The sequence below is a fragment of the Bidens hawaiensis genome, unplaced genomic scaffold (genome assembly GCF_021521415.1).
Source record: "Bidens hawaiensis isolate Kalapana, Puna unplaced genomic scaffold, B.hawaiensis_p1.1 tig00001032_1, whole genome shotgun sequence".
Classification (NCBI taxonomy): domain Eukaryota; kingdom Viridiplantae; phylum Streptophyta; class Magnoliopsida; order Asterales; family Asteraceae; genus Bidens; species Bidens hawaiensis.
In genome coordinates, this window is record NW_027491060.1 from 1,910,234 (window position 1) to 2,054,412 (window position 144,179).

General features: G+C 35.5%; 7 protein-coding genes, 1 non-coding gene and 2 pseudogenes across 11 annotated transcripts; 3 read left to right on the forward strand and 7 right to left on the reverse strand.

The window, feature by feature from the left end:
• The first annotated feature begins 11,680 nt into the window (after positions 1-11,680).
• LOC143553227 (RING-H2 finger protein ATL52-like) lies at positions 11,681-12,811 on the forward strand (annotated as a pseudogene).
• A 1,298-nt stretch (positions 12,812-14,109) lies between these two features.
• Positions 14,110-49,717, reverse strand: LOC143554900 (purine permease 1-like). Of its 3 annotated transcripts, none has more exons than XM_077044566.1 (3): positions 49,056-49,717; positions 17,020-17,476; positions 14,110-14,555 (listed from the first exon to the last, which is right to left on the reverse strand). In XM_077044566.1, the coding sequence occupies exons 1-3, from the start codon at positions 49,394-49,396 to the stop codon at positions 14,199-14,201; spliced, it is 1,155 nt and encodes a 384-aa protein (XP_076900681.1). In that variant the 5' UTR covers positions 49,397-49,717; the 3' UTR covers positions 14,110-14,198. The 3 variants fall into 3 exon arrangements, with proteins under 3 accessions (XP_076900681.1, XP_076900688.1, XP_076900695.1); XM_077044573.1 differs by lacking the exon at positions 49,056-49,717 and adding an exon at positions 17,963-18,498; XM_077044580.1 differs by lacking the exons at positions 14,110-14,555; positions 17,020-17,476 and adding exons at positions 45,205-45,442; positions 47,946-48,390 and having other exon boundaries at positions 49,056-49,690.
• On the reverse strand, positions 20,768-24,801 carry LOC143554921 (purine permease 1-like). Its single transcript, XM_077044587.1, has 3 exons — positions 24,322-24,801; positions 23,725-24,181; positions 20,768-21,205 (listed from the first exon to the last, which is right to left on the reverse strand). The coding sequence occupies exons 1-3, from the start codon at positions 24,642-24,644 to the stop codon at positions 20,855-20,857; spliced, it is 1,131 nt and encodes a 376-aa protein (XP_076900702.1). The 5' UTR covers positions 24,645-24,801; the 3' UTR covers positions 20,768-20,854.
• Positions 49,718-58,238: 8,521 nt separating the features above from the next.
• On the forward strand, positions 58,239-60,449 carry LOC143554933 (pentatricopeptide repeat-containing protein At5g27460-like). The gene is made up of 3 exons (XM_077044595.1): positions 58,239-58,345; positions 58,416-58,647; positions 59,170-60,449. Exons 1-3 carry the CDS (start codon positions 58,302-58,304, stop codon positions 60,415-60,417), a joined length of 1,524 nt encoding a protein of 507 aa, XP_076900710.1. The 5' UTR covers positions 58,239-58,301; the 3' UTR covers positions 60,418-60,449.
• A 1,246-nt stretch (positions 60,450-61,695) lies between these two features.
• LOC143556217 (U6 spliceosomal RNA) lies at positions 61,696-61,798 on the reverse strand. Its single transcript, XR_013139347.1, has one exon. It is a non-coding gene; the product is annotated as a U6 spliceosomal RNA (small nuclear RNA).
• A 621-nt stretch (positions 61,799-62,419) lies between these two features.
• On the reverse strand, positions 62,420-64,241 carry LOC143553236 (bet1-like protein At4g14600). Its single transcript, XM_077043274.1, has 4 exons — positions 64,047-64,241; positions 63,243-63,366; positions 62,964-63,020; positions 62,420-62,707 (listed from the first exon to the last, which is right to left on the reverse strand). The coding sequence occupies exons 1-4, from the start codon at positions 64,103-64,105 to the stop codon at positions 62,546-62,548; spliced, it is 402 nt and encodes a 133-aa protein (XP_076899389.1). The 5' UTR covers positions 64,106-64,241; the 3' UTR covers positions 62,420-62,545.
• Positions 64,242-66,829: 2,588 nt separating this feature from the next.
• Positions 66,830-68,720, reverse strand: LOC143553257 (uncharacterized). Its single transcript, XM_077043287.1, has 5 exons — positions 68,641-68,720; positions 68,033-68,146; positions 67,805-67,884; positions 67,504-67,628; positions 66,830-67,058 (listed from the first exon to the last, which is right to left on the reverse strand). Exons 1-5 carry the CDS (start codon positions 68,691-68,693, stop codon positions 66,987-66,989), a joined length of 444 nt encoding a protein of 147 aa, XP_076899402.1. The 5' UTR covers positions 68,694-68,720; the 3' UTR covers positions 66,830-66,986.
• A 25,738-nt stretch (positions 68,721-94,458) lies between these two features.
• On the reverse strand, positions 94,459-97,897 carry LOC143554943 (transport inhibitor response 1-like protein; annotated as a pseudogene). The gene is made up of 3 exons (XR_013139112.1): positions 97,137-97,897; positions 96,386-96,895; positions 94,459-95,662 (listed from the first exon to the last, which is right to left on the reverse strand). The product of XR_013139112.1 is annotated as a transport inhibitor response 1-like protein (transcript).
• A 20,024-nt stretch (positions 97,898-117,921) lies between these two features.
• LOC143555756 (GEM-like protein 1) lies at positions 117,922-124,544 on the forward strand. The gene is made up of 4 exons (XM_077045263.1): positions 117,922-118,264; positions 118,837-118,899; positions 122,416-122,687; positions 124,296-124,544. The coding sequence occupies exons 1-4, from the start codon at positions 117,991-117,993 to the stop codon at positions 124,473-124,475; spliced, it is 789 nt and encodes a 262-aa protein (XP_076901378.1). The 5' UTR covers positions 117,922-117,990; the 3' UTR covers positions 124,476-124,544.
• A 5,507-nt stretch (positions 124,545-130,051) lies between these two features.
• LOC143553246 (uncharacterized) lies at positions 130,052-131,005 on the reverse strand. Its single transcript, XM_077043279.1, has 2 exons — positions 130,661-131,005; positions 130,052-130,482 (listed from the first exon to the last, which is right to left on the reverse strand). Exons 1-2 carry the CDS (start codon positions 130,822-130,824, stop codon positions 130,077-130,079), a joined length of 570 nt encoding a protein of 189 aa, XP_076899394.1. The 5' UTR covers positions 130,825-131,005; the 3' UTR covers positions 130,052-130,076.
• Between the last annotated feature and the right edge of the window lie 13,174 nt (positions 131,006-144,179).

Sequence of the window (144,179 nt, forward strand, 5' to 3'; positions counted from 1 at the left end):
CGCAAGCTTTAGCAACAAATTGATCAAGGTTTTAGCTACTGATTTAGCTATAATTTTCTTATAGAATTTTTTAATATTTTTTTAATATTCTTTTCCACTTTTCTTATAAAAAAATATATTCAAATTTTATAAAATATCATACTAAAGATAAAAAACCAAACCAAATATCATAAAATATCCAAAAGTACTACAATAAAAACTGAAATATAGTTTTGCAACATCAACCCTTATATCTTAACTCGGTGAAAATACTTCTAGCCAGTTTCATGACAATAGCTAAAGTTTCTCATTTATATAAATGAGCACATAATCTCTCTTTTTCTTCAACTTTCTTCAACACAACATTTTTTTTCAGATTTTCGTTCCGACCCGCTCTTTATTATCTTTCCAAATCCGCTCTTTATCATGTCCAACTCTACTAGGATTGGGCTCCCGAGACTCAACACCACAATCATTGCATCTCCGTGCACCACGAAAACCATTACCAACACTATGAGCACCACCACTACCACGATTATCTTTACCACCATTCATAATGTATACACCCGCACCCTACATACAAATAAAATTATAATAAGTTAAAAAATTAGCATTCGATGATATATAAATTACATTATAATATATATATTAATTTGAAAAATCAGCATATATATATCCGAAAACTATAAAACATAACTAAACAACGACATTTATAACTAGTGGTACCTTTAAATCAAACAAAAACAAACGCACCTCGTGAAGTTGGAGAGACTCGTAGAAAGTGCACCTAAAAAGCACATTAAAACAAAAGAACCATGTGTCATTTTACTAATATTGAACCTGATGATGGGAGATCTAATATTTATGTTTGTGACTTAAACAAATTTAAAAACATATTGTGTAAGCTGTCATAGCCTATATGGCGAATCAATATCAAAAGCCGTCAAGAAAGTAATGGCAAAACTGGTAAATCGAAACTGTCATATCAAAAAAGGCATACAGTATATTCAAAGAAACCCGCCAATTCAATAAGTTTATAAACAACCAAAAAGTAAATGTAATGGCTCACAATGCAACAAGTTTGATCCGATATCCGGTTGGTGTTATATTAATGTCACAAGTGAAAAGAATTTCTAACATGATTCATACATCATGTATTGGCCAAATAAACAAGCATCTCATCACATAACACATGAGCAGATTTAGAATTCACAAGACAGATTTTAGCATGAAAAGGTGTATTTTATTACCTAAGCAAATCATAGAAATAAATTATGAAATTTTAGCACATTAGCATACTTGGACTAGGTTTCTCAAACTATTTTTATTATAATTTTATATTACATACAAAAACCAAAATAATTCAATCAATACAGATAGGTACAAACAGTTCAGCATATTGTGCAACAAAAAGTTTTGATTTGATTACGCCACAATACTAATCCAAATCAAGCAAGACCAATTGGGTTAAAATCTTAACTCAAAATGTGAAGTTCCAGAATTGGAACAAACACATTTGAACTTGTCATAAAAGAGTTATGATGTCGGGAAAACATACCAGAACTCGACTCCCCGCATCAGCTTTGACACATGTTTTTGTAAAATCATAAAAACCATTCAAAATGCGTCCAAAAATTACAAATCATAACTTTCTGTAAACTAGACTCAAATTAAAACTTCATGGAAACAAGAATTGATCGAAAACAATATATTATCATCGAGTTACAGGCCAAACAATAAACGAGAACAAATCTGTCAGCTAACTGTTGTTATCAAACTCAAACCCTAACAAGTGTATGTCATCTCTAGGGTTCTAATACATCAATTAGCATTTTAAGTTTCCCATGACGAAATCAAAACCATCCAAAGTTTGGGCTTTTTACCTGTCAAGAAATATATAGGTGTTGTGCCCTGCTACCAGTTTCCATCGGTATTTGTTTTGCCATGTAGGACATATGTTGTCATTGAATTGTATCACTTCCACTTCATTCTGTCTCATAGTTCTTCCCTCTCCACTATTTCCTTCAACAAAAAAAGATGAGAAGATTAGCAGAAGTAGCAATACTAACATATGTACTTTAGGATGAGTCATTTTAGATTTATGCTACAAATGGATACTATTTTATAAAAATACCCTGTATATAAAATAGCACAGAACAACTATGTAGAAAGCAAAACAACTAAAAGAAAGTTCTACAACCAAACATAAACAAATTTGTAACAATAAAAAGAAATATAAATGGTTTCTAATCTGTGTCAAAAAAAAAAAAAAGCTAATCTCTAATATGTATATATGAATACCTGCATTGTGAAAATTTAGTAATCTTATATCAATTATAATTGCCTTATAGTCAAAAAACTCATTTTGAATCAAAGGCCACAACCCATGAAAACGATGAAGCTAAATTAAATTGGGTGACCTAAAAATTTCTAACCATTTCTGTAAATCCCTTCAATTGATCTTTCATCTCGAATTCATCCCCCATTTATTCTCTTCGTTGCAATTCCTAACCTAGAGTACACAAAATAAATTGAAATATATAAACGATAGTGGCCTAAAGAACCATATATTTATAATCATCACCTTTGAATCCGGCGTCTCCTGCTGCATCCCCTTCCCAATCGATTAATACACCTTCGACAATGATTTGATCATATTCAAGAACCAGGGCGTTGATTCTTATTAGGATATGAATGACATTTCTTCAGAAGAGGTGGGGTTTGATGGTTTCATAGGCTGGGGAAATTGTGGGCGGAAAATTAGGGTTCTGGGAAAATAATTTGGATTTGGGGGGGAATTATAGGGATGAAAAATTTAGACTACACCGTAAAAAAAAAGTTATAAATTCAATAAAAAAAACTTTGATACATAAATAAAAAATGTAAACCATAATAAACTGTTGGATACTTAATTTTTTGTGTACCATTTACTTTTTGTTTTTTATATTTGATTTTATATATTCCTTCTTAGTTTCGTGTGATCTCAACTAATAATCTCTAGAAGTTTAATAAAAGAATTTTGAGTATGAATTGAATACTCAAATTTTTATTTTCTCACCTAGATCAGAATTTGAATTCAAAATTCATGGCTACATGAAAATCGATTTGAATTACAAATTTCATATTATAGATTAAAATGTCATATTATCATATTTCATAATAATATAATACATCATTAAGATATTTCACTTTTTTTAAATTAACATGTCAAATTATTAAATTTCAGATAAGTTAGCGCTTCAGATTTAAAGAAATTTTAATAAGTCTAATAGCAGATAAAACGGTAATATAACAGTAACAATAGTAACACTAGTATATACAAAGGGTTCTAGGTACTATATGTGAGCAATGCCATTGGCATTGGCATTCGCTCACCATCCATAAGTTATAGAAATAGTCCAGGGAGAGGGATCATCAGATATAGCTAAGTACTTCACCCATCTAGGGATAAAAATTATAAGTTTGGGATGTCTATTGGTGTTCCAATCTTATACTCGATTATAAAACATGTCGCATACTCGTCCTATACTAGTATGGTATATGTCGTGTATAAAGAAATTTAAATAAATAAAAATAGTATATGTCAGATATAAAAGGTTTGGAATATATAAAAATTGTTATTATGATATAAATCCTAAAAAAATAACCTAATATTTCATATCATGAACATAAATCATATTTTAAAAGGAAAAAAAATTATATCGCTGTAATGAAATAGACGAGAGAATAAAGTTGATGGGGGTAATGGAATTAATAAATGAATAAAATAAATTATTGGTACCATGTAGGAATATAAGGAATCATTAATTTGTGTTGTTTGATAGCCTAGAACTAGAAGGGACGGAAGAATAAAATACAACTGGTGGTGGCAGTGTCGACGGTGGTTGGAGGTAGCGGGTGGCGGTGGTCGGTGTAGTGAGGTTGCGGTTGTGGGTGATGATGGTTGACTGCGACAGGTGGCAATGGTGGGCGATGGGCACGGTAGTGGCTGGCGGTAGTGATGCTGGGTGTTGGCAATGGCAGGTAGTGGTGGTTAGCCGCATTAATGGTGATGGTAGTCAGAGGTGTTCATTAACAAACCAAATATGTGCAAATAGATGGAGAAGCGCTAGGAAAGATCCACAAATCATAATTTAGTTAGTCAAATATGTACAAACTTCATCTTTTTTTAACATTAATCATAATTACTACTTGAAAGTAGACTCTCAGAATGAGCTTGCCTTATCTTGAACCAAAATTGGTATGATTTTGGCTCAATATCAAACGGTTGCTAAGAACACCCGAATTCTCCTACGGGTTTTGCTACGAATTTTTTCAAGTATTTTTAAAATACTTAAGACTTGATTTTGCTACGGATTTTGCTATTAATTTGTTCAGGATTTTTTTAAATAATTATTTTCTTCATTTTGCTACGGATTTTGCAACCGATTTTTTTGCTACGGATTTATTTTCTTTGTTTTGCTACGGGGTTTGCTATGAATTTGTTCTAAGTTATTTCTAAAATACCATTTTCTTGATTTTGCTACGGACTTTGCTACATATATGTTCAAAAAAAATTTAAATACTTATTTTAGCAATTTTGCTACAGATTAAGCTACGGAATTTGCTATGAATTTCAATTGCAACGGAAGATTCGTAGCTAGATCATAGCTAAAAATGTCTGTAGCTAATCCGTGGTTAATTCGTAGCAAAAGTTGCAACGGATTTCTTTCGTAGCAAAAATTCGGTAACAAATACATGTTTATGTAGCAGTGAAAATAAATGATAAACTGAAACGGTCCATTTAAATTTATGCAGTATGAAATTACTTAACATATTCATCATATTCTTCTAAACTCACAAATTACTTCAAACTTATGATAATGCGTTTTGTGGTGTAATTATAGGATCGGGCAAGAGCTTGGAACTGAATTAACAAGGTTCTCTACAAATCTATGGCGCCGTTTATTATTGTTACTCCTAAATAAAACTTGATTTTGGTGGGTGGTCTTCCCATTTTTAATGTATGCTTTGACATTTTTGTTGCCACGGCTAACCTAAAATAAGAATGTGTTTGATTTATAATGATTTGTGTTAGCTTGCATGTGTTGGGTTTCTTGATTAATGATGAATTGGGTGTGTATTTTTTCGGTTTGATTAATATTACTGAAGTTTTGACTTTTGTTGGTGATTCTTTGCTATCTAAGCTATAATATTGACTAGCTAGCTTGTTTTAGTGATGTTCAGTTCTCTACATGTAGCATAAAGGAGAATGAGATATTGTTAGGCTCTCTTTGAAAGAAGTTGATATGGCATGCCAAATGGATATTAATTGTTTAGCTTTGAATTTATCTTATCGTCTACACTATTTTTATTTGTAAGACTATGTGGTTATTTATTTATTTTTAAGACTACATGGTTATAACATATAAGACAACACCTTTTTTTTTCTTTGTGTGTGTGTGTGATAACTATTTATGTGATTACTTTCACCACATTTCTTGATTAAGAATTGGGCTGATTTTGACAGTTTTATGGTTCGGTTTAGTTGGTTGTGGTTTGACGGTTTTGAACAAATTGTTTACCGAATGCATAATTTTGTCTTAATTTTAAAAAGTTGAAAATGATAATTTATGATTAAATGATATAATGCATAATAACTTTATAAATTTAAAATGAAAAAGATAATATGATAATGAAGTTCTCACGTTGATTAATTTTTTACTCTTAGCCCCGTGTAGTACACGGGAATATACGATGAATATGAGAGATGATTTTAAAATGAAAAATAAAACTGGAATTACTTACCTACACTGATCATATGTGGGCATATATCCATGCATTACCATCTCTAAGAACAGTCGTATCAGAAACATTTTCAATTGATTATTTTATAAATATTTTTGATTAATCAAATGGCAAATGAAAATTTGCCTTTTGCAGTGGCATGTGAAGTTTTCGTATAATTTTTCTTTTTTTTTTAAGTGGTACATTGACACGTATAATTTATATCAAATTATCATTTCTAAATATCTTGAATTTTTTAAAGAATTAGCAGTTACATCTGTCCCCTTTTACCTATTATTTTATAAACTTTATTTTAATTTTTAAATAATAGGTGTTTATGGCTGGCCATTGAACATGCATTATTGCTGTTTAATGAATAGTTATTTTAATAGATTATCTTCTATGCCCATATATACATTCAATTCACGAGTTAAATGATTCAATCAGGATCCGTCAACTAGAGGAACGTGGGTCGGGTCCATTTGATTCAAAAAGAGAATACAATAATGAATAATGTGACGTTACCTGAACCACCAACACAATCACTAGACATCCTGCTAATTGGAATAATAATAATAATAATAATAATAAGACAATATAGTACAACACTAGTTCGTGCTTGTAAAAATATCTATAAAAGCTAATCATATCATAAAACACAACTAGAAAACTTTATATTTGCTACCTCATATAGTTTTCCGATCTTTTACATATATGTTAACGTGGATTTTTAACCAAGTTGGGTCACCATTAATAAATAAGTACGTGTGTCAGTGTATGCTAATTCTTTAGTTCGCAATCTAGATGTTTTCTCATGTCCATTTCTTAACAACTTTTATTGAACTACTTTCTGAACTTTACTTAAATATTAAAAATCACCAACAAAGTAAAGGGTGCGCATGATGCGGTTCGGTATGGTTTTAACTAGAACCGAACCGAAAACCATACTTTCGGTTTTAATTATGATTTTTAAAACTGTTCGGTTTGGTTTTTTCGGTTTTTGGGTTCGGTTCGGTTTTATATGCGGTTTATCGGTTTAGCTAATCAAGCCAAAACTTTTTAGGCAAAAAAAAAAAAGAAACTTAACCCAAGATATTGAAATTAGGCATGACATTTTTTCTTTAAATTAATAATTAATAGAATATTAAATATTTGGACCGCAAATATTAAAAGCTAATAAAAGATACATTTAAAATCAAAACTAAAAGAACCAATATTATTTGTTATTAATCATATGCACAAACTAAATATTATTGTTATTAACCATGTGTTAAAACTAAACAAAATGTCATTGACAGATTTTGTTTTGATGGTTATGGTTAAGATATTATGGTTATTTCGATTTTTATAATTTCGGTTCAGTTGGGTTTTTTCGGTTCTTTACAAAATACAAAACCGAACCAAAACCAATATTTCGGTTTTTTCTAAAGTTCAAAACCGAATCGCCGGTTTCTTACTCGGTTTGGTTTTTTCGGTTAGATTTTTTTGGTTTCGGTTCAGGGTTTTCGGTTTTGTGAACACCCCTACAACAAAGCCCAATATTTCTACTAAGAATTGGATTCATAAATTGCATTAATAAAGATAATCTTTTGGAAAACTAATAATGTGTATAAATTTTTTATATATGCTAATCGAATTATAAAATTTCCGAAGCATATTATTTTGTTTTGCCCAACTCATCTATAAGAACGTACCACTTCAACACAAGTTGTCTGATGCGCTCATGATGCTATAATGCTTGCAGAGTTATCGGAATTGCCCGTGTCAATGGTTGTAAAATGTTGATGGAGTATGAATCCTAATTTAAATGTGCATGACGGTGACGGAAGTACAGTTACGCGGGTGAGATTGGCGCATGATGACGAGAAGGAGAAGGACGGAGACAATGGGGAACAGGTCCTTCTCCTTCGTATTCACGTCACACGCTAACCCCACCACCGTAGCCGTCCCTCCGCCACCTTTGCTATCCAACGAAGGTTTGTATGCCCCTCCTCAAGAAAGCATATACTATTTAGTGGATTTTGGATGAACAATATTCTATGCAAACGGTATGTGATGATGTTTTCTATATGTGGTGGTTGTGAGGTTTACTTTTATTTATAACAAGTTGGATTTAGGGAGTGAATTCCGGTTATTCAAATTTCACAAGTGAAATCAAAGTTAGATACAATTAGTTGAAACAGATTATTAGAAAATTCAAAAGAGTAAATTGCGGTTTTCGTCTCTGTGGTTTGTCCAAATCTGTGGTTTAGTCCAATAGTTTCAAATTTGCGATTTTCGTCCATGTGGTTTCATTTCACTTGCAATTAAACCCGAATTCATTAACCCCGTTGAGTCTGGTCGTTAAACACATCAGCGTGCCCCTCACGTGAGGGCCAGTTTTGTTCTCTTTTTCTTCAAATAAACTCCAATCCTAATTCGCAAACCCCTCACGTGAGAGGTTGGGGTGTATTTGGGACAAAAAAGTACAAAACTGCCACTCACGTGAAGAGTACGCTGACGGGTTTAACGACCAGACTTAACGAGATTAGTGAATTTGGGTTTAATTGCAAGTGAAATGAAACCACAGGGACGAAAATCGCAAATTTGAAACTATTGGACTAAAACCGCAGATTTGGACAAACCATAGGGACAAAAACCGCAGTTCACTCAATTCAAAATTATCAAAACAAAAAGAATAGAAGATTATATATAGTGCAAATTCAAATAAAATTCACCAATCCAATTCGAATTATTTAAACTCAAGTCTCTTACAAGTTACATCTAGATAGTGTTTGATATGCAATAATGAATAATAGAATGTAATGGCCTATTGTGAGGGGAATGTTAAAAATATGTTTCGTTGGCGAAGGGAATTACATATTTCATTTCATTCCATTCCCCCTAAACACCAAAAATTCATTCCTTCCAACCACTCCCCTTTTCATTTATTCCATCTTTCACCCTACATCACCCCTGTCACCCAAAATCACTACCACCTACCACCCACCATCGCCAACACTGCCCACCACCACCCACTGCAACCAACCATTGTCCCGACCATCATCACTACCGCCACCCGACCACCACCTACCGCCTCTTAACGACAAATGCCACCCGCCAAACACCACCACATACATGACCATCGTCACCACGAAGAGGAAACCGTACGTGTTCGTAGCTTGTTTCAATAAGACCATGTGTAGTTGAGGAGCTTTCCTTATCATCACGTCATTGCCACATAGGTGAAGGGGCGTTTACTAACTAAATCATCAAACACGCATAATATCAAACACGCATAATGGTTTAACTAACTAACACAAATTTTATTTAATGAGTTTTAATATAATATATGAAGAGATTATAAACTCTCTTTATCCCTCTTACGGTCTTACCCTCTAGTCTATAAACAAGACTAAAACAAACACACTCCGGGTTTACCCAACTTCACCAAAGCCCAAACTATAATAAGCCCAAACACATCCTTCCTAAGCCCAGAATATACTCCATGCTCTAGGCCTCTAGGCTCTAGCCCACCACCGCCTTGGGCCCTGGCGGGTAGTCAGTACATGCTTAACGCAAAACTACAAAAGATAAGAATAAACCAAACATTAGAAAAATGAAATAAAAATATGTGCTTGATAATGAGTTGCTCTTTTCAACAAGAAGTGAAAGAACAATTTTACCCCTCTTATCTATCTATCTATAATATATATAAACGAAAACCAAAAAATCTTAAGTCTCGCGATGTGGTCGCTCCCCCTTTTTTGGGAGTCACCAGATTTGCTTGATTTTTAAATGGAGGCTTCTCATGCATTTGACCCGAATTCATGGGTATGGGTCTTACCAAACCCAGATATTCCTTAAACGGGTTCTAACATCTCATTAAATAAAAAATTATTCTCACCAAATTATTGATGTAAAAATCCTATAGAATATGATATACTGAAAATTAATATCTTATTTATTTTAAAAAAGATATATATATATATTATTTAAATTAAAAAACCAATTTGATAGTAAAAAAAATAAACGGGTCTTGGGTCTCATCAAACCATAAGTATATTATTAACTTTCATAAATATTATTTATAATTAATAAACCAATTTTATAGTAAAATAAATAAACGGGTCTTGGGTCTCATTAAAACCATATAGCTTTTAAATCGGGTTATAACATCTCATTTATTTGTGAAACAATTTATCATCAAGCCATAAGTATATTATTAACTTTCATACAATAAAAAATATAAATTCAAAAAATAAATAAATATTAGAACAAATAATATAAAACAACCCCCGTAATACGGAGGTAAAAACTAGTAATATATATAAACGAAGACATAAAAATCCTACATGTCGTGATGTGGTCGCTCCCCATTTTTTTGGAGTCACCAGATTTACTTGATTTTTAAATGGAAGCTTCTCATGCATTTGATGCGAATTCATAGGTATGGGTCTTACCAAACCCATATATTCCTTAAACGGGTTATAACATCTCATTAAATTAAAAATTATTCTCACCAAATTATTGATGTAAAAATCCTATAAAATAGGATATAATAAAAATTACTATCTTGTTTATTTTAATATATATATTATTTAAATTAAAAAACCAATTTGATAGTAAAAAAACAAAAGGGTCTTGGGTCTCATCAAACCATAAGTATATTATTAACTTTCATAAATATTATTTATAATTAAAAAACCAATTTTATAGTAAAATAAATAAACGGGTCTTGGGTCTCATTAAAACCATATAGCTTTTAAATCGGATTATAACATCTCATTTATTTGTGAAACAATTTATCATCAAGCCATAAGTATATTATTAACTTTCATACAATAAAAAATATAAATTCAAAAAATAAATAAATATTAGAACAAATAATATAAAACAACCCCCGTAATACGGAGGTAAAAACTAGTAATATATATAAACGAAGACATAAAAATCCTACATGTCGTGATGTGGTCGCTCCCCATTTTTTTGGAGTCACCAGATTTACTTGATTTTTAAATAGAGGCTTCTCATGCATTTGACGCGAATTCATGGGTATGGGTCTTACCAAACCCATATATTCCTTAAACGGGTTATAACATCTCATTAAATTAAAAATTATTCTCACCAAATTATTGATGTAAAAATCCTATAAAATAGGATATAATAAAAATTACTATCTTGTTTATTTTAATATATATATTATTTAAATTAAAAAACCAATTTGATAGTAAAAAAATAAACGGGTCTTGGGTCTCATCAAACCATAAGTATATTATTAGCTTTCATAAATATTATTTATAATTAAAAAACCAATTTTATAGTAAACAAAATAAACGGGTCTTGGGTCTCATCAAAACCATATAGCTTTTAAATCGGGTTATAACATCTCATTTATTTGTAAAACAATTTATAATCAAAGCGTAAGTATATTATTAAATTTCATAATAAAAAAAAAAATATAAATTCAAAAAATAAATAAATATTAGAACCAACAATATAAAACAACCCCGTAATACGGGGATAAAACTAGTTAGCAATATATGAAGAAATATATATAATTGAATGCCCAGCATTATCCGATTCAAAAGTTCGATCTTTGATGATGCTTTTTGATTATCAGGTTCATTTGTGTTTTGTACCCCATGTTGCATTTTTCATGACATGGGTCGATTAGGATAGTCCGAATTTACTTGGGTCACTATATAAGCTTTACCCATGTGTGACATTTTTTTTATTATTGATGAGTGTGGGCCGGTGGGGATAATCTTTAACCACCAAGGCGTCTCCGAAAATTATGAAAAAAATTGGTAGAATGCGACTTTTTTTTTGAATTTGAACATCAAATTAGTTGATCAATTGAATTTAAGCATATGAATCATATATATAACGTAAAAAAATAATAATAAAATTCGGTTCTATCAGGGCCGGGATCGGTCGACCACCCGACCCTACCTCATAAACAACCTTGTTAATCACAACGGAGTCTAGAAATACGTATACCATTCAACATGCATGCTATGTATATACTCTAAAGTGTCTTATAAAAGTGACAATAACATACCACCTAGCATCAACACAAACTATGATGTATGATTAATCCTCCTCACCAATTACCCACCTAAAATTCTTTCATTTTCATCCACCCCTTACACCCCTTATCACACAAACACACCACCACCACCACCACCAAATGGCAATCCACCACCGGAAACTCCTCCAAGAACAATATTCCGACCAAAACACAACATGTTTTGATTGCGGTCCAACAAGCCGTTACAAATGCAGCTACCCCGAATTCTACTGGCCATCGCAGCCTCCACCAACACTGCCCCACACCACCAACGCGCATATATCACCTTATGTCATAATAATAGTTACCTTACTTGGAAGTGCATTTCTCTTCTTTAGCTATTACCTCATCATGGTAAGATGCTCTACTCGCTTCCGGCGCGCCCCATCGACCCCAATCTCCCGCCAAGATCAAGACTTTTTAGACCAAGAACACGGGTTTGAAGTTGATCATCCCATTTGGTATATCAACACCATTGGCCTCCAATCATCGGTGATCAACTCGATAAGCGTCTTAAGGTACAAAAAAGGCGATAACTTGATCGATTGCACTGACTGTTCTGTTTGCTTAAGTGAGTTTCAAGATAATGAGACGTTACGTTTGTTACCAAAATGTAACCATGCATTCCATATTCCTTGTATCGATACGTGGTTAAGTTCACATACGAATTGCCCGCTTTGTCGGGCTGGGATTATGAGTTTGAATGATCATAATACTTCCCCGATGAACGGATCGAATTCAAATACACGGGTGGATAATTTGGTTGATGAGGGTGAGTCGGGTGGGGATCATGTACCGGAAATTGAAATTTGTGATGAGAATGAAGATTCGAAAACCGAGTATGAGTCTGCTGCGGCAGCTACAAGATCGATGTCCATGGATTCTGCAGCGATTGCGGATATTATTGTTCGGGAAATTGAAGGAGGATCTGGTGACTCAATGGTGAATATTGTGACCTCTGATCTTGGTGAAATATGAAGAATAGATATGGATTTTGTTTAAACTATAGGAAAGATTATTGTACTGAAAATACTGTATATATCTGAGTGATATGAATACATATTTTGGTCCGGCCACCATAACTTTGTGTTTGGTGGTGGCTTTTGATACTAAGTTTGCTCTGTGATCTATTACTAGTTGTAGTTAATTAAACAAGTATATAAAGAATAATTCAAAAATTTAAGTAGGGTTTGGATCAAATACAGATTAAATTAACGTGCTAATTGTGTAAATAGTGTAATTATATATACAACATATTGTAATTATAGTGTAATTACAATACTTATATATATATAATCACATTAGTTTATTTGCACAGTTAACACGTTAATTTAATTTGTACGTTTGTATATAACAAGCAAAAAATAAATCTGATTTGGTACTTTGGGGTACACGTGAGTTCTTAAAATTAAAACCAATAGAATTTCGGTTGATTTGGTACTTTGGGTTACACGTGAGTTCCACTTTTAAACAGACGGCCGGCAAGACTATTAAACTTTCAAATCGTCAAAATTGTACGGGAACATGAGCGAAGTGGAGGTGGGAGTTTGGTGTTTGGTCCGGCTACCATTACTTTGAGTTTGATGGTCGCTTTCGATTGTAAGTTTGGTCTTTATAATCTAAAAGTAGTTGTAGTTTATTAAATAAGCAATTAAGCATAACTACAATATTTCAATTTGATTTTTAAAAAATACATAACAATAAAATTTTGTCTTGTTTGCTACTTTTGTGTACACTTAAAAAAATACATACCCAGGCACCAAAAGGGCGATGATCAATACCATTTTCTGACCCAGATTAACAGAGAACGAATCGCAAACCCTCAAGATCCCAAGACGACTCATCGGAGAAGTCAGACGCATTTATAATCTAATAAGTGTTTGGGCATTCAAGTTGAATAATATAAGAATCATGAAACACTTTCAGATTGAAGTAATTCGGTGGTTCTAGGAATTACTGAATCGGATTAAACTCATAATGATACAATAACTTGGTATGATTTTGTGTGAATTTCTAGAACCAGAAGAAACAAGCGTCATAACCAATTGATTCAGAACAGGGATGAGCAAATGATGCCGAATACCGGCTAATTGATACCGGTACATTTCTCTACGTTCATGCTCTAGTTTTATGCCATCGATTGTTTTTTTTTTGAACGAAAAACTCACTCTCTCTATCCTACTTTAAAATCTAAACTTTTTCTCTACTTCGAGACTTGGAAGCCTCACCTCTTACCTTTATCCAATATAACAAAAGGCCCTTTAGTCTCGTTGTTATTAGTATATTATTTCAAAGAAGATTTCGTGAATGGTTACACATTCCAACTTTAGAACTTTAAATCTAATATAAGGAGATATAAATTGAAATATAATATGAAAACCATGTAACTAAACTAATACTATTATACGTATGAATTGATTGGATCCATCTCTGCTGATTGTTGAGAATATTGCATATCATCCTTTAACCTCTTTGTCAACTTATATTCCCCATAGAAGTAAGAAGCAAATCCCCACAACGACAAAACAAGCGCAACTCCTTTCTCAGCTTGAAACTTTTCTTTATAGAATATAACCGCTAGTACTTCTGTTACTGGAAGAAGAACGGCGATTATAATCCCTGATAGCAACGAAGATGCACAAAAGATAATTCCAATAGCTCCCAAAAAGAAGCATTGCCAGATCAAAGCACTAGCACACAATATTGCATAATATTTTGTTTGTCCTAGTTCAAAATCTTTTGCCTCCCTTTGAATCACCTACAAACAACCCAACTCACATTCCATAAATGAGTAATTTTGAACAAATTATAAACCTAAATGAAATAAGTTTGTTTTAATCGAGAAACTAATAGATGAGATTTTATTTTACCATATATTATTGCATATAACGTTCCCTTATTTATTCTTGTTTCTGTTGGTAAGTTTTATTCTCTTATTTATTGCCTAGTAACCATACATTGAAATATAAGTAAAATACCAATTTTAATATTGTAACAGAGCATATGCTCAAACCAAAAGAAACATTTGGTTCTTACACAGATCACGCCCTATTCTCAAACATCGTAATTTATGCCGTTGACCATGTCCGGCAACAAAACAGACCCAGTCGAAGGCGATGGCAATAATCCTGAACATAAGACAAAGGCAACTTGTTTTAAAAGTGATTCGAGTCCCATACCGGGACTAACCGATGAGCAATACCAACAATTTTTTAATCAGTTTGCTGATAAAGCAATTGGAGATGGCGCACAGCCAACACGAACACCACAAGTAGAACGGATGAACGTAATCACTTTGATTTGTTGCATTGTGACATTTGGGGAAAATACTGGATCCTATCCATGGCAAGAGCAAGCTATTTTTTACTACTGTTGACGATTAGCATTGAAAGTTGGAACTGTTATGGTACATTTCTTAAGTCGGGCTTAGTGTTAACCAATGGTCAAAGTTAGAATTATTAAAATCCAAAATCTCTTTTATCTATAAACGAATTGATATCAATGCAATTGGCCTTCTGATCCAATAGCATAGGGTGATGGCTAAGACTTGGGATTTTTATGGTCTCAGGTTTGAAATTTGACTTAAGTGAGTTTTCCCACAGTGGTGAGTTTCCTCCTCGATTGTGTTATGGGTGAGTCAAACATGGAACGTCAATATCATTATGTACGGTTGACATCCCGTCTTAGAAACACACACTCGGTTCAAAACGCCGTTAAAGAAAACTAACTGATATCAACATATTAATTGTTTCTGCTCTTGGAAACGTATAAATTATCAATTTAATTATACCCCTAACTAAATATTATAACGTTTCATAGGGACATTCTGATTGTAATAGTGTAATCTCATTACACAAGAGTTAAAAGTTGATCAAACTCTTTAGTGACTAATCTGGTTAAGAGTATCAATTTAGGAGGGGTCACAATGGGTATTTTCTATATAAAAAATAGAGTTAAGCCTTAACTCTAAATTATAAACTTTTGTGGCCACTAAAAGTCCATCTTTTTGTAGTGAATGTACATTACTATCAACCTACGGTACACTAATCCATTTGAATCCTTAACTGTTAAGGATTCAAATGGATTAGTGTACCGTAGTTAAGGATTCAAATGGATTAGTGTACCGTAGGTTGATAGTAATGTACATTCACTACAAAAAGATGGACTTTTAGTGGCCACGAAAGTTTATATTTTTACCATACAAACCCTATACAAAAATGCAAACTGAATTTAATAACTAAGTTACGATGCATTGAACTATAATAGTTCATATTGATTATTTAACAAGTAACACTAATAATTTTCATTTTTGTTAATAAAGACAATCACACTCACTTGATTGCCACTTGATATCACACACAAGGATTACAGGTTTTTTCTCTTACGCTCATAGTCATTTATTGAGCAAATTCTAGTTGAAGTAAAGTGAAAGTTATGATGATTATGCGAGCATAACTGTCTTTGACAACAACATAAAAGTTCAGGGTGTCACAAGCAAAATAGTTTAAATTAATAAAATCTAGTTTGTCTTTATGAGAAAAGAAACTATATATAAAACTCTTATACAACTGATTTTCTATAAATATCTTTGAACAAGAATTCGAACTGAACTTTTGTATATATATGACTTACAATTCCATATACGGTAATCGTAATTGAAATTTGTGTATTCTAAGTCAAGGTCTCTTGTTTTTATATGGACTATTGCAAATTAAGGACAAAGTTGTAGGGCCAAATGTTGAAAATGGGAATCCAAAATGGTGCGCATAGTCCAACCAATTTTCAAAAATTATTCTAGCTATATATGGGAAGCAATGTTTAAAGACCCGTATTTTAGCAAATAGCAAGGACGACAAATTATAAACAGGTGGTGGCTAGCATTTCGATGATAACGTTAAGATTTTCGAGTTTCGCTCTTAAAAATAGAGGTTGCATGTCATTCGTATAGAATATGGTGCATGGGCGGATCTAGCATAGGTTGACAGGTAGTTCGCATTACACCTCTACTTTTTTGACGAAACACATTTTTAAAGTAATTTTTTTACTTTCATTTATGTATTAGCTATCTTCAAACAAAATTTTTATAACCCCCACTACCTCTTTATGTAAAAGTTCTATTATTTTCTAAAGTAAAACTTTGCATTATTATATACTTTTTCTTTATGTACTTGGTGACCTTTATTCTTAAGCGATTTAAAAGAATACGTTATAAGAAGTTGTACCTTGAAGTCATTATTGACAATCATTCCGACCATACAAAACAAGGTCGCAAAAAAACACATGACTATCTGAATCTCCACCACAAGTGTATACGTAATCTCCTGCTTTGCCTTCTTGTACGTTAGTTCTATCAACGGCAGCACAAACCCATACAACAACGCCGCCGCCACCGTCATCACAAACCCCATCGTATACTCCTTCTTACTCTCTCCCTCCGGCCGGTCATTGCTCGTATGCAACGCCAACACCGCCGCCCCAACCGTCAACAGCACCACCGCGTTGATCGAATACGCCGTAAACTTTTGTTTCACAAGAATGAAAGCAAACAACGCAACAAATGCTAGATGGGGTGCTAGGATTAGTGCTGACGTGGATATGGGGAGGCGGGCGACGCCGTAAGCATAAAGGTAGTCGTCGAGACCCGTGATGAGACCAATAAACGCCACCGCAAAGAATAACCTGTAAAATAATGAAAACCCTGTTAGGTGTAATGTATAATTGAGGGAGTGTTAATGCACATTTTAATCTTAACATGAGAACGTAAATAATAATAATAATTCATAACAAAAAAATGATAACGTAATAAACAATATCAATCTACATATACAATGATTTATAATAACAGAGAAAAAAACCTAAAAATTACAAAAAAGAATCAAAATCAAGAAAAAACAATCACAACAAATACTAGAAAATATTTATAACAACAAAAAAATAATAATAATAACAAAATATAAATCAACAAGTACATATAACGTCTCATAATCGATAAATAGCAAACACGAACAAAAAATAATAGCAAACACCTATAAAAATAAACCTAATGATAACAACAAATTAGTTCTTAATGTTTTCATTTTAAAATAAAATGTATTTGATCATGTTTCTGTATAATTGATCAGCTATATAGAAGTAAAATACATATATATACAGAGAAAAGATAACCTTGGACGTATGTAGATGATTGTTGTTGGTTTGTTTAATTTTTCGGTTGCACGACGGTGGAAGTAGAGGGTTATGAGGAGGATGATGATGACGGGCCAACCCGCGGTTTCTAGGGACGATGATAACCATACCCGGTTGCCTCCATGGATGAAGTAGAGACGGGTTATTAATGGGCCACCGCAGTTTCCGATGGCAAGTAAGATACAGCTTAGGATTAAGAGGGTGGTGTTGGTTGGTGGTTTAACTTTGGTTGCCACTTGTGTGGTGGTGGAAGTGGTGGTTTGTTCATGGTTCTCCATGGTGTTAAATGTGTTAAAATTAGTTTTGGGGGAAATAATATAGGATATTATTGTTGACCGATGTTAATGTATGTGTGTTGTATTATTGTAAGTGATTTATATGTGCCCTACGTATCACTATCAATTCAAGAAGGATATTTTAAGTGATTTATTATTGTAAGTGATTCATGGTTTTTAAACATTGAATAAATATAACTTTGCAACTTAAAACATGCACAAACTTTACACCTGAAGGTAACATATATATACATACGTAGATTGTCTTAAGATAATAAAATCATAAAACTATAAAATTTCTGGATGTCAGTCCTCAGTTGGATAACCCAGTCTTAATGTCAGCCCACCCTTATTCAACCTCAGGGTGTTACTGTTGAAATCTGAGGTAGATAAACACTTCATAGCATCATATATATGTTACGTTTGTTTATTGCCTAAATCTACCCATACTTCAAGGGTCATAATAGCCCAAACTTCAAAATGATTGTCACTATTAAACTTCACATACACAATTGTACAATTTCTTATTGGCCACAAAGGCATTGCCAACTTCGTGCCCGTACAAAGGCCTAGTACATGCCCACATGAGGGGCTTAACACTTATACATACGAGGGGCCTAACGGTGGATTAGACCTTTCACTTAACTTATAAAACATTTATATTAAAACTTCATATTTTTAACCTTTCTCATGTTCCGATACCCATATACACACCACCCCGAAAACATTCTAAAACGGGTATTTAGAACTCACCTAGTAGTCGTTAACAACTTTGTGTTAAGTTGTTTAAGTTGAAACAAACATTACACGATCTACATAAAATCAATCCACAAAAACTCATCACATACTACAAGTGACATGGAAGCACGTAGATAGTGTCATGAGGACTGTCGCCTAACTTCCTTTAGGTTTTAAAACTGTTGCCAATTATATTGCGACCCTAGAAGTATCACTGGTTATATTGCGACACTGGAAGTGTTGCCAATCATTAGCATACCTCGTAATTGGTGTCAATGCTCAATGAGTGTCGGCGGAAATCTAGCAAAGTGTTGAGAGATGAATGCGGCATTGTCTCTTGGAGAACATATATAGATCTCTGAAAGGCCCGTTAATTTTTAACCCAAAATCGTAACTTTTTACGCCCAAAGTTCTTGTTTAAGGTAAAATGTAACGAGGTAATTATAAAACCTGATATACTCGAAAAGTCCTCTTTTATTACTTTGTAACTCGAATTTCATTGAATGGAGATAGGAGAGTTCAGTTAAAAATGCAGCTCTCAATTAAAAAAGATCAATTTTCTATTATCAAATAACCATTATCCTTAAAAGATCAAAACACTTCTAAACATCTAATTATGTTGAATAACTTCCCAAATAGCCCTTAACCAATTTCTTTAACCGGGTACCAACCATTATCCTTTCGCCCAACGTATTTTTTGTTGATCAACGTGTTAGATATGATTTATTATACAATACGCGCACACTATATATTTAATTTCATATGAAAGTATATCACTTTCAATGTAGATACTCACAATGACCATCTCTCGACTTATTTTACAATAAACGCTCGTAGGTCCGGTTGTATATATGTTCAGACATTATAAGGTCAGAATATTAAGATGCGAGTTTGTACTGATCATCTTAGGAGTTCCAAATGCATACATATCCAAACATTAGTTGTATTAATTATTAATAGATTTCTAGAAGTCAGAAAAAAGTTACCCTTTCGAGTATATATCTATATATCTCGTCACGGGCAAAATGAAACTTGGGCAAAAAAAAAAAATTAAATGCATTTTTACCATAAAGAAAGTAAAAGTATTCTACAAAATGTAACATTGGACTAGAAAAGTTATTGTAATATATTGGGCTTAGAATTGTATTTTTCTTCTTATAAATTTTGCTTCCGGCCATTTTTATTAATTTTTGTGAAGAGTTAAGTACTATTTTAGTACCTGTGGTTTGACCAACTACGCAACTTTAGTACTTATTCTTTATTTTGTGCAAATGGCTACCTCAGTTTTAAAAAACTTGCATTTTTAGTACTTTTTTTCTAACTCCGTCTATTTTTTCCGTTAAGTTAGGGATAATTTGATAATTTCGTTATTTTCTTTGTTTTTTTTTCTTTTTAACGCTTATATCTTGTAAACCCTAAATCCCCAAATCATAACATCAAAATCCAAGTCCTAAATCCCCAATTATCGTAAAAATTCAAACCCTATGATGATATGGAGAAAGGGTTTTGGGATTTAGGATTTCGTTTTGATGTTCTGATTTGTGGATTTCGTGTTTACAAGATATAAGCGTTTAGAAGAAAAAAAAAAGGAAATGACAAAGTTACCAAATTATTCCTAACTTAACGGAAAAACTAGACGGGGTTAGAAAAAAGTACTAAAAATGCAAGTTTTTTGAAACTTAGGTAGCCATTTGCACAAAATAAAGAATATGTACTAAAGTTGCGAAGTTGGCCAAACCACAGGTACTAAAATGACACTTAACTCTTTTTGTGAACTTCACAATATATTATTATCTTACGATGATATGATATTTTGGCTACAAGCCTACAACTTAAGTAAAGCTTATTACTCCCAAAATTACACATTAACTTGATCAAGCTCCATTGTATGTTGAGAAGAATATGTTTTATCTTTACTCTTTTTTGTAAACTTGTATTCCCCATAGAAGTAAGAAGCAAATCCCCATAGAGACAAAACAAGTGAGACTCCTTTCTCAACTTGAAACTTTTCTTTATAGCAAACAACGGCTAATACCTCTGTTATAGGAAGAAGAACCGCGATTATAATCCCTGATAGGAGTGATGACGCGCAAAAGATAACTCCAATGGCTCCTAAGAAGAAACATTGCCAACACAAAGCGCTTACGCACAATATCAAGTAATATGTTGCTTTTCCTAATTCAAACTCGGCTGCCTCCGTAGGAATCACCTACAATGAATAGAGTTGAACTTAATTCAGTGAATTGCATTTCACTTAAAACAGGCATTACCTTTTATCTGTATAGAGTTGTAAGGCTCGTGCAAGATATATGGACAAAATTGTTATCTAATTGTATATGAATTAAACGTGCATTTTAAACGGTCCACTAAAATTTGTTCATTTTTACAAAATTGGCATGCCAATCATTTGGATATTAATTCATACTCCTATATTACTAGCTTTTCTCTTGTTAAAAATATTTAGAAAGAAAAACAACTGGGGGATATTATTACCCTAATCTTCGTGGAAACTTTGGCATCCTCTTTAATCTTTACACGGTGGAGATTGGTGAAGGTCAACCTTTTTTTAGGGGATTGATTGGAATAAACGGGCTTACGGGCATATCTGTCGGATCGAATGAGAAAAATAGGAATATTATACAGCCATTGTTAAATGGCGTGGTCGATCAACTCCTATAATCATATGTTCTAAATAGGAGTGAGCGTTACCGAATGGTATCACTACCGAATGATATACGGTACCAATACGGTTCGGTATAGTAATGGTATTTCCCGAATTTTGCACGAAAACCGATACCGGTACCGAGTATTTCCAAATTTAGGGATTGGTACCAATACCAACCTGAGCTCATCCCTAGTTCTAATTTCTAAGCATCTTAAAATATACGATTAGAGAATTTGGAGGATGAGAATCGAAGCGTTTTCGAAAATACGGATTCAAAGATTTTAGAATATATTAAGTTTTTGGGTTATTTTGCATTAAAAATAAGTTGTTTTTCAAAGTTTTAAATTGGAATTATTGATGTTATTTTTTGTTTTAAGCTTGTTTGTTTGTTGTTTCTTTAACTTCTTGCTAGTTTGCCAATTTAATGAAAGTTGCCTTTCAAAAAAAAGATATAGAATTTGTAATAATATAATACACTTTTAATAATATTTAGCAGGTTTATATAATAATAATAATAATAATACTATAGCATTCAAGAAAAAACATATAATTTTAAAAATATATGTACAAAAGTCGTGGAAAACTAACGTAAAAGTGAAATTAACGTGCTAATTGTGAGAATTAAGTAGAGTAATCATATATCTCTATGATGTAATTACATAATTACTCTACTTATATGTATAATAACTTTACTTTATCCTCACAAGTAACACGTTAATTTTATTTATATTTAATTCAAACACTATAAAAGTAATAGTTTAAAAGTTAAAACATTTTTGATCTTTTTTTCTGATAATAATTTAGTATTTTATATTGATATATACTCATTATATATTAAAAATATGAAGAAATATTTAATAGAGAAAAAAAATCAAGTGACCCGTCAATGATGCAAATTGACCATTAAAAAGAATTAAATATATAAAAGACAACATATAAGATTTATGTGCCATCCGTTTCCGAAAAATAAAACATTTAAGATTTATTTAATAGTTTGGAACAAAATAACTAATTTTACAGGTCTTTGATAATATTCTTATTGATGCCTAAGATCTTTGTCACTTCTATCGTTACATTGATTCCTTATCTTATCTGTTACCGAATCAAAAACTGAATTGTGGTTCATATTTTTAGAGGGGCCATTTTTACTTTTTATTAAAATTTAGTGAATGCATATATTAATTAGTGTATGCATGCATGTATATATAAAATGAGATAAACTTTGGGGTGTGTTTATAATATATAGCCGTTTATACTTAAAAGTTAAAATAACTTAGTAAATTTAGGATACAAACATTACTGTGTTATATGGTAGAAACAAATATGCAAAGAAGTGCAAAAATTTGTTGCATAGTGTACCAGATTATGTAAATAGTGTAGTATCTTTGTGATGGTTACACAGAAATTATCCCACAAAAAGGGTTGAAAGCATATTGCTTGGTCCTATTCATAAAGTACTTTATGTAAAGGTTTATTCAACTCTAAAAAATAAGTTCTTCTATTCTTTTAATACCGCTACTTCATGAAAAGTCAGGATCCAATACACTATATAATGTAATAAAGTAATAATAAAAGTTAATAAATAAAGAATGTTATGCTGGATTCCCCCTCTCCCCCTATGATACCACTACTATAGTTCACATGTGTATAAAGGTATAACTTAGAAATGCAATTTTGATTGTAAGTTATTAATAAAATTAAATGTTATCTATATACATTATTAAAAAAATATATTTTTTTTAGTCTAAATAGGTCAAACAGTACTTTGACAGGTTTTTGATGGGTTAAATTTTAGTTATATCAGGTTAAATAAGTTGCAATCAAATTGTAAACAAGTTGACATACAACAATAATAAATTAATAACTGAAACGACAATCTAGTGATAGGTTAAACGAATAATTACTATATTTTGGAAAATATATTCAAATCTATGTTATATATATAATGGTATTAAAATATATTCAAATCTATGTTATTTCAAGCTTCCAATACAAATATCAAATCATAGATGTTATATATATATATAAAGTGAGTAAAAACACCATGTAATTGCGAGTTGTACCTTGAAGTCATTGTTGAAGCTCATTCCGACCGTACAAAATATAGTGGCGAACAAAGACATAACCATCTGAATCTCCAACACCAATGTATAAGTAATCTCCTGTTTTGCCTTGTTATACGTTAGTTCTATCAACGGCAACACAAACCCATACAACGCCGATGCCGCCACCGTCATCACAAACCCCATCACATACCTCTTCTTACTCTCTCCCTCCGGCCGGTCACTACTCGTATGCAACGCCAGCACCGCCGCCCCAACCGTCAACAGCACCACCGCGTTAATCGAATACGCCGTAAACTTTTGTTTCACAAGCAGGAAAGCAAAGAACGCAGTAAACCCTAGCTGGGAAGCGATTATTAATGCGGAGGTGGAGACGGGGAGGCGGGCGACGCCATATGCGTAGAGGTAGTCGTCGAGACCAGTGATAGTACCAATAAAGGCTACCGCAAAGAATAACCTATATAATATGAAAATAATGTATTATTAATCAGCTATATATAAAACTATTATAATAAACTATTATAAGAAGACATAACAAGTACTATCTAATAATATAATAATCAAACTCTAATATTATATTATATTATGTGATATGACCTTGGACGCATATAAACGAGCGTTGTTCGTTTATTGTTTGTATCTTTTCCACTAGCACGGCGGTGGAGATAGAGAATTATGAGGACGACAATGATGAAGGGCCACCCCGCGGTTTCTAGGCACGCTGATAACCAGACGCGGGCGCCACCGTGGATGAAGTAGAGCCGCATGACCAATGGGCCACCGCAGGTGCCGATGGATAACAAGATACAATTGAGGATTAGGAGTGTCTTTTTCGCGGCAGGACTAACTTTAGCGGTCATAGGTGCGGCGGTGGTGGTGGGTTTATGGATGTCCAACTTGTCTGAATTGTTAAAATTCATATTTTGGGGTTAAAAGGTATATAATTTGTTTACTTAGGTAAATTGATAATTTTCCCCTAGTGGGGAGGAGAAGAAGAAATGATACAAAGAAACAAATAGTGTGCGTGGGTTTTTATATTGTAATGTTAGGTATGAAAAAGTGTGTTTTGGGAATATATCACGGAGGTAAGTTGGTAAAATAATACATGTAGAACATTTTATCTTATGTATTCCATAAACTGGGAGGATACGGAGAGGCATGGGCTCGAGCTTGTTTAAGCTCACGAGGTGGATCGAGCTCGACATGTGAAGTTTGGGTTCAAGCTCGTTTATTAAACGAGCCTTAGACATAATAGCTAGCTCGTGCTTGGGCTTGTTAATTAAGTTTGTAACGAGCCAATCTCAAATAATTAATGGGCAGCTCGGCTGGTTTACACCTTCTACTGACGATGCGTGAAGAAGAGAGTTCAAAAGAAGAGCATAAACAGATAGAAGAGTAATCCTAATGCACTATGTTTGATTATTAGAATATTGAGGTTTTATCTTACACATATACGGGTATCAACCTACACAAATGCAGGGATGCTAAATAATTGTTTGTTTTACACTTTTTACCTAACAACACATGTGCACGCGCACCCTAGCTCAGTAGCTTGTACTTCATAGAATAATGCATATATGCAAATAACTCTTTTAATTTTTGAATCAGTATACCGTGTTATCTATATATGCTTTAGGTTCAGAGAACTCAAAAGAAAAACTTCACCAAATAATTATTGGTTTTGGTATGGCAAATTTTGTTTGTGTTTTGTTGTTTTTTCCTTAGATGATGTGTTTATTTGATAATGTAAGTGTACCTCTCACCCATCATTTTAACTTGGGGTGTTTTATGCCTGCATTATGTCTGGTAATTTAAACATTTTTGTATTTCATGTTCAATTTATATATGCCGTTTGTCCATGCATTTTAGTTAATATGTTTTCTGGTATATTTTCAGGCATGATGCTTTAGTTCGTATGTTTCAGACATGGTGTTTTAGTTTTAAATTTTAGATGACCAACGCGATGTATGTGAAAGACGATTTTCAAAGGAAATTTGTGAATTCAAGATGACCAATGACACGTTAGAGACATACATATTATACTAGTTCATATAAAATCTAAATGCAATGTCTTATCTCATATTAATTAAGTACTAAACAAGCGTTTTAATTCATATTTTTATTAGTTAGTTATGTTGGTTATAGTTTATATATAAAATAAAGGACAAGTTATTTTACAAAAGGGGTAAAAATGAGAATGATTTATAACCACTTAAAAAACCCCTCAAATAAAAGTAAAAAAAATCATACAATAACTCAAAAGTTAATAAAAAACGGAAAAAAAAAAACAAAAATTAATGTTTTCACCGTATTTCTCGTTTAAAATAAATAAATAACACAATGTTGAGGGAAACCATTGTGTATTTTTTTTTCTTGACATTGTGTAATATTACTCAACATTGTGTTATATTTTGTTCGACAATGTGTTATATTTTGCAATTTATTTTGTTTTTTTAGTTATATTTGTGTTTTTTGTTCATTTTCGTCATCGTGTGTTTGATCTCGGCATTTTGTATTTTCGTCGTTTTTTTTAACGAGAATGACGGAGGAAACATTTGAGATTTTAATTTTTTTTTTTCGTTTTTTATTTATATTTTGAGTTATGATTTTTTTTACTTATTTATTAAAAGATTTTTTTTGTGTGGTCATAAATTTTTCTCACACTTCTCATTTGTCTTTCTTTGTATTTTAACATTTCCCATAAAATAATACTTATGTTGTTTTAATTCTACGTTATTTTGTTTAGCTATGATAGAAATTGCGAATTAAATTTATATATTATCCGAGCATGGTGCTTTCCAATTCGGTAACAATGAAGGAAATTTTATTTTTGAGATGAGTTTTTTCTTTTTTTGTTTTGTTTAAAGAGTGAAAGAAAACACTATTACCCATTTTTTAACACAACAAGAACACATGATTTAATCTAGTCTACTCATGATGGATCTAATTTAAGGATTAATAAACTACTCTTAGATCACTTTCTAACAAACTAGTCTTTTTAGTATAACCCACCTCTCTCCTATATATATTTTCTATATGTGTGCTTGCGTGCAGTTTTGTTTGTTTGTTTTTTCCCTCCTATGAGGTAAAATAAGTTGATAAATTAGTAGATGATATAAAGGTTATTATAGCGCCACTTTGTTAGTTTAGAGAGAAACATTGTTATCTCGTGTAGTAGAAAAAAGAATATGTATTGCACAAGTTTTGTTGCATAAAGTACAAAAGCCTATCTAGTTTATATTCTAGAGCGAAGTTGTTCCCTTCTATTCATGTTTTACGAATCGTCATAAAAGATATTCAATGTTGTTTGGAAAGTCATTATGCTATTAAATTTCTTTAAGGTTTAGTGGTTCCAAAGAGTTTATGCACAAAAGGGTTTGGAGCATCAATCACTTGTTTAGTCGTATTTATAAAAGACGAAACACTTTTTTATAAAGGTTTATTCCGTGCTCAATTAAGTTGCAATATATTTTTTAATACCACCTCTTAAAAATTTAGGTAATAAGAATACTCAAATAGTCAAATACTTGAATGTTATGCTGAAATTTTGCCAAAGACACCAATAATGCGGAAGCACATTGGACTTTATTTCTAACTCTACGTAAATATCGAATACATTTGTTTTTTAACAAACTATTCCAAATTCGATTGCACGTGTGTCCTTTCATACTCCAGACCATTGAATGATTGTTACTTATGTAAAATTAATTGAATTTTTGTGAACGTAGCAGCTTCGTGAGCAAATGACTCAAATGTATTAAAAAAACAAAAGAAACGTGTTAATTCTCAACACAAGTTTCAGTTCTACGTTTAAAGAAAGTTTTTGGTTTTAAAAATTAATGTTGTTCACAATTTCCTAGTTGTACTTCGTCGTGTTTTTGTCTTGACGCTTAACTAGTGTCATTTTTAAGAGCTTTATCAACAATTGTGGTGTTTGTCTTTATCTGTTGTTATCATTGGCTGGCCCAGTGCTAGGCCATGAGGATCGGGCGTCCTGTGTGAATTTTTTTATCAACAATTATGGATTACTTGTATTTGTCTAGAACTCTATATAGGTGAAAAAGAAAAAAAGACATGGTTGAGGTTATTGCTTTTAATACTCGGTGGTTTATTTGGAGAATCGGAGCATCGAGATTTTTGGTTCAAAGCTTGATAGAAAAGATTATCTTTTTGATTTCATTGTTTCGGGTTTGTTTTTATAGCTTTCATCTCGCAATAGTAATTTTAAATAAAAATGGGTAAAATGGATTAAAAATCTATTAATTATGTCCAATTTTTTTTCTTGCTGGTTAGGAATTTCTAAGCATGAAAGCTATTTTATAATTCAATTTAACTTAAAAATAATAATAATGTTCATTACTTCATAATTACCCATAAAGAAAAGTCTTATGCACTATTTTATAGCCGACATAATTTTAACTTTTCATCTTAACCGATACCAGCAGTTATCCGCCAACGCTTTGCAGCAGGTACCAACCAATGTAACTTTAAAAAATAAGTACAGAATAAAACGTTAGAACATAACAAAAGCTTATGTAAATTATCTACAACTTTATAAAATGGCTACATCATTAAAACTATAAAACCACATCGACTTCTGTCTCGCTTGTAGTTTCGTATGTGTCATATGTTTATCCAACGACAATTGCTCTATCGCCATCGTCCCTTAATCAACATTAGGCAATTAAGTGTTATCTTTGGTATATTATTGGTACGGTACAACACCAACTAGTACTGAAACCGAATTATGCTAAAAATCAAGGTAACATATTGCGTAAAACAAAGCGGAATTCAAGTAAAGGAAATGTAATAACCCAGCTAATGCTGCACCATAATATTGTCCGTTTTGGTCGGGACGTACCACCATCGCCTCACATATTTGATTTTGGTTGCCCAGGAGGTCACCAATCTTAATACTACTCTCACCTGAGCACGCTTAACTGTGAAGTTCTTCTCCCATCTACTACCATTAAGCGCCCAAAGCGTGTTATGATAATAATAGGTAAGGTATCCACCTTCTTATAAAGAATGTTTAGTTCTCCTCCCCAACCGATGTGGGATGTCACAGGAAATTAATATCCATGCTTGAATTACAATAGGTTGAGTACATAGCAGTTCCGTTATTTAGACCTATTTGATTTACAATAGATTGAGTAAATATTGATTGTGAGATTTAGACCAATATCTAGGTTTCGATCAAGAGTTAAGCGATTTCATGTGAGGGAGTGGCATAGTAGCCACTGAATTTGTTTTTTAATTTGGCAAAGTTAGACATAAAGAAAACAATAAGGATCAAATGTGCACAACTAAATTCTACTATATCATTACCCATCTATGCTTAAAAAGAGCCAAGTTAATTTACCTACTGTATCAGCCAAAGCCTTGTACTCAGATTTTGTTGATGAACGAGATACAGTTCATTGTTTCCAAGCGGACAACGAAACTAAGTTGGAGCCAAGATACATGGCAAATCCTCGGAGGATCGTCAGTCATCGACACACCCTGCCCAATCGGCATCAGAGAATGCACTGATGAAGTTGAAAGTAACATCGGTAAAGACATGTAAGTGGGAATTAGACTTATGAATTAGTAAGAGTCCATGACCCAACGTGCCTTGAAGGTAACGTAGAATCCGTTTAACAGCATACCAATGATTTTTCAGTCGAGGAGTGCATGAACTGACATACTTTGTTGACAGTGTTAGTGATACTAGTCTGAACAATGTAACATATTGTAAGGCACCAACAGTTTAGCGATATTTTCTAGGTACAGCAGAACCATGGATGAGTATCCACTTCATACGAGAATCGCTAACACGAGACTGTGGATCGAGTTCTCCTATATCGCGATATTTTTCACTTTAAGAAAAGATTGTGAAATTGGAAGATTGCCTTGGGAAATCGTCATCAACTAACCGTCGACTCCTTGCAATCGAACATCGTTCTTCTTCGTCAATAAGGTCTCAACATAACCGACGCTTGCTTTGGGTATTCAAGTTCTTGAATGTTGTCACACCCCAACCTACGGCGGAAATGTCAGGGCGTGAACTGATTACCACAGCTCGCAAGGTATTATCATGCAATTGTAAAGCGATAATATATAATTAATTTATTAATTGTCAACGAACATTTAAGTACAACAAAAATAGAGAAAATTACAATACAAAACCAACTATTCTTGTTTATGTTTAACATCCTAATGTCATCTCTACGTGAGCTTCAGTTCGATAAGCAATCCAGTCTATAACCTGCAAATGCGTACAAAATATATATATTTGTTGTCACACCCCGACCAAAGGCGACGGAACATGCCGAGGTGCAACGTGATTGGACAAATACACAAGACACTATTTAAAGTGACAATATTTATTCAACTCATTTTAGTTCAACAAATCAATAAACAACACATCTCATTCACACAACCAAGTTAAATACAAGTAGCAAATATATTGTTCGTTTTACTAATATCCTAATAGTCTTGGTAACGTTTTCGTCAAGTCCTCGAGTCAACAATAGTCAAACCTGTAACATTTCATAAAATAAAGTTTGTCAACACAAAGGTTGGTGAGCAATTCATAAGTTTGAGCAATAATAGCATATAGTATGAAAAGCCACAAAACTAGAATACAAAACAATAAATAAGAGCTATAAACCTGGATAAAATAGTTATCGTTAAACAAGTTAGCGACACCCAACTATAAGGGGTTGCCAAATAGTTTATGATTTTATAGTTATCGTTAATTGCATTACGTTAACGACACCTTGCCATGAGGGGTTGCCAAATGGTCTAGGATTTATAGTTCCACCATCCAAAAGCGATAAACACATAGGCAAATAAGCAAAGAACACCAAATCGAGCAATTATTCAAGTAAAGTATACAACAACGGTTGTGGTTTAAGACCCAAGTATAAACATTTACTTTAGATAAGATAAAATGTCACCCCCAAAATAAAAGATAGAAAACGGGGTATGAAGTTACTCACGCTCAAGTATAAAACTTGATCGGTAAAAGATGAATAACCGGATGGATGAAATTTAACGAGCAAGGCCTAAATGACAATAAAATCTTGGATTTAGAATGTTTGTCTTGAAGATCTTTAAATAAAATAATTGTTGCAAAAAGTAAACAATTAAAGTTCAAGGTTTAAAATGTAACTATTTAAGAATTTATAATAACAATCCTTTAAAAATGTAAGTTTGCTCGAAACCGGGTTAAAGTATCTAACCTTAATATTTACTTAACCAATGTTAAGTAATAAGGTGGGAAAAATGCTAAAATGTAAGTTCCTTTGGGACAAAGATACTAAAACGGGTTTTTAACAAGTGTTCGGGTTGTCGGTTCGGGTCTTGACAAATGGTCAAACCCAAAGTCAACTTTCCAACATATTAATTGTTATGAGATAACTCATTAAAATATACCAACACTTAACCAGGTATGTAGATCTATTGTTTAGAACTAACAATGCACGTTAAGCGAGTGTTCGGTTTTGTCGGTCCAAACTATGAGATGAGATCAAGTTGGATCCAACAATTCCAAGTTATTAAGAAATTAATTAAAATCAGTTTGTAAACTATTTTTAAAGAAATATACAAGTCTTGATAGCTAAAAACACACTTATGTGTCTTAAGCGAGTAAAAGTCGGTATAGTTCGGTTTGGTTCGGTCTCCATCTCACAAATAGTTCATAGATGGTTTCTACATGCCCAAATATCATAGAACTTGTATATTGGTTTATAAATGAAGAAAACTTAAATTTTACAACTAAAAAGTTAACTACAAGTCTGTTAAGCAAAAGTTTCGGTTTAGTTCGGTCTCCATCTCCCAACGAGTTCATAGATGGATTCCATATGCTTAATATCAAAGAACTTGTAAAAATGATTTTTGAAACTCAAATATAGCAATAAACATGTTTAAACAACTATTTTAACAAAATTAGTAAACAAAAGTTCGGTTTCCGGTTTGGACTAGTTTCGGTTAAACCGAGGTTAGTCTTATACAAACCCACACCATGGAACTTGTAAATAATATAAACAAACTAAAAAGGGTTAGAAGTTAGTCATAAGTGATATGTATGATAAGTTATGTGTGTGTAAATATATATCAAGAACACGAAGTCCTCCATTAAGCCTTGCCTTATGACATTCGAAACTTAACCAACCGGAGTCGGTGAAGTAACAAATAAAGGAAAAAAGGGGTGTGTATTATATATATGTTGTACCACCATATTCAAGTGTTAGTAATATTAGATGAACAAGTTAAAATGAAAGACTATAGTTAGTTGACCTTAAGAAATCAAAATAACAAAATGTTGAAGATGAATACTTGGATTTGAGAGAGATTTGGAGAAGATAGAACAACCAAAATGGTGTATGGAGCCTTGCTTTTATAATGGTAAGAGTATGGTTCATACAAATAGGGTAAAGATGCATGTGATGGTTGAAATGGTCAAACAAGTTTTTTGGTAAATGGCAATAATAGTCCCCAAAGTTTGGTTTAAGTCATTTTTAAAGAGTTTTAATGACCAAAAAGAATATTTTCAAGACCCAACAAGTGTAAAACAATATTGTAATATAAAATCCATCATTTTGATTATATCATAAGCTTTGGTTTACAAAATGGGTCGGTTTACATGATAAACGAATACAAAAACGAATACAAACGAGACCCGAAATTGACGAATGTCACATTTGTCAACAACACATGTTGAGTGAGTAGATTCACCAGTTTTGACACAAACAAAATGATAATATATAATGATATAAATAATAGAGTAAAAATAAGCAAAACTGTTATCTGTGAGTATAAACAATGAAAGTGTGAAGTAAGTAATAAGTGTCGGTGAAACCATTGCCAATGCGATCGGGCTCCGGACACTACGACGGTCGTATGATCATACTATAATGAGATTATATTGGACCTCTCCGAATGCGATTCAAGTAAGAAAGTACGCAAATAGCAAGTAACAAACAGTCATTCAATTGATACACAACACAAAGATCACAGTTTGCGTTTAAGAAATAATAAGATGAATAATTTGATAAATGGTACGCAAGTTTCCCCAAAACATTTGAAAACAAGTAAAATAGGGGAGTGATTACTGACCTGAGAAATAAGCAAGAGATAAAACGAACGCGATAAGAACGGTAGTAAATAGGAGTTATGCTCTTCGGAAGTTATCAACAAGAAATCCTAAGTAACAATAGTCGTGGAATAAATACGAATTGGATAAAGAGTTTAAAACTAAATAAATGTTTGAAATTTGATGATTGAGTGAAAACTTACAAAGGCTATTTATTTATTATAAAAGCTTTATCGTAAATGGCATGACTCAATTACACAAAAGCTTAAAATAATTATTTATAAAACTTTTAATTTATATAAAGAGGTTTGTTTATTTAAATCTAACAATGCGCTTTATATATATATATATATATTAATAGAGACTTCTTGTAAATAAAAATTATAAGTGACAATTAATAATATTTTTTACAAACCAAAAGTCTTTTATAAAATACTTGACTTATTTTAATATGTTAATTAACGAGATGAAATTTAAATTTGTAATTTATATTGAAACCCTTTAACAATTTTTAATAACTATATATATATACATATATATATATATATAGGGTTTTATCCAAGATTCGGAAAAAGAACTAGTTAACAAGTCAGTTTAGTAGAAACTATTGATTATGTTCGATTTTATGATATTTATAATATAATTTAAATTATTAATCATATAATGATATACAAGCTAAAAAAATAAAGACCAAAAATGGGGGTGACTCGAACCTGCGCCCCCAGCCGAAGCAAACACTTAATGCATGCACCCTAGCCAAATGAGCTAGTGTGTCACTTTGTTTAAACGCCAAACTGATAATTTATAAATTGTAGGTTTAACAATCAATAAGAACATAAAACCCTAGACAACTCAACAATCCGTCAACTATGGATTCGATTAATGTTGGGTTATTGCAAAACACGAAATCGCGATTCTAATACATATAATAAATACCTTAAACGGTGAACAACGGATTGACGGGGCAATGAAGTAGACGGCCAGAAATGAGGCAAGAACACGATGCAAACAAAATTATAATCTAATTAGATATGGGGTTATTGTTAGCGAGGTTGAGAGGGCCGTCTATGTATGATTAATTGATTTAATGAGGTCGTTTAATAGTATAACGAGTTCATGTTATTGTCGGCTAGTAATATTTGGTAAAAGGAATCATCTTGATTGGCTTAACAAAATTAGGACGTCGGTGAAGACGCAAATGATAAGAATAACAAGCTAATTGATCCAATTTCCAAATTTGTGTCGAGAATTAAGGTCCAAGGCTCCAAGCACGCTAAACGGGTCGAGTATCTGGGTATACGGATCCACGATGGTTTTAATATAATAATTATAACAGAAATTTCAATATGGTCCCTGTAGTTTGAAGGTGGAAACATTAAGAGGTTAAAGTTTAAGTTTGGGTATATTTTGCCAATATATAAAAGTTATAATTATATATTAAATAAATAATTACAATAATATTATAATAATGAATTACGCTCGATAAACGCGAATGAATTCCCCGAACCTCGAAATGGGTCGGGTATTTAATAAATTATTGATTTGAAAATTATGAGTTGCTACAAATGTGATCAAGAACATCATCATCCACAATTGTCTTGATAATAAACATCACCTCGCCCGCTTTCACCTGCCACCTCTCGATACTACCGTTGATATCATTAGTGGGTTATCTCATCTTGGTAACGTTTGTTGCCTACCAAATATCTTCCTTAAAGATTCGATTTCATGTATGCCAGCCATTGTTTGTAGTTTCTTTGATTCATTTTCTTGATTTCTCCAACAACCTGTAATTCCGCCATTGTTTTGATTTTTCGTCCAAAACTTATTAACAATCGTCGCTTCTAATCGGAGCTGAAAAGAACGACGACATGGTCTTCAGCTGTGAATAAATCACAATAAACTTGCAACGCACGATTATGGTTATTTCAAATAAGTCAAAATTGACTTTATTTATGAAACAATATAATATATACTGAATGTCGACAGTAATTTTGTGGTGTTGACATTTCTTTTGATCACAATCACCAACCAAATAAAATTTGACCTCAATTTCTTTCGACACAATTATATATTGAATACAATCCTTATTATATTACGACTAGCGAACAAAATCATGCACCTTCGGTTGGAACCTACCTTAACTACGGCTGGAAGTACGAACGTGGATCGTTAGACTCCGATACCACTTGTTAAACTAAGTGAATCAAAAACCAAAACACGTAACTTGCATAAAACATGTATGCGACTATTTTTCTTATTTATCGAAAGAATGAATACATCAAAGTAAAGGAAAACTGATTGGCTTATATTGCCTTACAATTTGATACCTACTTAAAACTTGAATTACAAACTAGACTCCAACACAAATTCATCATCATCATCATCATCATCATCGTACTCAGTATATCCCACCAATAGCAAAGCTATAGTAGGGTCTGAGGAGGGTAAGATGTAGACAGCCTTACCTCTACCCCATAAGGATAGAGAGGCTGCTTCCGGTGAGACCCCCGGCTCGATAGTAGTTTTGCATCAAGCCTTGGACATAAGGCACATAGCACTCAATCATCGGGACACCGGCTGATCGATAATAAAACAAATTCACAAATTCACAATAAAACAAATAAACAAATAAACAAAAGATAAACTTAAACTTTAAATTAAATAAAGGATAACGATAATAATTAATGTATTATTATCTTGATCTCTTCCAAGTCACCTCACAAGACCAAAATAGAATCACCCTTATACTATCCACATTAACTATTCGAGTCTTTCAAGTTGGTATAACACCAAGTTTTATACTTATGACTCGTTGATTTATGCCGATGACACATCAGCTCTACCAAGCTCCATTGATTGTTGAGAAGAATGTGTTTTTTCTTTAAGATTTTTTGTAAATTTGTATTCACCATATGAAGAAACACTAACCAGACCCCGGGCAGATTACTGGTAACCTGGGGGTTAGATAGATGTTTCCCACGAGGGGTGAGACCCTGAGAAGATGGTTCTTCTGATAACCTGCAAAACAGACACCGTGAGCTTGTCACTGAGAAGGGGGGGGGGGTTCCTCCTTGTGACCACCCTCCGGCGTGAGAATCAGACTAGATTGCTCTTTAAATATAAATGCATATTAAGAGATTGCTAGAGCAGATATCAGGTATAATATGATGATACAAGATAAGATGAGATGGTCATACCATTTGTGGTATTTATAGCCGAAGGTAGGTTTCCAAGGAGGTGTGGCCGGCTGCAACGGTATTCCTGTTCCACCAACAGTAGCCTACGCACGTGCCTGTTGGTAGTTGGTGGGTAGGCAGCGGCTGATAGCGACCAGGCCTGCTGTATACTATTCCTTTTCCACCAACTGCCGGCTGCGCACGTGGTATGACGAGTTGGTGAGTAGGCAGCGGCTAATAGTGACATACAGTATAGGAGCATGCTGGTCGCCATACTGTTGTCCATAAGCTGTCGTATCTTTAGTCAGATATTTTTCCCATACCTCGTCAGGTACAGTACAGAAGATCTTCCCGTATCGTACGGACTGGCTTATTTGGGCGGGAGTATTCCCCCTCCCGCCCTTGTGCGGGATTGTTCCCGGCTTCGCTCATTCCTTCAGGTGACACTGAATGATTGAGAGCTAAGTGCCTTGTGCGTGTAGCCTTGCTGCGCGGGTGGCCTTCCCTAATGGCTTGTATCCGAGGCTGCGGGGACAGGCGGAGTCCTTCACCATTGGGAGGCATTTCCTGCGGGAACAGCTTGCGTACTGCGCGTGAGGACGTCACGTCTCTGAGCATGGTTGGTCCTGCGGATCCAGTTGGTTTCTGCGCAGACGTCCCTGTTTAAGGTGAGTCTTGCGGGTCCAACTTGGCTCTGCTGGGACCTACCTCTTCAAGTCCCCCCAGTCCAATGTTCTTCTCATGCGTGTTTAATAAAGTGAGGTGAACTTTTGGACTTAAGCAAAGGGTTTTGAAAAGGGGTTTTTAAAGGTTTTCCATGGGGATTCTTCCCGCGGAAGTCCTTGTCACTTGCAGAAATTCCCGAGTTTCCTGCTTGGTCTTTGGGTATGATGCGGGTAGGTCTGTAACCTCCTCGCAAGTCAGGAGCGTTGAGTCCCACTTGTGTGGATTCTCCATGAGGTTTTGGTAGTTTTGAACATAGTGATCAATTATGTTAAAACCACCAATTCCATCCTGGAGCTTCAAACAACGTAGTTCTCGACGTTCCCGCTATGCGGGGATGTTATTTCCGTTTCCGCAAGCATTGCCCAGAAGATCCTTCTTGGTTTCAATTCCCAGCGGAGAGCTAGGTATGTGAAGGGTTTTGCCTTAACACTGTACCAGCGCTCGTCTTACGGTTACTTTACTTCCAAGGTATTCCTGGCGTCAATTCCCTGCGGGTGCTAGGTATGTGAAGGGTTTTGCCTTTACACTGTACCCGCTCCCGTCTTATAGTTGGTTCCCGAGGAATATTTGGCTTCAATTCCCCGCGGGTGCTAGGTATGTGAAGGGTTTTGCCTTAACACTGTACCCGCATCCGTCTTACGGTTACTTGTTCGCCAAGGTTTACTTGGCTTCAATTCCCTGCGGGTGCTAGGTATGTGAAGGGTTTTGCCTTTACACTGTACCCGCATCCGTCTTACGGTTACTTGTTCGCCAAGGTTTACTTGGCTTCAATTCCCTGCGGGTGCTAGGTATGTGAAGGGTTTTGCCTTTACACTGTACCCGCATCCGTCTTACGGTTACTTGTTCACCAAGGTTTACTTGGCTTCAATTCCCTGCGAGTGCTAGGTATGTGAAGGGTTTTGCCTTTACACTGTACCCGCATCCGTCTTACGGTTACTTGTTCGCCAAGGTTTACTTGGCTTCAATTCCCTGCGGGTGCTAGGTATGTGAAGGGTTTTGCCTTTACACTGTACCCGCATCCGTCTTACGGTTACTTGTTCGCCAAGGTAAGGGGTATTTTCCCGCTTACTTTTTAACATTTTTAAATTTTGAATTTTGAAATTCGAAAGGTTGGTGGAAAGATAAGAACAGTCCAAACCTCTGAAACGTCGTGCGACGGTTTCTTCTGACTGTGTCAGGACGTGCAGGAAGTTATGGTGACGTGACAGTACATGGTCATTCCAGACGCTTTTTCAGGCGCGTGGGCGCGATTTTTTGGGCGCGTGGCCGCGAAATTAATGGTACGCGTCCTGTCAACAGCTGTTGCCAGCTTGCTTTTTGCCACGTGTCATAGTTTCATTGCACCTTCGATTTCTCTCTCCTCCGCATTAAATTCATCGCATTAATTGCGATTAGTATATAAAGGGGGAGAGGGTTCTTTGTAATCCACACTTTCACCCTTCTCTTCTTCTTCTTAGCGATTTCCGGCAAATACTCACCTTTTCAGGCAAGCATTTTCCCGAAATCGTTTTCTTCTTTCTGCAAGATGTCTTCACGTGATCTCGAGTCTGCAGCCGATGATAAGAGTACTGCTGGCGAGTGCCAGTGTGCTCTGCCCGGCGATCTGTACCGGTATGTTGTCAGGAAGTTCATGCTCGATCCTCTCGAGCCTGAGTTTCCTGAACCCCATCAGACTGTGTACGATGCCCCCAGAGGCAAGATCGGGGTTTATGCAGCATTCTTTGTCTATGGGAATCTTAGGTTCCCATTGACAAAGTTTGTTTACCGTGTCCTTGAGAGGCACGGTGTTCATCTGACCGAGCTGCACCCTATGGCGATCGCCAAGATTCGCCACTTCGAGTGGGTGTGCCGGATTTTGGGCATCGAGCCCCATGTTGACCGCCTGATGACCTTCTACACTTGGAGGTGCATCCAGTGGTGGTATACCCTGACAACCCGCATTAAGGGTTTAAAGATTTGCGCGACCGAGCGCAGTCTTCGCACGTGGAAGCGGGAGTTCTTCTTTATCTCCGCTCGCGCCATTCCCCTTGCCATGAAGTTTAAGAATGGGCAAGCTCTCCCAAGCCTTCACGCCTCCAACTACCAGGAGGCGGAATGGTTTTCGAGGATATCTCGGATCCAATCTCCGGTTTACCGGTTTGCGGAGTCCGGGATGGTCATGTTGGGGATGAGCCGGGTCTGGAAGGCGGCGGACGCGCAGAAGGTTCCGATCGTCCTCGAATACGGTTCGAACTCTGTTCATTACGGTATGCTTTCTTTCCTTTTGTTGATTTTAAATTTCTTCTAACTTTTTCCCTGTTTATTTCAGAGGGGAACGACCTGAAGTCGCTCCTTAACCCGCGGGAGGCTGACGGTCCCGTACGGATGGGTACTCGCGCTCTTGACGAGAACGAGTTGCCCATCCTCGAACAAACTGCGGATCGGTTCGTGGAGGTCTATCCGCTAGGCCATGAGATCCTTAGCGCCAGGCGGCCAGGTAAGGCGCTCTTCAACCCTCAACCCCTCAATGTTGAAACCTCTGCTGGAATTCCTCTAATCGTCTGTTCTGATGAGGAATCCGCAGATGGTCCTCCGTTGGTGCGGAAGAAGAAGGCTGCCGGCGGGAAGGGAAAGGAGAAGGTGGCCTCCACTGCCGATCCGGTGCCTCTGTCTGACTCGGAGATTGAGAGCGAGGAGGTGGCGGGGAATCCCGGTGGTGTTAAGACCACGGCTCCGGAGGTTGCGACTGTCACCTCTGGAGAGCCCAAGAAGACGACGGTGACCGGCGCAAAGAGGCCGGCTCCATCGGGTTCATCCCCGCCCGTTCGTACTTTCAAGCTCAAGAAAACCCGTAAGTAAAACTTCCTTCAGCTTTTATCTTCATAGCTTTATCCTTTTTAACACTTTTCTTCTTTACGCAGGCGTGGATGTTGACGCATTTCAGGGTGGAGCGCAGAGGAGTACCTCTCCGCCGATGACGGTAGGCTTGGTCAGCCTACCTGAGGCGTCGACCCAGGCGCCTGCGCCTGCTCCCGCTGGTTCAGTTGCTCACTCCTTTGAGCCGACTGTTCCAGCCGAGATGACGTCACCGCTGGCCGTGAGTGCGATTTTTACAGCATCCTTCACCGAGCCGGCGGTTACCATTGCTGCGGAATCTGCGGCAGCGACCGCGGCTGCGACCACGGCGGCTGCTACTATGCCCCCGCCATCGGCAACGACGGCCGGTCCATCAGGTACGCGTGGGGGTTCTCGCCAATCTTTGCTACCTTCCCATCTGCCTGACCTTTTGGATGGTTTCCTTTGGGTTCAGGTGATGGGTTCGGCGGCTATCGGCCTGTTATAGACCCTACAGGTGCGTAGGGTTCCTTTGGCCCTTTTTCACTTATATATTTTATCATCTTTTCCTAACTGCTTTTTGTTTTCTGCAGTGTCGGATTCCAATGAAGTGTATGTTCCGCGATGGAACATACGCCGAGGAACAACCCTTCGTACCCCTGTGGAGTGCGTGGAATGGGCTCGTCACGCTGCTCCTAGTGGTGCGTTGGGGGAAGCCATGGCTACCTACCAGGAGGGTAGGCTAAGCAATGAGCTTCGGGTTCTCCTCGCCCGGATGCAGCCGCGCGTCGAGCTGCTTTGTCGTGAAAACGACAAGTTAAAAGCAGCTCGCGCTAAAGAAGTAGCTCAGGCGCGGGCTATCCGGGAGGAGAACCAAAAACTCTCCGCAGCGGCTGCGGAGAAGGAGAAGGCCTTCAAGGCCCTTGAGGTTGAAGTTCAGGCTCGACTCGAGGCCCGTTCCAAGGCTGCCCAAGCTGTTAATGAACAGCTTCGGCTGGCTAAGGAAACTGCGAGGAACGCAACCGAGAGGGCCACCAAGGCTGAAGCTGTTGCTGAGCCTCTACGCGTGGAGAATGAAGAGCTTAAAGCAAAATTAGAGGCTCTCCAGCAGGCTCATGATGCCTTGGCAATGGAGGATGCTAAGAAGCTTCAAGAAATCCTGGACCAGAGGGGGGTGCTTGACCATACCGAGCGTAAGCTAAAGGGCGTCGAAGAGGCTGCGGCTAAAGAGGTGTTGCTTGCCAACCTCAACAAGAGTGAAGCCGAACGCGCCCGTAACGAAGCTCAAGCTGCCCTCCAAGAAGCTCTGGCTGCCAAGGAATGGCTTCTTCGAGAAGCGTTGTCTCAGGTATGTTTTCATGTCTTTACGCTTTTCTTTGCAAATAGAAAAGGTTTGACACTTGTATATTTTCTTTTGTAGGTTGTGCATCGGGTCTTCTCAGAGACATCTTACGACGATGCTATGAGCGCAGCCCTCAACGCTTCTCACGAGGATGGGGAAAAGGCAGGCTTTCTGCTTGGTCTAGGGTTCGTTGAGAAAGGCATCCCGCCTTCCAACTTCCCTTTATTCGATGTAGATACCGAAGCTGTATACGACCAAGCAGTAAATCAATACGCCGCCTTCCCTCATCCAGTGGTGGAGAAGGTGAATGAAGTTGCTGCTGCTGATGACGGGCTAGCTATCCTCAAAGCTTTCCTTGAACTGCCACGCTCTACTGATGGGGCTGGTCCAAGTGGAAGTGGCCCTGAAGCCTGATCCTGAAGATCCCTTCCCGCTGCTAGGATAGATATAGTTGTATAGATTTACTTTCTTGTAGGCGGGTAGTTACCCGGCCATTCTTGTAACGAATATTTATGAAATATAAATCTTTTGTGCGGGTAAGACCGTTTCTTTTATTGGATTCCTTGCTCTATAAACGTTATATGACTTGCATACTTTAGTTTAAATTAGCAGTTTTCCAAGTGTTTAGAATAAGTTAACCTTTGAACGTGGTAGATAATAGGTGTGAAGTTTTGCTTCCTCCTTAGTGATTGTGCGGGTAGGACCGTCACTTGCACTTAGTAGGATGGCTAAACTTTACCCATATCTGACCTGCGTGTAGGTTTTCCTCATCTTTTGAGGATAAGTTAACCTTCGAACGTGGTTGATAATAGGTGTGAAGTTTTGCTTCCTCTTTCGTGATTGTGCGGGTAGAACCGTCACTTGCACTTAGTAGGATGGCTAAACTTTACCCATATCTGACCTGCGTGTAGGTTTTCCTCATCCTTTGAGGATAAGTTAACCTTTGAACGTGGTTGATAATAGGTGTGAAGTTTTGCTTCCTCTTTCGTGATTGTGCGGGTAGAACCGTCAATTGCACTTAGTAGGATGGCTAAACTTTACCCATATCTGACCTGCGTGTAGGTTTTCCTCATCCTTTTAAGAATTTTGTTTTGAACCGTTCAACGCGCGGTTGTCAATAGGTTAGTGTTCAGTTTCCTTTCATGATTCATGCGGATAGACCGGCACTTTCATTTGATGGGATAACTGAACTTTTCCCCTTCAACTGACATGCGTGAAGGTTCGCCGTTTTTTGGGTTTATGCGGGTTTTGCCGCCTTCCCCAGCCAACGTCTTTTCACGTAATTATGCGGTGAAAACCGGCATATTAGTGTTGAATAAATTAACCGTTCGACGCGCGGTTGTCAATAGGTTAGTGTTCAGTTCCCTTTTTCATGATTCATGCGGATAGACCGGCACTTTCATTTAATGGGATAACTGAACTTTTCCCCTTCAACTGACCTGCGTGAAGGTTTGTCGTTTTTTGGGTTTATGCGGGTTTTGCCGCCTTCCCCATGCAACGACTTTTCACGTAATTATGCGGTGAAAACCGGCATATTAGTGTTAGTTCATAAAAATGTAAATGTAAAATCATCAGCGTCAATGTTTTAAGGAGAATCATTTCCATTAGAAGTGGCTCTTGGCCTTTACAAATTTGGAATTGATTTACATGCAAACTGTGTAAATGAGCTCCCTTCCATGTTGTTGGGATGGGAGTGCCATCGAGCCGATACGCACCTGGTTCGGGATCTCGTTCTTTACGCAGCGTGTAGTCTCCACCTTGAAGCTGGAATTTTATTCGTGTTTCCCCCAGCTGGGGTTCTACACGCATCAGCCTGCTCAGCGTTCATTGCACCACGAGGTGCGCAAGCGTCCCATCTCTGACGAATGCTTCGACCATGTCCTTCACGTCTATACATTCTTCGGTGGTGTGGCCTTTTGTCCTGTGAAAGTCACAGTACTTGCTCCGATCAGCATTGTGACGATGTCGGATTATTTGAGGCTTTGGCCATGGGAGCTCCTCGGTGGCGAATATCTCGGTAACGCTTTTGGTGAGCGGCGTCCATCTGGAGTTCTTGGACTGTATGTTATCCCTTCCGCCTAACCGATGCTGCAAGCCGGATGAGGTGTCAAAGTTTACCCTTGACTGCCAAATGCCTAGCTTCCGCTTTTTGTTTAATCGGGCGGTGAGAACGTTGTCCTCTCTTGTTTTCTGGGTGTAGAGGTTTGTGCTCTGTGGGAGATCTCTACCCAGTTGCTTCTCCGTTTCCGCAAAGCGTTTAGCTGCTGTCATGATGGCATCCCATGTGGATGGCATGCCATCTTTACCTGTTAAGGTGCGGATGAGCTCTGGGTCGTTCGCGCCCTGTATGAAAGCAGCGCGAACAATGTCTTCGCTAATGTTACCCAGACTTAGCTTCTTCGAGTTGAAGCGAGTGATGAAGTCCAGCAAAGATTCATCTGTTTCTCGAATGCATTTGAGGATTGTCCATTGCTCCTCGGTATACTTTCTTTGCTGGCTGAAGTGTTGGCTAAACTTCTGTTGGAAGTCTGCCCAATCGTAGATGTGGTTGACCGGTAGACGATCGAACCACGCTCTAGCAGCCCCCACGAGCGTCATTTGGAACATGTAACACCACGTAGGTTCCGTCCAACTACTGACGGTTGCCCCCGCTATGAATCTGTTCAAATGATCATCGGGGTCAGATATACCATCATATGTGCATATGCTTGACATTTGTTTGGCACTTTTTGGGGCGATTGCTTCCGCAATGTCCCTTGCAAATTTGGACGTTCCCGCATTTGCAACGTTTGGTCTGAACGTTTTGGAGAAGTCTCGTGGACTTCCACCTGTGCTTTTTGGTTTGAAGGCTTGTCCAAAATGCCTTTTCGGTTGGGATTCCGTTTCCTTACGTTTCCCTTTTGCCCTATGGCGAGGGTTCGCGTCGGAGTCGGATTCCTCCGAGTCATCCTCCAAGTATTCGAATTCGTCGGCCTGTTGTACGGAACGCAAGCGTTCGTCCAACTCAGCCTGGAATTCCTTTTGTCGTGCCTCCGCCCATGCCTTAACTTCATCGAGAGTTTGGCGGGGGAGTCTTCGTTTCTCAAACTGGGTATCGGTGGATCCCAGTAGGCGATCATTTACTGCACTTGCCCCAGCTTGAGTAACTGGGGTAGTGTTCGTAAAATTTACTTCACCTGCCCCGGCTTGGGTAACCGGGGTAGTGTTTGTAAAAACTGTGTTGCCGGTATTCCCCCAGTAGCTGGGGTTGTGGTTACCGGAATTTCTCTAACCATCTTTGTAGAAGTTTGAAAAAACTGGAGAATAATGTAGTTCTAGCTTTATGCACGGATGGCGCCAATGAAGAAACACTAACCAGACCCCGGGCAGATTACTGGTAACCTGGGGGTTAGATAGATGTTTCCCACGAGGGGTGAGACCCTGAGAAGATGGTTCTTCTGATAACCTGCAAAACAGACACCGTGAGCTTGTCACTGAGAAGGGGGGGGGGGGTTCCTCCTTGTGACCACCCTCCGGCGTGAGAATCAGACTAGATTGCTCTTTAAATATAAATGCATATTAAGAGATTGCTAGAGCAGATATCAGGTATAATATGATGATACAAGATAAGATGAGATGGTCATACCATTTGTGGTATTTATAGCCGAAGGTAGGTTTCCAAGGAGGTGTGGCCGGCTGCAACGGTATTCCTGTTCCACCAACAGTAGCCTACGCACGTGCCTGTTGGTAGTTGGTGGGTAGGCAGCGGCTGATAGCGACCAGGCCTGCTGTATACTATTCCTTTTCCACCAACTGCCGGCTGCGCACGTGGTATGACGAGTTGGTGAGTAGGCAGCGGCTAATAGTGACATACAGTATAGGAGCATGCTGGTCGCCATACTGTTGTCCATAAGCTGTCGTATCTTTAGTCAGATCTTTTTCCCATACCTCGTCAGGTACAGTACAGAAGATCTTCCCGTATCGTACGGACTGGCTTATTTGGGCGGGAGTATTCCCCCTCCCGCCCTTGTGCGGGATTGTTCCCGGCTTCGCTCATTCCTTCAGGTGACACTGAATGATTGAGAGCTAAGTGCCTTGTGCGTGTAGCCTTGCTGCGCGGGTGGCCTTCCCTAATGGCTTGTATCCGAGGCTGCGGGGACAGGCGGAGTCCTTCACCATTGGGAGGCATTTCCTGCGGGAATAGCTTGCGTACTGCGCGTGAGGACGTCACGTCTCTGAGCATGGTTGGTCCTGCGGATCCAGTTGGTTTCTGCGCAGACGTCCCTGTTTAAGGTGAGTCTTGCGGGTACAACTGGGCTCTGCTGGGACCTACCTCTTCACCATAGAAGTAAGAAGCAAGTCCCCAAAGGGACAAAACAAGTGCGACTCCTTTCTTAGCTTGAAATTTTTCTTTATAGAAAATGACCGCTAATACTTCAATAACTGGAAGAAGAACAACAATTATAATCCCTGATAGAAGTGATGATGCACAAAAGATCACTCCAATGGCTCCCAAGAAGAAGCATTGCCATATTAAAGCGCTTGCACACAATATTTTGTTTCGCCTAATCCGAACCGAGTTGCTTCCTCAGGAATCACCTACAAAAACACCCATAAAATTCAATAAATGTGTGGTTCTAGTGTATGTGTGCATAATACAGAGCTCTTCCTCGACTTACTAGATTCGTGTGCGGGCTAATTGGACAAATGCAAGGTAGAAAAGATCTCACTTACCACGGTATAACCGTTTACCCATTTTGAATTGTGAGGCATAAAATTAACTATTTGACGGATCGGGCATTGTGAAAGACACCACGCATTGTTTGCCTAGATCCCAAAACCCAAATTACTTCACCTAGCTAGAACTCTAACTTTACTTAGTTTCCCTTAATTTTTATTTGATTCGAATCCATTTTATTCTATATAAAACGCTAATTATAACTACTTTTATTAATTCATGAGTTTATTCAATTGTCTTATTCATTTTACTCTATAAATTTTACATTTAAGTATTGAACTTTTCTTTTTCTCTGTTTTTTTTCCTTTAACGGCTAAGTATTGTACTTTTATCTATCAAATTTATGTTTTTCATATAAAATCGTTTTTTATTTAGTTTTTTATATAAAACCATTTTTACAAAAAAAAAATTCAAACACAGAATATATTGCAAAAACATAAGAAAAGCAGTGGCTCCTCAAAATTATATTGGAAAAATATGGTCACTGTTGAAAATCTTGTATTAATAATAAGCATAGAATCCAAAATAAGAAAAAAAAATAATCAAGAAACGGTGAACCGGACTTATGTTTGACACAATTCCCTTAAACAGATTCGCGGTCTGTTCCCAGGGTACTCCGGTTCGAAGCAGAAGCGTAGTACTGCCGGACTTGATCACTTGCCCGAAACGAAACCTTAACAATGTTGTTGTAGAAAAAGGAAGAAGAAGAAGTGTTTATGTTGGTGTATTTTTCGGTGTAGTCAAAATGATGCACTCATCATGGTTTTATAACCAAGGAATCATAACCATCATCAATTTCCAATTGATGACAATTAAAGAATAATAATATTCAAATAATGGCCATTAAACATAATCAATTCTAATTGATGACCATTAAAGAATAATAATATTCAAATAAATAATGGTCATTAGTGCATAATTGAAAACCAAAAACAATAATCATTATCATAATGATTATTAATTATCTTGACAAGGCTAACATATTTTGAATTTCAAAACCGAACTCCAAAATTGTCTCACGCGGGCTCGGGTTTTAATTGAGACTTCATTCACACACTTTAAAAAAACTTCCAACAGTCACTTGCTTAATGACAATTTAAAAAGTAAATAAAAAGAGGATAGCGGTGCAGCTTGTTGCTCGCTTACTCATTTTCCAGATGTAGCTCGGATATAATCACGTGTTTTGTGAATAGTGAATCTCCTGGCTTTGCGTGAATGCAATTAATAAAAATGAAGATTCTAGCCATATCACAAAGGATGCCATATGAGAGAGATGGAAGAAACTAACTAATAACAAATTAACATCAAATTGTTTTTATTATTTAATTATGGATTGGTTAGTCACTGCAAATTCAAATCAAACCTATACTATAAAGGAAAATATTTGGTATTAAGATTTGGTCCAAAAGTTGATGGTTATTGATTAATGATCACCCATCCTAGATCAATAACATTCCTTCTAGGAGAAAATTAACCAACTTAAAAACACCTATATTTTATAACTGTGACAAATTACCCTCATATTTACACAAGATTTATTAATTAATATATAATTTACCCAGTATATTATGGGTACAGTGTGGGTAGATTATTTATATTACCCCCTATCTCTTTTATGTTTTTCAGTTGGTATGTACCCCCCCCCCCCTCCTTTTTCATCTTCTCACTTGATGTCCCAAACCCGCTTCTCCGATGGATGCGACATGACCTTTCTTAGTTCTTTGTTGAGACATGACCGCAGTCTATTCCTCATGAAGTGAAAATGTAAAGAGGTCAAACTACTCAATATCCTATCTTGCTAGACAAATCTAGAATTCTATCTAAGCAGATTTCTTAAGAATGTTTCTATTTAGACAATTCTATCGAGTAATTAAAACACAGATACGAGTTATACTTAGAAATTCATTTGGTGCTTAATGGTGCTGACACCGTGACACACATAGGGGGTGTTTGAGATTCCTTATTTTAGCTCCTTATAGCTTATAATTTATGAGTTATAAGTTATAAGATGTTTGAAAATGTTAAGTTTTATAAGTGTATAAGATATAAGTTACAACTTTGTAACTTATACTTTAAATAAGGTATATAAGAAGATAATAATATAAAGAATCCCAAACACCCCATACTACTAATACTAAGATAGTGACTATATATAATAGGAGAAGGATATATACGTATGATGTATCCACCTTAGTGGCAAATTATTAATGACCATAGAATTTTCTCAAAACAATTTTGAAAAACATAAAAACCAACAAATCTATCTATTTACAGTCAACATTATTAAGTCATGGTCCATTGAGCCGGCAGTGTGTGTTTTTGGTGTCATGTGTCTATGTGTGTGAAAGAGAGATAATATTATACCTTGAAGTCATTGTTGACGATCATCCCAACAGTACAAAACATAGTAGCAAACAAACACATAACCATCTGAATCTCCAACACCAATGTATACGTAATCTCCTGTTTTGCCTTGTTATACGTTAGTTCTATCAACGGCAACACAAACCCATACAACGCCGATGCCGCCACCGTCATCACATACTTCTTCTTACTCTCTCCCTCCGGCCGGTCACCGCTCGTATGCAACGCCAGCACCGCCGCCCCAACCGTCAACAGCACCACCGCGTTAATAGAAAACGCAGTGAACTTTTGTTTCACAAGAACGAAAGCAAAAAACGCGGTAAACCCTAGCTGGGAAGCGATAATTAACGAGGAGGTGGAGACGGGGAGGCGTGCAACGCCATAAGCGTAGAGGTAGTCGTCAAGACCGGTGATGATACCGATGAACGCCACTGCAAGGAATAACCTGTAATATATTGAAAACTCTGTTAGATGTAACGTGTTATTGATCAACTATAGTATATAATAGTAAGACACATATAAATACAAGGAAATATAATTGAATACTATCTTAAATGTATAATATCCCCACTTGTGGCTTAGGGGTGGGTGGCTTGGGTTCTCCGGTAGAGATCCCAGTCTAATCCCAACATTTGGTGGAATGTGGCATGACAATGAAGAATTTGAGTTGGGCCTTGCGAGGTTGTTAGTTCGAATCCTGAGCCCACCCGGGTTTTCATCCCACCGTGTGTTACGCCAAAGAGTTCAAGTGGCACAACGACTGTCAAATGACAGTTGGCAGTATCGTTTCCCGAGGAACACCCAAGCCTAACTCTAAAGCCACCATAGGCCCGGTTATGACAACATAGTCGAGCCCACCCGGGGCATCATCCCACCGTCTGTTACGCCAGAGAGTTCTACCCTTGTGGTGGTACGACAGTCAAGTGGCAACTGGCAGTATGGTTTCCCGGGTAAATGCTCAAGCCAAACTCTAATGCCAACGTGGACCCAGTTAAGACAACATAGTCTGACAAGAGTGAGTAAACAAGAAAGTCGTCGTTCCGTAAGAAAGGTATAATAAAATATATATTAAACTTTGATATCATATTCTATAATATTCTCTAAGATTACCTTGGACGCATGTAGATGAACTTCGTTCGTTTATTGTTTCTATCTTTTCCGGTAGCTCGGCGGTGGAAATAGAGAATTATGAGGACGATGATGATGACCGGCCAGCCCCCGGTTTCTAAGAATGACGACAACCAGACGCGGTTGCCGCCATGCAGGAAGTAGAGCCGCATGATCAATGGTCCACCGCAGTTGCCGATTGATAACAAGATACAATTGAGGATTAGAAGTGTATTTTTCGCTGCTGGGCTTACTTTCGCCACCATAGGTGCGTCGGTGTCGGAGGTGATGGTGTTGTTGGTTTCAGTATGGGTTTTCATTTTGTCTGAATTATTAGTATCCATATTTTGGAAGTAAATATATGTTTTGTATTTTTATGTGAAAAATCTTCCCAATGGGATGGGGAGAAAGGAAGGATATGTATTTTGTATATTTATGCAAAATCGATCTTTTCCCAATGGGGTGGGGAGAAAGGAACGATACAAACAAATTGGATGGATGCGTATTTATATATGTGGTGTTAAGTTTCTATAGGTATGATGGACGGCTAAAGGGATATTTACAACATGAAATCAAACATGGTTTTCATTAATGGGATGATAAGGAGGTTTTTCTGTAAGAGTTTTCATCAGGTGGCCCCGAGTTCAATCCTTATAAATGCAAAAGTTTATAAATATAGTGAGTGTCGTTGTAACTTGTAAGAGAATTTGAACACGAATAAGGAGACCCCGTCAAACTAAAAATAACAAGGTGAACTATTGCTCTACTGTTCAAAAGAAAATGAAACCAAACATGAATTTCAAAGAATTTTGGATAGCATTAATCATATGTTTTAGTTGAGAGGTGATTATGAGTGCTTAATAATTATGTTTGAAGCAGTAAGCCTTGAAAGATTTATGGTTTTAGCATTAAACTTATAATATCATTGGTTTCAACAACATTAACATCATCAATTAACTGTCATTATCAATGAGGTTGTACATGGATTCGTACCAACTGTCAATTTGAATTAAGAAACAATACAAAGATGAGTATTATTTTGTTGATGGAATATACCGCAACTAGGCAACTATTGTGAAATCATTTGTTGACCTTATAAAACGAAAAAGGTTCAAGGCAATACAGGATGTAGCAAGAAAGGAAGTCGCGAGCTTTTGATTTCTTTAAAGCTAGCTAGGCTATAGTTCAACTTCGTACACGGGTCATCGTTACAGATTAGATATATAATGCACTCATGATCATGTTATTCTTCACGCGGGCTCATTCCATCCCACCAAGCCCACTACTTTTTCCCATGCAAATAATTCCGTAGTATGGTGTGGTGGGATGCCAAGAGTACATACTTGCCTCTCTCCACTCTAACCGTACGTACGTGGATTGTGCAAACTCTTTCTATCTAGTTATCAAAACAACCACCACACGGTTCGTTCTCTCATTTTTCACGTAGATGAGATATTTGATGGATTGTTGTTACAACGTCTTTCATCTTGATCTACCTAAGACTTTGTATATGACTATATGTTACTCAAGTCCCGTATCGATAATCAACACACAAACTAAACGAATAACTCTCGTTTATATTAATCAGAAAATCTAACTCAAAAAACTGATTCCAACTCTCAAACCCTAACCCGGTTTGACTCTTGATGAACCCTAACTCGGTTACACCAAACTCACCTATCTAATGTCTAACCATTACCCGGTTTATATAGACTAACCCTAACTTGTTAGCCAAGACATTACCATATAAAATAAAACCTAATTATTGGGTTGGGCCTTACACTTGAGCCAAACAACAATTGACCCAATAGTTACTACAACCTTTTAACTTTGTTGACTTATGAGTCCTCATCATGTTTTCTCACCGATGTAGACCAGTTTGGTATTAGCGAAAACTTATTCACACTCCTCAAGTCATGTAGAGTCTACATGCATATCTTCTATTGGCCGGTGTGTTATATGTTGAAGCTAATTTGGTTCATCTCTCTTCTACGAACTCCCTAGCAGCATCCAAAACATCCTTCGGGGTTTCTTCTAACGGATTCTATACGATCCTAAATAATTATTATGTTTAGTATATATTATTTAAGTTTACATGTTATTTAGTTTTCTTACTATACTATAACTAAGTTTTCTTATTGTTTATTTTTTTCTATTTTTATGTCTTTTGTTTTTCTATAAATTTTAATCATTGTTTAAGAAAGAATTATTATTTTGGGTCTATTTTCTCTTCTTCTCTTGTGTTCTTGGGAGATTGAGAGTTGTCTCGAATAAACCGTAACAAGTTCATGCTGAACCCTCCCGGTCTAGGGCTGTAAACGAGCCGAGTCGAGCCGAGCCACAGTGTGCTCGAGCTCGAGCTCGAACTTAATCGAGCTGGCTCGAGCTCGGCTCGTTTTCTTTATCGAGCTGAAATTTCGAGCTCGAGCTCGGCTCGTTTAAAGCTCGAGCCGAGCTCGAGCTCGTCGAGCCAGTCTCCTTTAATTTTTTTTTGAATTTTTTTATTATTTTTTAATTTTTGAATTTCTTATTTTACAAATTTTGATATATAAAAGATAAAAAAATATAATTATAACATACATATTATAAAAAATTAATAATTAGAACTTTATATGTTTTATTTTGTTATTCTTTTATAAGGTTTTAGATATCGAGGTATATGTATAAGTATGATATTATTATATACAGATATTAAAATTTAAGGTTTAATCTAAACGAGCCAACGAGCCGAGCTAATGAGTCGAGCCAAAACCGAGCCACGAGCTGAGCTGGCCTTGGCTCGAGCTCGGCTCGTTCAGAAATCGAGCCGAGTCGAGCCGAGCTCATTTAGAATCGAGCTTTTTCGAGCCGAGCTTTTTTCGAGCTATTTTCGAGCGAGTTTCGAGCCACGAGCCGCGAGCTTTTGAACACCCCTATCCCGGTCCACTCTTCTATACTCATCTACTGCAATCAGTTTTAACGCATAATATCGTACTTTCATTATAATGAAAGTAAAACAATATTTCTTCAATGGCTCAAAAATAAAGTCTTAAAGTACCTTTCCCTGTGATCCTATGGCATCCAACTATAATACTTTCATTTGACGAATATTATGTTCCTTGAATCGTAGTTTAACTCCAGGACCTAAATGTTTAGTGTGTAATTTTTTTCTGATACCAAGTTATCATTCCCAAACAGTACTTAGACTATGTATAGTATAAATTTGGGCGAGAACACCGCCTCCCTGGGCAACCGGGGGGACTAGTTTTTGTCACCGGTTTGTTTGTAAATGTTATTATGTGTGAGATATATATATGTTATAAAACCACTACACCCCTAAAACAAAAATCTCTTATTTGCTGACTAGGCATCACATGACACAAATCACCTCATTTTGTAGCTCATACACTACACATAGCCTTAGGGCGTGACTTAGGCTGCATATACACATTTAAACACAAGTAGTACACAACGGAAGGTATAAAAAAAGAATACAGATATAAATCTTATTAACAACAGTTACAAATATAAATCTTATTACGACACTTTGCCTGATTTCGATAGATATGATGGTATTGTCATAACAAGGAAGGCTAACGGGAGTTCTTAATTTCCTTCATTCACCATCACATGTGTCTGTCCTACACACCTAGCTAGTCCGACCCATCCTTTCTCAATATTGTCGCAACCCTTCATTGGATATTCCATGGACGGCCACAACCAGTAGATGCTCTAAATAATTGCACTAGCAATAAATATTATTTAAAACAAAATAACCTAATCATTGATCAAAGAATTAAATATGAAATATAATGGGCCCAGGGATTGACCATTTTTTGCATTGTTGCAATTGTCGCATGCTAGCTAGAGGTCCACTCGTAGACGTCTTGTTCATCTCACATGATTTGTCTAGGATGTTCTGTAGAGGGTTGTGTGGTATGTAACGTCCAAGTCAGCAATGACTAGTTTTACATCATTACACACTCATTACTTTTTTAATATAAATACAAATATAAATATGAAGGCTAAATACATGATTGGCCAAGTCACCCCACTACACACAAGAGCCTTCAAAACACGACCCAACCGCCCCTGGCGTTTGAGCACGTTTTCCCCTTCAAAACGGTACCACTATGTGTGGTCTTAGAATTTATTACTATATGAAATGATTGAGAATGAGAACGGTGTCCACTTGGAAAATATTATGGTTGTGATTTTCAAATCTAGCTGTTCCTAAATAGTACTTTAGTATATACGAGTTAAGGTAAGATGATCTCATTGATTCCTCGGTGCTATTTGCTAAGACAATTAAAAATAATATGAGAAATAGAGTATTTTGACGTCAAACCTTAGGTTGTTAAACTAGTAAGTTTAAGCATGTGCCGACGAAAACCATCACTAGATAATCAAAGGATAAAGCCGAAAATATATCTTTAAAAAATAGTCTAAACTTGTTAAATACAACAAACAAATAAATAAAAGAAATAAAAATTGTATATATAGGTTTTATCATCGGGTCGGATAGTCGAAGTGCGTAATTATATTTGTTGATACAAGAATATACTTTATTTTGATTACAACTCCGAGATCAGAGACATCCTGGAATACCGAAATCGAAATTAGTAAAAACATAAACCAAATACCGTTCCAATTGTGGCGGTCAAAACCGGTTTGGTGCTAGTAGTGCAAGACTACCGGAAAATACCATAACTGACTCGTATCAAAACCAAAAACCATATAAATAAATACTGGTACAAGAATGTTGTTCGGTCGGTGCGCATCGGTATGATATCGTTTCTCGGTAAGAAACTAAAAGGTCATTTCCTAGTTACTAATTAAAAAATAATTTATTTTAAATGCAACTTCATCTTATTAAGAAGGTCTCGAGTTCATGTCCAAACATTTTTTTCATTTAATCCAAAAAGAAATCAGAGAAAAAACTTGTGAGAATGACAAAAAAAAATACTCGATTTTACATTTTAAAGAAAAAAGCATGTTTAATATCATAGAAACATGATCAAATACATTTTATCCTTAACATGAAAACGGTGAGAACCAATTTGTTGTTATGATTAGGTTTATTTTTGTAGGTGTTTGCTGCTATTTTTTGTTCGTATTTGCTAATTTTCGATTATGAGACGTTATAAGTATTTGCTTATTTATATTTTGTTGTTATTATTAGATGTTTTCTTTTGTTGTTATATGTATTTGCAGGTATATGCTGTTATTATTTTGTTCTTGATTTTGATTCTTTTGTTGTAGTTTTTATGTTATTTTCTTTGTTATTATAAGTCATTGTTTATGTAGATTGGTATTGTAGTTGGCATTGTTTCTTACGTTCACATTTTTAAATAAATTGGCATTATTTCCTACGTACTCATGTTAAGATCAAAATGTACATGAACTTTCCCCTAGTATCATATGGTTAGAAAAAAACATGAAAACTTAACCTTTGTTGCATCTTTTTCATAATTTATTTGTACGATTTTAAAACATTTGGAAACTTATGCTCCTTATAACGATTTTGCCATTCACAAAATCCAATTCAGAAACGCATAGGAAAAAAGAAATGATGATATTGTTACGTAACTCTTTGCTCACGTATAAAGTGAAACATGTAATAATTATTTAATCTTTCTGAATATAAGATAAGTTTGTGAAATCGTCTTTCAAACAAAGCATAAACATAAGATAAGGTATATCTTTTTAGAAAGACGGTACAAAACGTCAAAGAAATGATGTTTGGGTCTTTGTCTTATTTTCTTTAGGAAATGTAAAAAGCGACGCTCTTAACATCGGTTTGTCGAAGTTTTGTAATTTGTATGCATAATATAACTCATTAACTCCAAGTTTATAGAACCAGATAATAACAGTCTACAATGATATATATATATATAACCATTAACTCCAAGTTTCGAAAACCAGATAAAAATAGTCTACAATGATGATGATCGTAGACAATAAGATGCCAGACATAACGGGTTCTTAACCCCGAGTTCTCTTTATGTATCACATGCTTTTTTCGATGCTTGCATATACATCATTTCAACAATTTATGCATTTAGACTAATTAACCATTATATAAAATAGTCTTCTCATTTCACCTTCTTTTTTAAAAGAGAAACATATGCCCAAGTTATTCCAAATACAATGACATCATATTTGTTAATTTCTAGTTTCTACGTCAAGAATATAGAGTGTTTCGGTGTCGTATTTCCGGTTTATTTTTTATAATTTAAAATTAAGGGGAAAAAACTGCTCTTGCATGCATACTAAAACATGACCTTATACAAATAACGAGAAAAGAGTTTAACGAAACATTTATGAAAAAAAATATATGAAAAACTCCAGTCCCAAAAGATTTCAATATAGTCACTAAATCGAGAGGAAGTAAAAAAAACATACTAAAACAGATTACCTTAGACATAAATTTGAAAACAAAAACAAAGTAAAAAATCGTTTTAACAAATACGAAACAAAAATATTCACGCGATTTGAAGAAAAAAAATGGGTCAATCACCGACAAATAGTGAAACCACCAAATAAGTAATAAATGAAATAAAAATATTAAAATTTAAATCAAATTAATAGAAAACATTTCCACTCAAATACTAAGTCAAAAAGAAATGATTCACTGAGAAAATTGTACTATTAGCACCAATGTAATCCACCAAGGGTTTGATAATGTGATCATAAGACTCAAGGACAAAGACGTGCAACTACTCATGGTTTCTATGTTTTCATAAATAAATTAAAAGTTTTCGTCTACAAACTAGTTGTTTTAACCTCGTTTGTTACGGCGAGGTCGCGATCAAAACTGGTTGGGTAACACACTTAGATTTTGTTTAAAAAAACGCGGACTGAAGGTTACAGACTTAGGTCCCTTGGGTTGTAAACACAGTGTCAGACCAACTAGGCTATGCGCTAGTTTGGTTTTAGCACGAAACAAATTTCATTTATCATTATTCGTGTCTAGCGAAATCTCACCAATAACGAAACTATTGATAGGATATGAGAATGGTGGTATATAGATAAACCATGCTAAACAGAAAAATAGTTTAAACATATATGTAGACCCCGAGAATTCAAACACGGGTCCCTAGGGGTGTAAACACATCGTCTCAACGATTTATAAACTGATAGTTAAACTTTGTACCTCCATTATTGTCACACACGGCATCAGAGGCCTACCTGTGTGACCAATAGTTGGGTACCAGTTTTATCAATTTATAAAGTTTGGTTGCGCAGCAAAAAACGTTTAATAAAATATATTTTTTAATAACATAGGGAATTAAATACTCTTTTTCGTTTACAAAGTTAACTTGTTTAAAAAAAACAAGTTTACATAAGTTTCGTTTACAAAAATTAGCTGATCAATCAGTTATATTCCATGCATATGGATCTTCTATCTCCACTAGCATTTTCACTTCTATGTATTATTTTTGGTTACGTGGAAACATTTTTAAAAATATGCCAGCTAAATGCTGGTGAATAACGTTAACTCAATAAAGGTTTTCATAATTCATTATGACACAACATCAATAGCGTTCAACTATTCAGTGGGTCTCAATCCTATCTAATCGGAACTAAGCATATACACAGACCACTTCAGGGACAGTTACTTGTCCCATGGCCAGTATGACTGTAGTGTGCCCACTAGAGTACATATATGTTAGGATCTAGACACATGTGTATTTTAGTATGAGTATCTAGTCCTACCTAAACATAGATTTGAGCTAAGCCTTGTGCAAAGGCTGTCAGTTTGAACCTTGAGCCTACCCGGGTTTTCGTCCCACCGTGTGTTACGTCATAGAGTTTTGCTATTGTGATAGCACAACAACTTCCAAGTGGCAGTCAGCAGTATGGTTTCCCGTGGGAACGTCAACCCAAACTCTGAAGCCAGCATTATTCCAGTTTAGACAACATAGTCTCGTCAGAGTGAGACATCAGAGCTCTTCAAATTTGAAGCATGTTATAACTTAATTACAAGAAAATTGACGTTCTAAAGAAAATCTTAAACATAATTTAATTAGAAATTAATTCTACAGTAAATAAATGTTAAAGATGGATTCACTTAAAAAGAAATTTGTTGATCATAGAAGGAAATAAATGATCCCATCATCAAACCTAAATAAAATTAAAAAATATTTAAAAAAAAAACTATGACAACTAAGGTTCACATGTACTCTTTTCGGCTAAATATGGCCGTTGAATCAACTCTTTAAGCAAATGATAAGTTTGGACTAACAAACCACAAGACTATGTGTGGTGGTAACACATTGCGTCGGAAACCATTTTGAGCTCCATAATGTCCTCAAGGATAGTGTTTGGGACGCTATGGGGGTTATGGCGCTCCACTACACATTGCCTAGGAAGAATTAGGCCCCGTTTGTTTTTTTAGAGATTTAAGTCTGAATCTGAATACCACATCTGAATGTTAAGAGGTGGTTCAAATGTCTGAAATCTGAATCATTAAGAGGTGGAGGCCAGAGACGAACCTCTAGTCGTCGGAGATGGAGCCTAGTCTTTGGGTTAGAAGTTAATGGAGGCCGGAGACAAACGTATGTTTTTTTTGGGTTAAGAGGTTTTCAGACCCACTAAAAGCTCTTACTGGTTCAGATGCTATTAAGACGCTGAACCTCTTAATGCCAGAAAAAAAAACAAACAGCCCCACGTCTGATTACGTCTGACCGAATCAGACGTTTTCCTCTATTCAGAGAAAAGAGGCAAAAACAAACAGGGCCTTAGGCTTGGGCTGGTATCAGACCGTCGGTTTGAGCGACATGTTGTTTACTTGTTTTGTTTATATTACTAGCTAATTGATTACTCTCTTCAGTCTCGATCAAAACATGGTTTATGTTTTAGAGCACCGTCGTTATTTCAAACTCATTTGCAGAGATTTAGAATCCTGTACAACCAAGATTTTTGGTTTAACCACTCTATACATTTTTTAAAATTGTACAAAAAGAACTAATTCAATAGTTTTGCATTCACATAAACACGATCATCTTTATCTTTACATAATATAAACCACTAAATAAAAAACTTTAATGTGTTTTTATTTAAACGACCGACGAATACAAACTCATATATATGATGTAATCCAATGATAAAAGACGACCATATATACCCGGTAGAGTGAGTATCCAAACCTACCATCTCTTGTTACGGAAAACCCTCCACCCGAAAACGCTGTAAAAACTTGTAATAGGAAGGGTCAAAAGTATTCAACTCGTCTTCACCGTGTAGCTTGACAGTCACTAACCTACCATGGCGATTAGGTCGCTGCTCAGCCTTCTTCACCCGCTTATTCGGTACGCTTGTTTCTCTCAAACCCTGTATCTATATCTCAAATACTCTATACCCACAAAAACCCTTTTGCAGTTTACATCAAATTCGGCTCAATTTTCTTTGCGGCATTTCGTCGAACACCTTACCGGCATCTTCATTCCATGACACTGACCTCAAAAGCAAGCTGCTTTTCATGTATCCTCGACGAAGCGCCACCACTGTGCTTCAAAGTTGGGCCACCGAAGGCCGTAAAATCTCCATTTACGATCTTAGAGAGATTTCAAACCAATTAGTGCAACGACGTCGTTATAAGCATGCTCTTGAGGTTTGTTTTTACAATTGACTTAATTTTTTATTATTAAGTTTCAGTTAAGTGTGTGTTTAGAACTGCATTTGAAAGACTGATTATATGACTTTAGTTAATAAGTTTTTGTTCGTTTAATTAAACGAACGAACATGAACACACGTATTCTTTGTTCATTTATGTCCGTGAACGTTCCTTTGAGCTCACTTATGTTCTTTTATTTGCGTTCATTTATGTTAGTTCGATTGTATTTTTGTTTGTTTATGTGCCATTTAAATTTTAATAAATAAATTAATAGTGATATTTTAATAAATATAAGCATAAAAGGGGCCTGTTTGAACTATATATATATGTTTGTGTTCGCTTATGTTTGCTTAAGTTTTTATTTTTTTGTTTATGCTAGTGAACTGTTTGTTTGATTTAAACGAACGGACACGAACATGACAACATTCGTGTTCATTCGTTTACAGGCCTACTGATTATTATGATTTTGATACTAAGGATCAATTGCAATTTTTCTTGATTTTTTTAATTTTTTGATAGGTGATGAAGTGGATGGAGGGTCAGCATCGGTTCCAGATTTCGGAAACTGATCATGCTCTCAGGTTAGAATTAACAATCAAAGCTAGTACTTTACAAGAAGCCGAAGATTACTTCACAAGTTTACCAACCATTAGTTCACAAAAAGCTTCATATGTGCATCTTCTCAACTTATACGTTAAAGAAAAAGACATACTGAAAGCCGAATCGCTTATGACCAAAATGGAGAATTTAGGTGCCAATGTGACTCCTCATCCATTTAACTCAATGATGAAGCTTTACATTGCCACATCTAAGTTTGACCTAGTATTATCCACTATATCCCACATGAAACAATCCAAGATTCCAATAAACGTGCTTTCTTATAACCTTTGGATGACTGCGTGTAACGAGCTTCATGGTGTCAAATATGTAGAAGAAGTTTACAATGAAATGTTACATGACACGAATGTTAAAATCGGGTGGAGTACCCTTTGTACGTTGGCTAACATCTACAGGAAAGCGGGCCTTGTTGAGAAGGCGAATGTTGCTCTCAGCAACGCAGAGACTAAGCTATCGCCGTATAACCATTTTGGTTACTTTTTTCTAATTACAAGTTACACTAATTTAAGCAACAAAGAGGGCGTTCTTCGCATGTGGGAAGCTTGTAAAAGGGTGGACCGAAAGCTCACGTGTGCTAACTATATGTGTATTATGTCATGTTTAGTGAAAATTAAGGATGTTGAAGCAGCCGAGAGGGTTTTTGTGGAATGGGAGGGTCAGTGTGTGAGATACGACGTTAGAGTGAGTAATATTCTTCTTGGATGTTATGTTAGAGATGGTTTAATGGAAAAAGCCGAGGCGTTACATGCTCAAACCTTGGAGAAAGGGGGGTGCCCAAATTATAAGACATGGGAGATATTAATGGAGGGATATGTGAGAAATGGGAGTATGGAGAAAGCGGTTTTTGCAATGAAGAGCACGTTGAAGATGTTGGAGGGTTGTAACTGGAGGCCATCGCGTGTGCTTGTTGAGTTGGTTTTGGAGTATTTGGAGAAAAGTGGGAATTTGGAAGATGGGATGTGGTTTTTGGAGGGCTTTAGGGATTTGAATCTTGTGGATTTAAGCGTGTATCGGTTGATAATTAGGATTTGTGTAGCGAAAGGAGAATCGATTGGGGAGATTGTTAAAATGATGGAGGATGATGGGATTGAAATGGATGATGAAACTAGGGCCCTTGTTGAGGGTTCACATAGTGGTGCATTGGAATAGTTGGTTGGAAGAAAACAAGGCAAAGAGTTTGTATATTATCTTTCTCTTTTGCTGTTTGTGTTTTCTTACTTTTTGTTACAATGTTGTTTAGTTTTGTCTATTATGAAGGTTTTTTATGCTACATTCATAGTGTAGTACAATGATCCCACTCATATATTTTTTCGTAAGCACCAAAGTCAGAAAAAAAATTTAAAAACAATCATCCTTCACCTTATTTTTTTTACTTGAGCTATAGTGGTGTAGATGACCCAAGCTCTAGCTCGAGCTCGGTGCATTTAACATGAGTCTTTAGTAATTAAATCTGTATTCTTTTGTATTGTAAACTGCCTTTATTAACAAATGGTCTCTTTGGCAGGAAAGACAACCCGACCCAACCCATATTTGTTTGCGGGTTTTCAGTAATGAAACTGAGATGGTTCATTTGTTCATCTATGGGTGGTGCGCTTAACCAGCCCACGAGTCACGAGCCTAATTGTCAAAACACGCATTGAAGCTTAAGATCAGCTCGACTTCTTGAGTATAAAATGACTCATGTTTGTCTTTCTTGGTGTGATTTATGTATTTTTGTCTTTTGACTTATTATATGTTTTATAAGATAAAATGGGCTTATTTGTAATTTTAATTGAATCTATATACAAGCTTGACTTGTATTACATGTTCTAGTGTTTTTAAAATTTGTGGTATAACACTTTAGTAATTTAAACTACTTATATTTGGTTGATTTTCTATTAAACAAACTGATGTGTATGAAACGATAAGACTGTTTTCAATTTTGGAGTAGAACTGATAACTGATTTATAATTCGTTGGTATCATATTCGTTGTTATTTGATCACGATTTTCTTTAATAACATAGTTATTAAAAGAAAGGGATTACTTTACTTCATTTAAATTTATTTGTAACCAATATTCATTGTTAATCTGGCTCCAGTGATATTGTTTTATGATGCATGATGACCATAAGAAATCTGTCAGATATACATGTAGTCAGTAGTTGCACTAAAAAGGATACTGATTCTTGCAGCCACAAGAGGCACTATAACTTGCAGATTGCTTGATACAACCATCTTCAAATTGAGTTCAAAATCTGCAGAAAACATGGACTATTAAAACTAAAATTAGGGCACTATAAACTGTTGACAATCAATCAATCACCCTGAAAAAAAATAGTGCTTCAGCATTAAAGAACGAGAAGATAATCAATTAAAAAGAGCATGTGTGGAAAGATCGAAAAAAAATATGATTGCGTGAGACAACGAATAGAGAGAAAGGATCGGAAAAAAATTTGAACCATTTCTCGATTTGTGCGTGTCATCCTTGCGCAGGGGCTATGCTAATCTTCTCTGTATCGTTCCAATTTTATCAGATGTCCCCGAAGGGACAATGCTTAGCGCTGACCTAGGCTATTTGAAGCAGCTCTAATTTTATCTCTGTTTCGATGGGATGAAATGAAACGACATGTTTCATTCTTCTAGTTCACTGTTTTAGTTTCTTTTATTTTTATTCTTATTTTACTTTGAAAAGCATAACTTAAATCCATCTATTAATTACCAGCAATGTTTAAACTCCAATTGAGAGTTATTCGATCATGTATTAAGTTTTATAAGTTTAACGTTTATTCACTCCATGGACAATCCAGGTTATTCGTCACTAAATATTAAAAAGAAAATGCTTAATAAATGTAACTTATGGACTAAAACCAATACGACAACATCACATGACCATCTATGTAGTTAACTCCAGATAGTATTCAATAGTGTGTAAAAGAGATAAGATGCCCTTTTTTTGTTGTGCATAAAACTTGTTTAGTTATACATACAGCAACGCCTACACGAAGCTCCTGCCTTGTGCATCGGAGCGCGTGGCGATTTCTAAAACCAATTCCAGTCTTAAAGCTGGCATTAGATGGAAGTTTTGGCCCAAGCAAAAGACCATCTACTCATGGTTGACCACTTTTTAGCACAAGTCTACAGCATTGACTTGTAAAATCTAAACATATAATATAATAGAAATCTCAATTTGATAATTGTTTTTAATCTTTTACATTTAAAGACACACTTTCATAAGTTCTAAGGTAGTATTCAACAAACTCTTTCAACCTCTTATCTTCACATCAACAAACTTGTTCCTCATCTTCTAGAAAACTTGGACCACAAGTAAACCAAGAAGAGACAAAACAAAGCAAACAAGACCACATGTAGAACATTGCTTGAACCAGACTGAATGATGCTCTTGTTTAGTTTCCTCATGTTGTTCTTCACTCCTGCTTGAGCTTTAATAAGGGTCATTTGCTGCAAATGCGAATCCGATTAGAAAACGAGCCTTAATTCTATACAGTAACTCCACATGACAATCAAGTTAACATATACCACTCGTGTCAAACCGCACGTGTTGAGTACATGTATCAATAACTATTGAGCTCTAATCACAAGAACAATTCATTGAGAAACTTGAGCTATTATGATAAAGTATTATTACGTGGAAATATATACATTATAGAAACAAGTTTAAGTTTATAAATAAAAAGAGTAAAGCCAGAAGTCATACCAGCTGATTAATAAACTCATTCTGAAATTTGGCCTCTGATTCGATTTCTGAGGCGACCTGTAATGCCACAATAAAGAAATTAATAAATGAGTTTACTTTGCTTTTGATTATTAACTTCGTTATTTTGTAAATGATAAATGATTTTACTATGCTGTTGTCCTTTAATACAATGCTTTATTCAACAATTATTTTGGTATATGTTTATGTAAACTTTCAATAACCACAAAATTTTAGATATAAAAGTAAGTGAATACGATTCAAGTATATAAAGTAACTTACATTCTTTAACTGTCTAACTTGCTTACGGAGGCCGCTGATCTCATCATCCAAGTCAGCATGCATTGGATCAATACGTAGTTGGATTTCATCAGAACCGGCCCCTTGTCTGGTGCTAAGCCCTTCTCTGTAAAAAAATTACATATCTTCAACATATCCAAAAGTATATTAAAACTCACAAAGTTTATTTGGTTAACAAGCAACATTATGGGCTTATGGTAACATCAGAAGTTTGAATGGTTAAGGCTTTGGCCAGAATCACCATATTGACATTTAAAACGTTATAATATTTTCACTATTTATTATAGACAAATGGGCTTTGCAGTTTGCAAACAAAAATTAGGCCTGTAAACAAGCTTAATGTTCAGTAAACTATTCGTGAACCGTTTGGCAGGAAGCGTGTCCATGTTTGTTTGTTTAAAAAAGTAATGTACATGAACGTTGGATTTGTGCTCGTTTATGTTTCATTAGTTTACGCTTTTTAAGTGTGTTCATTTATATATACATGAACGTTGGATGTAGTATAGTTTTATTATTTGTTCATCTATGTTCAGTTCCCGTTCGTGAACCGTTTGTTTTAACAGACATTCACAAACACATTCATTTTCTTAACGAGCGAACAAGAACAAGAAAACCCCAATCGTTTAATCATTCATGTTCAATCATTTGTTCAACTAAAGTTAAACGAACAAGCAAGCACGAGCATGCCCCGTTCGTGTATGTTTGGTTAAAGTTAAACGGACAAACATGCACATGCCATGTTCAGTTTGCTTACAAGCCTAACAAAAATCAACTAAAAATAATTACCTTGATCTATATGGATCAGCACCATAGTAACCGCCACCTCTGTTTGAACTAGACGCCATTGAACAATGAGATTTAAGAGCTTGTTAACTGAATAATCCTGAACAAATAATGGAGAAATATCAGCATGCTGAAATGATAATTGAGCTAAAGCAATGCGAATTGATAAGTTTGGGGATTCGCCGTAACTCAATTAGATTGTGAAATAATTAAGCGTAAGAAAGTTAAGTGATCATTTATCGTCTTATGTTTACCTATAAATAAGCTTTATACATGATTAATGATATATATAACCTATATGAACAACCTAAAAGGGTATACGTACAACATCCTATATACGAACCCTAGAAATCCATATATATAACGATTATCTCGTAAAATCGAAATTGCGTAAGCTAGGGTTCCAAAATTCATGAAACTGAATCATTATAAGCGGAATCTGATAGAAATTATGCAATTAACTGAACACGAGGATTGGATTGAATAAGTATTACCGATTGAAGGCGTAATGATTAGATCGGAGAAAAACAAGACGATCGGAATTTGATATCTGCTTCGATTGAACCTAGAGCTACCGATTCGATCAATGGGATCTCATTATTATATTATTATTTGTGCAAATGGAGGAGGAGGAGGAGGTTTCAGGGGTTTCGTTGATCCTTCCTTCGGGTATGTAATGTATGACAGTTAACGGACGCGGTTAAGTTAGAGCATTCACGTTCCATCCCCTGTAATTATGTGGGGTGGGGAGTTTACAAATTACAGGATGTGAGGGTGTGGGATCGCGAGCGTAAATTATAGGGTGGAGAGAGAAATGTAGTGATTTTTTTTAAATTTGGGGAAATATTTGAGGAATATTGTTTGCCTTTATTTATTTTTTAATATTTGTTGGATTGGTCGTAAGTAGAGGAGAGAGAAAACTGTAACGATAAAGGTATAAAAAATATTATTTAATTGAACAGGAGAGAGAAATGTAATGTTTTTTAGTGTTATTATAGAGATAGAGATGGGGAGTAGGATGAGAATACTTTTAAACTTAAAATGGATACCGAATATAAAAGTTAGGTGTAAATGAGTTGAGCGCGGTTTAAGCTTAAGCTCGACTCGTTTAATTTAAACAAGCTTGAGCTTCACTCATTTCGATATCTATTTTTGGCTTGAGCTTGACTCGTCTGTATATTTATTTCCACATACTGACCTAAGCTTGTTTATTATTTGTTGGTTATTTTAATTCTACACATAGCATATTACTAGACGGGTACCCGCGCGATGCAGCGGGTGTTTGAACCTGTTAATCACGTAACAAATATAAGTGTTTATGGTTCGGTTAAAACCTTGAAATCGTTTAAACCGGTCATTGGGTTGACTTCTTTTTTTCTTTTTCTTTTTTTACTTTCGGTTTTCAAAATTTTTAAAACGTAGGGAACGGTTGGTTCGCGGTTTATACTAGCAACCGGCCATAAGAAACCAGACCAGACTGTAAATATTGAATGCATTTTAATATTTTTTATTATTAATTATTAGATATGTTTTATAATATATATTAGATATAGTTAAAATTTAATTGAACATAATCTTTTTATTACAAATAACTTGGCTATACAACTTCAAATTAACCTAATTGCAGTATGATTCATTTTGTGATCTTTGTTGTTATTATTTCACGTTCTAGATCTTCCATTAATATTTACCATTTATGTGGCTAAAATTATCATTTTTTATTTATGATGCTCTCAACTATCATATTATGTTGGTGTTTAGTTAAAATTGATGGTACATTTAAATTAATAATTATTTTAAACTAAATTTTTTATTAAAGTTTAAACTGTGAAACCAAACTGGAACCAGACCGTTAGTAACGATCTGGTTTCAACTTTCCATGGTTGAATTTGGTTTTGGACGACAAAAAAATCAGTATTAATGGTTGGACTCACATGTTTAACTTAAAAACCATCAAAACCGACACTGAACACCCCCTACGTAGCATATTAATTTATTTAAAATGAAAAAAAATTATAACAATATCATATCCAAATTAAAGAGAATAAAATGCTCGTTTTTATTGTGTAATTTTTTTATAAAAATATTAACGTTTGAAAAGGCTATAGTCGTTTAAAAATCATGGGTGAGAAGTTAGTTTACAACTTAAATTAAAAACATAATATGGTTAAAGATGAGGGAACAAACTTGTAAGTTGAATGGATTGTGTTTAAAAGACAAGTTTACCCTTACTAACACATGTACCTCATGCTTTAAGTGTTGTAAATTACTTAAAGATGGGTGTCTTAATTTGCCATTGTTTGGTGTATTATATATAGTATAGATTAATAAAATTAACAACAACCAAATCTAGTAAATCCCACAAAAAGCGAGACTAACAAGCATTACCTCCATCAATGCGAATAGAGAGAACACTTTCATAAAATACACCCTCTTATAAAACATCAAAAAGAAAATAAAGATGAAGTTAGAAGAAAAAAAACTCAAGCCAAGTTTGATTATAACTTGAGATCGGGTCCAAGCTTGTTTAAGATAGCATCAATTTGAGCTTTTAACGAGCTAATCTTGAGTAGTTATCTTACAAAATATATTACAGAATAAAATGTAGCCATTTTTTTTCTCACAAAAATAATGATAATTAAAACCTCACACATGGTTGGTGTTACGCGTTTGTTGTTGCACAAAGTCAGAAATGATTAATAAAAACCTCACTGTAAATCATACATATAAGTTTTAAGCATGAGTGAGCTAAATGCATTCTTTTTAATAAGTCAATATCACACATGGTTGTTAAGCTCATCCCTAAAGATCTTCAAACGGTTGTAATGCACCGTCAAAAATTGGCTTTGTTGCTTGCAGTCAATACAACTCAAGAAATACAAAACATAAAATTTATATGAATAAGCAGAAATCCATGGTCAACACAAACATAATAAGCTGCCATCAAAACTCTGTCGTAGGCTTCAACCTTATAAGCCTTTTGATTCTATCCTTGTCTGTGTTCTCCAACAACCCCTTCATAATAAATTCACAACATTAGTAAAAATATTAATATTTTGCCCACTTTTTTACTATTTATACCATTTATCATGTTGCATATAGGGGTCAAAAAATGTTTGACCATTTGAACAGTATAATTATTTGGTTATTCTAGCTTGGCCGTTTGCGGGAAATGGTTTTTTAATATATTTCAAAACCATTAATGTTAATTTGTATTAAGTTTCAGAAATGATGATGATTGTTCATGAATATTATTACATGTGTATACACCGACTATAAATGCATATTCTAAAAAAAAAACTAAATAATAAATGTAAACTGCCAGTCCAATTTACACAGCCAGTTCCGAGTTCTAAACCATGAACCGAACCGTATTAATCTCGAACCAACAAATTTGCTACAGTTTATTTTCAACGGTTTATGAGCACTCCTATATTCTAAAAGGGGGTAAGGGGCTTACCTTCCAGACAATCTCATCAAGACACAAGCATATCCGACCATACTTGTCCAAAAAAATGCGTTCGGTTGGAGGCTTCCCACAAACATCCTTTATGGCCGAGGTAACCACAAAGATCGCTTCTGACACTTAAAAAAAGCCACACAAACAATTAGAAAAACTAAGAAATAACTTTGACTGGCAAACCGACAGACAGACAATATTGATACCATGTTCGATGAAAATTGTAATTTTTGACTTGACGCACGATTTAAAGTAAAGCGTTGACTACTATTAGAAGATCTAAAAATTAAGATATGCTTACAAGCAAGTTCATCGTACTCGTCCTTGCCTACCAGATAAATGCTGACGTGTCCGAGCACAGTGTACACGATATATACAGACCTGAAAATGCAATGATATATCTAAATAAGAAAATTATATAATTAACCCTTAAATAGATACAAACCCTATTCTACGTATACAAAATTGCATTATATCTAGCACAAATAAATAGAATAATCCAAATTCATGAACAATAAGAAAGACATACTTGTGACATGCGACAAGAAGTTCTTCATTTTTGACACCTTTAAGGTTTTCTGCTCCAAGTTTGACTAAAAACGACCGCCAATGCAATCGTTCCTCACCAGGAACACCATTGAAACTGCAAATATAACACATGCATATGAACATATAAATGGATCAAGTGCATCAATAGTGATATCATTTAGACTAATTAAAAAGAAGCCTTTGTTCAACCCGCTGCCGCCCCGGGCACACCCATCGTCACCACCTCACCACAACCGTCGCCACCTCACCACAACCGCCGCCACCACTGTGGTGGGCACTTTTTTTTCTTTCTAAAACGACTCATTTTAACCCATGAACGGGGTGGGGTGGGTCCTTTTTTTCTTTTTTCTCTAAAATGACTCATTTTAACCCGATTCCATTCTGGCCAAACGCGTTTTGACCCTAACCAAACTGATAACTTTTTAAAACGACTTGTATTGACCCGAATTCATTTTGCTAAGAACCCGTGCTGACCCATAACCCGAACCCGCCCCATTTTACCAGGCCTATTAGGTAGACATGAGTTTTAGCGTTTTTTACGTTTATTTTAAACGTAAATTTCATAATTTAGAGAGGGTTTCATGGTACCGTTCAACAAGGATATTGCCCTCAGAGTTGGCGATCAGCACAGCCAGCAACATCTTCTTCTTGGCTTTTCTTTCTGCCTCCTTTATTTAAAGCTTCGACAAATAAATTACTTAATTTAGCTAACAGAGAGGACTCCAGTTGCTAAAATCAAAATTTTAACATATATGGAATTGCAGTTGACATGTAACAAACTAACAATTGAAGCAGGGTTTCTCAAAATCAATACTTGAATACACACACACACACTTGGTTTTTTAATTCTATATGGGCAGATTGTATGTTTTAATGTCAATTTTGAAGCTTACAACCTAAAATTAGTATTTAGCTATTTGATATTCAAGATTTAGATCTAAAATCTTTTTGTTAAATAATAAAAGTAAAACCTAAACCAGTTTGATGAGTATGCTTAAGACATGCTGCTAGCTTAATTCACTAAGTTTAGAGTGTAATTCAAACAAAGTGATTATGGATCTGGAAAGCCTGTATCGAATCGAATTGAATGATATAATCGAATTAGGGTTTAGAAGTACCTGAACGCGTGATGATGATCAACCAGACAGGATGGATCTAACGCAAAAGATGTTTATTGGAGTTAACAATTAGAAACAGTAAAAAAATAAAAAATAAAAAGAAGCTGCAGCAGCAGCAGTTATGCGTTAGTTTTGTATCCACGATAACCGAAATTAACAAAACTGAACAATTCATATTTTTATATATTTCTAGCTTTTAAATCTCTGTTAGACGGGTGTCCGTGTCATATAGAGGGTGTTTGAACCTATTAATCACGTACAAATATAAGTGTTTGTGGTTCGGTTAAAACCTTGAAATCGTTTAAATCGGTCACTGGTTTGACTTCTTTTTTCTTTTTCTTTTTCTTTTTTACTTTTGGTTTGTTGGTTGGTTTCAAAATTTTCAAAACGTAGTGAATGGTTGGTTCGCGGTTTATATCGGCAACCAGCCATATGAAACCAGAAAAGACTGTAAATTAACCTAATTGCAATATGATTCCTTTTGTAATCTCTGTTGTTATTATTTCACGTCCTAGATCTTCCATTAATATTTACCATTTATGTGGCTACCATTATCATTTTTTATTTATGATCATCTCAAGTATCATATTGGTTTTTAGTTAAAATTGACGGTACATTTAAATTATTAATTATTTTCAACTAAATTTATAATTAAAGTTTAAACTGTGAAACCAAACTGAAACCGGACCGTTAGTAACGATTCGGTTTCAACTTTCAATGGTTGAGTTTGGTTTTGGACGACAAAAAATCAGTATTAACGGTTGGACTCATAAGTTTAACTTAAAAACCATCAAAACCGATACTGAACACCCCTATGCAACATGTTAATTTATTTAAAATGAAAAAAATTACAACAATATCATATCCAATTAAAGAGAATAAAGTGATCGTTTTTATGGTGCAATTTGTTTATAAAAATATTAACGTATGAAAAAGCTATAGTCGTTTAAAAATCATGGGTGGGAAGTTAGTTTACAAGTTAAATTAAAAACATTATATGGTTAAAGATGAGGGACCAAACTTGTAAGTTGAATAGATTGTGTTTAAAATACATGTTTACCTTTATTAACACATGTACCTCATGCATTAAGTGCTGTAAATTACTTAAAAATGAGTGTTTTAATTTGCCCTTGTTTGGTGTATTATACATAGTGTAAATAACTCTATTTCATGTATTTCGTGTTTTATACCATCATTTTATGTATTTATACCATAACTAGATTAGTTACCCGTGTATAACACGGGTTTAACAAATTTAATTTATAAGTCCAAAATATTTGAAATATCAATTATAAAAAGTCATGATAAGAAAATTTGAGAATCAAATATAAATAATAGAACCATACATTATAGTGAAATAATATATTTTTTTTCTAATACATTGATCGTAAGACATGCTAAATATAATATGATAAAATACAATATATATGATACAAATTAATCATGCCATGAGTTAAAATAATAAAGAATACGTGTAAACTTATATTTATATTTTATTGAAACAATTCGTATTTAATGGTAATTAGAAGTTTTATATAGTAACCATATTACTTAACGGTATTTAGCAATTATAAGTTTAGTGTTGCATAACATACATGTAGCAAATAATTAATTTATAAACAGTTAGAAATTGATGATTAAATTTCATAATCGGATTATGATAAAATAATTTTACTATATGTTTTTTGGTGTATAAATATATGATGCTTTCTAATAGCATTTATAACAACGATAGTAAGTGCATAAAGTTGATGCTATTATATTTTAAAAATTCAAAGGATGCCTTAGTACCAAATAATATGAAGCATAGCGTTTCATTTCATATAACAAATGTTTGGATAATATAAAACTGTAAAGAGATAAAACTTTATAAAACAATCATGTCATTTCATCAATAAAAAACAATGTCTGCCATAAAGTCACACATGATAAAAGGAAAACACAAACACAAACATAATCCCAAAACAAATTGTAAAGAAACATAATATGAGCAAACAATGAAAAAAGATAATTAAAAAGGAAAGTGTTAAAAAAACATCTACTTCTTCATTTTCGGAATCAACAGTTTGTTATTCCAAGTTGCATTGGACACATCCTTTGAGTGAACTTTCGGCAGTTTAGTTGACGATAGAGCAAATGAGTCGTCAATGTTGTACACTTGAATCAACATTGATATCTTTGAACAGCATTGTATGTTTAAATAAGTAAGCTATATTGTATGTTTAAATTAGTTGACTATTTCTAAGGCGTAGAATGATAAGATGCTAAAATTAGAATATCTATTTATAGATGGTATATATTGTATTTGAAATTTGAAACCGATTATTATAATTGTTGATAGGTGTGTTAGTGAAATAAAAATTGATTTACAATTTCTTGAAGAAACAATACCAAACTCTAGAAAAAGGATTTAGGGTTTCTCATATATAAAAGCCATTAGTTCTGGTCGCAATGATTTTGAAGATAAAAAATTAGAAGTTTCTTATTTAGGTTTTCTAGAGATGAAATTCGAAGTATTATCGCCGGTGATTTTAAAATTTGGGAACGTATTGTCGGATCAATGAGAAGAGATATTGGATTTTGTCCGGCTGCCTGTGGAATCGGACATCGGTTGGATTGGATTGATTAGTTTGATTGATTGAAAGAGGGGTTCATGGGTTTTATTATATAAGGGTTTTGAACAGATTTGAATTTTGATATTGGTGTGGGTTTCAGGTTTTGTCTTTTGGGGTTAAAAGGATTCAAGTTTGGTGAAAACCGAAAACGGCTAAAGGCGGGTGTAAAATATTTTAGAAAGTTTAATAATTGGTAATGATATTAATTTGAAAGATTTTCATATAAGGGGCAAGAAATAGGGTTTCTGGAAAATCACCAATGTGTTTGTTCGGGTTATAAGTAGTTAACTGGGTCGGGTAAGGATATGAACCGGGTTTGTAAAAGGAGTGTGGTGGGTGGCGGAAATTTAAGAGAAATGATGGGCTAAAAAGATGGCATGTGGCTTAAGGAAACCTTTATTTATTAACTAGCTTTTTGCCCCTGTGTTACGGGGGTTTATTTAGTTTTTTATTTTTAATCGCCTTGCTATTTTTTGCTTTGATTTAAGGGTAATAGTATATACTAAGCTGTTAAGTTTATTATATTTTTTAATGTTTAAGTTCTTTCAATTAAGTTGGGTTGAATTGAGCCCTAATCAAATAATAAACACCTCTAATGGTATATAGCCCCAATTTCTTCCAATTAAGTTTTGGTATTGTGAAATTTCATTTTGTTTTACGCAAAATTTGTTTAAACTATAAAATCTATTGTTTGGCGGGCATATCTGTGTACTAAGTAGTGGTGGACGGTTGGTTTTGTAGTTCATGACACACTATTCTAATCGATAACAAAATTACACAAAGTAATATACAATAAAATCTTTAATTGGTTGTTACCACTGGTCACTACGAACATGCGGCTGGTGCTTCACATTTAGCCCGAGACCAACCCATTAATAAAAACAAATGCATCAACTATTAACTATTTCGTGAAACTTAACAAACTCTAATTTGGGGACATCATATCATAAATTATAGACCCAATCCCAGCAACTAACTTTGTTTTCACCTATTAAAGAAAAGTTAAAATGGTCAAAGTTATTGATATCTTAACTGCCATTGTCATCATATATATGAATAGTTACCGTATTAGATTAACAAAGCTCCAAGAAGATGATCAAATACCAACCATTTTTTATCTTTTTAATATAGCAACCTTCTTCCTAGTGTGTATATCAACTGAGGCTGCAATAATTGCAACAGTTACATCACAAACATCCTTATTAACTTACTTACTGGCAATGGGTGCATCATGCATGATTGTGGAACATCAAATCCAACCTAATAATAATTATTATATTCATAATAATTAACCACAGGTACAATTAAAACCCAATTTATCACACTTGGAAAAATATATTAATAATAAACTCAAGATCAGAAAACTCAACATTCTCTAGCCTCATTAGGCAACTATAGTTATAAATTAAAAGCAGATATATTTACCTGAAGCAAAGTTATGGCATATGTGATATAGATTAAATTCGTATTTTCCCCTGGCAAGTAATACGTATATCATTTTTATTGAAAGGTTGCTCAGATCTAGGACGCTCAACTTTCTAGTACCGATCCATCAATCAAAGTTTAAAAGGAAAAAAAGAATCAGTTACAAGGAAAAAAATATGTATTACAAACAAATATAACAACATAAAGAATCAGTTACAAGTCCTTTACATATTAATTGTAGGAACTAATCTCTATCCCAGAATTAGCATGTCGTTCTTTTTTTTTTCATTTCAAAACAGCATCAAATAGAACTCCTTTAATTTCATTCTCTCAAATCTAATGTACTACATGTGAATATAAATAAAAATATTCAACAACTTTGAATAATCTAATTAACAAGTTAAAAAGCATATTCCGCGTATTAAATTTGCTTACTTGCAACTGTGTTAATGAAGTAATTTGTCGGACTTGAATCATTTGATTATTCATTCAACATTAACAACCAAAGCAGCTATCACTGCATGTTTCCCATTCATCATACGGAACTACGACGACCTACTTCAGCCCGATTCTATTTGACCAACCCCATTTGATCCAAACCAAATTTATATTTTTTTAATATGGCCAACAGTGACCAAAATCATTTTGCTTAGAACATGTTTGACCCGAAGTCATATTTTTTAGAACTTGCTCTGACCCGTAACCCGAACCCGCCCACTTTTCCAGATTTAAAAAAAAACTCATTCATCTTTTAAATACTTGATATAAAAAAAGGGAAATCATTTATCATACTAAAGAAAAAAATAACTACTTAGCATAACCAATCATTGAATAAAAATAGGGAACAAAGGGTCATAAAGGTTTATTATACAAACGAAATTCTTAACGCGTTTTGAACATATTAAACAAATAAAATAAGTTAATATTATATAAATTTAAGAGGATGGTTAAGACTGGTTATTCAACTAAGTAACAAAACTTATCAAATTAAAAGTAATGCAATAACTTGTGAACATCAAACCTCTCATATATACACCGGATTGCAAGATGCTGTGAAATAAATATCTGATTTGACCTGTAAAGAGAATTCAATTTCTGCATGTACATTTATTTTGAGGAAAAAAAGGATATTTATGAGGTGGTGATTACAATACTAACTGCAACAAATTGCAAAATTTAATCAGAAGATCGAATTGTTAAAAAAAATATAAAAAACATTTGATTAGAAACAATTTACACAACTAACAGGGTTCTTAGATCTTTTAATAATTTATCTATAAATATAATATATATTGTAAAGGCCATGGAGAGGTTCTTTTCGAGCAGAAACAAATAAGAAAATAACAAAATTTTATCATTAACCAAACCCTAGAAACCATCTATGATTTTGTTTCAAAATTCTTCTATTATGATTAAAATCTGGAATCCAAAGCTTAGGGCTTTGAATTTGTATGCAAAAACGAACATAATGGTGTTTTACTTACCTCAACCGATGACCTGCAGAGCTTGCCCGTAGTTCAAACGCAACGACAAAAACACGATGGTAACTGGAGAAGATGATAATACAAATAGCAAGATCGATCTATGATATGGAGAGAGAGTTTTATCATCAAATTGATGAGAGTAACAGTTTTGGCCGTAATTGAGGTCTAGGGTTTTGTTAATTTGGGATGATAGGGTGGCTGAGATGGCGGGTTCGGTAAAGAGGTGTTCTGACCCATTTGTGTATACGGGTTTCGTAAGAATCATGACCCGCGAAATTTAAACCTTAAACGGGTTAAAACCGGGTTAAATCAATGAGAGCTCACCATTTTAAAATCAAAAAAATCTGGTGGCTCCAAAAAAGGGGGAAGCGACCATATCGCGACACATAAGATTTTTGGGTTTTCGTTTATATATATTATAGATTAGTATAGATTTCATGTGTTTATATCTCAATTTTATGTATTTATACATTTATTTCATGAAGAGTAAAGTGTCATTTTTGTCCTTGTGGTTTGACAAATAATGCGAATTTAGTCCAAAAAGTTAATTTTTTGCATATGGGCCCTCCACGTTTCCCAGTTCCTGCCATTTACATCAAAATCACTAACCCCGTTAAATTTTATTGTTAAGTTAGGGGTAGACATGTCTTTTCACTCTTTCTTTATTATAATAATTATTTCAGTGAACTTCGGTTTTCATCCCGCTGGTTTGTCCAAATCTGCATTTTTAGTCTAGTAGTTTAAAATTTGAACATTTCTTTGCTATGGTTTTATTTCACTTACAATTAAACCTGAATTCCCTAAACTCGTTAAGTCTGGTCGTTAAACTCGTCAGTGTGCCCTTCACGTGAGGGGCAGTTTTGTTCCTTTTTCCCCAAATACATCTCAGCCCCTCACGTGAGGGGGGTTGCGAATTAGGACTGGGGTTTATTTGGGGAGAAAAAAACGACAAAACCGATCGTCACATGAGTGGCACACAAATGGGTTAACAACCAGACTTAATGAGATTAGGGAATTCGGGTTTAATTGCAACTGAAATAAAACCACATGGAAGAAAATTGCAAATTTGAAACTACTGGACTAAAACTGTAGATTTAGATAAACCAGAGGGACGAAAACCGCAGTTCGCTAAAATAAGTATTATAATAAATAAATAGTGAAAAGACATGTCTATCCCTGACTTAACGATAAAATTTAACGGGGTTAGTGATTTGGATGTAAACGGCAGGAACTGGGAAACGTGGAGGGCCCAAATGCAAAATATAAACTTTTTGTACTAAATTCGCATTATTTGTCAAATCAAAATGACGAAAATGACACTTTACTCTTTCATGAAATATACATAAATTTCATGCATTTTTAAGTAAAAACTTTAACCCAAATTTAATTTTGGTTATTAACTGAATCAAAAACCAAATAATGAATCGAATAAACCGAACCGATTAAACTGGATACCAGTTACTAATTTAGTTGAGGCTATTTAACCGAAATGAACCATACAGACCTCTATTTCTTGTCGCTAAAATGTTTAAACAAGTTATACACACTTTTATTTTTTTCCAAGCTGACCTGGCAGCTTAACCCCAGCCAGGGGCTCTGCCCCTTGGACCCCGCTAGGGGCTGCCGCCCCTAAAACCCCGCTGCCAGGGGCGCTGCCCCCGGATCCCCGTTCGTTGAAGGTAATAATTAAACTAGAAAGACGATATGTGTAGTGATAGTTATTGATACGTATAATTATTATACAGTTAGTCGCGCACAACTAAAGAAGGGGATAACCGTAAACGGTGAACGCAACCGCCTTGAAGTGAGTTTCTAGCCCCACTTCCTTGTTATGTTTTCGGGGCTGTGTGCATACTCGATGTGATAGTGAATACACTTATCTTAAGTGATGAGTGTATGATTTACGTATGATGATTGCTTGACGGTGCGTGAACGATCTTCGGATATTGCATGAACCGTCAGGTGGTAGTTAAGACATGCTTGATAAGTAGGACGAGAGATATGATGTATGTATGAATATATGATGTATGCATAATGTATGTATGTTATGATGATGGTACGTGAACGCTCTTCGGAGATTACACGTATTGTCAAGGAAAACATGTATGAACAGGTATGGTGCAGTTACACGAAAAAAAGGGACCAGACCCTTATAATAGCTGTGATGTTAGGGACCAGACCCTTATAATAGCTGTGATGTTAGGGACCAGACCCTTATAATACCTGTGATGTTAGGGACCAGACCCTTATAATACCTGTGATGTTAGGGACCAGACCCTTATAATATCTGTGAGGTTATAGGGCGAAAGGCTCTTTAAAACGTATGATTATGTATGTATAGAAAGTATGAAAGTAAGAATGAAAGTATATGCACTTATGTGTGTATGAAAGAAAGTTAAGAGGTTAAGTATGAAATGTAAGAAGGTATTGTATGATTACGTGATTAACTAGAACTCACTCAGCGTAGCTGACTTTTAGTATGCACGCATGTGAGTAGAATGAGGCAGGTAGCTTGAGGAGGACACATGGCAGAGTTGGACGAAGATGGCATCTGAAGATTTTGCTATGATGCTTTATTTTAAAAGACTATGTTTTGTTTTTAAATGACTATGAATGCTCGATAAGACAAGAATTATGGTTATGGAATGTAATAGTTTGAATGTTTTTAATGTTCCGCGAATGTTTTAATTAACTCTGATATTTAGAAATGCGTTTATGAGTAAATCCAACACGAAAGTAGGGCTACCGGTAACGGGGCCTTACAGTTGTAAAGAGAAAGGACATTTCAGGAATCAGTGTCCGAATGGTAAGAAAGAGGTGAACGTTACAGAAGTCAACACTGCAGAAGAATGCCCAGAGGATGAGTTTTTAGTTCTTAGTGTTGAGAGTAACGTTGATGCTTGGGTGATGGATTCTGGTGCATCGCTTCATGCCACTCACTGTAGTGAAACGATAAAGAATCTAAAGTTTGAGGATTTTGGAAAGGTTCGACTTGCGAACGATGATATTCTAGAGGTTACGGGTATGGGAGATGTTGATTTGATAACTTCAGCAAGTACTTCTTGGACTTTGAAAGACGTGAGGGTTATTCCAAGTTTAAAGAAACGTTTGATTTCAGTTGGGCAGTTGGATGACCAGGGGCACGATGTTAAGTTCGGGAATGGGCAGTGGAAAGTAGTCAAAGGGAATCTCGTGGTTGCTCGTGGCAAGAAAATGGGTTCGTTGTATATGGTCGATGTGTCACCGAAAGGAGTGGATCTAGTTTTGGTGAAAGACAAAGTCCGGTTCACAGAATCTCGTGGGCAGAAGAAGGTTCGTTTTGCAAGTAATAAACCCAGAGCCAAAGTGAAGATTCAGGATGAACGGGCTAGGAAGGTTAAATCAGTCGGAGGATATCGTGACAGTGGGAGCACAGGTCGTGTTTTAGTTACAGTTCCAGGTCGACAGTGGGTTAAGAAAACCAGTATTCCGGCTGTTAAAGTCTCTCCAGTGAATTACTTGCTGAATATGGAGAGTGTTTGTTCTCAGGGTATCTCAGGATCCGGTAGTTTTTTTCAGTGGGAGCCGGTAGGGACAGAGAACGGGTCAGGGGCAGTTTTAGCCGTGACTGATGTTGGAGCTCCGAGGAGCTTTAATGGGCCTTCAGGTTAATTGATGAGAAGGCGGTGGCAACTAGAAGATGGTTAATGTTCGGATTACAGAAGTACAATCAGGAGTGCAGACGAGAGTACTCAAGGCCTCCGAGTGGGAGTTTGTTGAGTTTCGTAGGCCTTTTCGGTGTAGGCCTAGTTTATTATTTGAAGTCCAAAGGGCAGGTCCGACCCGGTTTGGATTTTTTGTTTAATAAGATACAAACCCTAAGTGTATTTCTATATATTTGATGTCATGTACTTGTAATCGGTGTCACTCAATAAAGATATACCTAGTTGCCACGCGTGGACGTATGTCGGTTTAGACCGAACCACGTTAAATCCTCGTGTCGTTTATTGCTTTCGTGTCGTGTTCAGTTTAGTGTGTGAGTTTAATCCTAACACGTATTGCGCGTTGTTTCATTTTGTATGCAAAATTTTGATAAGTTATGTGATATCTAAAATATCCTTTGCTATATACAAATAGAAGATTTTTTTTTTCTTTACCATAATCATCACGAATGGTATTGCTAAAAGACATGGTTATATGTTTGTTTTTTGCCTGGTCTTAAAAAAAATGCTAACCAATTGAAGGTATCAATTTTGACCTGTTTACTTGTGAATCAGTTGAGGATGTGTTTATCCCAAATGAGTTAAATAAAAACTAAAAAGTTAACCTAATTGAGACGAATAGGCTGAAACTTGAAAGTCACCCAAAGTCTACTTTGCCCGAAACCTATTTAGTTGTTCTGTTTTTGAAGATTTGGATTATTACTATTGTAATGATAATGTCTTTTTTGTCTTCCTTTATCATAATTAACATGCTAGTTATTTTCTCTTTTGTCTTTTTCATGAATCGTCTTCAATATTAACACTATAATTCCACGACTACTTCCTTCACCCAGAGTATGATTTGGAAAGAAAATTCTGATGGGTGAGTGATAGTGATACATATATCTTAATTATAGTTGTTTTTGGTTATAGTTTATTGGCAAAAAATAATTTGTTTTTGAAGATGTTAATCTTGATTACAAGGAGATAAAGCTTGTTTTGGATTATTTAGTTATATTTATGGGTTAGTCAAGATAACTCTATATTTATTGTTTAAGGGTTAGGCTAAATGTACCCCTCCTGGTTGCTTGTCATACCCCCCCCCCCTCTTTGGAAAAACGAACTTTCAAATTAACCCTTGAAATCATATAATTACCAAATTAGCACAAAAGTAAGGATTTAATATTATTTTTTTACAAGTTGCGTTTTCTTTATATGATTTCGAGTTTAGGGTTTAGGGTTTGGTTTCGGGTTTAGGGTTTCGGTTTTAGGGTCTAGGGTTCGGTTTCGGGTTTAGGGTTCGGTTTAGGGTTTAGGGTTCAGTTTCGGGTTTAGGGTTTAGGGTTTCGGGTTTAGAGTTTTGGGTTTAGGGTTTCGGGTTTCGGGTTTTGGGTTTTTGGTTTATTTTGTAAAAGATAAAGTGGTACAATAAGGATATTATAAATACATATATTATTAAAATTTAAAAGGATATTATAAATATTTATAATATTAATATTAAAAATATTAATATTAAAAAAATAAATTAATAGTAATACTTGATAGTTTTTAATTTGATACATGTAGTGGAGGTTATCAAATGAAAGTAATGTTGTAGGGACTAATATGTATATAAATAATGTTAAGAGCTAATTGTAATTTATGTAATAAGTTCAGGGGGGGTATATTTAGTAAAAATGGAGTAAGGGGGGTACGTTTAGCAGCACCCATTGTTTAATTGTTAAGAGTTAATTGTTAGAAATTATTTATTATTTGGTTGATTATTATTAGGAAGTAGAGTTGGAGTAGGAAATGAATTTAGGTTAGTATAAATAGAGGTGAAGGGGTATAATTGTATATGGTGTGGTTTTCGTTCGTAATAAAAATTTTGAAAGAGTCGTGAGAAGTTATCACAAAAATATTGGTGTTCTTCGTATTGTTCTATCCAATTAAGTCCAGCAGTTTTCTCCACTGGTCCAAACCCAAATTTGAAATATTAATATAAACTTAGCATTAGTCCATTAAGTATTGCAGAATAATGTTACATATTCTTACCAGGCTTAGGCTTCTGTTGGATATGAAGCACTAAGCCAGGACCAACATGTTCAATGGGGCTCGGGCCCTCAAATAGTATTGTTCATGATGTTACTAATGTATGTAATTATAGTGTGATATTGCAAAAAGTATTGAGGAATATATATGCACATACCGTAGGAGTGAGCACATAACCTAATTAACCGAACAATTAACCGTAGGTTTGGTTAAGCCATTACTAATTAGCCGCTGGTTCAGTTTCAAATTTGATGTATGGCGTAACAGATTAACCAATAACCTAACCGAATGTCCTTAAACATGTCATCACATTTTCATATCCAATATTTAAGACTACGTCGGATCATTCTTTCATAGTGCCAAAACATTGCAGTTTTTCTCTTTCTTACAATGGTTGAACCAGTTGCATAAGTGCAAGAACCGCATAAGCACTTTTATATTTTGCTATAAATTTAATAACCATAACGGTTATGGAACTCTCAACCAGCTCTTTCCCACAAATCATCAAAGCACGTTGTGCTTCTCGCAGACTCGCGGTACTTTACTTAACACGCTCACGTATGTGTGTGTGTATGTAGAGAGAGAGAGAGAGAGACCAACTTATGAATTTTGAAACCACATAAATCATTAACCAATGTTTTAACTATGATATTGTGGTGGTTATGTAACCATATAACCTCCTAAACAAGTGCTTATGGTTCTCTACTTATAATTGGTTTTTGAACCTCGTGTACATTTATATAGAGAAAAATAGCAATATATAATTGGTAAATCCTTTACTTTGTATAAATTAAGATTTTGATTGGGTCCTATAAAAATCTTTGATGCCAACAATCTGCACAACCAACATCAATAATTGGTGACCTCAACAGCAAGTGTGAAGTCCTGTGCTGTATATTTCAAAGTAAACTTTATTTTTAATTTATTTGTGTGATAGAGAAGGGCTTAGCTTTATTTCTTGTCAAATAGCCCCAAGATTTGGAGGCTTATGTTATGGTCTCCTTATTATATTATGTGCATGCAGAATCATGGGCGTGAAGGTTGATCCTGACCAAACCTATGGCCCACCCATGAGGAAATTAAAACATCCTGAAATATTATCCTTCGACCACTTGATTATGAATTGTGTCCCATACTTTTGTCTCATAACATAGTCATAGAACATGTCGTCATCTCTAACTACAACATAAAGGAACCCTAAGAGTTTGTTTATGGCATTTGAGGAATCAAACATTTAAACCAGTTGGTCGGAGGTAATGAAATGTAGAGGGAATAGAACAAGAGAAAGAATGGAATAGACAAATGAATGAAATGGATTATTACCATTCATTTGTCTTGTTTCATTAACCTATTAGAATGAAATGAATTATTACTTTCTGTTGTTTAATATTCAAAAAAATTATAGGAATGAAATAGAACTAATAAAAACACTCATATCTCAAAATATATTTTTCTTTACGAAAATAAAAAAACTGCAATGGCGACGGTGGTGGTGATAGCTCCGGCGATGAAAATGATGATGGCAGTGACAGCGATGGTGGTGGTGGTGGTGGCGGCGGCAGAAGCCAGCAAGAGATGTGGTTGTGGTGGTGGTGGTGGTGAGAGTAATCCATAGTTAAGGATGTTTGATCAGTGAGAGTAATCTCAAGACAAATTTATGACCTCCTTTTGTGTAAAGCATACAATATCAACTAATATTAGGGGGTGACAATTTTCAATACTACCTGAAAAACAACACGAAAAATAATCAGGTCTTTCTATGGCATATAAAAATAGTTGAAATGTGTCATGTGCAAGTTGACTTATTTAATTAAACAATGTGTTCGAGTAAGCCTTTTTTAACTTGTTTAGTTAAATAAGTCGGCCCACCAACATATTTAGTTATATAGGTTGACCCACTAACTCAATTATGGCCCATTTAAGCCAATTTCTTACAATTTAATAACCCGATTAACACATCAACAACTTAATTATTATCCAAGTCTGTTAACTTATTTAACACGTTTAAATAAATGGATTAAGTTAGAGGCCACGTTTGGGTTACATGACTTTAAGCGTGTATGAGTTAAAGGTAATATAAAACTATGACCAGTGACTAATCATCTAAAGTATTTATATATACTCGACCTAAATACATATTTTATGAAGGTATGACATAATATCAATTCTGAGTATTGTAGATATTGACTAGTTACATATATCGTTGACTTTGGTTTGCGTTGACTTTAGTTTGGGATTCTTTTGATTAGACTAGGGATTAAGGTAATGGACATATTGGGAACAAATTCCGTCTCATAGACCTAGTGTGGGATAATTGATGATTTGTCACAAGTCACTTGTTTCATGAAAAAGGTGTAAAACAACATAAAATTGAAAAAATTATATTAATAATTTATTAATAAATTCCTTTTGAGACGGCAAATTAGAATATAAATAACTGAATTATACATAAAAAAAAGTAATACTCTCTTTTCATTCAAAATCTCAAGATTTAAAGTATTCATAGACAGCCAAAAATTGTCGGCATAAGTTTATATTTATTTTATTTTGGTAGTAGACATAAAATAGACTAACATTATTAATAAATAATATTTTTGACGATTAGTATATATCCTCAACCATATATCCACAGGTGGGCTACATGTATAAAGAATTTCCCATCTCGGTTCACAGATTAAATCAAAATTTAAATTTAAGAACGTTTCTTGATTTTGAATTTTATTAGTTAGAAAAAAAAATATTTTATTTGGACTGTAATGCAGCATTTAATTATTTTAATCTTTATTCTAAATTCAGCATAATGCCCATTGGCATTGCAATTCTTAGAGGGGCATTTAACAAAAGAGAAAAAAAGCAGTAGATATATTTTGAAAATGACCCTACAATTATGTTTTGTATTCGACTATTTCCTATAAATATATATTTTAACAGCGAAAGACGTGTTGAATATTCATTTAAGTACGAGACCAAACATCAGAGCTCCAATAATATTAGTATACGTAGAGAGATTATAAAGTTCTATTATTTTTAAGTTTATACCTTAAAACATGTTATTTGTATTTGTTTGATTCAACACATTAAGGTTGAGGTAAGAACTATTTATTATAATGTCTTCATATAACCTTAAAGTATTAATATGTATTCTAGATTTAAAAAAAAAAACAGTGTATCCACCCTCTTTTAGGCTGAGGGGTGTGGGGCTTCAACGGGGGCGCTAGAGCCCCTCCGCTCGCGCCCCCAGGCGCTAACACCACACCACCGGGGCTCTAACGGGGGCGCTAACGGGGCGCTAACGTGAAAAACAATGCAGGCGTGAGCTGGTTAGCGGAAGAAGAGAGAGAGGAGCACACCTTTTGAGGTATTTTGGACCGTTGGGAGCCGAAAAAAACAAAAAAAAATATATTTTCTATATAGGTTTACGGAAAAGAGCCGTTGAGCTCATATTAAATTAAAAAAAAAATATTTTCTTAAACTATAAATATATACCTTTATAAAATATACTTCATTTCACAATTATACACATTTCCTCCTAAAATCCTCTCAAAACTAACACAAAAAAATGTCATTTGAATATATTTATAAAAAAATAAAAAATAAAAATTTTCGCTAGAGCCCCTGCTGGAGCCCCTCCACACCAGGGGCCAGGGCTCCAACGGGGGCTCCAACAACCCCCTTATCCAGTTTCTCTCTCTGCCACACGTCATAATATTATTGGTTGGAGCCCCCACTAAAGCCCCCATTAAAGCCCCCCATACCCCTCAGCCTTACATTAGTCATGGTAGCCTTATGTGACTTACACAAAGAATGACACATGTCGCCGAATAAATTTTTGATACGGGCTCACAATCACAAGAAAAGTTAATTAAGATTTTAATACTACACAAGTATAAACTAACAAATATTATAAACTTATTATTTAATTGGATCAATATCCATTGTCCCACTAACTCTTATAAGTTTATTGGGTAAAGTTGAGAGGGCAATTTCATATAATATTATCAAGTTTTAAAATTATTTTAATTAAGTCACTTAATTTTAAAAAATATATTAGTTAAGTCACTCGACATTCATATTTTATTAAATTAAAGGTTTTAACATGTTCTTTTAGCATTTTTCTTTTTTATTTCACACAAGAACTCTTTTTATCTATTTTTTGATGTTAACGTTATGTGGCGACGTGAATTTTATTTTTTATTTTTGAATTTTAATATAATTAACGTTTTTTAATTTTAATAAATATAACTACATATATTGCAAATGCCGACCGCCACATCTTATCCTCCATTTCTTTCTTGACACACAAAAAACTCGGTGAGACTCAATTTGAAGATTAAGTGACCCGATTTAAGAAAAATATGCATGAGTGACCTAATTAGAACACTTTTGAAAGTTAATTACTATTCTATGAGATATTCCTTAAAGTTAAAATACAAATATAGACAAAAATAAAAAAGTGTGAGAAAGATTTGTGAAAAAAAAAAACACCTCAAAAAAAGTTTTAATAATAAAAAAATCATAACTCAAATATAACTAAAAAACTAAAAATTAAATAAAAACCAAAATGTTTCCTCATTCATTCATGTTTCAAGAAAACGACGAAAATACACAATGCTAGAAAAAAAACACAATGATGAAAAATTAACAAAAGACACAATTAATTATATAAATAAAAACACAGTAAATTGTAAAATATAACGCAATGTTGAGTAATATAACACAATATAAAAAAATATACAATGTCTAGAAAAAAAAGGATACAATCAATTACCAAAATAAACAAAAAATACATTAATAAAAAAAAAGACACGATAATTTTTTTCCTTAACATTGTGTCCTTTTTTAACAAGAAAGACGAGAGAAATATTGTTGTTTTTTTTTATTTTTTTTATTTTCTAAAACAATTTTGAGTTATGATTTTTTTGAGAGGTTTTCCTGTGACCACAAATGCTTCTCATATTTCTTATTTTTGTTCCTATTTGTAAAATAACCTGACACTTCTTATAAAGCAATTGCCTAGTAAATATAATAACCACATTTTAAACAACAAGCTGGGCACATTGCCAAAAACCATTTACGGCAATGCTCATTTTCAACAATTAAACTAATAAACACTTTAAAGAGAAGTTGGCGCTTAAGACATGAGGTAAGGTGAGAAAAGAAATTAGCTCTTCAAAAAAAAAAAAATCTAAAATGAAATGCTACTAATTGTAAATGATTGATGAAGTTAATACATGGGGTTTAGCAAAATCATAAGCATTGATTGACTTGCCCCATACCCTAACGTACATATGTCCTACTATCATAAAATTATCAATTATCAATTCTTGTAGGACATGTCTTAATTATTATGAGAAAAAAAATATGGATGCGTCTTTTTTTTATATGTTATAATTATATAGTTACCAGTGTCCTCGTATTATTGGAGTTTATTTATATTTTTGTTTTAAATCGTTTTGCTGCAATGATTTGTTTTATTTTTTAACGTATTTTTATTTTAATTATTACGTATATATTATTTTATTATGTTTATTATTATTTTTTTAATGTTTGGGATCTTTCAATTGAAATGTGTAGGTTTTATAGACTTTTAACGAAAGAACATAAACGAACACAAACATTTTGATTTTCTTAAACGAACAAACATGAATACAAATATTTGTCTTGTGAAAATTGGACGGTTGATTTAGGTGGGAATGATGGTTGATGCATGAGTGGGGAGGTTGACGATGGTAAGGGGTAATCATAAGTTAACTGATAACAGAGAGGATAGACCGAGAACGGAGAATATGTAGAGAAAATAAATTAAATTAGAAATTGATGATGAAAGAGTTTCACAAATAAATGAGATGTCATATCCCGTTTAAGGATTATCCGGGTTTGATGATACCCATGACTCACGAAAATTATAATTTGATGATTAAGGGGTTATTTTACCAAGGTAAACTGGTTTGGTAAGACTTATGACCCGTATAAATTATTGTTTGATTTTGAAAAAGTTTCATAAATAAATGAGGTGTTATAGCTCATTTAAAGACTACCGGGTTTGATGAAATTCATGCCCGCGAATTCGGGTCAAACACATAAGAAGTCTTAAATCACAAATCAATGAATCTGGTGGCTTAAGAGTGGATGACGAGCAATCAAAGAGTTTTGATAAACTAGATAAACTAGTCGAAGACTCTTTTTATTTTTTGTTAATAACTAAAGACACGATATATGTTTTGTTTAATTAAGGATTTGAATGTTTGAAGAATTATGCATGACCATTTGAATGTTTAGTGAAAGTTTTAGTTAACTTTAATATTTAAGAAATGTGTTTATGAGTAACTCTAACGCTCAGTAAGATGTTTGGATTCGGGGCTTTACACAAAACGAGGTGATCTAGTCAGTTATGGAGTCAACGATGGTCGTGAGGGCATCGGCGGTGGTGTTGCCACAATTGATGGCGAAAATGTCATTAGTTGTGGCGGTAACTATTATGGTGGTGTAATTGGCATCGAGGAGGTGACTATGGTGGCGGTGACGATGGAGACGACAACGGTGGAGGCGACTAAGGTGGTGCTCTCATTGGCAACGAAGATTGTGGCAATGTTGGAAAAAGGTCCTGGACTATTTTTCGTTTGAAATAATCAAGTTTTATAAGAGTAGACCCAAATACCCTAAACAAACAAAAATTACTCAACTCAACTCAACCGATTTCTTAATGAACGCATCATGATTGCATCTTATAACACCACCAACTTTGATTATTTATTTGTGAAGCAGCATCATTTAAGATATGGTTTCAAATGAAAAATGTGTGGAATCTTCCACCAAACTGTGTTGTTCTACATTCAATACTTAAAACATCTAGGGAGAGTTCTCTTATAGAAAAGTCCTTCAATCATCTTTATACACTCGTTTTATAAAAATATTATTTTTTTAAACTTCTATTACTTCTATAAATAACCATAGCATATGTTTGATATTTTTAAAAATCTCCAAATATCTAAATTTCTTTTATGCATAATTTTTTTTATTCATTACTTTCATCTTTAGATTTTTATATAAAACAATCAATAACCAAATCTTTATAAACTTTGAATTATTATCTATATTACATTATAATACATATAGGCAACATTTCACCTCCCTATTTTCTCTCTCATTAGACGCTTGTATATTTAATGTTGGACTGAATGTTACCTTCAATTCCATTCATTGCTTTGTCATTACCACATTCGTTGCTTGAGTCATTGAATCTTTCAATTGAATGCAACAGATGAATACTTTACCCCTTCCATCTACCCGCTATTGAATCCCAGATCCGTTTCAATTGAAGCCTACTTTAAGACCTCAACTTCAATTCCCAAATCACATCTACGGATTCTAGGGTTTGTCTCCATTAGTTCATTTTCTTATATAAAATGTTTTCCTTCAATGTATAAACGTATCGACCGAATTTCGATTGTATCCCGCCGCAACGGGCGGGCTCTCCCACTAGTATATATAAACTCTTTATAAACTTTGAATTATTTGGTTGACATTTGTGTTGGAAAAACAATGGTTTAAACTTTAATAATCTTAATTGTTTTGATAACCAAATATTAATTGTTGGTGACACGTATCACACGTTCAAGGTCCGAAACCAAGTGTGAGTGTGACAAATGCCTTACAGTCGTCAAATGTATAAAGTCCTAATTTTTAATGACATTTAAAGTTAACTCGTGAGGTGAATTAAAATGAATAGTTATTATGGTAAATATATGTATGTATAATTGTACGTGGGGTTGAGTTAATTTATAAAGAGTAATAAAAATGAGAATGATAAGAAGTCATAACTTATTGTCAGTATCAAATTGGGACCAAAGAAGGAAGGGAATAAAAGAAAAAACACATATTTTCTCTAGTCACATACAAAACAAATATCAATTCCCCCGTCATTTTAAAACGTCTATAATTTTTTCGTTCAACATTTTAAAAAAAAAAAAGTTCACCATGGTAATAAGCGTTTTTTATCTCTAATATGAGTATGACTTTGTTTTATAAATATAAAAAAAACTGTGTCTTATGTCTATCATTGTGTTTTTTTTTTCAAAAGTGATGAAGTCTGCAAATTGTAATAGTGAAATAACGCCATTGTGTAATTATAATATGTGAATATAATGATAAAATAACAACTATATCTAATACATAAAAGTATAAAACACAATGTTTAATGCATATTATACAATAGCAAAAAACATAAAACACAATAGTGAATACATAATACACAATGATTTGAAACGTAAAACACAATGGTAATTACATAATACACAATGACCTTTACATAATACACAATGAACGTAATACACAATGACACAATAACGAGCAAGAGACAAAATGACGAGCATAAAGACACAATCATGAACAAAAGACACAATGACTTACGTTTTGTTTTAAATTTTATCTTCAATATGTTTAACGATTGTAAAACACAATGATCATAACCAATAACATAATGTATAAAAGCCCGCATACTTTTTTAAAAATTTTTATACATTAATATAGTACTCATATTAAAGATAAAAAGACCTTATGGTGAGTTTTTTGTTTTTTTAAATCATATGAAAAAGTTGTAAATATTTTAAAGTGATTGGAAAATTGACATGTGGATTGCATGTGAAGAGATAAAGTAAACAATATGGACTATTCCATATGTCATTTCTATCATTTTTTATTCTCAAATTAATTATAACCCTTCAAATCTAAGATCAATTGACTATATTATTTCTTACACTTCTCAATTGTTATTTAATTTATATTTTAACCTAACCCTTATCACATATAATTGATTAATAGTTAAACCTCAAAATTGTAATCTATAAGAATCTGGAACATGCTTTTGATATATAAATTATAAAGGTAAATATTCTCAAAATATATAGACTATATAGTAGCTTGAACGATGAGTAATGGGCATTATATAGATGAATAAAACCCTTTCATCATCCCTTGAGGCATTATAGGGCTTTACAAGACCATAAATGTTTTTACAATAAAATTCATATTTATCTTAAATAGTATTGGTAAATTGGTAATAATCAATGAGGGCATTAAGGGATGTGATGAAAAATGTCTTATCAACTATTATAAAATAAAAGATAGATGGGGTTATGTGTCAATTAGTTATTAGGCCAAGTGTCAAAACAAGAGGCCACGGTCCACTCAATCTCCCATATCAAAAATAGAAAGATGGAAAAATAAATTTCTCACCACTCATTCAAAGCATTTTTTTTTGGCATGCTCATATCCCACTTTGATGATATGAAGCCCATAGGCCTTTAAAACTTTATAGGCATAACAACAAACAAGACAGGAAATCATCATGTAATAGTCATGATCTTTCACGCTTTTTATTATTAGTACATGTGTTTTTATTTCTGTTAATAGTGTCAAGAACAAAAGGGGATATGTTCCTTATATAATTAAAACAAAATGATTTAATTTTTAGTTATCTGGTTTTACTTTAACAGATGGTTAAGATCTTCACTTTTGTTTTTTAATTTCTACTTCTTAATTCCACAATGAAAGGCTTAAGGAGTGAACTTTAGTTAACTAACGTACCCTGATATTTAAGTAATTTTGATACAAAAAGGCTTTCAAGAGAAATTTAAAAATGAAAAAAATGTTACGATACATCGTCTCTCATCATGATTGCGGCAAGAAACTGTGAGGCTTTTACATCATACTAGTCTTGAATTTTCATTGTTGAACACACGCCTTGCTAGAAAATTTGATTTAAGGATGAGTTTTCCACTAAATAGAAATTTATTGTTCACCAACTTTTATCATAAATAATTATATATAACTACTGATAATTTAAGTGTTATTTGTTGGATTTACTTTCAACTACATGAGATGTTTGCGATAAATCAAACTACACTCCCTCCCTCCCTCCCCGAACCACGCTTCATCGCACCCTCGACTATCTCATCTCTTTTTTGTATTTGTGTTAATGTTAGTTCTTTATAACTAATGAATTTCCTATTTGATTCATCTTAATGAAATGAGAGGGTGTTTGGCCTAACTTTTATTTTTAAGCTTATGCTTATATATAAAATTAGCTTATAACTTTTTTCTATTATTTAATAAGCTCTTTGTAAGTGTTTGGATTAACATGTATTCTACAAGTTAATTACGTGTCTTAATAAGTTGTTAAATCCAACATTCTTTAATTTGTTAAAGTAATAATTACTAATCCACCACCATTTGAGGATAAATGAGTAATTTACACCCTTAATCAAATAAGCTTTTATCAAATAAGCTAAAAAACCATTTTCAAATAAGCTTATTCAAATGAACTTATATAAGCTTATAAGCATAAGCTTAAAAATTTAAGCCAAACACCAAGTTAAGCTTATTTTGTAAAAAAAAAAAAGCTAGAAAAGCTATAAGCTTAGATAAAAAAGTTAGGCCAAACACCTCCTGAGTTTTCCATTCTTTGTTCTCTTTTGTCTCTTGATGATAATACACTATTTACATTGTTTCGTATCGTTATACTTTGTTTCCTTTTACTCCAATTCATCTTCTTATAAGAATACACTGATACATGATATGTATGTAACTATTTTGTTCTTTTCTTTAACATTTTTTTTCTCTCTTCTAACATTTCTCTTCTTATTCATCCTCCTCAACTTTATCTTCATAATCACCATCTTCATAATAAAAGAAATGATTGAAGTTCTTTAAAAATATAATATTAATCGGCCCATATGATTTAGAAGCCTGATTTAAAGTTTAAATCGTTAGCCATTGAACGATGAATCGGTTCTACATTTAATGAGCTGATGATGATTATAAGATGAATATGAACATGAGGAAGATGAAGATGAGAAGAATAAAGGAAGAAGAAGAGAGAGAAAATGTTAAAGAAAAAGACAAAATATTTTATCTAAAAGTTTGAACGGAGTAGACATGATTGCTTAAATTTTAGCCGAGAAAGATGTAATTACTTAAAATTTAGACGAAGCCGACGAGATTTAAATCATTTTGAATCTGGTCGGATCGATTACGTAGGTGTCGCCTCAAACAAGATTTAAAGAGTTATTTTCGGTTTGAAACTTTTTCAGGCTGGTTTAGGATTCTCTTTCCTCAAAAGAGTTATTATGTGGATTTTCCTAAAGAAAAAACATTAAGAATTCTTACAATTGTTTCCTACGACTTTTAATATTTTGAAAACAATTAATTACGTCTTCAATCGAAACATTGACAAGAAACTCGTTTCAAGAATTATTCATATAACCCGTCACTCGTCCTGTTGTTTGTTAATAAAACATTTTCAAGATAAAATAAACTTACAAAACTAAAAAAAGGAAAAAAGTATCTTATCATCAGCTTATTGAAAAATACAAAGTCAGAGAAGGTAGCAATGTTATAATACTTTTGTAATATGAACAGAAATTAAAAAATTAAATGTATATAAAATAATGACGCCCCCATTATATATTGGTTGAGAAAGGCATAACCCTTTAGAAGTTTGGCAGCCCCATAAAGCAAATTCAGGTGGTGTGACATCTGAGAAAGACTGTTTTAACCCCACAATACTTTAAAATAGAAGATGCATGATGTACAAGTTGATAAGGCATGAAAATTCAAAATATGGTTTAGGTGTGTCAAAGGCCCACCAATGTTTGTACTTGTACAATTCTTTCCACACATCATCCAATGAGGCCTTATCAATATCAATACTTGTTATATTATAATACTATTTTATTTTAAAACTTATGTATAATATTATAAGATTTGTTATTGTGGGTTGTAAAAAGTCATTCAAAAGCTTATATGCCCCGGCTTTAAAGCCTCACACCTCGTGCCTGGGTGGTAAGAGAGTAGAGACGGCGGTGAAACCCGAACTCGATAAAAAACCTGAAATCTGATGTAATTGAGACGGGTAGTACCCGACCCATTATGTTTGGGACAAGTTAGGAATTGGTGTTGAAACTTTTTGTTGGTTTGAGATTTATAAGAAACCCAATTATTCAATAATATTGACTAATTTACCTAATTATATACCGAATATATTTAACATAACTTTTTTTATATGTTAATTTTAGATATAATTCTTCTTTTTAATGTTGTACTTGTATAAGTGTACTCCTATATATTTTTTAATTGTGAAAAAAACATTTTAAATGAATGAGTGCACTTAAAGGATGAACGGAGTTGCAATTAGTTTTTTTTTTTATTATTATAGGCTTGTTATTTGGTTGAATTTTTTTTTCTTTCTTTTACGTGGAACTATGGAGACATACTTATACGTCGAAACTTGTTTATGACAATTATTATAAGACATTTTATGGTCATCATTGTTTGTAATCGATTGGTTATATTTTATCAAAATCTTATGGGTATCCCCGAAAGATAAATACCCGATTAGTTTGGGACAAGTTTTAATAATCGGGTATGGTTTTGAAAATATCTAAACCAGCCCCAAACCTCACGCAACGCCATCCCTATAAGGGAGGGGCTTTAACATATTATCGAGCGGCAAATGAGGGGCTTCAACACATGGTGGGGACCAAATGCTAAAACAGTGGGGCTTTAAACCACAACAAAATGTTAAATGAGTGAGACCTTAACATGACGTGACAATTTAACTAGAGCTTTAAAAAATGCACTATATCAAAATTCACGTTTGACTTTAGTTTTGCATTAATACTTTAATTAAATAAACTATTGATACCTTGAAATCTGACATGAACAAAAAAGACTACACACCAAGCTAAGCGGTGGCTTGAACCATAAAAAAACATGCTACATATGCATGGTACAGACATAAAGGAATGGACACATAAAGCCGTAAGCACATTGTGCCCTTGGAAGCGTGCGTATAGTGCACTCTTTTAGATGGGGAGGCATATGGTATGGTAGAGATGTAGCATGCACTCTCTTTTAAACGGGGAGGCGTATTGCACCTATCGTTGGGGGAGGTTGTTTTTACGCACTCTCTCAAGTGAACCAGTGTATTGTGATCTTGTGCATGGAGTAGTATGCCCTTGAGTCGAGAAGCATTGGGGCCATTGTTCACTTTATAAGTTGTTGGCATAATGTTCCCACAACTTTCCATTGCCGTAAGGTGCACTATAAATTTTGGAGTAACAACATATTGTGTGTTAGAGGGGATAAGTGGGGTTTCTAATTAATCGACACCACTGGCTTGACTTATTGTGCCTATGCCTCTTATGCTCGTTGATGGTGATGTGACAACTTCTAATTATATCTAACAGCTAGTTTGGATTGCATTAGAATCAATTTATGTTTTTAATATACTTTTCTTAAGTTCATTTGTGGTTTTAGAAGAAATGTTTCAATAGAATCAACTTCTCTATCATCTAGTATATAGATATGGTACTATTGTTTTTTTTTAATATTACATTATTATGACTAATTTTACTCATATTTGATTTTTCTTTTATAACTTTTAATATATAAAGTTATATATAATTTCAAATATGTCGTCGAGACGTGTTTATTTTTATCAACATGTTGTCATAAAATTTGCTCAAAACCGAGCCATGCCAAATTTATAACGAAATGTTCAATAAATGTTTAATTAATTTGACCAATCTCAGTTTTAAGTAAAGTATATGCCAACACACAGATAAAAGAATCACGTCTCAAAAGTGTATTTAAAACTTTACATATTAAATATTATTAAAAAAACAAATATGAGTACAATTAATTTTAATAATGTAATATTAAGAAAAACAGAAAGAACAACTAAGAGGGAAAAACATGCTGTGAAGGATGCGTTGGAGACCAACAAGTTGTGAAAGACGCGTTTGATGGTCAAACAGATCATCTAAGACGTGTTTTGTATGGGACATTTCTTAAAAATATTTATTTACAAAGACAAATAAAATCTCTTTATTAGTAGAACATTTTAGGAATTTTCCCTATTCATATTCACTGTATTGAAATCCTTGCATTTTAACACATTTATGAAGATACATGTTTCCATGATCTAAAAGCAACCCAAAATAATTAATCAACCAACTTAACTTTTACAGTTGTACAATGCACTAGATTTGACCACTTTTGATACAATACAAGCCCCACCAATTTCTGCCTTTTTCCAACTGATCATAAATTCAAGGGTTCATTTTTCATAATAATAATAAAAAAAAAAACAAGTATGTCAAAAAGGAGATGTGAATGAATCACTAGTTCTATTAAAATCTAACATCTAATACAACATGAAGCAAGATTCAAATCTTTTAGCTCCCAAATTAAAGAATACTATCATCAATTCATCATCATAGTCCACCCTTCTTAAACAAACTTCACAAACTCTCAATACCGAAACCGCTTTTCGATTGAATTAACAAATCAAGATCACATTTTTCCCCGTCCCAACATGAAAGATCGAATCTTTGTGACATGAAACACGACGAACCTGCATTTAGGCCCGACAAATCTTGAAACGATACAAATTATCAGTAGTATCAGAGCTACTGAAAAATTGTATAGTTTCAAAGAATCTTAACAAATTGGGGTGCATCGGGCCGTGGTCCATCGAGTGACCTATACATATAGAGTGTGTCTACAAAATCGCCCCTCTCTCCTCCTTCCTCCTCATCTTGACGAAAAACTTCGACCACTAGCTTCGGCAATCTTCTAGCAACCTCCAAACACCCTTGTCGAGTCACTCGACACGAAGACAACCAAACGAACCTCATATTGTAAAAATGGTGCAAACCTGCCTGTAAACCCGCATCCCCAAACGGGCTATCTCTGATCTCGAGCTTTTGCAAATTCGTGCACCCCTCTAGCACGGATTTAAGCCCGTTATCACTATCACCCGCAAATGCCACGGATAACGTTCGCACCAATTTACCATATTGACCAATGTAACTAAAGGCACGATCTGTGAGCAAACCGGACACAGCTAACTGAGTGAGTTTCTTGCAGTTTTTGACAATGGCTCCAAACCCCTCGTCCATGGGCTCACCAGTGGCTCGGTCGGGTCTATACCGGCCTATTATACAAAGACGAAACACCACAAGATCTGGGCAGTTTTTGGACATGGCTATAACCGCTGCATTAGTCATCTGTTGACAAAAGTAAAGAATGGATTGCAGTTTTCTACACCCTAGAGAAATTGCAAGAAGACCTGCTTCGGAAACAGGGCCCTCGGGGAGCTCGTGAGGGTCTACGGGAAATACACGAAGCTCGCGAAGATCTTTACATGTATCTGCTACTGCTTGAAGTCCTTCATCACAGATTGAATCAAGTGCCTATGAAAAGATATACAGTACAAATATATTTAGACATAAAGTTTGAATTTTTATTAAGAAAGTTATAAAACTTAAGACAAAAAAACTTGAAATTATGGCCATTATATATATTTAGGCCTAAAGTTAAAATTTTGTATCAAGAAAACAATGCAATTTACCTAAAAACCTGTAATTTATGAAACTAGTAGTATAAATATTTAGACCTAGAGTTAGAATGTAAATCAAGAAAGCTATGAACACTTGTATAAATATTTAGATGTTTAGTTTGAATTTGAATCAAGAAAGTTGAAAAAAAAAACCCTGTAATTTATGATGATTGTGTATATATTTAGACCTGAAGTTTGAACTTTTATCAAGAAAGTTATAAACTTTACACAAAAAACCTATAATTTGTGACAATTGTATAAATATTTAGACCTACAGTTTTAACTTGAATCAAGAAAGCTATGAAATTACCCATAAAACCTGTAATTTATGACGATTGTATAAACATTTGGACATAAAGTTTGTATTTGAATCAATAAAGCAATGAACTTGGACCCAAATTTACGACAAAAAAACCTGTAATTTATGACGATGATAAAAAATATTTAGACCTAAACATTGTACTTGAGTCAAAAATGATAAAACTTACACACAAAAAAAACCCTGTAATTTGTAACAATGGTATGAATATTAAGACCTAAAGTTTTAACTTTTTATCAAGAGAGTTGTAAAACTTACCCAAAAAACCTGTAATTTATGACAGTGGCGGATAACAGGCTTCAACTGGTCCGCATCAATATTCGCATAGCTAAGATTCAACGATGTGAGATTCGCACAAAGCGGATAAATATTCGGAAGATACTCAGGCGCAATTTCCCTAAACCCCGAGAGACACATGATCGATCTGCACGCAGCAAAAGCAGAAGCATAATCGGGTTCTTGATTATCATCCACCTGAACCATTTCAGCCAAGGGGCTAAACGAACCCGTACCCAAATGAGTCAACTGCGGTACTTTCAAAATCAACTGGTAAAGTTGCCCAATTGATTCAAACATATTCAACTTAAGCTTCTTTAGCAATGGCGATCGTGCCACTAGTCTCTCCAACGCCTCGAAATTAATATATGCTTCCACACAATCGAAACACAACGATTCCAAACTCGTTGCCCCCTCGGTTGGAAAACACATATCCAATCGACTTCATCGTCGGTCACATCGTCCTCAATCAGCTCTAGAACCCGAAGATTCCTAATTTTTTCACAATTAACAAATTTTAAACAAAACCCACAAATTATTCATCAAATTAAACCCGAAAACCGAATAAATTTCACAATTAACAAACTTTAAACAAAACCCACAAATTGTTCATCAAATTAAACCCGAAAACCGAATAAATTTCACAATTAACAAATTTTAAACAAAAGTACAAAACCCACAAATTGTTAATCAAATTAAACCCGAAACCCGAATAAATTACAGATCTAATTACCTGCATTTGCTAGCAATAACAGCAAGACCGCTAGTACCAAACCCATCACAGCAAACAAGCACAAGCTCCTTAAACCTCGGAAACGAGTGAGCAACAACCGCCAGGTCATCATCGGAAATCGACATACGTTTCAGATAGATCTTTTCCAGCGCACGATAAGCAGTGGCCATAGCAGACACCCATGGAGTGAAGTACGCACCCCAGTCAGCCGGCAACAGACTAAAATCAGCAAACCGCGGCTTACCCTTCAACGCCACGGACCGGAGTCGCTTGAACCGGTCCGTCACGCGGCGCGGAGCCACGGCGTAGCAGTTTCCGATGAACAGATCCGATCTGGTGTATGCTTCCGCACGGTACCAAGATTTAGACACCAGTGAGACTGAGCTCCGATCACGACGAGATTTCAAGAACACCAAGACGTTTTCGAGTACGTTCTCCAGAACTTGATCTGGGTATGCCGTGGAATAGTCTCCGGCGCCAGCGACTCCGCCGGAATTCGAGTTTCTCAGCTTTCCGGCGACTTCATCTTCAGACATTTTGGAAAAAGATTGAATCTTGATATCAAAGATGGAATCGAAGGGAATAATAATATAATAATTTAGGGTGTGTGACTGTGTGTTGTGTTGTGTTGTGTTGTGTTGAGTTGAACTAATAATAATAATAATAATAATAATAATACATCAGTGGGTGTTTGTTAATTGATATATCTGCAAAATCTTGTAATTGGGTAGACAGAGGGGGTCTATTATTTGGGGTTTTTGTCTTTTATATTGTTTGTTTGTTTGTACTGTTGGGTTGTACATTAATATTCATACATATATAATTGTTACCCTAAGTTGTTTATGCCAAAGGGACTTTCTTTGTATTGGTCAAACTTGTTTCTAAATATAAACTTTCATCATCAATTCATCACCTGTTTTTTCATTTTTTCCTTGTTTACTTTACCTTTTTTTATTACTATTTTAGATAATAATCTTATCCAAGTTTTAAATTAGTAAATTCACTTGTATCAATATTGATTTTGAGTTGAAAATTGATGAGATAGATATATCACTTGTTGTATTTCAGCTGATTTGACTTAACTTGTTCGTTGCCTCTTACAAATTAGCTTTTTTTTATTTGCATATCGGTAGTTTTGTATTGTATTAATTCGGGCTTTTTTTTTTTTAATATATTGAGATTATTGACTTTTATAAAAATAAATATTCATGGTCATTTAACAACTCGAGTAGAACGTTGAATACGAGCTAAGTTTCTAATTCAGATTGAAACTTGAGATTGAGCTAGCTTAGATCGTTTTGTTACTAGCTTGTTATTGAGTTATCGCATACTTAACTCGAACCAACTTGTTAAATGGCATTTAAAATGGATATATTAGTTATGGGGAGAATATTAAAATGCTTTGAAAAATCGTTGATTTGTTAGATATTTTAACCCTTTTTTACTGTTGCTTTAAATAGAATGTTATGTATAAATTTACTAGTTCATTTGCTTCTTTCTACATATATAGTTTTAAATGAATGATTATTATTTCTTTTTAGGATTAATAGTTTAATATAAAAATAAAAATATGAATAACTTTTTGGATAGAAAATAATATAATATTTTTGATTTTTTGATAAAGACTTTATGATAAAGTTATGAAAATGAGTGATAGTTGTGATTTAAATAATAATGTTAATATCACACTTAAAACTAAAAAGCAATCAGTTTTCATTATTGATAGGCTATCCACGATAGTCCCCGTATAAACAGTCACTTATATGTTAAACAATCATACGCGACATATAATACCGATAACTTTATACATGTCAGCTGGTTTATATATCTGATACGATACTATTTTATTGAGCATTTTGTAAGTTGAATAGATATAAAAAAACATGAATTTGTTGATGTGTTAATATACCTATAGTATTGTGATTTTTGATTATTTTGAGGGTTAAATTTTGAAATTTACCGTCTATTAATAGTTAGATCAAAATAAATATTTATGTTTCATAAAAAACAACCATATGTCAAGGAGAAGTATCCGTTTTCGTGGACCAGAGAGTACTTTTTGATAAATTAAATTTCCTTTTTATATGTGTGACTAATAGACTATATTAATTAAATCCATGATGACTATCAACATTTAAATGTGCAAGGAAATTGATGTGTTTGTTGAGAGGTCCTTGTGTCTATTCTATTGTTGGATGTGTGAAGTGACAACGAAGAGAAGATAATATAAATTAATATTATTAGTTGTATAAAAAAACATGTATATATTAACATTAAATTTAGTATTAATTTTAAACAAATTTACAAAAAAAAAAAAAAAAACTTTTTAGTAATTTATGTAGCAGGTAATAAAAGAGACATGAATATTCATTCATTAATTAACTATTTTAACACTCACTTTTCAATATCCAGAATTTAGACTATTTGAAGTGGCCTCATCATGTGAGGAAAGCGATCTCCAAGTATAACCTCCCCCTAATTCCCATTGTGAGCCAAGTTTTGCAATGGCTAAAGAGTTAGAAGAGAGAATGGAGCAATGCCTCGTTGTGTACACAACGAGAGTTGTAAGAATGGAGACAAAATGTAACGACTACAGGAGGTTTTGAGCCTTTTTATTAATACATCAATTTTTGTAAAATTTGCAAAACTTCTCATTACTAGCTGGGATACCACATGTCGCAAAACACTCCTATGTGCTTAGTTACCACTACACATGGTCTTAGATTCTTAGAATTCTCTCTTTAAAACCTTGAAGTTAATTCCTACAAAGATACACATAACCTAGTTATCTACTAATATGATATTTCGTCTCTTTAAATGGGAGGAGAAGGTTTAAAACTTAACAAATACAAGGTTAGGTAGATTTTATGTGAAAATTTTTATATTCAAAAAATATTACGAATATAAAAGTCTGGCAAATGGCCAAACGAACCATAAAAAAGCACCTTCATAACCGAAGAACTCAAACCTCGAGACCATGTCTCACTGTTGCACATGCAAGAAACTATCAAGTATAATCATGGTTGATGGTACGGTCAAGCTATTAAGTGCCAAATAACAAGATCACGATCGATGTCATGGTCCAACCATGGATAGGATGTCTTGCTCAATAACATATTTTAGATACAATCTCGAATGACAACACACAATAATTGAATAATGTTAAAGCGAACCAAGCACTCAAGTATAATAACAATGAATAGTTTAAAAAAACAAACACGAACACTAATTGAAATATAAAAAAATAACTAAAATTTGTAAAAAAAAGGTTTATTTTTCTGATAAAGTTGGAATAAATAATACGAACGTATTATTGGTTTTATATAGTATGAGCTTAAGCTTTTTCGCTTTTTGCTCAAAATCTCTCACAATATCTTTACCAAACATGTCCATAATTGTAACAACTTATAGAAAATGGTTAAATACCTATTGTCACAAGCATTGTCAAAAGAAAAGCAACTTCAATCATCTTAAAATTGATGCTAATACAAAACTAGGAAGACGTTTAACTTCTATTTAGATCCTAAAATATTTAAACGACTTTAGTTCTTTATAGAGAACTAGCTTGAGACCTATGTACTATACGAATTTTTCAATAAAAATTAACAAATAATAATCAAGCAGTAAAAAGTTATAGAAATCTTAACATAAGGATAACGTAGATGAGTTGAGACAAAAACCAATATGAACGATGAAGAATTAGACAGAGAATAGTGATTGACGATGGATAAATGAAGCACGACGATTGAAAAATAACCTATGTCATGGGATTCACATTAACGGTGAGAGTTACTCTTAAGAAAGAGCACCATTTTTAATGGTGAAACATAAATAGCAAGTGGACTAGTTCTCGAAATAAAAAAGATTTACTTAGGTTGTGTGTTGTGGTATGCAATTAAAGCGCAATACCAGTCATATCACCCGCCATACCACAACACCACAACCCTTATTCAGGCAACAAAGTAGCTCCCCCACTCATGCACGATGGTTATAAGCACACTATCACAATAAAAGTGGGGCTATCCCCACTAATTTTTTTTAAATAAATCTATTTAAGCTTAATCATCTCACAACGCTTAAATTAATATATGATTAGTTATTACACCACTACCTACATAACCATGACATGGCGTGATAAATAGCTATTGCTAATAATCTCACAATACACAGTCTAACGAGAAAAATCCCAAAAGTGTTTATTTTAATTATTGTTGACAACAAAATACCTGTTTGACCCAACCCCCCCCCCCCCCCCCCCACCCCCCCCCCCCCCCGAAAATGTTTGACAGGCCAATGGTATTTTAATAAACATTTTTAAAAAGCGTTAGTCAAACGAGCATTTTGTTGAAATCATCATGTCCAATTAAAATTTTGAGGATTTTCCTTTTTACTAATGGGGAGGACAATGATCTTGGGGATGATCAAATAATATTCCCTTAGCAAGTTATGAAGGCATTATTGTGACTAAAGGAAACATTCCTTCATATTATTGAACAAAGTAAAAATCAAATTTGTATGCTTCGGTTTCTCACCTTGTATGATAGTCATTTGTCTAGGAAAATATCTAACTTTGCATGATATAAACATGCCAAGTGAAATATGGCCTACTCTTCCCATTAAAAACTTGTGAACTAAGTTGGTAAGGTTTGGAGTACACATTAAAACAAACTGGTTTCAAACCCTAAATCGGTTTAGGTTGAAACCGATTCTTTTGCCCGCCTTTAGTTTAGAAAACATGAGTATAGTAGTCTAAATGTCTAATAAAACATATATGATATCGACAATCCTAAAACATAAACTTCATATCCAAATTGTTATTTTGATAATCATGAAAACTTCAATTGAAGAAGACTAAACTCATAATAAAACATTCTATAATTTCCATGCATCAATGAATAACCAATTCTTCCAGTAAACATAATAATCTACGTGATTACAAATTCTTCCATTGAGCATAAGATTAGAAATATTAAGAATCATACGTAATAATTTTTTTCTTTTATTAATCTAGACATCAAAGATTGAACATTTCAAATTTACATTAATAAACATAAGAAAAACACATAGTCTTGTGTTTGCTTTACTCATCACCCACAAGACTATGAAGTGTTATTTGCTTTACTCATCACCCACATATATTTTTAATTCAAACATCTGCATTCGAATTTTTTAATGATGAATGCGAAAGACAGAGAAAACATTTAATTATTAGTAATGTATTTTCCGTATGAGAATAAGCTAAAATCTTTAGACTTGTAGAACTAGAAGGGTCGGGGGAGAGGTGTTTACTCAAATGTTGCATGTACAGCATGAATGTGCAAATGGTACATGTACTAAAGGGCTGTTTGGTAGAGTATGAATCTGACCCAGTAAGAGGTAAACGCCTGAATCGGTCAGATTCAAAGTGTTTGGTTCAAACCTTGAGTCTGATTCGGTCATATTTTTTCCTCTGAATGGTTATGCATGAAATGGAAGCTGAATGAGAACAGATGGTTGTTGAATGGAATCAAGGCCAAATTACCCTCCATAGTTCATCCCATAGTCACATAAATCGAAATACAACAACGAATTTCGATCTGGAACGTCAGTACCAAATCGCGATTTAAATCAAGAAACTGGCGCTCCATAATCTTGATTGATTCATACTGGATGCTATTGGGATCTTGAACCACATGATTTCAAAACACGTCCGCCGATCAATTGAAACATCGAACCGGAATTTGGCTTAGATTAAACCCGAACCCTGTTTTGTAAAATTGACGAAACGGACACTAGTTATGTGAGTGGTAGAATGTAGAGACAAACTTGGTGAATAATTGGGACGTGAAGAGATATGGAGGTTCTCCGGTGGAGATCTGATGCCGGTGTCAACAGTGTCAGAGATTTGGAGTTTGGTCGTTGTATTGATTGAAAAAAATGGGTCTTATATGTATAAATAATAAATAGTTAATTTAAAAATATTTTAACTTTAAAATATATAATAGTTATAGATTTTAATTTACAGTTTTTTGTTTAAACACTTACAAGTTTTTTTATTAATGAATATAAATCTAGTATGTTTAAAATCTTTTAGAACTTTTAATTGAGATTAATACAAAATCTACGTAACGGGGTAAAATACTAATTTTGCACAGTAATTCATATGTCAAACTATACAGATACATTTCATTCAACTCTTACTAGTTCAAATCATCTTACTCATCATGCCTATTACCCATTCAGCACTTACTAATTCAGAGTTATGTCAAACAACCCCTAAGTTTTTGAGAAAATCGAAATTGCGAGTTTTGGGATCAGTAGCAAGCCGAACCTTTTTAGTACCGGTACCAAGCTTTTGGGAAATTCGGGATCAGTTCCGACCTTTTGAAAATATAATTATAAATGTTAATAATAATAATAATAATGAAGTTTATAATAATCTACCTATCTAATAAAAAAATGGATTTTAAATCAACTAACTTTTTTTTAATTCAACCAGGAGTCTTGAAAGTGCCACGTGGCAAATTGCAATTATTTCTTAATTAAATTTGATTTATTCAAATTCAAAATATCAATACACTAATTGAACTTCCAGATCGCAGTTCAGTTATACAAACAAATTCAAATCCAGATCTCACTTTCTTATTATTCAGAGATATTCAAGAGGTATGAAACTCAAAGATTCTAACCCTAGCAATCATTAAACAGGTAACTATCAAACCTTCTTAATCTTACTCACATATTTTATCATCTCACTTAAACCTTCTTAACTATCAACCCTAGCAAGTGCTGACGCTAATAAATCTCCCTTTTGTTGATGTAGACTGATCAAAGAAGGATGGTAACCCTACTTTTTTAGTGGCATTCTGTTTATTGTTTGATATTATGTTATTAGTAAAATTAATTTTGGATGGAATGTTGGGAAATTTGCTAATATGATACACATTTTTTGTGGTTAAAAATATATAAATATAAATAACTTGATGTGTTATGGATTTGGTGACCGTTTTAGTGTGTCATTTTCTTTATTATTTGATATTAAGTTATTAGAAAAATAAAATTGTTGATAGGATGTTGTGAATCTTGCTAATATGATTTGCATTTTATGTGGTTGAAAACATAATAATTATAAATAATTTAAGTCATTTGTGTTGCAGGGATCTGATGGTTTGATTTTTTCAAATAAATATGGTGAAGGAAATAGGTATAGAATAGATGAAGTGATTGTCAAAGGTAGTTATGATGTTGTGTGTTCTGCATATGATACATACATTAGATTACCAAAATCAGCTTATGAATCCTCTTCATATCAATGAGGTTTGTTATCAAATTGAGTTTTGTAATGTTATTTAACCAATGCTTAAATCTCCAGCTTATTATTTATTTTTTGGATCAGATAATATCAAGGCTTTAGATGTAGGGCTGGAGAAGGAAACACAATTGCTAAGTAGCTGGACGTGTCACGGACTATACTCAGCCAATTTTTTGTATTGACTTTGTATCATGAAGTTATAATTGACTACAACTTGTAGGTTTTGAGTGAGTGTTTAGAATTAGATAAGACGTGTATGTCTACTCAAGTGAAATTAATATGTAATTGTAAATGAAACAATGTTAAATATAATATGTATTTAAATATTATAATTTATAAGTTATTCTTAATTTCAAAATATTGGTACCCAGACCCGTGTAGTACATGGGTTATAACCTAGTGTTAAATAAGTGAATTGAGTCTATCTTATTTTGAGATCTCACTTCCATGAAGTATATGTGAACGTGTTTTATCCATACAATGTCTTAGTATCGTTAACCAATCACAATTATATTCTTACACTACTCAGGACATATATACTAGAACTGTTATAACAAAATATTGAAAGATAAACAAACTCATATAATTAATTCAGTAATCACCTGTCACACGGTAGTAACTATTAAGTGAGAGTTATCTGTGTCGTGTTTTGACCTAGTATCATCTTACCTTCAATTTCATGCTGACCTCTTCAACACTTTTTCTTGGTAAATTTATTAACAATTAGTGATGTTTGTGAGGATAAATAGATTATATCTTATGATCTTGTATTATAACTTAACTTCAAATCTTTTGTTCTGATTTAATAAAATTAAGTTATGTTCATGAATCATGATAACACAAACATTTATATGTTATTTAATAACAAAATCACAAAAGGGACAGGGTGTTGCTATCAAAACAAGTGAAAGTAAGTAACTAATTAAATAATAATTAAACGAAATGATACCTAAAAATCAAAGAGGTTATTTATTTTCATAAAATGCCGAATAAGTTGGATCAGTTAAAAACGAGGGAAATAGCTTGGTCAATAACTGTCATCCTTACTTGTAGGAGTTATTTACTTGTAGAACCTCCAAACATAATTAACTACTGGTCACTATTACCCCCCACGTATTATCTCACTTGTGGTACAGTCCTCTTAGTTATGTTGTTTGGTAAAAAAAGTTTTATAGTTATTAAGAGCAACTGATAAATCGGGTGTTTTTTTACTATATTTCGAAAACTTGATTTTCCAAATTAACACAGTTTGCTGGACAGGTTCAATCGACAATCTAAAAAGTTGGTTTAACAATAAAAGGAAGAATAAAACAACAATTGTTCTGATATGGTTTTTTGAAAATGTGACAAATTTATAGCACTCAATATTAGCTTATTTATCTGTTTTAAAGGAATGTTTGGTTTAAAAAAAAACTTGTTTAGTGAAACTGATTATTAAATATAATTTAAGCATAACTATCTATCGTTACAATTTTCATAGATTCTTAATTTGGTTATGTGAATCACAATAAACAATCTCTATTATAATAAAACAAAAGGTTTTAGGACACGTGTTGTCTTTATAATCAGCCTATGCTTTAATTTTTCACTTTATATTATGTTGACACGTGTTATGCCTATGCTTCAAGCATTTTGACGGTTAGTTTTTAGGAAGAGAAGTTGTGCAGCGGTTGGTTTCTTGTGACCAGATAAATCGAATCCACGATCGTATAGATAAACCGACATCGTTACGTACCTCCCTTCAATTGATAATGATCGCTCACGCCTCTCACCATTTATTAACTTTTCAGGTGGATTGTATCTACCCAAAATGCATGGTTGTCACGACAGACCTTCATAAGGTTGTTGATATCTATCTTATGTGCACCTTACAACTATCCAACTTCTGTTACTTCATACTTCAGTGCCTCAAATGTCTCCAGCATTGGAGATGATAAGGTTTGATTTCTTCAATGCTTCTTATATTTTATTTTTAAAATGCCTACGGTTATCTTAAACCCGTGATGAACATCATTTGCTCGGATTTGTTTGTTCTTTTAGAGTTTGTTTTATGTCACTTCTCTGAAGATTCAATTTTTGGTTCAGGGTATTAACAGTTATGGACAAACAGGTCAAATTCCAGTTGGGAAAGATGGAATAATATTGTTTGTGTTTCTTGAATCAGTAAGGTTAAGGTAGCATTAATTTGGTCTTTTCTTAATTCTTCAATAGTTTAATATTTTGTGGTCAACTGAAACATATTTTGGATAGGATAATGATGGTTCTGTGAAGCTTTGGGAGATTACTAGAGGTGTTGGGATTGAGAAATATGGACGGTACCAATTGTCATCAATTTGTTGATCACTTAAAACATGTTTTGGATAGGATAACGACACAAACCGGTTATGAAATTTGCGGGTTTGGGTTTGGGTTTGGTATAAACGTGTTTGGGTCAGTTTCAGATAAAACCCATGAATCCATTTAGCAATAAACGGGTGTGTTCGGGTCAACCAAGTTGGTTCGCGAGTTTAACCCCATTTAGTATTTGTTTTATTAAAATGTGTTTTATGTAATAAACTAAAGTGGTTTGGTATCTTATGCAACATTTAAAACTAAAAAGGAAATTGACGAAAGACTTGTAATTAAAATGTTATTGTTTTATATAATACTTAATAATCTGTTGTAAAAGTGTAACTGTTAAGTATCTATACGTTAAAACAATAAAAAAAATAAGAATTTTCTGGTCCACACGCAAGGTTTGTATTCTTTGGTTCACGGTTTAGAAACCTTGGTTTGATGGTTTGGTTCTTGGTTTGGAACCAGCCATGTGAACTGAGCTTACGGTTGCCCTTTATAAATTGTTTACTGTAATTATAATATAATAGTGGAGCAAATTTTTGAACAAAATGACTTTAAAGGTAATATTTACTTAAGATACACTTTGGGTGAATGATGACCCGATTAACTCTTTCATTTTAGGCTACTTTTAAGAAATCTCATTCAACCAGTTTCTCCAGGAAATGAGCTTTTTCAGTGCTGGTGAAGAAACACTAAGTGACCCCGGGCAGATTACAGATAATCTGGGGGTTAAGTAGATGTTTTCCACGAGGGTTAGGTCCGGCAAAGATGGTTCTTCTGATAACCTGCAAAACAGATACCGTGAGCTCGTCACTGAGAAGGGGGGGTACCTCCTTGTGACCACCCTCCGGCGTGAGAATCAGACTAGATTGCTCTTGAATATAAGTGTATATTAAGAGAATGACTAGAGCAGATATCAGATAATATATGAAGATATAAGATATGATAAGATGATAATACCGTTCCAAGGTGTTGGAGTATTTATAGCCGAAGGTAGGTTTCCAAGAAGGTACAGCCGGCTGAATAGTATTCCTGTTCTGCCAACTATGGGCTACGCACATGCCATGCTGGTGGTTGGTGGGTAGGCAGCGGCTGATAGTGACCAGGCCGGCTGTGTACTATTCCTTTTCCACCAACTGCAGGCTATGCACGTGCTACGACAGGTTGGTGAGTAGGCAGCGGCTGATAGTGACATTAAGTAATAGAGCATGCTGCTCGTTGTACTGTTGTCAGTGAGCTGTCGCAGCTTTGGTCAGATCTTTTGTCCATACCTCGTCAGGTACAGTACAAAAGATCCTCCAGTAGCGTACGGACTGGCTCGTTTGGGCGGGAGTTTCCCGGCTTTGGGCGGGAGTATTCCCGGCTTGCTCACTCCTTCTTTAGGTGACACTGAATTATTTAAGAGTTAAGTGCCTTGTGCGTGTAGCCTTGCTGCGCGGGTAGCCTTCCCTGATGGCTAGTATTCGTTGCTGCGGGAACAGGCGGAGTATGTCGACCATTGGGAGGTTTTTCCTGCGGGAACAGCTTGCGTACTGCGCGTAAGGACGTCACGTCTCTGAGCATGGTGAGTCCTGCGGATCCAGTTGGTTTCTGCGCAGACGTCTCTCTTCAAGGTGAGTTGCGAGTTTAGCCTTTGCGCAGACGTCCCTGTTGAAGGTGAATCTTGCGGGTTCAACTGCGCAGACGTCCCTCTTTGAGGTGAGTCTTGCGGGTCCAACTGGACTCTGCTGGGACCTACCTCTTCAAGTCCCCCCCAGTCCAATGTTCTTCTCATGAATTGTTAATAAGTGAGGTGAACTTTTGGACTTAAGCAAAGGGTTTTGAAAAGGGTTTAGTTTTAAGGTTTTCCATGGGGATTCTTCCCGCGGAAGTCCTAATGTCACGTGCAGAAATTCCCAACTTTTCTGCTTGATCTTTGGGTATGATGCGGGTAGGTCTGTAACCTCCTCGCAAGTCAGGAGCGTTGAGTTCCACTTGTGTAGATTCTCCATGAGGTTTTGGTAGTTTTGAACACAGTGATCAATTATGTTAAACAACCAATTCCATCTTGGAGCTTCAAACAATCTAGTTCTCGACGTTCCTGCTATGCGGGGATGTTATTCCCGTTTCCGCAAGCATGGCCCAGAAGATCCTTCTTGGTTTCAATTCCCTGCGGAGTGCTAAGTATGTGAAGGGTTTCGCCTTAACACTGTACCCGCACTCGTCTTATAGTTACTTTACTTCCAAGGTATTCCTGGCTTCAATTCCCTGCGGGTGCTAAGTATGTGAAGGGTTTTGCCTTGACACTGTACCCGCATCCGTCTTATAGTTATTTGGTTGCCGAGGTATTCTTGGCTTCAATTCCCTGCAGGTGCTAAGTATGTGAAGAGTTTTGCCTTAACACTGTACTCGCACCTGTCTTATAGTTACTTGGTTGCCAAGGTAAGGGGTATAGTCCCGCTTACTTTTGAATCTTTTTGAAATTCTAAGAGTTGGTGAAAGGATAAGAACGGTCCAAACTGTTGAAGGGACGGTTGCGTAGTCCGACGGTTTCTTCTGACAGTTTCGGGACGTGCAGGAAGTTATGGCGACGTGACAGTATATGGTCAATCCAGACGCTTTTTCAGGCGCGTGGGCACGAGTTTTCGGGCGCGTGGCAGCGAAGTTTACGGCGCGCGTCCTGTCAACAGCTGTTGCCAGCTTGCTTTTTCCACGTGTCATAGTTTTATTGCACCAGCGTTTTCCTCTCTCTTCCGCATTAAATTCATCGCATTCATTGCGATGAGTATATAAAGGGGGAGAGGGCGCATCTTAATCCACACCTTCACTTCACTCTTCTTCTTCTAGACGATTTCCGGCGAATACTCTAACCTTTCCGTCGAGCATTCTCCTGAAATCGTTCTTCACATCCAAAACATGTCTTCCGTTCATGATCTTGAGGCTACCGCCGAGGAGTCTGACGTGTATGCCGAGAATCCGTCGTCTACTTCTGATAAGGACGATAAGAGTACTGCTGGTGAGTGCCAATGTGCTCTTACCGTCGACCTGTACTAGTACATTGTTAAGAAGTTCACGCTCGAGCCTTTCGAGCCTGAGTTTCCTAAGCCTCATCAGACGGTGTACGATGCCCCCAAGGGCAAGATAGGGGTGTATGCCGCATTCTTCGTTTATGGGAATCTCAGGTTCCCATTGACGAAGTTTGTGTACCGTGTTTTGGAGAGACACGGTGTACATCTGACGGAGGTACACCCAATGGCGATCGCCAAGATTCGCCATTTTGAAAGGGTGTGCCTCATTCTGGGCGTGGAGCCCCATGTCGACCGCCTGATGACCTTCTATTCCTGGAGGTGCATCCAGGGGTGGTATACCTTGGTCACTCGGATCAAGGGTTTGAAGATCTGCGCTACCGAGCGCAGTCTTCGGTCCTGGAAGCGGGAGTTCTTCTATATCTCCGCTCGCGTCGTCCCCATAGCGATGACGTTCAAGAACGGGAGAGCTCTCCCGAACCTTCACGCCTCCAACTACCAGGAGGCGGAATGGTTCTACAAGATTTCCCTGGTCCAGTCTCCGGTTTACCGCTTTGCGGAGTCCGGGATGGTGATGCTCGGGATGAGCCGGGTGTGGAAGGATGCTGGGGCGGAGGCGCCACAGATTCCCATCGTCCTCGAATACGGTTTGAACTCTGTCCCTTACGGTATGCTTCGTCTTATTTGCTGATTTTGGGTTTTTCTTCTAACTGTTTCTCCTTTTATTTCAGAGGGGAATGACTTACAATCGCTCCTGCATCCGCCGGAGGCTGGTGGTCCCGCTCGGCTGGGTACTCGTGCTCTTGATGAGAACGAGTTGCCCATCCTTGAGCAGACGGCGGGTCGGTTTGTGGAGGTTTACCCGCCAGGCCACGAGATACTGAGCGCCACGCGGCCAGGTAAAAGATTATTTAACCCTCGCCCTCTCAATGCTCAAACCTCTGACGGAATTCCTCTAATTTTGTCATCTTCTGATGAAGAATCCGCAGATGGTCCTTTCTTCGCGAGGAAGAAGGCTGCTGGCGGGAAGGGGAAGGCGAAGGTTGCCTCCACTGCCGATCCGGTGAATCGGTATGACTCAGAGACCGAAAGCGAGGAGGCGGCGGGGAACCCTGGTGGTGGTGAGACAACTGTCTCGGAGGTTGAGACAGCTGCCACTTCCGCGCGACCAAGTTCCACGACGGTGACTGGCGTGAAGAGGCCAGTTCCATCGGGTTCGTCCCCGCCCGTCAGATCCTTCAAGATTAAGAAAACTCGTAAGTACTTTGTTTATCTTACCCGCAATTCTTTCCGCCATTGTTTTTAATATCTTGTCTTCATGCAGGCGTGGATGTCACTGCATTCCAAGGTGATGCGGGGAGGAGCAGTTCTGGACCCATGACGGTAGGTTTGGTCAACCTACCCGAGGCGACGACCCAGGCGGCTGCGCCTGTTTGCAGTATTGGTTCAGTTGCTCATCCTGTTGAGGCAACTGTTCCAACTGTAACGTCATCTCCGCCGGCTGTCAGTGCCATATTCACGGCGTCCTTCACTGAGCCGGCGGTGAGTTTTTCTGCGGGTTTTTCCGCAGCGGCGGCCACGGTTGTGAGTTCACCTCCAGTGAGTTCACCACCGATGGTCTCTACCGCGGCGGCTTCAACCGTGCCTCCGGCACCGGCGACTACCTCGCCCCCGGCCGGTTCAGCAGGTATGTTTGGGGCTTCTAGCCAATCTCTGCCTCCTTCCCATCTGCCTGACCTCTTGGATGGATATCCGTTAGGTTCGGGTTATGGGTTCGGCGGCTACCGGCCTGTTGTCGACCCTACAGGTGCGTAGGGTTATTTTGGCCTATTCTCTTTTTTTTATCATCTTTTCCTAACTGCCTTTTTGTTTTTGCAGTGTCGGATTCGAATGAGGTGTATGTTCCACGGTGGAACATCCGCCGGGGAACAACCCTTCGGACGGCTGTAGACTGCGTCGAGTGGGCGCGTCACGCGGCCCCAAGTGGGGCGTTGGTGGAAGCCATGTCTAGCTACCAGGAGGGTAGGCTGACAAATGAGCTTCGGATTCTCCTTGCCCGGATGCAGCCGCGCGTCGAGTTGCTTTGTCGTGAAAACGACAAGTTAAAGGCTGCGCGTATCCAAGAAGTGGCTCAGGCGCGGGCTATCCGGGAGGAGAACAGGAGACTTTCTGCAATTGCTGCGGAGAAGGAAAAGGCCTTCAAGGCCCTCGAGGTTGAAGTGCAGGCCCGGCTCGAGGCCCGTTCCAAGACTACCCAAGCTGTTAACGAATAGCTTCGGTTGGCTAAGGAAACTGCGCGGAACGCGACCGAGAGGGCCACCAAGGCTGAAGCCGTTGCTGAACCTCTGCGCGCCGAAAATGAGGAGCTTAAAGCCAAACTAGAGAGGCTTCAGCAGGCTCATGATGCTTTGGCTATGGAAGACGCCAAGAAGCTTCAAGAAATCTTGGACCAGAGGGGTATGCTTGACCATACTGAGCGTAAGCTAAAGGGTGTTGAAGAGGCTGCTGCTAAGGAAGTGTTGCTTGCCAACCTTAACAAAAGTGAAGCCGAACGCGCCCGTAACCAAGCTCAAGCTGCCCTCCAGGAGGCTCTGGTTACCAAGGAATGGCTTCTACGAGAAGCGTTGTCGCAGGTAAGCTTAGCTTCATAATGTCTTCACGCTTTTCTTTATACTTAGAAAAGTTGATAATTTTGTAGGTTGTGCATCGGATCTTCACGGACACATCTTACGACGATGCCATGAGCGCAGCCCTCAACGCTTCTCATGAGGATGGGGAAAAGGCTGGCTTCTTGCTTGGTCTGGGGTTTGTTGAGAAGGGCATCCCGCCTTCCAACTTCCCTCTATATGATGTAGATACTGAAGATGCGTATGACCAAGCAGTGAACCAATATGCTGCCTTCCCGCATCCGGTGGTGGAGAAGGTGAACGAAGTTGCTGCTGCTGATGATGGGCTAACCATTCTCAAGACCTTCCTTGAACCACCACAGCCAACTGATGGTGCGGGTACAAGTGGGTTTGGAGGGAGTGGTCCTGAAGCTTGAACCTTTAGATCCTTTCCCACTGTTAGGATAGGTTTATGTTTTTGTATAGATTTACACTCTTATAGGCGGGTAGATACCCGGCTATTCTTGTAATACTTGAATTTTTATGGAATGTATAAATCTTTGTGCGGGTAGGACCGCCACTTTCACTGGATGACTTGCTTTATAGACGTTATATGACTTGCTCATGCATATTATAGCTTAATTTGGCACTTGTTTTGCCGCATAAACCATATATGATTCGCTCGTGCATACTTTAACTTAGCAAATTTCCAAGTGTTTTGAACAAGTTAACCGTTCGACGCGCGGTTGTCAATAGGTTAGTGTTCAGTTTCCTCTATCATGATTGTGCGGGTAGGACCGTCACTTTCATTTAGTGGGATGACCGATCTTCACCTATAACTGACCTGCGTGAAGGTTTGCCGTTTTTTGTGTTTTTGCGGGTTTTGCCGCCGTCCACACGCAACGATTTCTTCACACTTATTTATGGGGTGAAAACCGGCATATCAGTGTTTTGAATAAATTAACCGTTCGACGCGCGGTTGTCAATAGGTTAGTTCGGTTTCCTGTATCATGATTTGTGCGGGTAGGACCGGCACTTTCATTTAGTGGGATGACCCAACTTTACCTATAACTGACCTACGTGAAGGTTGTCCTCATCTGTTTTTTGTGCTTACGCGGGTTTTGCCGCCGTCCACACTCAACGATTTCTTCACACTTATTTATGCGGTGAAAACCGGCATATCAGTGTTTTGAATAAATTAACCGTTCGACGCGCGGTTGTCAATAGGTTAGTTCGGTTTCCTCTATCATGATTTGTGCGGGTAGGACCGGCACTTTCATTTAGTGGGATGACCCAACTTTACCTATAACTGACCCGCGTGAAGGTTGGCCGTTTTTTGTGTTTATGCGGGTTTTGCCTCCTTCCATACGCAACGACTTACTTCCCCACTTATGTATGCGGTGAAGACCGGCATATCAGTGTTTTGAATAAATTAACCGTTCGACGCGCGGTTGTCAATAGGTTAGTTCGGTTTCCTCTATCATGATTTGTGCGGGTAGGACCGGCACTTTCATTTAGTGGGATGACCCAACTTTACCTATAACTGACCTGCGTGAAGGTTGGCCATTTTTTGTGTTTATGCGGGTTTTGCCGCATTCCACACGCAACGACTTACTTCCCCACTTATGTATGCGGTGAAGACAGGCATATCAGTGTGGAAAGTTCATAAGTATAAATGTAAGATCATCAGCGTCAATGTGATAAGGAGAATCATTTTCATTAGAAGTGGCTCTGGGCCTTTTCTTTACAAGTTTGGAATTGATCTACATGCAGCCTGTGTAATTGAGCTCCCTTCCATGTTCTTGAGATGGGAGTGTCATCGAGCCTTTCGAGCCGATATGCACTTGGTTCGGAATCTCGTTGTTTACGCAGTATGTAGTCTCCAACATTGAAGCTGCAGTTTCATTCGTGTTTTTCCCAACTGGGGTTCAACACGCATTAGCCTGCTCAGCGTTCATTACGCCACGGGGTGCGTGAGCGTCCCATCTCTGACAAATGCTTTGACGATGTCCTTCAAGTCTAAGCATTCCTCGGTGGTGTGGCCTCTTGTCCTGTGGAAGTCACAGAATTTGCTTTGATCAGCGTTTGGACGCTGTCGGATAATTGGAGCCTCTGGCCATGGGAGCCTCTCAGTGGCGAATATCTCGGTGACGCTTTTGGTGAGTGGACGACTGCATGTTGTCCTTTCCACCTAACCGAGGGTGTGAGCCGGATGAGGTGTCAAAGTTTACCCTTGACTGCCAAATACCTAGCTTCCTCTTTTTGTTTAGTCGGGCGGTAAGGACGTTGTTTTCTCTTGTTTTCTGGGTGTAGAGGTTTGTGCTTTGGGGAAGATCTCTACCCAGTTGCTTTTCCGTTTCCACAAAGCGTTTAGCTGCTGTCATGATGGCATCCCATGTGGATGGCATGCCATCTTTACCCGTTAAGGTGCGGATGAGCTCTGGGTCTTTCGCGCCCTGGATGAAAGCAGCGCGGACAAGATCTTCGCTAATACTGCCCAGACTTAGCTTCTTTGAATTGAAGCGCGTGATGAAGTCTAGTAAAGACTCATCTTCCTCTCGGATGCAGTTGAGGATTGTCCATTGCTCTTCAGTGTACTTTCTTTGTTGACTGAAGTGTTGGCTGAACTTCTGTTGGAAGTCTGCCCAATCGTAGATGTGGTAGACCGGTAGACGGTCAAACCACGCTCTGGCTGCTCCTACCAGCGTCATCTGGAACATATAACACCACGTGGGTTCCGTCCAGTTGCTGACGGTTGCCCCCGCTATGAATCTGTTCAAATGATCGTCTGGGTCGGATATACCATCATAAGTGCCGATGTTGGACATCTGTTTGGCACTTCTCGGGGCGATTGCTTCCGCAATGTCCCTTGCAAACTTGGACGTTCCCCGCATTTGCAGCTGTTGGTCTAAAGGTTTTGGAGAAGTCGCGTGGGTTTCCCCACGCGTTCCTTGGTTTGAAGGTTTCTCCGAAATTCCTTCTCGGTTGGAAGTCCATTTCCTTACGCTTCCCTTTTGCCCTATGGCGAGGGTTTGCGTCGGTGTCGGATTCCTCCCGATCATCGTCCGAGTACTCGCACTCACTGCTCATGTTGAGCTGTTGAGTGCTTCCGAATTCGTCAGCCTGTTGGAGTGAACGCAAGCGTTCATCCAACTCAACTTGGAATTCCTTCTGACGTGCTTCGGCCCACGCTTTAATTTGATCGAGTGTTTGGCGAGGGAGCCTCGTCTGTTGTCTCTCCAACTGGGTATTGGTGAATCCCAGTGAAGGATTGTTTACTGCACTTGCCCCGGCTCGGGTAACCGGGGTAGTGTTCGTAAAATTTACTGCACTTGCCCCGGCTTGAGTAACCGGGGTAGTGTTCGTAAAATTTGTGTGCTCGCCGGTGTTCCTCCCAGTAGCTGGGGTTGTGATTACCGGGATTTCTTGGTCACTCGGTGGCTTTGGCAACGGAGTAACCTTAACCATCTTTCCAGAAGTTTGAAAAAACTGAAAATGAATTAGTTCTAGCTTTTATGCACGGATGGCGCCAATGAAGAAGCACTAAGTGACCCCGGGCAGATTACGGATAATCTGGGGGTTAAGTAGATGTTTCCCACGAGGGTTAGGTCCGGCAAAGATGGTTCTTCTGATGACCTGCAAAACAGACACCGTGAGCTCGTCACTGAGAATGGGGGGTACCTCCTTGTGACCACCCTCCGGCGTGAGAATCAGACTAGATTTCTCTTGAATATAAGCGTATATTAAGAGAATGACTAGAGCAGATATCAGATAATATATGAAGATATAAGATATGATAAGATGATAATACCGTTCCAAGGTGTTGGAGTATTTATAGCCGAAGGTAGGTTTCCAAGAAGGTACAGCCGGCTGAATAGTATTCCTGTTCTGCCAACTATGGGCTACGCACATGCCATGCTGGTGGTTGGTGGGTAGGCAGCGGCTGATAGTGACCAGGCCGGCTGTGTACTATTCCTTTTCCACCAACTGCAGGCTATGCACGTGCTACGACAGGTTGGTGAGTAGGCAGCGGCTGATAGTGACATTAAGTAATAGAGCATGCTGCTCGTTGTACTGTTGTCAGTGAGCTGTCGCAGCTTTGGTCAGATCTTTTGTCCATACCTCGTCAGGTACAGTACAAAAGATCCTCCAGTAGCGTACGGACTGGCTCGTTTGGGCGGGAGTTTCCCGGCTTTGGGCGGGAGTATTCCCGGCTTGCTCACTCCTTCAGGTGACACTGAATTATTTAAGAGTTAAGTGCCTTGTGCGTGTAGCCTTGCTGACCGGGTAGCCTTCCCTGATGGCTAGTATTCGTTGCTGCGGGAACAAGCGGAGTACGTCGACCATTGGGAGGCTTTTCCTGCGGGAACAGCTTGCGTACTGCGCGTAAGGACGTCACGTCTCTGAGCATGGTGGGTCCTGCGGATCCAGTTGGTTTCTGCGCAGACGTCTTTCTTCAAGGTGAGTTGCGAGTTTAACCTTTGCGCAGACGTCCCTGTTGAAGGTGAGTCTTGCGGGTTCAACTGCGCAGACGTCCCTCTTTGAGGTGAGTCTTGCGGGTCCAACTGGGCTCTGCTGGGACCTACCTCTTCAGCTGGGATGGTTGGTAATGAAGATAGGATCTTGAATGCTTGGGCTCGGTTTGCCAAAAATAAATAATAATAACTTCTTTCCTCTATTAACTTTAAAAATGTATTGCAACACATGAAAGTTACTAGCTTAAGTGAAATGTGTTTTTTCAACACTTTGTTATATAGATGTTGTTTACAGGATTCAATTTGTGTGTATTTCGCTCATTGGTGCCACTTCTGTAGTTGTTGAGCATGGGAAAAGTAAATGAACTTGTGGACCTGGTAGATTATAAATAGGTAATTTTGAGTCATTTGCTGTTTCTATGTTCTTTTTTTTCGTTTATTGACCTGGTAGATTAAAGTCATTAATTTGCAGCCCGTTACGTAGGACTTGCATACTGTCAGACCATACCTGCTTTAAAAACATATTGACCCTTCTGTTATTGGTCCGGTTCTAGGTCTGTGTTAAATGGTTCCCGGGGAAGGTTGGATCAATGGTCAACCTATATATATACTTAAATGAGCATGGATGTTTTGATTACACTTAAGCTCACACTTAGAATTATCTTCATTACAGAAACATAAAGTTATAATCGGCTACCAGTCTACCACTGAGTATATAAGACATGGATGGGAATTTGAAGTTATAATTGGTTAATACGGAAGTATATAAGACCTGCATGTGTACTCGTGATATTAATATGTATTGTAAATGTGGCATTGTTAAATAGCATTTGTATTCATGAGATTGATACATAATTGTAAATGAAACATTGTTAAATACAATTTGTATTTTATCCTTTATACATTATTTTTAATTTTAAAATGTATTGATACCCAGACTCGTGTAATACACGGGTTTATAACCTAGTTTAATTTAATAATAAGGTGACGGCGGCTATAGGCGTTCGAATCAAACGTTAACCTCTGAATACGGAAACCAAAACGTCCATGCAAACATACATGCACACATTCAACCGAATAAATTCCTACAAATTTCATTTCAACCAATTCCATCTGAATTCTCCTTCTAATTAACCACCAATGAATCCCAATCAATCACCTAAACCACAGGATTCTCATTCTCACTCCACCGACGATGCTCCGTACCCGAAACTCGATCCAAACGACGACAGCTGGACTTTTGTACCCGTAGCTTCTCAACCACCACCGCCGGCTGCCGGCCAACAGACTACCGCAACAGCATCGGATGCTCCGCCGCTTATGTCTGCTGGTGCGGAGGCGGCGGCAACTACGATGCCTAACGAACCTAATCCTTACGTCAGCCCAGCTCCCGTGCCTATATCTTCTACGAAAAGTGAGTTTGCAGTTTAATTTGGTTTTGCTACTGATTTGTTTTGTAATTAGGTGTTGGTGATAAGTGATTTGAACATGAAAGGTTACTTTGATATAGCGAAATTGTTATTAGGTTTAGCGAACCGCTAGTGAATCGTTCGGCGGGAAGTTTGTTTATGTTTGTTCATTTAATAAATGAATGAACATCGAACAAAAAGTTTGTGCTCGTTTAATTAAACGAACGAACATGAACACATGTTTCGTTTCGTCCGCATATGTTCGTTTATGTCTGTGTTCGTTTACGTATGTTCATATATTTTCAATTATTTTTGTTGATCTTTGTTCAATCATGTTCGTTCATGTTCATGAACTGTTTGCTTAGAATTTAAAGGAAGAAACACGAACGAACTTGAACGTGTTTACTTTTTAAACGAATGAACATGAGCACAAATATTTGTTCAATTAAGTGTTCGGTTTCGTTTAAAGTTAAATGAACGAACACAAACATGCCCTTGGACAGGCCTAATTGTTATTGATTAGATGTTTATTGATCAGTTTACACGTATTTTGATGTTTATGTGGTTGTTGTATTAGAAACGATTGATTCGGTGAAGGATGTGCTTGAGAAATGGGGAAAGAAGGCTGCTGATGTCACATAAGAATTGTTTTTTTATCTTATTTCTTTTGGTATAATTTGATTGCATATATAGTATGTGTATGCTTAGTTTGAATACATCTTTTAGTTCAGTAGATTATGGAGATCGAATATAGATGATTACATGAGGTTTTGGACATGTTGGGGCTATATAATAAAAGTTGTTAAGAACTAGTGTCTTCCTTTCCTTAAGTTATATGTTCCTTTTAAGTGTCTTAAACTCTTAATTACATGCCGCATTTAGGCACACACGGTTATGAAACAAATGAATAAAAATAGGCATTTGTTTATTGGGTTTAGATTTACTGCCCAAGTGTGTGTGCGCACATAGATATACAATATACATGTAGCTGTATTTGTGTATAGGTATACGGTGTACATTATACATGTAATTACACGATGGTGCATCTAGGATACACATCAAATACTCTTCAAGACACCGTGTATCATTCTCTATAGTAAGCGGTGGTAGGTCTAGGATATCATTTTAACAATTAAGGTGATGAGCTTTTTAAGATATAATTTAATGCTCAAGAGAAGCTCTGAAAAATAATGAATTGCAATAAAAGTAAATTGAGAATTGATGCATATGGAATCCTACGTTCTCAAAAGCCCATTGTGTACGCTCCTAAGTACCCAGGCACAACGAGGATTGGAAGGATCACTTAATTGTTGCCTATGTGAGGTTGGTGTGGTTAAGCAGTTAACGAGGACATATATCAATATTGATTATTGCGGTGGGATATCGGTAATTTTAATATCATGCAGAATTTATATATATATATATATATATATATATATATATATATATATATAGCACTTTAACATTCAGTATATTATCCTACTATTAACAAATTATCCTTTTGCAACTTACAAAACACTAACAATTGTAGCAAGTGGGAACTGATTAAGACTCAAAACACCAACATTAAATACTAAAAGTTGAAAATTAAGACTTAAAACACTGATATCGGGAATATCGGTGAACTATCGGTCAGTAATGGTCATTATCACCGATATTATCAGTACCGATATTCATACCGATGCGCCCATATAATGTATATATGTGTGAATTCTCGGGTGGGCAAAAGTGAAATTGCACTAATTTTGACGTTATTTTACTAATCTCGTGAAAATAACGTTAAAAGTGGCGGAAGGTTAATCAGGCATCATGTGGTGGCGCTGATAGTCGAAAGACAAGGGTACACGCACCAATCGGCTGATGTCTCGGTGGTTGAGTGTTATGTGCCTTATGTCCAAGGCTTGATGCAAAACTACTATCGAGCCGGAGGTCTCACCGGAAGCAGCCTCTCTATTCCTTCGGGGTAGAGGTAAGGCTGTCTACATCTTACCCTCCTCAAACCCTACCATAGCTTTGCTATCGGTGGGATTTACTGAGTACGATGATGATGATATTCATACCGATATTTTGACCGATATTTCACATGAGGACCGATAGCCGAGATACCACCGAGATTGACTGCATAAAGAAGTCCACTTGATTTGCTTATGCCAAGAGGTAATGGAAAAGCTGCCCAAACATACATAAATGATGCCTGTGAGAAAGAGCTCTTAGGAAGAATCGTTGAAAAACTTGTTTCTTTTTTACCAAGCAGGCATGGCATTCAATGTTGCTAAGTTTGAGTTGCGAGTTCCACTTCTTAAGATTGAGGTAGACAACGTAGAAAAATGGATCGGAGGATGAAAGATGGAACGGTCAAAATATTGTGTTCAGTTATGTCGGATGGTTGGATGGATGTGGTATAAAACTTTGATTAATTACTTTTTGGTCAGTGCTATTAAGGGGACTGTGTTCATGGAGTAGGTTGATGTTTCTTCTTTACTGAAGACACAGAAGAAGATGATTGAGCTACCTGATAAATTTGTGGACTGATTTATGGAAGCTAATGTTGTTTAGATTATCGCATCATCATGGAAGCAACTTTAAGTTAGCAGGCTACTTTTCTCTTTTGAGTTTGTTTTTTATAAAGCCATTGATAAGTATTAGTAATTCTATTTATATTTTAGGATGTTAGTATAATTCCTAAAGTCGAAAAAACCATTGAAAAGGATTTTCTTTTGTTGGTTACATGTACAACCATTGTTGTTTTTTGAATTTTATGAGTAAGTTCACAAATAACAAGGGATTGACAAGAAGTTGACTTACAAGGTTTGCGACGACATATTTTACTTTACAAGGTTTGCATAAGCAAAATGCTGCTTTGAGAAACATGTTTGCTAGTGAAAAATGGCTGAACAGTAAATGGGCAGATGAAACCTTTAGTCATTCTCAATATGGGTTGTTGCAATAGAACTCCAGGTTAAAGTGGACAAGTGGTAACCTACTGCAACGGCTCATTCATTCATTTTCCACTAGCGAACATGTTTCTCAAAACGGCCTTTTGCTTATGCAAACTTATAAATATGTGTTGCTGTAAATCGTCATGTGTAACTCTACTTCTTGATTCCTTGTCCTTGGTGAATTCTCTCACTAAGTTTAAAACACTACGATGGTTATAAATGTAACCAACAAGAAAAATTATCTTTCTAATGGTTGTTTTAACTTTCGGAATCTTATCAACATCCTCAAGCATTGGATCTAAGCAACGAGCCACACAAGGGCTTAAATCAGTATTAAGCAGCACCTGTAGAAATTGAACTTCTGCTGCTCGAAATCGTGCGCTCGAGAAATATTTATCTTGTTTCTGTATGAAATTTAGGCTGCACAGGCTGAAATGTTACGGTGTCTTACTTGTAAGAAATCTAGTTAAGCTTAAAACTTGAAGATCAAAATTGAATCAAAATAGTCTAGTTATTACTTGCTACTAGCTATTAACACAACTATTGATCTGTAAGAAATTATTCGAGTCTCATACCACATATTTACCAACCATATTCATTTGAGATAGCTGGCCCTAATTTATTTTTGTGTATTTTAAAGTTTTTATCGAACAACTGCAACACCCTTAACTGTACCGAACCACCTCATACACACCCTGAATGAAACTACTTTATGAGTCGCGGTCGCCCATGGTTTCATTAACGCCAAAGACGTGTCAAATGACAAAAATACCCTTAATTTTTTAAAATGTATAACAATCTTGACATATAAGACGTTGACACTTCACTGATTGCATCTTTGTTTTTAAAAGCTTTAAGGGTATTTTTATGTATCTGACATGTTTTTAACTGAAATTGTTATAAGTTCAACAAATTAAATACTTGTATAGCTTGGATGAAAAAGGTTGTACCTATAAATGTTATATATGATATATGAAAATGTTTTTGTGCGTTAAAATTACATGACCCTGTTACACTGGACCGTTTCTTAAGGTCTAATTTTTTTTAATCAAACACATCCCAAATCAACACATTCCTAAGTAATTGGTCGAAATTGCCACTTCCAGCAAACAGACATAACTACAAAATTGCAAATCCCAAACACAATACTATATTCTTCTGTTATGGAAATATCAGCTATAAATAAATTAATAAATTAAACTTTTAATCTGACTCAGTGAAAACTGGACCGAGTATCACTGATGCTGCTGTTGGAATAATTGCTCAAGGAACTAAAGCTCTTGCAGAAGGCGGTTATGAAAAAATCTTTGCAACAACATTCGAGACGGTTCCCGATGAGAAATTAGTGACGTATCATGTGTGTTATCTTTCCACTTCAGCAGGTCCCGTTATGGGAATCCTCTACCTCTCAACTGCAAAACTTGCATTTTCTAGTGACAATCCAATTTCATACAAAGTTGGTGATGAGACACAATGGAGTTATTATAAGGTCATATCCGTCTTTTCACACTTATGTTTTTGGTACCTTATATGTTTTATTTTAGTTCCAAGCCTTTTGACTAGGGGTGTGAATTTATGACACAACACATATACATGACACGGACCTAACACGATACATTAAACAGGTTAATCTTATCATAATCGGGTTAGCTTTAGACAATATTTTAATCGTGACATTAACGTGTTCCGTCTAACCCAAACCCATAAATTCATGTCGAGTCGCGTCAGAAAAAGTCAACTCTAGGGGTGTTCATGGTTTGGTTTCAAACCGTGAAACCGCCCAAACCGGTCATCGGTTTGGTTTCACGGTTGGTTTTTTAACTTAACTTTTGGTTGGTCGGTTTCAATATTTTCAAACCGTACCGAACGGTTTGGTTTACGGTTTATACCAAAAATAAACCGTATAAAACCGGACCGAACCGTAAGAATTTAATACATAAAATTTATGTGTTTATGGTTCTATCAACCAAATTATTATATTAAATAAACATAAAATATAAAATCGTTATTTGATCTCAAGAGAGTAAACGTGTTTATTAAAGGCAAACTAATGATAAAAAATTAAAAACTAAAAGCATCAAAAGAGGACTATGCCATTTTCACATTCTCAAATCTTAACACAGTAACTCAGTAAGCCCGCTGACCATTTCTAAATTTCCAAGTTTAAAACTCTAGAAACTAATTAGACGTTAAATATCAAAAGGTTTTAAAAGCTAGTTCTCCCATTCATTATCACAGTTTGTATTACTAACTGTAAAAAAAAATGTATTTAACTTTCTATTTAAATTGCTTATGCTTCTATTAAAATCGCTTATGTACCTAGTTTTCATTAACTGGTTTGTTAAAGTGGCGCATTTTGGACATCCGGTATAAAAGCACAACAAGCTCGAAGCCCCAAACCGCGAAACCAAACCGTTGCAAACGGTTTGGTTTGGTTCGGTTTAAGAGTTCTATGGTTCGGTTTTGGTTTATAAAAATAAAAACTGTCACCAGCGGTTCAGTTTACGGTTTGACCTAAAAACCGTGGAAAACGGACCGTGAACACCCCTAGTCAGCTCTAGCGAATACATTTAGCTAAACAGATTGGGTTCGGATTGACGGGTTTAACCGTTATTTTTACTTTTTTTTTTAAATGTGTTTTTATGTAATAACTAAAATGGCTTTATATATTTTGCCAAATTTTAAAAACTAAAAGAAAATCTGATATCAATTTTTATAATTTAATCGTAATTGTTTAATATACGTTTTTATTGATTTGTTGTGAATTAACAATTTAGAGAATTACTTTGCAGAAAAAAAAAAGTCAAAAAAAGTTGAGGTAAACAGGTCATGTTCGTGTCAACGTGTGAATGTTTGTGTCATGTTTGAGCTCATGTGTTTGACACATTTTAGATTCGTGTCAAATTTCCGGGTTTGTTTTGAGTTCATGTAATCCCAACACGATCCTCTCAACCCATTCAGTTAGACGAGTCAAAAGGGTTGTGAACAGGTTGACATGATTACTTCAACGGGTTAAACATGTCTACCCGAGCACGTCTTGTTAATTTAAACACTTACCATGTTAAACATGTTAATTCACACAACTTGTTTATTACAGGTGGTTATCCCGTTACATCAATTGAAAGCGGTTAATGCTTCAAAAAGCAAATCCAATCCCTTGGAAAAGTACATTCAAATCATATCCGTTGATAATCATGAATTCTGGTTCATGGGGTTTGTATATTATGACAGTGCTGTACAAAACCTTCAAGGTGTTCTTCAATCACATTATATGTAACCTCATATCTTCATTTGACTCTATGACTTGCTTCACTTCATAAGACTGTATTTGATAACGTTTTACATATTTGTATTTGTTTAACTCAATACGTGTTCGGGTATATTGAGTGGACTCTGGTTTAATACTTGCATAGTAGTGTTTACTTAGCTTACAGATTTTCTTTAGTAGTTATGAACTTTAAAATTTCTTTCAACGATAAATTGATGATAAAAAATGCTTATCACCAGTTTTATCTTCTAGATGTTATTTACATTTAACAAAAAGACATATCATTAAGATCAAACTCATAAGTACTCAATATTACATATGATTAAATTATTACTCTAGTTATGCAAATAATTACGTTAGTTATACAAATGCATACACAAAAACTATAAAATAGTAAAAGCGCTACTTTATTTGAATATAAATAATTGTTTATGTAAATAAATTCTCTTGTTACATTAAAGCACTACTATATTACATGATTAAGTTGTTTGATATATTCACAAAGTTATTACACAATTAGCTGAATAACTCAATAATTACAGTTGTTCAATGGCTGATTCGATAAATTCATAACAATTAACTGAATAACTCAAAGAATGCAGGCATTTGATAACTTCATAAACTAATTACGCGGTTAACTGAATAACTCAAAGAATGCAGACATTTGATAACTTCATAAACTAATTACGCGGTTAACTGAATAACTCAATGAATGCAAACACTTTAAGTATATACATATCTTGCAAATCGATGTTAGTCTCTTCAGCCATTGATAGTGTACGGCTTCAATATTAAATTTACTTCACACGTTTGCCAAAAATCACTATGTGATTTTAATTGATTGGGCTATGTTATTTTAATTGTTATTTGTATATGATCGAGCTGATCTATTATTGAATTGGTCTATCACAATCTCTGATTTACATATTTGCCACCGCATTATTTTTTACTTCCCTTCAATTTTTGTTACCAGGTAAGTTATATATACAAACTTTAAAAGGGCCTAAAAACTTTTGGGGCCAAAATCTAGGTACTTTTATTGTGTAACAGGAAACCGTAGCTTGAGCATGAATTTTATACACCTATAAAATATAATTAATACATAAGGACTTTAAGGTCAAGCTTGTAAAATTATAAACAATCCAAGCAAAAACATTTAAGTTTAACATAATTTTTGAATCGAGGTGAACTTGATCTTATTTAATTAAATGACTATCAGAAGTTTCTTTTTTTTTCGGTTACATTAAATGACTATATCGTGTAAAATCATGAACTATTGTTACAAAGTTTGTGAAATTATGATCTTTAGCAAAAATATATTGTAAAACAATCGTGCAAAAAAGTTCAAAAAGTTATGAGTTTGATTCAAAATATCTTCAAATTGCTAAGAAAAGTATATGAAAAGAAGAAAGCATTTGTAGAAGAAAAGGATAAAGAACAGTTAGGTACTTATGCTAAATGAGTGTAGTAAAAGAGCTACAAGGGAAAAAAAGCTCTAAAAGGAGGAAATCAATGACAAGTGTGTTTTAGGAATAATTATAAGATATTTATAACTTTTACAACTTATCCTTTATGACAATTGTCTATATATAGAGGTGTGCAAAACTTGGACTTTTTCGTGTAGGAATAATTGGAAGATATTTATAACTTTTATGAGATATCCTCCTAAAATCACATGACAATTGTCTATAGAAGTGTGCAAAACTAAGGATATTTTGCAAGATGTTTGTAGGAGTAGTTCTTTTTTTTTCTTGGTACGGCAAATTTTATTGACAAACCTAGTAAGACGTTAGAAACCAAACAACAAATAAAATAACAACGAGAACTTACACTAATCAAGCCATAGAACACTTTTACAAGCCAAGTGATTTTTGAACCAAAAGAACCCAAAGATCTTAGGTTTTCAATGGTTTCAAAAAGAAAAGTTGGTTTGCTAGAGTATATAACTTTGTTTTGTGTCTTCCAAATCCACCAACATGTCGTAAAGATAATCCCATACAACGCCTTATCCTTTAGATGATTAAGATTGCTAGTTTAATGAATCTTAAGCGAATCTTTAACCGATAATGCATTAATGAGGGGAATATAACATTATTTTTTAACAAATTGTCAAACCCGCAAGGGAAAGTAATAAGAAGTAAAAAGTTGATCACTATACTTGTCATATTCACCACACAACCTACAAGTCACCGAAGCCACCTCTACATCTCCGTCTTACAAGCAATGTTGTAAAAGTAGGTCTACAAGGCCGAGTACTCTCCGAATACTCGCTACAAGGTTTGGTGCCGATGGGAGTTTTTTTAACTCCGCCTAATTACTAAAATTTGTTCAAAGGTGGTCAACATTAGCCAGAATAACATCTAGTCGGTTAACTTGGGTCTACTTTCACTTAAAAAAATACAACATAATTCGTATTTTTATAATATTAAAGAACGAATATAATTTGTTTAATTAATGATTAACATTTTTAAGAATAATTTAGTGTTTAAAAATGTATTTCTCTTATTTTGTTATAAACATTAGTAAAATTATGATATTTGAAATATATATTACTCAAAAAATAATTTTCTTTATATTTATCATGTCCGAGTACTCCCCGAGTACTCCGAGTACTCCCTCCAAAGGGATCGGCCGTCTAGAGACCGCCTAGCGACTTTTGCAACATTGCTTACAAGCAAAAAATATTTACTTAAAAGATAGTTATTAAAAGATAGTTAAGACTTTTATAGTTTTATGAGTTACCTTTCTCGCGTGAATATTTAAATATTTTTCAAAATGTGTATGTGATTGTCAATTTGTCATGACTCATGTGACTTTTAAGTATAGTACGATGATTTTGATATTAAGGGGATAAAGATAAAGAAATCTGAATTTGTCTAGGTAATTTATTTATCACTAATACTATTGTCCATATCTCATAACACAATATAGTAATTTCTATCTTGAGTAAAATGCATATCGATTTTGCACGCTTAGTTATGCTACCAGTGGATTGTCTAAGGTTTATGGATTCGTAAAAGTTAAATTTAATCCGACTTGTTTTAAAAACTGATTATATTTGGTTATGATTATCATTATTAAATATGTATTATTATATGTAGTTAACGTAGTGAATTAATATGCATTAAATAGTGTATATCCCATCCGCGTAAAAATTATTATTTTACCATTTACATCAAAACTTTTAAAATAAAAAAATTCTTAACATATATTTCCCAAATATATTATAATATAGTATATATATTCTTCAAAGACTAACTCAATATTAGAAATTTTGTTGTACATCCAGCGCGTTACATTAAGCCATCATCACACATTCAAACTTGAAATCAATATTTCTTAGGTTACGTGGTACACACCACGGATCACCACTAGTGGTACTGACATGGCACTAGTAGTCTCACACAACCCCCTCCCCCTTCTCCATTTCATTAGTGACGTAGTGAGCATGAGCTTCCTCACGGAGACCACTCTCCAATGATTTTCTTTCTCTCTCTTTCTTTCTTCTATCTCATAGGTTGAAAGGTTAAAAAAAAGTTGAGGCCAAGTTAGAATATAACCTTAATTGTTTTTACATCTTTTCTCTCGGGAGCAGAAATTTCCAACTTCAAAGTTTTACGTGTCTAATTCAACATTGATGGTATTAAATTAATGATTCTATATATTCGTTACCTTTTTTTAATGATTCTATATTTCGAATTTTATTTGAATTTTCTAATATGACAACTAAAAAGGATAGAATCTTTTCACTTTTTAGTTCACAATGTGATTCGGGATAATCAAAGATTATATAACTAACAGAAAAAAAAAATCCATGTTTTTAATTAAATAAGAGTATAAGACGTAACAAAACAGTATATTTCAATCATTTCAGCTTAACTTAGTTTTTGTTGTTTTTGTTCTTTTAAGTTTTGTACAAAGTATTAAAATAATTTAAATGTATTAAAATATATACTATGTATTTACTATTTTTGCGTGGGATTTGGAATCGACCCACTATTTGTTTTTACGCAAATCAACGTAAAATGAACAAAAGAAAATTATAAAAAACGAAGGTGTACTTTTGGAGTAAAAAATGTTATTAAAAGAAAAAGTAAAATAACACTTCATCTAACCAAGGGGTGTTTGGGTTGCTTATTTTATATGACTTATGAATTATTAACTTTTGAAAACGTTTAAAGGTGTTTAGGAATGTGGGTTATTGTGAGGGGATAGACTAATAACATAATATTGTAACTTATTAACTTATCTCAAAAGTTATAAGGAGGTAAAATAAGGAATCTCAAACACCCTCTAAAATAGTTTGGAAAGTGTCAAGTTTGAATCTTATTTTTATCGTTTTGTATTATACTCTATTCAAGGCCACATGTCTATCATAAACTGCAGTTTACTGGACGATATTAGTTAGTAGAATATTGATAGGTCACATAGATTTCGGCAACAAATTTAAAACTTCGACAAAAGAAAAAAAAGCTTGAGAGGTAATCAACACCATATTCCACATTATATTATTGTGAAAATCAAAATTAATTTAAATACAGACTATATCAATGTAACATTTGTCACCAACAGTTCGTGTTAGGTTGACAACCAAATATGAAATGAGAATGTATATTGATACGAGTTAGGATGAATGGAGTGCACGACTCTTTAACACCAATATTATTTTACCCGCAGTTCAAGAGTCACCTCTCACGTGGTATTAACAAGACCTTTTGCGTTTTGACACTACTTTAGTGCGAAAAAGCAATTAATGGATGTACTTGTCACCTCAAATAAATTTTACTAGTGAGCGATTCATGTTAGGTTGAAAACCTACACGAGCTTTTAAATACACAAATTCTTCTAAATTGGCATATGCTAACTAAAAATGCTGGATTAACGAGTCAGTCGTATCCCTTTGTGACACGAAATTACAATAATTTGATTATGAAAATCTAAATGTTATAAACGTCGTACAAGATATATTATAGCATAACCATCGAAATCAATATACAATTAAAAAATTTTAGAGAGTTGAACTATAATTGGCAAACTAGTTAACTTGTAAGATATAACAAAAATTATTCAAAACTAAATCAATATACAATTAAAAAATTTTAGAGAGTTGAACTATAATTGGCAAACTAGTTAACTTGTAAGATATAACAAAAATTATTCAAAATCTACAAGTTGAAACAAAAATTATTCAAAATCTACAAGTTGATATATTTTAATTAGCATAACAAATGTACATGTTTTAAGTTTAAACACACCAAGTTGAACCTTTTAAGACCATGTGTACTGGCACGTTGTGGCCAGCGTTTTCACCCAAAACGCGGGGGGCACACCGCCCCCCCCCCCCCCCCCCCGCGTTATGTTGATTTCAACTTTTCAAGCGTTTTATATACAACGCTGAAACACCACAAGTATAACTCTGGAAACACCGCCCCCTCCAAGTTATGCCAACTTTATGACTACACTTTATGGAAACACCGCCCCCCTCCAAGTTATGCCAACTTTATACAAAACCATAACTCTAACTGGGCGCCACGTGGCGCATAACCCCTGGATGTGAAGCTTTACGACTACACATGGTCTAAGCAAAACAAAATATTTGTATATATAACCTCATTGGCTAGTAACCTCATCTAATAACTTATACCTCCTCACCTTATTCCTAAATACCGGTCTTGTCTTGGTCCCACCACCATTTGATATATGATTCGCTGACTTTGACTTTCTCAACAAAGCATGATTCTTCTCCTTCCGGCCAGTGGACACCGGAGACTCCTCCGGCAATGATCCATGCACTTTCTTTATCGAACCGGTGCTCGTTAACCGTATATCCGATCCTTTTCGCCTTTCCCTCAAACCCCGGTGGCCAATTTTCTTATCCTTCATGGTATGATCATCGCCGGAATTGTGTTTGAATGATGATGATGAGTTGGATGAGTTGCCGGAGTCATGTTTTAGAGTCAAGCACCAGTTGCAAGCTTTGTATAACTCGGCTTTCGGGTATTGATTGCTGCAATATCTGCGAATAATTGTAACCGGATATCAGAACTAAAATTATTTATGAAAGAATTAGGTGAATTTATTTATTTGAATAATTGAATAGAATTTTATTTTTTTTGAATGGAAAAATTTTTATTAAAATAAATTCGGTTATAGTAAGAAACTAGACAGGACGAGACAAAATTAAATAGAATTACTTGTGTTGAAACCGCGATTTGCAAATTTTGCAACGGAAAAGCTCTTGGGATAGGCCGTGATCACCGCACATGCAACACTCGGCGCGTGTTGGCGGTATTAGGTTATTAAGACTAGTTCTGGTGGCGGTGGCACCACCGCTGCCGCCGCCTTTTGTTGCCACCATGTTGGTTTATTGAGAGAGGGAGAGGGTTGGGGTGATAGATGTGTGTGAAGATATATATTAGGATGGAGTTCCTTAAATATGAATATATGAGTTCTAGATGGAAATAATAATACACTTTATTTGTGATTATTGTGTCACATTAGTCATAACGTATAGGTTCCGTTGCGTCTTCGACCTGTCAATTTTTAGATAGGAATATGTAACCTTATCACGCGTAGTGAAACCAAATAAAAATTAAAGTAGAGAGTTGATTATTAAAGAAAATGATGGATTATTAGTATTAAAATCATTGAAATTATATCCTTTTCTACATATAGCTCGTGCTAAAAGTTGGGAATTATAATTAAGTTGATTTGTCAATCACAAAATTAACTTCGAACATAAATGCGTAAATCACTCCAATTAAGATTCACACGTTTTTACATGAAAAAAGAGCACATAAAGATTGTTAAATCTTAGGAAAGTATTTAACTTCACAAGTAACGCTATAAGACCCTTCGCTATGGGCGCGGAAGAGAATGTTTTTTGGGCGCCGATGGACGCCGAACACCGTCAAGGGCGCCCTTGGTGGGCGTCCGGACAATGGGCGTAGTGGAGAAGAAAAGGAGGTGGGCCTTCTCTCCATCTCTCACACACACATACATATATATATGTATATATATAACAGGGTCGCCCAAGGTGCTTTAAACCACATCGGGGCATATATGTTGGAGCTTCGATACCCCCTGGTGCTTACGTGGCGCTAGGGGTGAGCAACTTAACCGCTATAACCGTTAAACCGAATCATAACCGACATAACTGAACCGATTTTAAGCGATAACCGACATAACCAGTGGGTCGGTTTAGTGAATTTTTAAAAACCGACAAATGTGGGTCGATTTTGGTTAAAGATAATTCCAAACCCGCCATAACCGAACCGACCTATTTATTTAACCAACACTATGTTTGAGGCTAACTTTATGATCGAAATATACCATTTTGATTATTTTGGTTCTACGTTTGTTATTGAATTAACTTGGAATTTCATTGTTGGATTATATGTTGCCTTTTTTTTTAATATTTGGTATTAGTATTATAGATTATATATTTTGTTGGAATATATGTTATTTTTTTGGTAATATTTGGTACCAAACTTTTAGGCGTAGATACATTGTTTTGATTACGATTAACCGACCTAAACTGACTCGTTATAACCTTCGAAACCGATTAAACGAAACCGCCATAATGGATCGATTATGGGTTTGGCTCAAAACCACTCAAAATCGACCGATGCACACCTTACGTGACGCTGACGTGGCACTGTGGAGGGGCTTCAATGCCCCCCACCAAAAAGAACAGTCTAATGATAGAATTTTTTGGACTCAAACCTTTTATGATCGTTTGTCACATTATCCGGACCGTCAAGACATTTTCATCTGATGTTTATGAGTTTGATAGTTCCTATCATAGCCAAGTTATAATCGTTTTAAATTATACATTTAGTCTCTTCCGGTTATCGAAGGAGTATTTTAGCTCATATTTCAGCTCTGTAATATGTTCGATCTATTTCACTAACAAAACCTATTTTTTTACTCTTCATAAACTTGTGTTTCCTTCTTACATTTCTAGGTATCTAACAACACACAAGAGCATCCACGACTGATACTCTTTTCCTCGTCTGTATCCCACCTGAAGCCTCGTTGGAAGAGAGAGAGATACGACAATGCAGACACATACGAATGAGTGGTATGAGGGACTGGGGGGGGGGGGGGAGAGGTTGGGGTTGGTGGTGACGTGGTCGTATGACAGTGTTGGATCGCTGTGGATGTTCTACAAAGTCAAAAGTCTTGGCTCAACTAAATTCGAGCATAACTTATTTATATGAAAGACCTTGAGCTCGGTTTAATTTAAGCTTTGTGTTTAAAACTTGAGACTGGCTAATGAAAATTTTACAGGTTTAATATATGATATTTTAAAAATAATAAAGTCCTTAAGGCTTGCAAGTTTAATTAGTTAATTTTTTTAAAACTCATTTTTACACTGCTAACACAACTCAACCGTCGCCTTCAACAACATAGTGACAACTGACAATTGCAATTTGCATGTTATGAAATTTCTTTTTACAAGTTGTAGTGATTATCATGTCAAACGCTAAAAACGCGGATTCTTTTTCATTGCAAGTGTGTCTTCCGTATTTTTCTTGATTGGTTTATATAAATTAGCTTAAAAGTTTTCTTCATATTATTTCTTTTATTTGACTTTTTACCATATTTATTACTTTATTGATTTACTTTTGGTCGGTGAAAAATAATTGTTGTACACTATAAGTTCTATAACATTAACGAAGGTATGCAAATTTTATTGTGACTGTAATTACAAACTTCTCCTATGACGTTATAACTTATAACATGTTAATGTGCCATTAATTAAGTATATTTTTGTAAAAGCTTCATTTAAAACATATATAAAAGAACTGCTTTCAAACTATCAAAGAGTTATTCTAAGGGAGAATTACATAACTTTCCAAGGGCAAACATAGTGGGTGTCATTGTTGACAATGTTCTAGAAAACATGTATTGTTTTTGTGAATATCTTTGAGAGGTCATCCTTCGCCAAGATGCAATTGTGACTTGTGAGCCATCAAATTATTAAAAAAATGAATATTGGATTTTAATAATCCATATTAAATGGTATTGGCCGATAATAATCCCTATTTGTTTTATCGCCACTGGCGGTTCCAAATTTAAAAAAGTTGGTCCCCAATGCCCCCCGTTAAAAATGACTTAACGACGTTATATTTTTTTCTAAATTTCAACCAATGTTTTAGGACTTTTGATCGTTAGGAGGATACGATTCGATTGGTGTAAAATTTAGCTCGAAACAATGACCCAAAAGACTTGATTCTGGTTAATTGTAAGTTCAAACACCCGAATTGAAACATTGTTTCGTCATTTTGAAGCACTATTTCAAACTAAGTTTTACACCAATCGACTCGTATCCTCCTAACGATCAAAAGCCCTAAAAAATTGGTTGGAAATTCAGAAAAAACTATAACGCCGTTAAGTCATTTTTAACGGGGGACCATTGGGGGCCAACTTTTTTGAATTTGGGACCGCCAGTAACGATAAAACGAACATGGAATATTATCGGCTAATACCATTTAATAGGGATTATTAAAATCCAATATTTCTTAAAAAAAATAACTATTATTCTGATCACACTGGATTACAGATTAAATGTGATAAATATAAGATAGAATATATTTAATTGGTTAGATATTTTAATTATTTATTTAAAACTAAAATAACTTCCTTTACGTGTTATTATTTTATTGCGATCTTATGTAATATATTTAAAACAATGATTTATTATATATTACCATATTATACTAAAAATAATTTTTGTTATTAAAAACTAATTTAAATATAAGATGCTAAAATGTAAAAAATGGGACCTATTTACAAAATATCGAGTAATCGATAATCAACAGATGGTGGAGAAGTGAAACAAGCAATTATTTGTTTATGCATTTCACGTTTTGTACACTGAAAAATAAAAATAGTGTATATAAGGACAGTTCTTAAGAATACTATTTATTTATTAATTAAGTTTAACTCGCGACGGGTTAAAATAAGTTGTTGTATATGATATAATCGTATTAGTCGGTTATTTATCAAAGAGTATATAATAGTGGTGTTGTGGCGGATCTACTATTTATTTTCGCTAGCAAAGGTAGAAAATAATTAAGTCATGTTAGAAGAATTTTTTTTTCAAAATGGTGTTTATTTACAAAAAAAAAAGAAGAACGGGGAAAGTCGAAAAAAAAGAAGGTAAACTGTGTATCCTTTGCTGCCAGCAGAGGATTAGGTAGAACCATTTTGAAAAAGTACTAGGATCCGTCATTGGCAGGTGAGGATCAATCATTGGGACCTATTCCTTCGCTACCAATGGCAGATTAGGAACAACACATAAAACCCCTACTCCTCTACTGCCACCAGATTAGGAACAATACATAAATCCTCTACTGCCACCAGAGGATTAAGAAGAAATTATTTTTTTTAAGTCCGTCTTCTTCCTCGTGGGATGACTGTGGATTAATAATATTGAAGGTGCTCACGGGTCTTGAATGCATGTGATGGCAGCAGCTTTGAATGCATGTGATGGCTCACGGGTCTTAACTGTGGATTAATATTGAAGGTGTTTAGCAGACTTGCATGTGAAATGTTGCAGCTTTAAGGACATGTTGCAGGTTTGAAGGGATTTATGCATGCTATATTAAAGTTAGATGGCAGGTGAAACTGTTTATTAGATGGCAGATGCATGCATACATTAAAACTGGGCTAAGTTTGAAGTTAGACGTCGACTAAGTTTGAAGCTAACGGAATAAAAACGAAGTTTTTAAGTGTTGTTCCTAATCCGCCATTGGCAACGAAGGAATAGGTCCCAATGATTGATCCTCACCTGCCAATGGCGGATCCTAGTACATTTTCAAAATGGTTCTTCCTAATCCTCTGCTGGCAGAAAAGGATACACCGTTTACCGTTTTTTTTTACTTTCCCCGTTTTCCTTTTTTTTTTGTAAATAAACACCATTTTGAAAACAAAATTCCATGTTAGAAAGGGTTATGACATGTCAGCTAAGAGCGGGTTAGGTAAAAGTTACATTAATTTGTATCAAGTTCCCCATGTTAAGACTGTAGTATAAGTAGTAATCCAAACAACAAACCACGATAATAAATATTTGAAGGCCCCCCCAACCCCCACCTCCCAAAAAAAAAAAAAAACTAATCTATTCGCCCCTATATAATGATTTTATTTTGTCAAACATTTTCATAATTAGATCTAGTCCTGATTATGTTATAATTAAGTATATGTTGATAACTTTGAATCTAGATTTTATTCCTTAAGGAACTTGCTAAGGTGGATCAATATTAAAAAAATGAATTCTAATGAACCACATTTGGTTACAAATTGAATATCTTAATGAAGAAATATTAAAGCAAATACTTGAATACCTCCAAGTTATGAATGGTATTGTTTTATATTACGCTAGTCCGTTGAAAACATGTGAGTTGGTCCTATATGCGAGATATATGAACGTTATTTCAACCTTAATTCATCATGTGTTTGGAATGGACTCGGGATTTATTGTAAAGGGGGAGAAGTGATGTGTGTACAAGGAGAGTTTAAGTTAGAGAGAATCTGAAAGTTACCGGAAAGTTTGAAGTCCCCATGATTGAAGTGGGCGACTTCAATTTATGGAGTTTGCGTGGAGCCATAACCCTAACGGGTTGGCTTCACTTGGACTTACTTGCTTCACTTGTCGCAGGCCCATTTTTATTTCGGTATTCTCGGGGACAGTTCTGAACCTTACCTAGTAGTTATTCCGCCAATAGCAGTGCTATTAGTGGGGTCTGGGGAGGGTGTGATGTAGGCAAACCTTACCTCTATCTTTAGCGGATAGATAGGCTGCAGTTTCTGATGAGGCTTAGTTATGCATCGGCCACGGCGCCTCACACAACGAACAGTCTAAAACATGATTTTTAAACTATTTTGCATGTTTTGAGACGTTTGGTTTCTTAATAACGATAACAAAGAAGACAATATTATAACGATGTTTAGTGTTGACTCCATGGTTGCTCCTAGTCTACGGTGTAAACGAAAAATAATAACAAAAGAAAGCAGTATATATTTTTAACAAACACGAGGTTCTTAAAATATACCCAACTTGTGTTCTCAAAAGCAAAGACCAAAACGTGGTCCACAAGTACCTTTAGTTTTCTTCTCTTGTCATGTACATTTATGCTACTAGTGTCACATCATTGAGTGGAAAATAAATTATTTTAAGTCATTATGGCATCATTCACAAACGTCTTTTTTTCAATATTAGGCGGAAAAATTAAGGTATTACACAAGTTGGTTAGGTTTTGGATCGCTATATTTCCCTAAGAAAATCGGCATGAGACATACCTAAAATAACTACCACCTTGTCCTAGGGGGTGAGTGTTACGGTTTATTCAAGACAACCGTTAATTTCCATGAACACAAGAGAAAAAGAAGAAATAGATCTAAAATAATAATTTTTTCTTATTATTTTCTTCTTAAACGCGATTATAATATATGTGAAAACAAAGACATAAAAATAGAAAATGATATAAAAAAATAAGGAAACATAATTTGACTACAATAAAAAAAACTAAATAAAAGATAAACTTAAATAATAATAAAAAATACTTATTAATAATATAATAAGATCATATTAGTAAGCTTCAAGATTATCATGTGAATTGCCAAGCTCATAAGAGGGTTTCTTGCCTCAAGCTAAAATCTAGGCCAGGGTCACAATAATCAGATCCACTGCTAAGAAACTGGTACTATCAACGCATTATCATCAATCTCAGATTTTCGTGGTCGTTTTCAGTGGATTCTAAAAGACATAAAATATAATAGTTCATTCATTTGTAATCCCTCGAAAACTAGTAACGAGTCAACGACAAATAAACCAGCCAAGAAAAAAAGACTTTTAACGACGAATTATGAGAGATCACTGTCGTGAAAAATTTCATCGCAAATACTAAAGTTAAGATTTCATCCGTCAATATTCCCGCCCACGCTTACAGTCATATGATAGTGAGAAAAGTTTTGCACCAACAATCCCTCGGTAATTTTAAGACATACAATCTTTAGAATGATATTTAAGCCAATATTAATTTTATGTCGTTTTTCGTTGGAGATGTTTCTCAACTTGTTTATTGTGATGTATGAGAAATTTGTGTTTTGGCAAATATATATATATATATATAGTCAAACATATTGTGAAGTTGTTATTGTTGGGTTTCAACGGTGGTTCGGAACGAAAACGGTCAAATACTTTAAACCCGTTTTAGTTAATTATTTCGTTTAATAATTACTAGTCAATATTAATAATTTATATATAAACGAACTATGTAAAACGCAGCGGATAAATAAACGATTTAAACGAACCATAAACCGAAACCCAAAACCCGGATCCGGTTACAACAAATACGAGCACGAATAAATATATAAAACAACCATAGATCTAGTTAAGGTATTATACCTCGGTTATCGAAACCTGGAAGATACCGAGGGCTAACGAACGATGCTAGTAAACTACACAATCAAAATTCGATTGCTCCGGCAACGGCGGCGATTAAAGACAGCAGTGGCGGCTGGAATCGGACACAGAAACACAGCAAATCCGGCAGCCTATACGGCGACGGCGGATGGTGGTACAGCGGCAGACGACGACGCAATATCAGATCCGGCGGCGGCGGAGGTTGACGGACAGTAGAGGAGAGAGGGGATCAGCGGTGGCAGCTTATAGGAGCAGCAGATCGCCGGAACTGAGCTCGCCGGAAAAACGCGTTCACCGGAATCACCCAAAGTCGCCGGAAAACGACCTGAAACTTGCAAGTGACTCCAACAATGGCACCAGCAGCTTATCGGTGGTAGTTGTGGTGACGAGTGGGCAGCTGTGGTTATGAGTGGACGACGGCCGGAGGTCCGGTGGCCCGGAGGTGATTGGGCAGCTGTGGTTATGAATGGACGACAGCCGGAGGTCCGGTGGCCCGGAGGTGACGGCTGCCGGAAAAGTTAAAGATGGTGGCTAGGGTTTTATGGTGAAGATGATGATTAGTCTTTTTTTTTTATTGAATATTATCATTCTATATATATATATACAAATATAACTAGGGTTTAAACCATTTTAAACCCAATGGGCTTTAAGCCCAATCACAAATTAAAGCCCAGTCCACCATCCAATCTCGTTCAATCGTGTCTAGCCCAGTTAACCATTAAGTGGGTTTAATATTCGTTACCCCCGGTGTAACTCATACCGGGTCATATTCGGGTCGGTCACGTTGACTTGACCCGAACCGACCATTAAATCCAACAGTCTCCCACTTGAACGGATTTGGGTCAAGTATCACAACGCTAACAGCCAGAGGCGTTCTAGCTACACATAGCTGTCCCCAACCAAATATGACATTTTTAAATCCATAACCAAAGTACCTTGGAATACCTTATTGCAAGATAATGAATTTATAGTAATCGTTGTCATCTATCCTTTCTGTATAAGACATTAATTGAACAATGAGACATGGATCAGATCAATCTCATATAGTGTTCAATTATTGTAGTTCTCGATATAGAGTCAAAGTGGTCCAATCAAACACACAGTAAGTTTGGGTGAGGCCTCACACTTTACCAGTTTGAATCAACGAGGGCGCCAATATGTCTAACTGTTATATTTTAATGTAAGAGTACATAATCTCATCTTGACTACATACAACTCCCACTGAACTCCAGAACATTCCCAATCAATGCCTTTATGGCTGGCAGTTTCGCAAAAACGGTTGGCATGATCAAAGAATATTCCTCGGTAAACGAAAGTTCTAATATGTATCTCAGGTCTTAGGATACTAAATGAGCATACTATTATCAAAACATCTTATGATCAAGATCCATGAAGATGATTTGATGCGAGTTACATCCAACGTCATTCATAATGAGGTATGTGAGTTTGGAAGTCAACTGCTTGAGTCCAAAGTCAGAATAGTCTTAATTCAGAATCGTTCCCACGAGTCTGACCGACTACGGATAATTTAGAATACAATATTCACGGATTAAACGTATTAAAATGAACACAGTTGTATTATTCAACATTTGCATTTAACCATTAAATCAAAAGTGAACTGAAAAAGTACAACTGTTTAAATGTTCATACATCCAAATACTAAATCAAAATAAATCACTAGTAAGTCTAAGCCCGATTTCATCTCTATGCTTTGAGTTATTAGCTTAGTGAACAAGTCAGCTAGATTTTGATCTGTGTCTACTTTGCTTACTATGATGTCACATTGTTCCTGTGTTTCTCGTACATAGTGGAACTAAAATGTGCTTGGCCATGTGATGAATATTGGGCTCTTTGGCTTGAGCAATAGCACCTGTGTTATCACATATCACGTCGATCATTTTCCTAAACTTGGAAATAGATCGAGGTTGGCTATGAATTTCTTCATCCAAGCAGATTATGAGCGAGAAGCATCTCGGTCATTTTGGAAGTTAGCGTCAGTGTAACATCTTACAGTGAGCTCCTCTTCCACTCCTCCAAACATTCTTACGAGACGTCAGGTCTAGTTCATAATATAGCGTACATGACAGAGCCAATCGCTGAAGCATATGAAATTGCTTGCATATGCTTTGTCTCAATGTCCGTTTCCGGAGATTGCGATTTGCTAATACGGTTCCTTTAGCAATGGAACAGCTCCTATCTAGGTGTTGTCCATCGAGAAGCGTGTCATGACTTCGTTTATGTATGTACTTTGACTTAGCCCTAGAAGCCGCTTAGATCTATCTCGGTATATCTCGATTCCCAGAATATAAGCAGCTTCTCCAAGATCTTTCATTGTAAAACAAGATTCCAACCAGTGCTTAACTCCCTTAAGCATAGGAATGTTGTTTCCAATTATCAGTATATCCACATACAGGATGGGGAAAGATATAGTGCTCCCACTAGCCTTTCTGTAAACACAAGGCTCATCTTCATTTTTGATAAAATCAAACTCTTTGATAATTCTCATCAAAATGTAGATTCCAGCTACGAGATGCATGTTTGAAAAATCCACTTGCTCCCTATTGCCCGACCTTCGGGGGGTAGCTCAATCAAGTTCCAGACTTGATTGCCATGAATAGATTGCATTTATGCGTTCATGGCTTCATGCCTTTTCTCAAATTCCGGATCCAAGATTGCATATTTGTAGTTAGTAGGTTCGTCGTTAGACTCTGCTACTAATAAGAGTTCGGGACCATCTAAATGCCATATGTATTTAGAATTTGGTACGGGAGTCCTACTACTTCTGCGAACGCTAGTGTTTATGTCTGATGTGTCAGCAACAACTTGTTGATAAGACATTCCAACTTCCTCAGCGGTTAATTGTGGTTCTTGAATTTCTTCAAGATCGACAATGTTATCTCCAGTTCCTCGATTAAGAAATTTCTTCTCAAGGAAGTGGTCTTTCCTCTTGATAGAAATCATACTTGTATCAGGATGAAAGAAGTAATAACCGTTTTGGTTGTAGTAGTTGACGAATGCGGGAGGCGGTCATAAGGGCGAAACTCCAAAAGGAGTGAGGCAAGTTAGTTCTACACATTATTTTTCGAACCATGTTTAGCAAAGTTCGATTCTTCCTCTCGCTCACGCCATTATGTTGGGGTGTGCCAGGTGGAGTGAGCTGTGAAACAATTTCACTCTTTTAGATGAGTGATGAACTCTGAGCTGAGATACTCTCCACCTCGATTTGATCGAAGTATCTTAATGGTTTTACCAAGTTGGTTTTCCACTTCGTTTTGAAACTCTTTGAACCTTTCAAAAGTTTCATGATTGTGTTTCATAAGATACACATAAGCGTATCGACTATAATCGTCGATAAAGGAAACGAAGTATTTTTCATGGTTTCTAGTCATGGTTCTGAAAGGTCCACATACATCAAAACGTATGAGTCCTAACAGATCATTTGCTCGTTCACTTTTATGAGTGAAGGAGTCTTTGGCGAGTTTGCCAGCTAGGCAAGACTTGCAATTGTCAAAAGAGTCCGGTCCATTGGATTCAAGAATTTTTTCGGATTGGAGTCTTTTAACTCTTGCCTTGCTTATGTGGCCAAGTCGGCAATGCCATGGAAATGTATCATTGATGCCAGATCTGATACGTTTCGAAAGATTATATACGTTATTATTAGTTTGAACATCAATCTCTTATATATCATTTCGAGGTTTAGCCTCAAAATAAAAGATATCATTTAAGTAAGCCGAAATAGCCATGTCATTAAAACACGTACTTAAAACCTTGTTCAAACAGTAAAGAAACTGAAACGATGTTGCTGGTCCAACCAGGAGCATACAAATAATTATTCAAAAGAAAAACTAGGCTAGATGGACAAATAAAATGAAATACTCCAGTTGCCAGAACTGGTACTCTCTTCTCATCTGCAACGATGAGTTCCATGCTGCCTTTATTAAGTTTCCTCCACTTCTCAGGCTCCTGCAAGACATTAATGACGTGGAAACCACATCCGGTATCAAATACCCATGTGTTGCTGGAGACAGTGAAAAGTTCAATAACTTATATGGAAATACCTCGAGAAGAGCCTTCACCATTGGCTCTCTTCATCTTGATCTTAGCAAGGTATTCGGGTCAGTTTCGCATCCAGTGTCCCATTTGGTTGCATCGGTAGCACTGGCGCTCCTCAGGGGGCGGCGGTGGTATCTTTGGAACCCCTTTGTTAGCATTGGTGGCATGAGGGGTAACAATGGTAACATTCTTCTTGCCTTTACCCTTATAACCCCGGTTCTTGGGATTAGGCTTCTTGACACCAGCAGATCGGATCATAAGAACTTGATTGGTCCTTGAATGAATGTTCATCTCAACCCTCTTGAGCATGTTATGAAGCTCCGGCACTGTTTTTACCCAGCCATTCTTGTTGAAATTCATTACGAACTGGTCGTATGAGCTGGGAAGAGAGTTGAGGATGAAACCAGCTGCCATCTCATCGGGCAGGGGATAATCGAGTTTCTTGAGCTGATCGATGTGCCCCTTCATCTTAAGAACATGCGCACTGACGGGAGACCCTTCTGCCATCTTGCAACTGATAATTTGTTTCATGGTGTCGAAACGTTCTTGACGGGCTTGTTTATGGAACATGCCCTTGAGTTGTTCAAGCATCTCATAGGCATCAAAGTCTTCTAAGCCTTTAGCAAGCTCAGAAGTCATGGTGGCTAGCATAACGCAGGAGACATCAGCCGAGTCATCCTTATGCTTCTCAAGAACTTTTCGAGCAACGGCTGTGTTGTTTTCGGGCTCGGTTGGAACAGGTCCATCGAGAACATACAGGCGCTTTGCCATGGTGAGAACAAGTCTCAAGTTGCGGTCCCATTCGATGAAGTTGGTACCGTTCAGTTTATCCTTCTCAAGGATAGTCTTAAGGGCGTAGGGTGAGTTTTCGTTTGACGACATCAGATAATTAAGCAAAAGTAATTTTAATTAGTATTTTCGACGTTGTAGTCCCATTATTAATGACCCAATAACATTAATGAAATAGGAGCATGAGAATCCGGCTTCCAGTTATTAAAGGCAGCTGTAGCACACAACATTAATAAGTGGTTAGGCAGACTGACAACGGCCAATTATGAATAGAGCACAATACTCGGTTATGAGACCTATAGAGACAACGATTGTCTGTGTAGATACGTTTAGCCTCATCTTTGCCCACTTTAAGTCTCCAGACAGCTTTAGTACGTAACAGGAGAGTAAAGTAATAGTTGTCCTAGTATAGTGACATGTGAAAGGGCCGGATGTGTCAACGAAACGCTTTCACCTTTATGGGATAGGCTATAAAACAAGTGCGGTGTTGTAGCTCCAAACACTCGAAGTTTCGCATTATGCCTCAAGTGTGACTTGTAGTAGGATTGGCATAAACTATTGGCTTTAAATTGGGATTAATTTTATAATTACCAAATAGAGTAAAAGTCAAATTTTACTGTATTTATTATCGAGACGATTTGATGAACCCTTTCATCTCTCAGGACACTTAGTTTTAAATAACCTATTAAAAACTAAGTTTGTCGCGATACGACTAACCAATTTTAAGTTAATAAAATCTATTAAGTTATTAGTTTTGGAAATCAAAACGCTTTTAATTTGCAAAACATAATTGGTTAATAAAATGTTTATTTTCAAATTTATTTGGTATTAGGTCGGTGATATTATAATCCTATTATAAACAATCCAAGCAACCACAATAACAAATAATAATATGTAAATCCTGATGGCCACAAGGTGATCGGTCTCGCTAGAGCCAATTAGGGAGACCAATCGGGTCAAGGGGTTCACAACACAAAACAACCACAAGGATGGACTTCTTCGTGCATCCCGTCATCTTGCCCGAACTCCCACTAACTCCAAGAAATCCTTGAGCTCGTCCTCGGTTATCTTCGTGTCTTCTTCATTACAAATTTATAAACTAACAACAAATTGCCCTATTACAAATTTGAACCATCTTTATGGTAAAAAGAAAACCGAAAAATAAAAATAACCGTTTACAACTTTTGAACCATCCATATGGCCAAAAACAAGCTCAACAACCAAACACAACCAAACAAACATAGGTCGGGGCCGGATTTACATATTCAAAATAAATAAAATTTCGGGTCGTTTTGACTTGGTCAAATAAAATAAACAAAAGTTTGACCAAATCTAAAATCACCCGAAAATAAATCTAGATCAAAACTTTAAACGATTTAAAGTTTAAGATGTAGATCCGGTTTTAAACGAACCGGAATCGACTCGTACGTTGTAACCGC

Coding starts and splice junctions, on each gene's coding strand:
- LOC143554921 (XM_077044587.1), bottom strand. CDS start 24,644: ATGAATTTTAACAATTCAGACAAGTTGGACATCCATAAACCCACCACC. Junction 24,182..24,321: donor CTCGTTTATATGCGTCCAAG/GTCATATCACAT, acceptor CATATTATATAG/GTTATTCTTTGCGGTAGCCT. Junction 21,206..23,724: donor GCTTCAACAATGACTTCAAG/GTACAACTCGCA, acceptor TATTCATTGTAG/GTGATTCCTACGGAGGCAGC.
- LOC143553246 (XM_077043279.1), bottom strand. CDS start 130,824: ATGGTGGCAACAAAAGGCGGCGGCAGCGGTGGTGCCACCGCCACCAGA. Junction 130,483..130,660: donor AAATCGCGGTTTCAACACAA/GTAATTCTATTT, acceptor AATTATTCGCAG/ATATTGCAGCAATCAATACC.
- LOC143554933 (XM_077044595.1), top strand. CDS start 58,302: ATGGCGATTAGGTCGCTGCTCAGCCTTCTTCACCCGCTTATTCG. Junction 58,346..58,415: donor CTTCTTCACCCGCTTATTCG/GTACGCTTGTTT, acceptor ACCCTTTTGCAG/TTTACATCAAATTCGGCTCA. Junction 58,648..59,169: donor GTTATAAGCATGCTCTTGAG/GTTTGTTTTTAC, acceptor ATTTTTTGATAG/GTGATGAAGTGGATGGAGGG.
- LOC143554900 (XM_077044566.1), bottom strand. CDS start 49,396: ATGGATACTAATAATTCAGACAAAATGAAAACCCATACTGAAACCAAC. Junction 17,477..49,055: donor TTCATCTACATGCGTCCAAG/GTAATCTTAGAG, acceptor ATTATTTTACAG/GTTATTCTTTGCGGTGGCGT. Junction 14,556..17,019: donor TTGTCAATAATGACTTCAAG/GTACAACTTCTT, acceptor GGTTGTTTGTAG/GTGATTCAAAGGGAGGCAAA.
- LOC143553236 (XM_077043274.1), bottom strand. CDS start 64,105: ATGGCGTCTAGTTCAAACAGAGGTGGCGGTTACTATGGTGCTGATCCA. Junction 63,367..64,046: donor GCTGATCCATATAGATCAAG/GTAATTATTTTT, acceptor ATTTTTTTACAG/AGAAGGGCTTAGCACCAGAC. Junction 62,708..62,963: donor ATGAGTTTATTAATCAGCTG/GTATGACTTCTG, acceptor TCGCATTTGCAG/CAAATGACCCTTATTAAAGC.
- LOC143555756 (XM_077045263.1), top strand. CDS start 117,991: ATGAATCCCAATCAATCACCTAAACCACAGGATTCTCATTCTCACTCC. Junction 118,265..118,836: donor GCCTATATCTTCTACGAAAA/GTGAGTTTGCAG, acceptor TTGTTGTATTAG/AAACGATTGATTCGGTGAAG. Junction 122,688..124,295: donor CACAATGGAGTTATTATAAG/GTCATATCCGTC, acceptor TGTTTATTACAG/GTGGTTATCCCGTTACATCA.
- LOC143553257 (XM_077043287.1), bottom strand. CDS start 68,693: ATGTTGCTGGCTGTGCTGATCGCCAACTCTGAGGGCAATATCCTTGTT. Junction 68,147..68,640: donor GGCAATATCCTTGTTGAACG/GTACCATGAAAC, acceptor TTATATTTGCAG/TTTCAATGGTGTTCCTGGTG. Junction 67,885..68,032: donor CTTCTTGTCGCATGTCACAA/GTATGTCTTTCT, acceptor TTGCATTTTCAG/GTCTGTATATATCGTGTACA.